We start from the raw sequence: 144,179 nt of genomic DNA on the forward strand, positions 1-144,179 counted from the left end.
CACTGATCTCTGCATGTTTGAACCTTAATAGAAGAGAGTGAATGTTTTTAGTTGAGTCCAGTTCTTGTCAATAAAAATTGTCTCATTTTTTACTTAAAATTGAAAAGTTTGGCATGAGCTTGAGTTCAATGAGACAGAGAGATAAAGTTATGGAGAGACAGAGACCGAGAGAGGGGATATGCAGGCCCATACGCTCCATGGTGGTCTGTGGAGGTCAGAGACAGCTTCAGGCATAGGGTGTAGGCCCTTTGCGTTTATCTTGTTTCAGAAAGGGTTTCTTTGCTGTTTTTCACTGAAGACACCAGTTTATGTGTCCTTCCAGCTTCTAGTGCTTCTAGGGCTTCTAGGGCTTTGAGGGCTTCTACTCCCATTGCCTCATCCAAGCATCAGGACCGCAGATGCTCATCGCTAAGCATCCAGCCTACATTTAAGTTCTGGGAACTTGACCTTTGATCCTCATGTTTGCACCACAAGTGCTTCTGTTCACTGAGCCTTCTCTCTAGCCTTGACCAGAACAATTTTAGTGACTAGTGGTGCATCTAATGGAAGGTGCCAGGCATTCTCTCTCTCTCTCTCTCTCTCTCTCTCTCTCTCTCTCTCTCTCTCTCTCTCTCTGAAAGCAACTGTATTTGTGGATGTCAATTACAAAGGAGTAAAATGTTATTTAAAAAAATAATTAGAGGGTTCAGGCAGAAAACTGAGAGTGTTATATATTTGATTACAGTGTACCAACATTTCAGAAAGGCTTCTGAACTTTACTTCTCTTGCTGCTGATTTGATCCTTCTGTTTAATTATTAGATAATCTGTGTTTTAAACAGTAAATAAAGACCAGGAACATCCAAGAAATGAATGGGGAAAGACATCGAATGGGACCATTGAAAGGATCTTTCTTCGTATTTCCCAGTGTCCTTCTACTCAAATGACCTGTTTGCCTGTTCAGTTTTGAGAGGTTGTGTGTAGTTAAAGGAATAGATGCATTAAGAAAACAAACAAACAAACAAACAAACAAACAGAGAAAAGTAGGTTTCTGTAACAGGGCTTAGTGAGGTGGGGAGGGGATAGACTTGTAAGAATGGTGTGTAAATTTACAAAGCAAGTCCCAGGAAAATAAACCGCTTTCTCTTCTCTTTTTTGAGACAAGATCTTAGCATACAGCCCAGGCTTGCTTTGAACTTGGGAACTCTGTGTCCCAAATGCTGAGATTACAGGTGAGTGCCAATGTCTAAATCAACACAATTGTGTTAATGAGCTCTTCCGTATGCTACTGCGCTCTCACAAGTGGACTTTTACACAATCACCAGTATGTAATACACCACGATTACTAAGGTCAAATAGGAAAAAAAATATTTTTAAAAAATTTTTTCTTCTGCTTCTTCTTTCTGTCTTTAATCAAGATGTCTCCTCTATCAAACTCATGCCAATTCACTTATCACAAACGTCAGCTCTGACCTCAAAGATGTGAGAGAGAGGAGTTCAGAGTCAACTTTGTAAGTCCTTGGGACATGATGATTGACATTTACTATCCAAACAAAGAATGTGAGAATTACTTATTTGAGAAGAACGGTATGAAGAAACCTTTAGAATTTTTACAAATAGACAGGTCATAGCCTAGTGTAAAATTTGTACAAAATTCACTATTAAAGGAAAAGAAGCAATGCTATGCCTTCCCAGTGAGTTCCCACTCTTTAGTGTAACAAGATGGCTGTCTTCAGGTTTCATTGCTGAAGAGACGCCATGACCACAGCAACCCTTATAAAGGACAACATTTAATTGGGGCTTGCTTGCAGGTTCAGAGGTTCAGTCCGTTATTAAGGTGGGAAGCATGCAGTGTCTAGAGAGGCACGGTGCTGGAGGAGCTGAGAGTTCTACCTCTTGTTCTGAAGGACGCTAGGAGAAGACTGGCTTCCAGGCAACTAGGAGGAAGATCTTAAAGCTCACTCAAACAGTAACAGACTTTCTCCAACATGGCCACACCCACTCCAACAAGGCCATACCTCCTAATCGTGCCACTCCCTGGGCCAAACATCTTCAAACCCCCACACCTGCATTCAAGGTACTGTCTGAAACTAGTCAGTGAAAAATTTCAGGCTTGTTTAAAAGTTGAAAGGTGACTGCCATTCTGAGTAGCACTGTGATACCCACGCTGAAATAGTTAGATCACACTCCTCCTAATTATTTAGCCGTCCTCTTGATCAGTGTTTAGAAGTAACTCAGACACAGGGCCAGAACAGTGTGTCACGAGACCCGCATCCTAGACTTCACTTGGACCACATTAGGACAAGAGGAGTGAATACAATTTGATAGATAAGATCCTTTGTATATCATACACATAACTCCTACTGCAGTGTACTGTTATAACTATTCTATTTATTTTCATTATTGTTAATCTATAATGTCATAAATTCCTAATGAGTTTTATCATATGTGTTATATCAATAATAGAGATAGTATCACTATAATATATAGTGATGTCACTATATATTATAATATATTATAGTGATACTATCTGTGTTTTCAGCATCCATTGGGGCTCTTGGGGTGAGTCCTCAGTAGATAATGGTGTATACACACTCCTATATGCACAGAACACTTCAGGAACAGCATGTTACAAAATCCGTGGTAACTACTTCTAATGAAAAAGGTCACCATGAATAGGAAGGAAAGATGTCATTGTAAATATCTTTGTACTTCTTTTTATTAACCGTGTCTGCTCATGGGATTTGCAAATGTTTTATAGTTATAAGTAAGGAGTAAGAGAGATTGCATGCACAAAGGGCATACAGGATAGTGAAGCAGACTGTGTTTATGCAAGAGGGGCTACAATGCCGTGTGAGAAACAGGCAGTTGGGCAGATGGATCTAGAAGTTTCTCAGTCATGCAGTGTCTTATAAAAGTAGAAGACAGTATGCATGGTGATAGCTCTCTTTTCCTTCCTGTTAGCAGCCAAGTTGTTGGGGAAAACGAAACTCACAAACTTGACACTTCAGATTGAAATTGCCAGATTCGCGTGAAAGAACACAGAAGTTTGTTTGGGGTTTTAACCCCAAAGAAGTCCTAGCCAAGTAGACTGAGCCTTTCCCAGTGAGAGGAAGGACAGTGCTTTGACACGGTCTCTCTGGTGATTTCTGTATTTGCTCTTTTATTTCTAGAAAGCTCTCATGCAGGGTCGAGAATCAGGTTGCCGGCTGCTGCCATAGATAGTAAAAAGTTGCGCGAGTGAGGTCATGGGCCAGGTTTGCATTTTAAGTGACTCCTCCCATGCAGGGGGATGGGCTGACTGGGTAGCCTGGGCCAGACTTTGGACACTCGGACACAATGGTAACTGCTACGGCAGTCAGGCCGAGGGCCATTTGCACAGTGTGACATTGCCTCCGTGCTTTGTCCACTGCCAGTGGCTTTGATGATGCGATCATCAATTGGGGCATTGTTGGAAACAAAAGACCACTTCATCTTGACGTGGACAAAAAGGGTGAATGATTGAAAAGTTTGAAGAGTTAAGTTTCTCACCATGAACGGCCAGTCTGGGAAGCGCTGGCTGACATAGCCTTTAAACACAGGATATTTTGACTTTTGTGTAGTGTTTCCCGGAATTCTGTATTCCACGCTTCTGGGAGAACAAAACAGTGGAATGTTTAAAAGTTTAAAACACGACGGGTGGCTGAAGGGTGAAGCTATGGTGTCAGTTGGTCACTGTTTGTCAGATTCTCCCCAAAGGTTGCAGAAATCTCACAGTGAATTTTGAATTGAGCCACACATCGGCTCCAACACCGCTCTAGCCCTGCCCTTTCTCAAAGTGACGCATGGTTGGATGTTTTGTCCCCTTTAGGCTTCATTGCCCTCTCTTTTCTTGCATTCTGTCATTGAGTATTGACAGAAATATTGAAATAAGAATTTAATTCCTATTATTGTTCCTAAGAAAATAATTTTATGAATTAGCATAGTCAGTGTAAATAGAAAACACCAGCTGTCTATTGGGCTACCAGGTAACTCTTTACATGTTTAAATGTGAAAATACAAAATATCGATGCAGGTGACTCAGTCATGGTTTTGATCTCAGCTAAGAGCCAATAGCAGCAAAAGTCAAAGGAAAAAGGGGGAGTAAAATAACTAAGAGAGATTTGCAGTCATTCGACAAAGCCCAGAATAAATAATGTACATTAAAATGGTTCTTCACCTAAAGGTTATAGCAATGACAAAGTATCACACTTAAGATTGCATATTTTAATAACATCACTGATATTTATGCATTCATGATATTGAAAACTTTTCTTTCTGCATGACTCTATTCCTCATTCTGATTTCATATCTTCATTCTGATTTCATATTAAACAGTTTAGATGATACAAAAAAAAGACAAATTGCTATAACATTTTTTTAAATTTTCATTTCAACTATCCACTAAAAGCACCTGCTATAAGAATAATGCAAAAATTGTCATCTAACCCATGTTAAAGATGAATGATTCCCGTTAAGAGCCCTTCATTCACATTTCTGGGCTAGGGGGATGGCTCAGTGGTTGAGAATGTGGACTGTTGGGGTTGGGGATTTAGCTCAGTGGTAGAGCGCTTGCCTAGGAAGCGCAAGGCCCTGGGTTCGGTCCCCAGCTCCGAAAAAAAGAACCAAAAAAAAAAAAAAGAATGTGGACTGTTATCTGTTATCGCAGAGACCCTGAATTCAGTCCCCATCACCAGGTGGCTCACAACTGTCAAACTCCAGCTCCAGGGGATCTGATGACCTCTTCTGGCCTCCACGTGAATGTCCACTCTTGTTCCCATAGCCTCACATAGATACACACACACACACACACACACACACACACACAAATAAAAATAAAGTATTTTTTAAAGAATTGTTTCCTACAGTAATAGCATGGGTTTTTAGACATTGTCTTCTGTTTCTCAATGGAAAAAAAATGCCTTCACACTGAAGTAAAATGACTGTTCAAGGGATGTTTCTAATGCTTGTTACCCTGTCTGCATGATTTACCTTGCAGATTCTCTATGTCAGGGATTCTCAACCTGTGGGTGATGACCCCTTTGAGGTTGCCTAAGATCATCAGAAACCACAGATATTTACAGAAGCATACAGATATTATGATTCATAGCAGTAGCAAGATTACAGTTATGAAGTAGCAGTGAAGATGATCTAATGGTTGGGTGGGTCACCATACCGTGAGGAACGGCATTGAAGAGTCACTGCCTTTGGAAGGCTGAGACCCACTGCTCTATAGTCAATGACCCTGGTTGCTTTTCCCACCCATGTGCCATCCTCTCACAGACTGGGATTTGTACAATGAAAAGCTGTCTGAATACTGTAAGATAGCCTTTTCCAATCCACCCCTGGAATGATGCCCTAATGCTTCCTAAAGACTCCTTGAGCGGAGATGAATGTAAGATTATCTTCTTTTGTGATAATGGAGCTCCTGCTCCTCGCATTATCACGGGCAACAAAGCATCGCAGGTGATTTGACAGTTCCAGTGCGGCTTTTCTTCATGGTCACTTGCTCTCTGCTCCTTGCTGGTGCGTCCTTTATGACAACTGTTTAGCTTAGGATCATTTTCCTACCTCTCTACCCTGGGCTGTGTCACTAGGTACACAGCCATTTTTTCTGCATCCTGCGGTTCCACTTTCACAGATTCAACTGAATTTTTCTTGTTGCTATTCCCCAGGTAATATAAGACAGCAACTATTTCCACAGCACACAGCATTGCGTGTTCTAAGTAGTCAGAAGACGGTTTCCAGTGCTCAGGCGGGTGTGCACAGATTCCAATGAAATAATATACTATTTTTACATAAACGATACAAACAGCTAGAGACTTCTGTATCCACACGAACCTTGGAGCCCACCTCCTCTGAATAGAAACCTATAGGGTTAACTATTAACACAGATATTGCAGTTCTTATTATACGTGTCACATAATATTTTAAGCTCTACATATATATCAGTTCATTTAACACTCATAACGAGGAATATTATACCCAATTTATACTTAACAAAACAGCTTAAATGTCATGTATATGTAAATGGATATGGTCAATGTCATATACTAGTTTAAGTGAAGCGTCCAGCCCCTTGCACTGGTTATAGATTAACAAGATTATTTTTAAGTGTGTGTGTGTGTGTGTGTGTGTGTGTGTGTGAGAGAGAGAGAGGGGGGGGGGAGCACGTACATGTGAGCACAGGTATACACAAGGGCCTGGAGCTGGAGTTACAGGCAGTTGTTATCTATCTGATGTGGGTGTTGGGAACTGAACTCTGGTCTTCTGCAAGAGCAAAAATGGTCTTAGACATCTGGCTGTCTATTTGCTTGGTTTTCACTATCAAGTTGGGAAAAGAGGACATCGGTTGAGAAATTGCCTACATCAGAGTATTGGACTATATGGGCATTGTCTTGATTGCTGATCAACTTAGGAAGGACTCAGTTCAGAGTTCTCTCTCTCTCTCTCTCTCTCTCCCCCTCTCCTATCTATCTATTTATCATATATATATATATATATATATATATGTAAAATCATTCTCTCAGACCTGTTCCTCTAGAGAGCCTGACTGATACACCTCCTCTAAGTTGTTTTTGGTGAGAGTTGAAAATGCTTTATGACACTAACAGGAAAAATAATAGAACAAGATTCAATCAGTCCGATTTCAAGTTTCAGATTTTTGCTCTTAGCTACTAAGCTATACACACCCAAAAATATTAACTTCACAGAACTTACTGATTTTCTTGAATATCTTCAGAAATTTTATTGCCACAATGTTAGAGGTGGAAGAAACACACTTGGCTAATGAGATCTGATGACTCAGTCGATATGGCAGAGAGATTGTTTTCTTATTTCTACGTTCTATGGTGCCTTATTTAAAAGCATATTTTTATCTCATATGTGTGGGTGTTTGTCTGCACATATCTGTACATCATGGATATCCCTAGAGCATGGAGAGTCCAGAAAACTGGAGTTACAGATAATTAATAGTTACCATGTGGGTGCTGGGAATTGACCTCAGGTCCTCTGGGAGAGCAAGCAGTGATCTTAACCACTGAGCCATTATTCAAGCTCCAGTTCTGCGGTACTTTAAATGCAACGTGATGGGACTATTTTGTATGCGTGAGAAATACTCTCCGTCTATGAGTTCTAGAAATCATTTACAATTTAATTTGCTACCTCATCACTTATGCTTACTTTTCCTTACATGAAAGGTGAACTTGAATTAACATGCAAGTCACGCCTTCTTCAAGCATCCTTCCCTCATTTCCATGAAGTAGTAAACATCTATCCATTCAAATGTTTTTATTAGCTCAATAAACACTGATGGAATATCAAATAAAAGTATCTTAGGTTTCTGTAATATACTGAATAAAGTCTTTCTATCTGCACAGATTTCAGCTTACTTTACTGCAACCCTACAGGGTAAGCAGGGTGAGTATAGTAACTCATTTAATAGCTACATAGAGCAACAGACATTAAGTCACCTAACGGGTGTCTGCTGGTTAGTGTGGTGCACTTCCATGACCCTCTGCATTTGCATCTGACATTGTGTTATGTGCTTGGCTGTGGATATGCAGCCTTTCATTCCAAAACTGTAGACCGTCCAAAGCTATTATGAAAACCAGGCATAGTATATAGTGTGGTATTGCTGTTCAGAAAGGGAATGATTATTTCTGGCTGAGGGATCCTTTAAGACCAGTCCTGAGCTGAGCACTGAAGGATGGATAGAACTTGGACATCTTTAAAAGATGCAAACAGGATACAGGAAGACAGCAAAAGACACAGGCATAGACGGCTAGGCTCTCCAACTGGGAGTATTTAGATCAGTAGCTACAAATACAAGGCAGTGGTGGCAGAAAAGCTGTAGTTTCAGTGGCAAAACAAAATAGGAAAGCTTGGAGAGGAAACAGGAAAGTCTAGAGTATGTCCCTGAGGCAAGAGTGAGAGTACAACTGCAGAAGGCCAGAAGCTAGAGGAAGAGCCCTGAGATCAGCACTGTAGTTCCCATTAGCAGAGGTCTTCTCTGTACCAATACCATGTAGTTTTTATCACTATAGAGCTGTAGTATAGCTTGAGGTCAGGGATGGTGGTTCCCCCAGCAATTCTTTTATTGTTAAGAATTGTTTTCACTATTCTGGGTTTTTTTGCCTTTTCAGATGAATTTGAGAATTGCTCTTTTTTTTGTCTTTGAAGAATTGTGTTGGGATTTTGATGGGGATTGCATTGAATCTGTAGATTGTCTTTGGTAGGAGGACCATTTTTACTATATTAATTCTGTCAATCCATGGGCATGGGATATCTCTCCATTTTCTTAGATCTTCTTTGATTGAAGACTTGAAGTTATCATCTTAGAGATCTTTCACTTGTTTGGTTAGAGTTACTCCAAAATATTTTATATTATTTGTGGCTATTGTGAAGGGAGTTGTTTCCCTAATTTCTTTCTCAGTCTGTTCACACACACACACACCCGCACACACACACCACACAACATACACACCACACACAGAACACACACCACACACAATATACACAACACACACACAACACACACACAACACAACATACAAAACACACACAACACACAGAAAACACACACAGCCCAACACATACAAAACACACACACATACACATATACACATACCCCAACACACACATGCACACACCACACAGAAAACATATACAGCCCAACACACACACACACACACACACACACACACACACACACACACACACACACTCTAAAATTAGAAAAGCAATTAGCTCTACATTCTTCTTTATGGCTCGTGTGCCCTTTCCCTGAATTCATTCCTTCCTCATCACCTAATATTACCTTTTCTTGCTCTCTTTCTATATGTGATACTGTACACACACACATACTTGTTTACACTTATGTATACAGTATAGTATAGGATCTGCATATGAGGGAAAACATTTTTTCTTTCTGAGGTGCTCACATTTATTATTATACATTATAAATCCATCCACTTTCTTGCAAATTTTGTGACTTAATTTTTTTAGAGATGAATGGTATTCCAACATATATATGTATATACATATATATAATATTTTCATTATTCATTCATCTGTTAATGGACAACTAAATTAGTTCCATTTCCTTACTACAGTAAATAGAATAGGACTCTATTTCAGAAACAATAAATAAACATAGGGCTCAGATATCTCTATGGTAGTATACAGAACTTCTGAGTGTATCCCAGGAGTCACATGGTGCCTGTGTAGAAATTTATACCCCGCTAACAGGGAATAAAGAAGGGAAGAGATTCTTTTCTTCTACATCCTCTCCAACACTTGACAGGTTTTTGGTGATAGTCATTCTGACAGGGGTGAGGTAAGATCTTAAAGTAGTTTTAATGAGCATTTCCCCCACGTATTGGGATGCTGAACATATTTTTTAAGTTACAATCATTTGTGTTTCTCTTTTTGATTGTTTGTTTGTTTGTTCTTATTTTTGAAAACTGTCTTTTTAACTCATTAGCCCATTTATTGATTGACAGTTTATTTTCTTGGCATTTAATTTCTGCAATTCATAAGTTCTGGATTTTAGCCCCTTGTCTGAAGTACAGCTGGTAGAGATTTTCTCCTGCTTTGCCGGCTGTCTCTTTACTCCCCTGATCGTTTCCTTTGCTGAATGGAAACTTTTTAACTTCATGCCATCCCATCTGTTGGTACTCGGGGCTAGTTCCTGTGCTGTTGATACTCTGTTCAGGAAAATTTTCCTACCCCGGTGTCTTGAAGAGTTTTCCTTATGTTTTCCTCTAGACATTTCATCATTCCAGATTTTGAATTAAGGCATTTGATCCAATTTGATTTGACTTTTTGTACGAGGTGAAAAATATGCATATAGGAGCTGGAGAGATGACTCAGCAGTTAAGAGTTCTTCCAGAGGTCCTGAGTTCAATTCCCAGTAACCACATGGTGGCTCACAACCACCTATAAGGGGATCTGATGCCCTCTTCTGGCACGCATATGTACAAACAGAACACATATATACATAAAATAAACGAATCTTTAAAAGAAATGAAAAATATGCATATAATTGCAATCTTCTGCAGGTGGGGATCCAATTCTGACAGAGCCATATTGACCACCATGTAGCTCTCACTATGTAGCCCCAGGTAACCTTAAAGTAGCTGTGTAGACAAAGCTGGCCGCAGAATCACAGGCATCCAGCTGGCTATACTTCCTGAGCTCTGGGATGAAAGGTGTGTGCCACCGAGTCCCATTGGGGTCCTTTAAACATAGGATTATAGCATCCACAAATGGACACACACACACACACACACACACACACACACACACACACACACACACACACACTTAGATACATAGTGTGGTAGTTTCAATGAGAATGGCTTCCATAGGCTCATATATTTAAATGCTTGTTCCTCAGTGGTGGCACTGTTTGAGAAGGATTGGGAGGTGTGGCCTTGTTGGAGGAGGTGAAAGAGAGAGGGAGAGTGAGAGAGAGAGAGAGAGAGAGAGAGAGAGAGAGAGAGAGATCCAAAAGCACACTAGTGTATAGTTTGTCACTAGACTAAAGTAGTCAATAGGCAGTATCTCCAATTTTATAAATTAAATAGCAGCATGAAAACCTTATTTACTAATATGTATGTAATTAAAAATCAAGCTAAAAGTATTTAAAGAAATTTCTTCTGAGCAGTGAGATTGGGGCAAAGGAAAGCTAGGCTTGATCTTTTAATCGAATGCTTAAATATAAAAGTTTTGCATGCTTAAGCTTCTACTGTTGCTTTTACAAAATTACTATTTAAAATTAGGTAAACCTATAAAATGCAGAAATCAAGTCAGTGTTGATGCTAATCTGTGAACAGAAGAAAAAGAAATGCAGAAACACTGATGAATTGATTAAAGTCAATAAAAGGAGAACATAGCACAAAAAATGACTGCAGTACAAGCACAGTGAGGTATTAAGAAAATATCTGAACAAACAATTATAGTAAATGAGATAAACTTGTCAGATAAAAGACACAGGGCTCCATAGTATGTGACAACAAAAGGTATGTGTCCTGTGTCATCAAAAAGGCACATTTAAAGTGCAATGATCAAGAAGTTCCAAAGATGGAGAAAAACATCAGGCCCCATTCAACAGAAACTTGCTCTTATGTTAATATCAAACTCAATAGAGTGGAAAGTGAAAGCTTTATTAGAGATAATTACATGTGGCAAAAAGAAGCAATTTGCCTAGAGATAATAATTCTAAATCCAAATGGGATTGACAGGGTCATCTAAAACTATGGGGGGATTAAAAATAATTTAAGAAAAGGTAGAAAATGGAAAATGTCAAAAAGTTGGGAAAGGCATAACATGTTTATAGAATGTAATTAGCCACTGTGTGGTGTTTGTTGTGTGTGTATGCCTAGACATAACATAGAAATATATTTCCTCTATATAGTTTATTGACTATTGATTTGGCTGTGGTAAATAACAGGGAACAGGCAACTAATCCTCCAACCTCATTTTTTATTAATCATTTTATTTGTTTACATTTCAAATGCTGTCCCCCTTCCTGGTCTCCCCTCCATGGACTCCCCACTCCCTCCTTATCTCTAAGAGGGTACTCCCTCACCTACCCACATATTCCTGCCTCATCACCCCTCTAGGATCCCCCTTCACTGGGGCATCAACCCTCCCCAGGACCAAGGGCCTCCTCTCCCACTGATGCCAGATGGGTCAATCCTCTGCTAAATTTGTAGCAGGAGCCATGGACCAGCCCATGAATACTCTTCGGTTGGTAGTTTAGTCTCTGGGAGCTCTGAAGTGTCCAGTTTGTTGATATTGTTGTTCTTCCTATGAGGTTGTGATCCCTTTCAGCTCCTTCAGCCCTTTCCCTAACTCTTCCATTGAGGTCCCCGGGCTCAGTCCAATGGTTGGGTGTGAGTATCTGCATCTGTCTTAGTCAGGTGCTGGCACAGCGTCTTAGAGGACAGCCATACCAGGATCCTGTCTGCAAGTATGTCTCGGCATCCACAGTAGTGTCACGGTTGGGTGTCTGCAGATGGATTGTATGGTGGGGCGGTCTCTGGATGCTCTTCAGTCTCTGCTCCATTTTTGTTCCTGCATTTCCTTTAGACAGGGACAATTCTGTATTAAAATTTCTGAGATGGGTGGGTAGCCCTGTCTCTCCACTGGGGGCCATGTCTATCTGATGGAGGTAGTCTCCTCAGGTTCTTCCTTCCTCCTGTTGTATGTTTTGGCGAATGTCATCCCTATTGGGTTCTGAGAGCCTCGAGCATCCCTGGCATCTGGGACTTTCTAAGGGAGTCCCCCAAGTTCCCCACCCCCCACTACTACTTATTTCTACTTAATTCATTCTCCTGGCCTTCTGGTTTGTCTCCAGATGAGATCTGAAGAAGTTTCACAGTTCCATGGGTGTTTTGGGGTTATAAAAATCTAGTCCAGTGCAATGCAATCAATTTTCCATCCCCACCTAACTGCAGACAGATCTCCTTTCCTGATTAGCTAATGTGGACTTAAAGCCTACAGTAAGGAAGGAGGAATCACTTGTCCGTTGGAAAGAGAAGAAAGGTTGCAAAAATGGAGAACTTGGGGGTGGGGTGACTTTTTTCAAGGCTCATTAAGTTTATAATCTGGTAAGAAGCACTGTTTTATAGCCATATCCAATTTCTAGGTCTCTTATAAAAAGCCACTCTAATTTAAAAATAGAATCTTATTGTTTCTTATGAGCTTACAACTTCTGAACTTAGCTACTGGCTTCCAGCAATCCCCATTCTACTGTAGTTGCTCTCTCCCTTCACAGCAGTGATGTCAGATTGGGTCTCCTGAGAAAGCATGCATGGAACCCTGGGAGCTTTATCCAGGCCTTCAGAATGGTGACAAGTCAGATACCAATGGCTGTCTGTATCCTTGAAATCCGGGGTGTACCTACCCAGCCCTTTGGTTCTTTTCAAATGTCTCCCTGGCTTTGACTAAATGAATGTCTTAGGGTTATTATTGTTGCCACAGGACATCACTGTTGCAGGGTTTTTGGTCACATGGTGAGCCTCGAGATTGTGAGCTGTAAGAGTCTGTTTCTAACTGAGGCTCAGCCTTTGCACCTAGAGCTTTTCTGTTTGCTGTAAACAAGTAGTTGTGGTGTAGCTCAGCCTATCACACACCTTTATTCCAAGGGCTAAATGAAGCCAATGATAGCTCGAGAGGCAGAGCAACTAACCAGCTGACAGAGTACACATAAGGAAGGAGAAAGGGGGGGCTTTGAGTTGGAAGGTATTTAAGACAACATGGGGGGAGGGGGAGAAAGCAGAGGGGGAGGGGAAAGCAGAGGGGGAGGGGAAGGAGGTGATGGTGGTGGTTGGTTTTTCGTTCAGGGATGTCCTGGATGGAGTATGAAGGCCAGCTGGGTGCTTTCCCTGCCTCTCTGAGCTAGCAAGGCTCTCACCGCAGCCTCTGGCTCCTGAGGTTTCTTTGGTAAAATTCAGCAGCAGGGATTTTTGTTATAAAACAATGCATCATGACCAAAAAGCAAGTTGGGGAGGAAAAAGTTTATTCAACTTATACTCCCACATTCAGAATCATGCTATTGGTTTTATTTTGTTTTTTTTTAAGGGCGTGAAGGGTTTATTTGGTTTTCACTTCCAGATCACAGTCCACCATTGGAGGAAGTCAGCACAGCAACTCAAGCAGGGCTAGAACCTGGAGGTGGGAGCTGGTGCAGGGCGCTGTTTACTGCATTGCGCCTATGACGTGTTCAGCCTGCTTTTGTATAGAAGCCAGGACCATCAGCCCAGGGATGGCACCACCCACCCTGGCTTGAACCCTCCACCACTGATCGTGAATTGGGAAAGTGCCTTACAGCTGGATCTCACGGAGGCATTGCCTCAACTTAGGCTCCTTCCCCTCTGATGAGTCTAGCTTGTGTCAAGTGGCCACACCAAACCAGCCAGTACAACTAAGAATGGCATGAGTTCCACATCTGGATGGAGAGGACAGACTTCCTGGCTCTCTAGGTTTGTGGTTAAAGGAACACTTGAATGACCACTTCATTCTCTCTTATCCAGTATCGAGCTTTGAAGTGAATGTTCATTTAAAGGTAGGAAGAAGTCTCACATTCTCCTGTGATGTTAGCAAGCTATGAGGCCTTGGCTGAAACTTAGATCCAGCCATGAAGTCACTCCATACACCTCCATTTGTAGTCACAATATGTATCCATAAACACAAAACAAAACAGGATCACAAGTCTCAACACCTATCAAAGAACTGGCATGATTCATAACACGATTTTAGATTTCCGTTCAACAAAACTGCACATGAGCAAATAAAGAGATAACCTTCATGTGATCGGGAAGCTTAAAACACATGTCAAAGTATAGTCTAACTTAGAAAATAATTGGAATTGAATTATAAAACGACGTATGTGTCTTAGTGACTTTTCTACTGCTGAATTAGATACCATGACCAAGGCAACTGTGATGGTTTGTATGTACTTGGCCCAGGGAGTGGCACTATTAGAAGGTGTGGCCTTGCTGGAGTAGATGTGTCACTGTGGGTGTGGGCTTTATGACCCTTATTCTAGCTGCCTAGAAGTCAGTCTTCCACTAACAGCCTTCAGATGAAGATGCAGCCCCTCCTGCACCATGCCTGCCTGGACGCTGCCATGTTCCTTCCTTGATGATAACGGACTGAACCTCTGAACCTGTAAGCCAGCCCCCAATTAAATGTTGTCCTTATAACAGTTGCCTAGGTCATGGTGTCTGTTCACAACAGTAAAACCCTAAGACAGCAACTTACAGAAAGAAGCATTTAATTGTCGTTTATAGTTTCAGAGGGTGAGTCGATGACCATCATGGTGGGGAGGATATCAGTAAGCCTGCAAGTGGTGCTAGAGCAGCTACTGAGAGCTTATATCCTGACCCACAAGCACAGGCAGCAAGAGCTAACTGGGAATGACTTGAGTATTAGAAAACACAAAGCCCACCCCAATGACACACCTCCTCCAACAAGGCCACACCTCCCAATCCTTCTCAAACCGTTCCACCACTGAGGAACCAGCATTCAAACATATGAGTCTATGGAAGTCATTCTCATGGAAACTATCACACTATGTTTATGTTCCTATCATTTGACCTAAAAGAAAATTTAAGTGCCTTTATGCACACGTGTGGCACACAGACATACATGCAGGAAAAAAAAAGCTGGAGCAAAACCACCTTGTTATGATAGTCGATTTAATGTATGTGTGTGCTTATATAGAAGCCAGAGGTCTACACTGGAAAACTACTGTCTACAAAGAACAAACTATTTCTACTGCAGTTCTTTACCTTACCTTTTGAGACTAAGTCTCTCACTTAACACAGTACTCAAAACTGGCTAGACTGACTGACCATCAGACTCACATAATCCACCCATTTCTGGCCTCCAGTTCCAGGGTTTCACATGAATATGACCATGTTGGGGGTTGGGGATTTAGCTCAGTGGTAGAGTGCTTGCCTAGGAAGCGCAAGGCCCTGGTCCCCAGCTCCAAAAAAAAAAAAAAAAAAAAAAAGAATATGACCATGTCTGGCTTTTATGTAGATGCAGGGGAATCAGAATTCAAGTCTGTGTGGTTATATGACAGGCATTTTACCAATTAAGCCATCTTCCCAGCATCTTGTTTTTTTAAAAAAAATTTTTTTTAAAGGAAAAGCATCTAGGAAAATTACAGTGCCAGGCAGGAAAGATGGCTCAGCAGTTAGGAGCACTCACTGCTCTCAGTTCCCAGCACCTATAAGGCAGCTCACAACTGTCTGTGACTGAGCTTAGGGGACCTGATAACCTCTTCTGGCCTCTGCAGGGACCATATACACATGTGGTAAAAAGATATACACACAAATAAAAGATACACATAAAATAAATGCCAACAGTGAAAAATAAAAAGCTAGCCAGTTGGGATTCAAAATTAAGCTTTGAGCTCCCTCTACTGGCTCAAAGAAAACAATCCCAGAAATAATTAAAAACCAAACCTCAAGTGTGTACCTGTTGTCCAATATTAAAAAATTATCAGAGTTGGTGTGGTGTCTCAACACTGATGAGCCCGAGGCAGAAGGATTGCCTTAAGTTTAAGGACAGGCTGGACTATATAGTGGGTTGTAGGCCAGCCTAAGCTGTAGAGTGACAATTTCTCAGAAGGAAAAAGCTCTATATCTCTGTAGTCCTGTCCTGTCCCTCTTGTCAAAAGTGTCTGCTTTGCTACTGTTCTACCTGGAGCAACTGTGGTGACAAAAGCAGCATATACACGCATGGTGAAGCATATACATGCATGGTGCAGCATACACACATGGTCCAGCATACACACACATGGTGCAGCATATACACACATGGTGAAGCATATACATGCATGGTGCAGCATATACACGCATGGTGCAGCATATACACGCATGGTGCAGCTTATACATGCATGGTGCAGCATATACATGCATGGTGCAGCATATACACGCATGGTGCAGCATATACACGCATGGTGCAGCATACACACGCATGGTGCAGCATACACACACATGGTGGAACATACACACATGGTATAGGAATGTCCTGGACTTTCTGTCTGCATCACTCATGAGAAACACACTGTCCTCTCCAGTGTATGTTTATAATGTAGAATATTTTCAGACTACCATTACAGAACTCATACCGCCAAGAATAAGGATCAGTCCCATTCTGTCATTTTGCACCTGAAATAAAAACATGAAACCAAACCAAAACAACATTACTCACAGCCTCTCAATTAATGTGGACTGACATTTAGAGTTCGAAGTCTTTGTCTCCAAATTGATCTAGAGTGCTTCTCTTGTCTGATTTATTTTGTTGCTATGTTAATGCATATTCTTTATTGTTATATGTATTATTCTTCTAATGTACTTTTAAGGCATGTGGTTGTTGGCACACACCATAGTCCTATTCATTTTAAGAATATTTATGGAGCAGGTCTTCTCTGAGCTACAATAAATGCAAAATACAGACTCTATGGAGTGCACAGAAAGGCACATTCATTTTTTTATTTAATGATTCTGTGAAAATCAATGGAGGAACTAAAGATATTTTGTTGCCTAGGTCCAGTTACATCCATTTTTACCAAAAACTTGCTCACCTCAAAATATTAGCAAGCCAACTGTTGGTTCAGAGGTTAGACTGGTTGAAGTCTAACGAGCCAGGAGACCTTCTCATACCCTGATAACACCTCCACTTACCACCTTTTGAAGTAGGTACTACTTTATAACTATTTCAGGGAGTGGTTGGTGTATAATGTGCTTGGATCAGTGCCAAGGGAATTACACAACAGATGTCAGGTGTAGCTATGAGAAAATTGTGATTCAAGTGTTTGTGTAACCAAGTTAACTCACAAAAGCTTTACTGGTGGCTGAAATCAGGGCAGGGAGATAAGAAATACTTATTCAAGCCATCCTGCTATAAAGGAGGCTGTGCTGTGGTCCTGCATCTGAAAGGCAAAAAGTTGTTACCCTGTCCTCACAACACAGAAACTGAGCAAACTGAATTTCTCTGAGATTAGAGAATTCAAGTCATTCTTTTAAAGGACAACTAACCACCCTATAGAGTGGAGTGAGAAAAGAATACAGAGAATCACAGTCCAACAAAAGCAATACCCCTGCCCCTGGAGAGCCAGGACTGGTGAGAAATTAATCTGGCAACTCAGAGTGAAAAATCTTGAGGGTTATGAACTTTACCTGTGGCAAGTAAAGCATTTCATCAAATTATGAATCGTCATGAATTAATCCAGTCATAAGCTCTTGTGACTCTAGCTTGTTACCAGTGCCCCATGTCTGAATTCAGGGAACCAAGCCTCCTGGGCATGGGCCTTTCAGGAGCACACTTCAAGTCCAAATCATAATACTTACCTAATAAGAAATGTTTGCATATATACATATCATATGTATATATGATATGTATATATGAAGGAATTAATGAAAATAAAATAAAATGCTTTATTTTTCTGTTCTTGGTTTAATAAAAGCAGTTTCCTCAAAAGATTAATAGCAGAAATATCTTTGCTAAAGGGTTATGCTTTGTGGATGAGTGAAGCAGATGACAGCAGTTTTGCAAGGGATGGGAAGGAGGAATTGCTAATTCTCCATTATCAAGAATGCAAATTATCTGCAAAGTGGCGTGGTGTTAGATGATGCTGTTCTTGGATTGGCTATAGATGTTCATTGCTAACTCTAAGGAATCATTAAAATTGCTTTAAGCAAGGGAATAGCTGATATGATAAGAGGAGAGGGAACAGGAACACAATACATGTTCCATCAAAATTACAAAAGAAAAGAGTGGAAAACAAAATTGATAAAAACAAGGTTAATAAATAAGAAATAGGGAGAATTATAAAATATATTAATTCAATTATTGCAATAATTATATTAAACATCACAATCTAAGTATGCCTCTTAAAACATAATAGTATTATTGAGTTATTTTTTAAAGGTCTGAAATTTACTTTGAACATAAACACCTTGATCATCTAGTGTATGGGGGCACCATAAATTTTGCCCTAGAAGACAATGAATTTACTAAGAAGGGCATGTGTTCTGATCATTTCATCCTCAAGTTATTACACTTTATTCTCCAACTTTTATTTGTTATCACTCACAGTATATCGAAACTATACCTTTTAGTGGCAGCAGCATTTAAATCCAGGGGTTTAAATCTAAGCCAGAAGTGGCTAAATTTTACCACACACTGGACCTTCCACACCGAGTAGCCATCAACACAAAGAAAAAGTTCCAGAAGGAAATTAATGGAGTTATCCAGTAATCATAAACAGCCTTGTTGCTTGTTGATTTTTTTTTTTTTTGGTTCTTTTTTTTCGGAGCTGGGGACTGAACCCAGGGCCTTGCGCTTCCTAGGTAAGCGCTCTACCACTGAGCTAAATCCCCAGCCCCGCTTGTTGATTTGAAAAAAGTTTTAGTGTCTGGGAGAACTGGCCATGCAGCAGTCTGTGGGGATAGGAAGTCCTGAATGTTATGTGTCATAAACATGAGCATGGCCCCGGTGCCTCTGTTGTGTGACAAGACTTTTCCTAAGGAGACACAACACATGTGTCTATTCACTCCCAATAAGAAGCCCATGACAGATCAAAGTATGAATACCACCAAAGTCCAATTGGTGAACCAATGAGTCTTATTGGTGTTACTTACAGGAATATGGGAGAGGGGTGACTAATGGAGGCAGAAATTTCTGAAAGGCAGCTGTATCACCAAATCCTACCCTAGCACAAGTAACAGCTAGCAAAAGCTGGGGAACTGGTGCTCACTGCACAGTCTGTAGGCAGATCAATATCCTTCCCAAATGATTCAGTTGGTCTAAGCTTCTTCCAGGCAGCTGGTCTGGTCTCAGAGTCTTCTTTGTGTCTTGGCTTGTCTAAGAGTGGCTCTCAGCAGCTTGGCTTGTTTATTCTTGAGAGAGAGGGGGGGAAAATAGTCAATTGAATCTGCTCAGCTTTAGGAACTTCCTTAAGTCATTTTGAGTTGTTTATCTTCTGGCTTAAGGAGCTTATCTGAAGGATGAAATGTTTCAGTCTCAGAGAAACCTATATACAATAGCCTCAAACTCATGAAAATGGCAAAGCCTTCCTTAGGTCCAGAATGAGTGCTTACTGTGATTAATCATGGTGTGCAAAAACTAGCAGCTGCAACTTCTTCCCCTCCAAGTGATTACAGCCTAATACAGACTCCCCTACAGAGCCTTTCCAACTAGGAGTCTGCTGGATAGCTTTATGTCAGCTTGACACAAGCAACATTATTGGAGAGAATGAACCTCAATTTAAAACATGCGTTCATAAGATGCAGGTGTAGCCTAGAACCTGTAAAACATTTTCTTAATTAATGAGTGATGGGTCAAGGCCCAGACCATCCCTGGGTTAGTAGTCCTGGATTCCATAAGAAAGCAAGGCGAGCAAGCCAAAGAAGCACCCTCCATGGCCTCTGCACCAGCTCCTGTCTCGGGGCTCTTGCCCTGCTTGAATTCTCATCCTTCCTGCTTTTATTGATGAACTGTAGCACGGAACTGTGCGGGGAATAACCCATTTCCTCTCCAAGCTGCTTTTGGTCACGGTGTTTCATCACAGCCATGGAAACTCTGAGACAAGGCATTTCTGGGTTTCACAGTAAGTCCTCTCCATGAGACTAAGCACAGCACCCTGGATCCCTGCTATTATGGATCTGTGTCTGTAGTTTCTTCACTGTCATGTCATCTCTTCACTCCCACATGGCTCTAGTCAGGGCAACCCTAAAGCCATGCAGGTCGAGGCAAACGTCTCTTAAGCTAACATCAAGTCCAGAACAAGACCCTGGCTGCCTTCAGCTGTGGGAAAGCAGAGACGTGAGGATGCTTAAGAGGAAACATCTGAAGCTAGCAGAGCTTGGTTCATGAACTTAAAAGTAAAGAAGCCATCTCTGCGACATAAAAGGAAAAAATAAAATGGTGGTGAGACCTTATTGCTGAAGATACCCGTACTTGAGTCACGGACTGTTCAGGGTTGGTCTGGTGTTGCTATGTATTCAAATGCAAAAGATTGGTCCCCAAGATCTGGTGACCCCTGATGAACAGATCCTCACATACACCAAGTGATGCTTGTAAACTTTTCTCCCCAATTTAAAGTTATTGGTTAAATAAGTGTCTATAGCCAATTACTGGGGAGAATAGAGGTAGATGAAATTTCAGGTACCAGGCTGGGGGTCACAGGTAGAGATTATGAGTAGGAAAAAGAAAACAGACGGTCTCCATTAGATGTGATAGAGCAGGTGCATGTGGTCGAATAATATGCCCCACCCCACCCCCAGGATGGACTGATGGAGCAGAAATAACCTGAGCAAGACTCAAACAACAAATACTTGGAAGTAAAGCTAGGAAGTAGACAGTATGGTGTATGGAAAAATAGATTATGGGTAATCCCCTAGTAATTGTGCTAAGCTGATTAAATAAATCCATTAGACTCTACCTTGATTACTTGGGGGGTGGGTTGGCTAGGTCATAACAATAACAAAAAGAGTTTAATAAAATCTGTTTAAAATGGACCATTGAGGAAATCAAGCTTGTACTACCATGGAGCTTTGTTTGTATTGGATAAACTTACATAGGTGCTATGCATGCCAGTAGAGGAGAAAAGCAATCAAGTCATGTTTTTCAAGCTACAAAAATGACCAGCCTATCAGGATATGCCCACCTGTGCATTAGTGGCAAGAACATGGGAGTAAACAACCACTTTCCTGTCAGAAGCCATCTAAAGGCTTAGCAAGTCAGTTTTCTGGGGATGGCCCGTCGTTCTGCATGGCTGCAATGGGTGTGCTCTGACATGCAAGATCCTCAAGAGATTTCATCACAGGGTTGATGCTTGCTGCTGACGTGCCTTTCCTGTCACTATTGAATAGCCTAATGATTCCTGGGCATCAGCCCACCCTATGAGCAGATGTCTTGCAGAATCAATATGAAGGTGTACTGTCACATAGTAATGCTGTGTAGATGAATTGATGACTTCGTATTTCTAGGTAATGATTTTATAGAATCTCTAAATTTATACCAGTAATCTCAAGCTCCCTATAGAGTAAAAGCAGTGAATAGAACTCTGTGAACTTCCATGTGTCACGGGCTAATTGTACTTGAAAAAGGAAGCCGACTTGGAACAAATTTACAGTCAAGGAAAATATTCCTTCTAGGTTAGGAATGAGGTCACCTTCTGGTAACTAAAGGCCATAAACTGGGAATGGGGAGTTTACCGTAAGTGCAAGGGCAGAAAATAAAATGATGGTTTATCTATACAAGACTTCAAAATAATAAGATATAAGGCAGGTGATTTGTTTCTCGACAAAACCATGCTTACTTATGATATAAAAATTATTGCTTTAAACTTACAATGAACTTGTGGAGCTAGTAACAGATAGAAAATGTTTACTCAGGTACTGGTCTTCATATAAAGACACTTAAATAATTCTGCTGTAATTCCTAAAGTCTTACTATGATATGATCTAGTGCCTTAAACTTACTGTGAATTTATGGAATGTATAACTGTGTAGAAAACCATGTGATCAATTATCCTGAGAAAGTATAAAAACTAAGAACCCCAATAAAGCAGGTATGCGGCCTTCTTCAGCTTCATACAACATGCACGTGTCCCTGTATGTGTGCCTTCTTTTCCTTCCTTTTTTTTGTTTTCTTTTCATCTCAAGGACTCACAAAAAGAGTTGAGGAACTCCAAGCCTCTTGCCTGGTAGGGGGAGGCCTGAGTCAAAGAGAAAAGAAAATTAGTAACTAAGTTTCTTTCTCCCTGCTATCAGCAGGAGTTAAATTGCCAGAAGCCAGAGGCTTTTGGCCACAGCATAGCAAATAGTTAAAGAGTTAAACCACCAGAAACCAGCAACTTCTGGCCCCAGAACAGAAAGAGAGAGTTACAAGGCCAGAGCTCATCTGCCTTTGGTCTTGTTCAAACTGCATCCTATCTTGGTACCTGAATGCCAGAGCTGGCCCCTGGCACTTTCCAATTGGATCTGAACCACCCTGACAGAACTCATTCCTGAAACAATTATTAAAAACATAACATATGGCTAGGTAGGTCATAGACTCCAGGGGAGAACGCACTACTTTCCTTTGCTACATATATAGTGCTGAACTGATATAAGTGATTGCACTTATATCCATAGATTAGTGCACTCATTAGAGAAGCTTATTTTCTTCAGTAGATGGTATCTGTTTTAACACATAAACACAAAACTGGTCAAGGTGTAGAGAATAATGACAATAGACTGCACAGCCCTAAATGGGACAACAATATCCAGCCCTCCTCCAAAGGTTCATGGTTCGTCCCAAATGAGGAGGAGAAAGATCACGAAAGCCAGAGGTGGTGGAAGATAAAACAAGGCAGTTACACATATGACCTCACAGTGATTATGACCTACAGGGGACCTACATAAAATCAAACCAAAGTTCTCAGTGTGGAGTGGGAAGGTGGTCATGAAGTCCCACCCTCAGCTGAGGAGCTACTGGAAACTGACGGCTGCTGGGAGAGGGAGGGAAAGATTTCTTCAATGAGGCTTCTCCTGAGAGGCCGTTCATGTTCTGTCCATGTATATACTGTCAGCCTGAGCAGACTCAGTTGTTGTTGGTGGTAGGGTACATGAAGTTGAAAAAGAATAGCAATCAGAAGGATAGAAGAGGAACTAGAGTGGAAGAAATGGGGGCTGGACTAAATCAAAACACATTGTAAGTCTGTATACAAAGATCTCAAACAGTAATGTGCTCATGTAGAAACTGAATCAAGATACTCACTGAGAAAGGACATGGTCACTACAAAGCTCTGAGGAAGATGTTCGATGACAGCAACATTGTTTCTACAGCTGTGATACACCTATTCTGCTGCCCATAATCATGAAATCATTCTGATGTGAGAATTTACATTATAAGTGTGTGTATATGCATGAATTCTGATTTTAGAGTGATACGTTTGTGTGTGTGCGTGTGTGTGTGTGTGTGTGTGTGTGTGCGTGTGTGTGTGTGTGTACACACGTCTGATTTGTTTGTTTGTTTGCTTGTTTGTTTGAGATAGGTCCTTGCATGGAAACCTTGGCTGACCTCCTAGCTTGCATTGATCTCTTTTCTCTGTCTCTTGAGTACTTCACCATCACACATAGCAAGCCTTATTTAAAAAATAAGGACTTTTGCAAGGCCATCATTGGCTTAGATAGTGAGTTCTCTGATGGATATGGGCAACATAAGTTAAAAACTTGGGAAGTTCACCATTGTATTTGCCAATGAGAATATGTGTGATTTACAGGAAGTCAGACTAGCAACATCAGCATCAATTTGGAAGAAGTTGATCCCAACCTTCAAGGATGAGTTTGGGGATTTCAAGACTTCAGTGGAACAAATCACTGTAGAGGTAGTGGAAATAGTAAGCAAACCTACTGAGGCTTGGGAGTTGAGAGGAAGTCTGTGAGCATCCATCGTTGTGGGTGAGCACAAGACTTTACACCTCTTGTAGCTCTAGGAGGAACTGCTGGGGGATGCACACAGACCCCTGGGATTCATCTTACACAATGAAAGGTTGACACCACATGGGAAGAATATGGGACAAGTATGCCACAAGGGAGAACATACTTAACAGACAGATGATGGCCTGCAGTTTGCTCGGTACTCTGAGGAACGACTGCCATGATGGAAGAGATTGTGTTGTTGTTTTGAAAAGAACTAGCAGATTTGATGATTCAGAAGCTACTGTAGGTCAGAGCTGGTGGAAGAAATACCATATACTTCACTGTTCTAACTGCAGCAACAAGCACTCACATATATGAGCCTATGATGAATTTAATCACCACCATCGTTCCAATAACTTCAGGAGAACTGGCCATCGACACTATCTGCTTTTCCCAAATATTTACTATCTATTGGGGTTAGAACTTTCTTAGAGATCAGAATCACTGGATGAGGAAAACAAGGCAGCTTTGCTGGCAGGGTTAGAGCAGGGGCTGATAGTGATTTGATGTAGGGATCAAAGTGTGCCCTGTCCTCATAGAGCTGTCCTCTTAGACAGTAATGATAACCTGAAGTTGGAAGCTGAGGCTCTAATGTGCAAGATGGTGCCCATAATTGGAAAGGAGATTGCAGTGTCTTATCCTTCCCTTTAAATGAAATGGATATTGACATAGAGCCTGAACAGGACTCTGAGGAGAGACTCCTCCCAGACAGAACAGGAGAAGCATCTGGAGTCCCCATATGGGGCTCTCCCAATATCATCATGGCCACTTGGAAGGAACTTGAAAAGGTGACAGAGAAGCTAGAACCCCACATGGATGAACCAGACATTAAAGAACAAGTGGGAGGTCCTGTGGACTGAACTGCAGGCTTCCAACCTGGATGCTCATAAAGAGGTTGGTAATGTAAAACAATGGAGTGAGGTGCCAGAAGAGCTGGGTATAAATGAGCTACCAGACTGTAATGAGAGACCAGACCAACTCCATCTTAGAGAACCTGACCTAAGGTTAAACTCGAGTTAACTAAGAAGTCTGTGTCCAGCACCAGTTTCCAGGTTATTCCCCAAGAAATCTACACCCCCAGGTTACAAACCGGCATATGACACTTCACTTCCTAACAACCACCAAGAGGAAAGCAGAAGTTAAGTTTATGGTTTGGCTCCCAGCACTAGCCAATTATGTTAAAGGCCATAATGGCCCCTCAATCACATGTCTTGCCTCTATAAATGCTTGCCTAAAATTAGGCTCAGGGTTCCACCTTCCCATCCTGCTGTGCCAAGGCTGGCAGGGGGCATCTGAATTGGCTCCTTGGTGGTCTTTGGAGGTTCATGAATGCTTCCTGGCACAACAGTAGCAAACCACAAAGAACAAATTTTAACATATCAAGATGACGCCTTTGGTCAGTGCTGCTGCGGAGAATACAGATGCCACTCTCCACTATGACCATGAGGGTGTGGATGTGAGCATTGATATTGGTTGCAACCCAGTGAAGAGAGGAGATCTAATGTATAAGATGTCATACCGCAAGCTTTACTAGATCAGTACTCATGGATGACCAGTCTCCTTCGAGCACAGTTGATGCTGAGATTGCTAAGCACCAGGCATACAGTCCATGGGGTGGCCCTCTGACACTCAGCAGGAAGAACTGGCACCATCTAAGAGGGATTCACAAGTCTCTGGCATCAGATGTGCTGTGGCGAGCACCAAGAACTTTAGCATTCTCCACAAGCTCCCAGATGTTCTTCAAGACCAGTTGACAGCTGCAGATCTGATTCTAGATTTTAATGGATTTTAAAAGACCTCAGTTGAGTCTTTTAAAAGGATAGGCATTCTTAAACCTGATTTTAAATAATTCTTAAAGCATGGTTTGTCTGAATGCAGGTTGGAAATGGAGGTGTAGACTGACTGTTTTGAGTTGTGGTGGAGAAATTTGAAACTGCAATGGAAGCCAAGCACACTGGTACACATTTGAAAGGAGGATCATGAGTTCAAGACCAGTCAAAGCTAGGTTAAGTGACCTAAATAGAATGGGGAAGTACTCAACTAGTAAACTGAGCCCTACATAACAAAGATAAAAGGAAAAGATTCTGGCTGCTTTTAAACACCACCAAAAATTAAAAAACAAAACAAAACATTTTGAGTAGAGTTAAAACCTCCCTTGATTGGAACATGACACGATGTCAACCTGACGTACGGAAGCATTGAATGGTACCCTAAATAACACATGCAGTATTATGTGTGCCTGTGTTTGTTAGAACCCTTGCCTCCTAAGTTGTTACCCAGAGTTCTGTTCGCTGAATGACAGTTTGGGTGCTGACCTGACAGAGCAGCAGCCCTTGCTCTTTCCCCTCAAACTGTCACTGAAGATGACACTTCCTGCTGGTCGAGTCGTTGTGCACCTGACACCGTGTTTGCTTACTTTGCTAACAACAGGTTTCAAGTGTTAAAAGCGCTACTCAGGAAAACACGCGACAGAAGCTACTAGAGAAAGAATACTTAGCCTCCGTTAACTGTTATCAGGAGGTCCTCACACAGATCACTATGGCACTCCAGACAGACTGAGATGGTGATGTCAAGTACTTTGCAAGCAACCGCCCTTAAAACCTCTGAAGAGGCAATGAGTGCTACTTCCTCAAGCTATTAGAAAGCATGAACCACCGTGCCCTTCCTGCTTCTGCAAGAGCCGCATTTGTTGTCCCTGAAGCTGCGTGGAACAGATGTGGGAGGGCCTTCCTCCTGTTAATAAAGACAGACAGAGACAGAGACAGACAGAAAGAGAAACAGAGAGACACAGAGACAGAGAGAGACACACACAGGGAGAATCCAATAACCACTAATATCTTGGTGTGAGAGAAAGTAATTTTCAGAGGATTATTGTATCCAAAGCCTTAACTCTTCCTGACTGAATGGAGCCTGACCTGGAAGAGAATTTTCCATTTGGAAAGGGTGAGGTTCCCTGAGACCTGCTTTGCTTTCTCCTGGTTTTATTCAATGACTGAAAATGTCATTCTTATGGACAGAAGACTTACGTGCTGGCTGGGAAAGACCTTCATATTAGCTTAAGCATTTGTTCCAGGTGCACGGTCTGTTCGGTGACATTGCTACCCACTCCAGACCTAATGATCAATAGTTCTTGGTGTATATGGCAAAAGAGAGTTTTAAAGTTTTTCTCCTAAGGGCTTGATGTTAACACTAAAATAGACTCTGATTTTGACTCCTACCATAGCATGTGGCTACATACTTTATACAATATTTGCAGAATCTCTCTCTCTAAATTTTTCATGCTGGTTATGACCTGAAGGAAATTTCTTATCATGAATAGTGCATTCATGATATTTCAACAAAACAGCTAGATGGTCATGGTCACCTCTGAGGTGCAACTTGTTCTTCTGTGTTGCACAGGCTCCGGTCTGAACAGTCACAGAACCAGTGTCTGAGGATAGCACTGAATTGCTTCATCTCAAAATAAATGTTTCAGAGAATGAGGGACTGTTTCTCATTGATGAACAAAGGAAGCAGTTACTTGAAATGTGCTCTTAGCGGAGATGCCATGAACACTGTTCAAATCATGACAGAGGAATTAGACAGTTGCATAAGGCTATCTAAGAAGAGTGGCCCCAGTTCTGATAGATGTTCTACTGTGGGTCATTAAGTGGCATGAAGTTATAGAGAGATCTATTGTGAGAGGGAGAATTAACTGATGAAGCAAACTTCATTGCATTTGCACACTGTTTTAGACATAATCCTGTTGCATGTTGTGTACATAACTTTTGTATGTGATGGGAAACCAAGAAATTCATGGTGCTTGCTCTCTTGTGGCATCTAATTTATTGTAACATTCTGCCCATGCACCTTCAATATTCTTCAGGTACACCTGCAGCGAGATGAAGAAATATACAGCATGCTAATATAAATCATATCTGGCGTAATTATATTAATGCCATACAAAGAAGAAATCAGACATTAAAAAGTGGGATATTGGGGCTGGAGAGATGGCTCAGCGGTTAAGAGCACTGGCTCTTCCAGAGGTCCTGAGTTCAAATCCCAGCAACCACATGGTGGCTCACAACCATCTGTAATGGGATCTGATGCCCTCTTCTGGTGTGTCTGAAGACAGCTACAGTGTACTCATATAAATAAAAATAAATAAATCTGAAAAATAAATAAGTTGGTGCATGCCTAAAACATTTACTTAAAGAAAAAGTGGGATATTACAAAGTAATAAAGGCTGGATTCTGTATCCAGGATGGCCCCGCAGTCCCTGACGTGTATGAGCGAACAACACAACATCAAAGCACACGAGCCCAAATCGAATAGCTCTCCAGGGAGAAATGAATGGACCTATCATTCTAATTAAAGGTTTCAGTGTTCCTCTCTCAGTAGTTGGCAGATCCAGAAAAGAGGAAATCATTAACGACGCATCTGAACTGAAGAGGCAGCACCAGTCAACTGCATCTAACTGACATTTACAGAAGGTTTCAATGGCAGCAGAGTATGGATTCTTCTCAAGCTCGCACAGAACGGTTGCCAAAATAAAGCACATAATGGGCCATACAAAGCACCTTAGCAGACTTTCAGAAGAGGAAATCATAAACCGCAAGCTCTTGGGGCTAGAGAGACAGCTCCGCAGTTAACTGCATTGTGGCTCCTGCAGAGGGCGTGCGTTTTATTCCTGACACTCAGGGTGGCTCACAAGCGCTTGTATGTCCAGGTCCAGAAAGTCAGACACTGACCTCGTCCTCTGTGTGCACCTCCACACACATAGCACAGACCCACTCTCTCATACAAAGACACTAAATAAATATAAAAACACTTTAAAGGAATTCTCTTATGCCACAATGGAATTAAGCTAGACACCAATAGCAGAAATATATATATATATATATATATATATATATATTAGATAGAAATTATAGCAAAATGTAAGTAGTTGGGATATAAAACTTGTCAAAACATGTGGGCAACGACAAAGGCTTTGCTTTAGGAGGAACTTAGAGCTTTGCACATGTATATCAGAGGAAAGATCCAAAAATCAATAACCTAAGCTTCTATTTTAAGAAAACAGAAAAGGAATATCAGATTCACTTAAAAGTGGGAAGATAAATACTAAAAGCCAGAAATCAATACAATTTAAAATCTCAATAAAGAAAAATCTATAAATTCAAGCTTCTGGCCTTTGAAAATATCAATAAAGTGATAAATATCTGGTGAAGAACAGTAGATACCAGTTGGCAATACCACAAACGAGAGAGAGACCATCACTACTTATTTCGTGGATGCTAACAGGTGACTAAAGGGAAGCTGGGAGCAGCTTTGTGCCCCCAGGTCTCATACCTTAGGTGATAAAGGACAATACACTAAAGATACAGAGCCTGCTGGAGCCAGAGATCTGAGAACGTCACCCTTCAACCCAGCGCAAACCCCTACGTATTCTTTAAACCCTTATTGACAGTCTCCACTCCTGCTGTGCCTCTCATGGTGGCTTTGTTGGCATCCTGGCCGGTTAGGATTTAGATTGTTGTGTGTGTCCCGTTTCCCAGTCAATACTCCAAGTACTCTCTCTATCCTCTTCAGCCACAGCTCATGCACTTGTACCCGTGCCCTTTCTACGGCTTCTCTTCTTACTCTCACCCTAAGCCCTCTTCTTTTTGCTTCTTCCACATAAATTTTCCTTAGCTACAACAATTTCTAGAATCTGTGGATCCTAATAATAACTCACCCCCCAAGCTTCCTGCTACTTTATCATTTATATTTTGTTTCCTTTTCAGATTCGATCTAATATGTCTTACCTCAGCCATCTTACTTCTACTCCTCTCTCTCTCTCTCTCTCTCTCTCTCTCTCTCTCTCTCTCTCTCTCTCTCTCAGGGTCTCACTATGTAGCTCTGGCTTGTCTGAGGCCCAGGGAGATCTGCCTGTCAGTTGTAACATTAAAGATGTCTGAAACCATGCCACCCACACCCCTAATACTGTGTCTGTTAGGCTCAAAATATCATTGCAGATAGCAAAGAAACTTAGGGGAAATAATCCTGGCTATTGTGGAATTCAGACATTAAGTAGGGAGGCAAAGAAACTGTAGTCTATTGTAACACACACACAATTCACACACTACCCAAGTATAGTTAGAAATTCTTGACAGAACCAATGTGTTTGCTAGACAGAGACAATACAAAGGCTTTGAAGGGGGAAATGAGGAAGCCAGGATTTTAAGGAGAGAAGACCCTTATATACACAAAGTTGTGAGGAACAGAAAATGTTGAAAGCAAATAAGGGCAATATTGGGCTTTAGGTAAGGGGATGGCTAAAATTACATGGTTCCTCCTCTTCCCGGCTGGAACGATGTAATGCTGATTCTGGCATTGTTTCTCATGTGTGCTATTGGATAGCAGGAATAAAATGAGTCAGATTTGCCTTTGTTAAAGATGCCTCTCATGTTAGCCATAGGAACAGGTATTTCTCAAATAAGAACTGAAAATAAAATAGCATGTTTTGTAAGAGAATATAGCAGTCAGAAAGAAGAATAGATTTGGCACATCGTATGCATGCAAGGTAAGAAAGGATCTTGCAGGGAAGTAATCCTGCATGAGTAAACATGGCCAGAGTGCAAAACTAAGCTGCCCCTCTCCTGAATGAGCCCATGTCGACAACACGGCGGTTGGATCTTTGTAGTTAGTAAGGAAAGAGGGTGCACGTTGTTCAGAATGAGAACACAGACTGGCTTCCACAGAGACACTAAGGGTTAAAGCAGCAGACTTCAAAGCATTGAGGGAGAAAAAGAGGGCTTGTAGCTGTGTAAGAGATAAATAAATTTAACAAACAAGAAGCAGAACAAGGTTCTGGGCCAGTGACAGCAGGCTGACTTGTAGCCATGCCCCAACCCTTGAGGGACAAATCCAAAGCGCTATCTTTCTTGCTGATATTCTTGCTTTCGCTACCTTGTTTCCAGTGCAGAGAAAGTTATAAGGAAGGATGGATTCTAGCAAAATGCTATCACCTAGGAGACCACCTCAGACCACCCCAAAGACAAGCAGTTACATAGGAGGTACCCAAAAGACTTGTAGCTATATATATCACAGTCTCTGTGGTTGCATTAACTGTCTGTCATGGCGACCCTTGTAGCTGTCACTGGTAATGTGAATGTGAGATCAGAGTTTAGTATAATTAACAGCACTTGGGGCACCTTCAAGGTTAAGAGTGGCAATGTCAGCTAGTAACTAGCAACTAGCAAACAGTCAAGTCGAAAGCTGGTGTCAGAGCTCCACAGATGGGTTTCAACTCCCCTTCACGAGCTGGTCATCTCATGGATAGTGTGTAATCACTCCCCAACCCCATCCCCGTTGGGGTTTTACTTACTCTCAAGTGTTCACATCATTAATCTTCTTTGGTATGATACTGCAGTGGTTTAAATAAAAATGGCCCTGATAGAACCATACGGAGTGGACTATTAGGAGATGTGGCCTTGTTGAAGTAGGTATGCTTTTGTTCAAGGATGTGTGTCACTGAGAGGTGAACTTTAAGATCTTAAAAACTCAAGGGAGGCCCAGTGGCTCAGTCTTCTTTCCTCTTGCCTCTGGATCCAGATGTAGAACTCTTGGTTCCTTCTCTAGCACCACGTCTTGCCTGCATGCCACCATGCTTCCTGCCATGATGATAATGGACTAAACCTCTGAATTGTAAGCCAGTCCCAATGAAAGTGGGTTTTTGTTGTTGTTGTTTGTTTGTTTATAAGAGTTTGGTGTGGTCATGGTGTCTCTTCATAACAATAAAACCCTAACTAAGACAGATACAAAAAACTAAGAGCCACTGTCCTAGCCGATGTCTGTGAGGTTGTAAGCATCTTAGTTTCTTGGGTCATGCACATTGCTCTGTAAAGCCCTGCACAATTTGTATAGTGATAAACCAAAGCTAAAGGATTTGAAGTTTACTCCCTTATTAGGGGGTCGAAAAAGCAAGGTTCATCTGATTAACCTGGTGGTAGTGCGTAGAAATCCACGTCTGTGTTATTATTTCAGCCTTGTACCTTAAACTAGTACCAGACCAGTGGTAAAGCCATGGTGCAAGAGGCAAGAGAAAGCTCCAGCATGCTTGGAGTTTTGAATAGAGCTGGTGGAGAAGGAATAGCTCTCAGGATGTATTCCTCACTGCTGAATGATACTATTGACGAAATAGAAAAGGCAGATTCTGAAAACAGCTTTCATTAACAAAGTGATGAATTTATCTTCTGATTATTTGTATTTGGGGAGATCCTGAGTCAAGCAGACAGGTAGAGAAGTTGTAACAGCTGGTTCTCCTTCCTGTAAGTAGATGGTGTGTGTGTGTGTGTGTGTGTGTGTGTGTGTGTGTGTTGGGACTGACAATCTTTACAAGCAACGTACCAATGGACCTGGAGATGGGTCATCTGGTAAGGTGCTGGTCTTGCAGGCATGAAGTCTTGAGTTTAATCACTGGAATTCACATAAAAGGCCAGCTGTGTGTTCTGGGTAGATGACTCAGTGGATAAAGGATCTGTTGTCCAAGCATGCGGACACACACCACCACAAAAATGAGAGTGGAGAGAGAACACCACCTGTGGTAATGTGCACTGTCGACACTGAGAAAACAAATCTTGGGGGACTTGCTGGCCAGACAGCCTAGCCTAATAGCCTGTTTGTTGAGTTTCAGGCCAGTGAGAAAAACTGTCTCAGAAGGGGGGTGGGCAGATCCTGGGGAACAACATTTGATATCTCCTCTGGTTCTACAAACTCTACATACAAACCAAGAGTCTGGACCTGTTTGACTAGCACTGTGGGGGTGGGGGGTGGGGGCAGTGTGGAGAAAGAGGACAGTAATGAGGACAGTGGTGGGTGGGTGATGCCCTGTGATTCCTGCAAGCCCAGAGGCTCCTGGTTTGCTGGGTATAAACTGGTTCCTACTCTTCTCTGCTGGAACGATGTAATGCTGATTCTGGCATTGTTTCTCATGTGTGCTATTGGATAGCAGGAATAAAATGAGTCAGATTTGCCCTTGTTAAAGATACCTCTTGTGTTAGCCATAAGGAATAGGTACTTCTCAAATAAGAACTGAAAATAAAATAACATGTTTTGTAAGAGAACATAGTGGTCAGAAAGAAGAAGAGATTGGCACACAGTATGCATTCAAGATAAGAAAGGATCTTGTAGGGAAGTAATCCTGCATGAGTAAACATGGCCAGAGTGCAAAACTAAGCTGCCCCTCTCCTGACTGCCAACTGCAATTACTCTTCTTGAGAGCTGTATTCAAAGGGGTGATGGTGCTTTATATACTACAGCTTCTTGGGGTGCACTGTGTAAAGGTCATCTTTGTATTATCCAATTGTTAATTCTGTACTGGTAGAGACCTGAGTGCTAGCTGGGACTTTGCTCATCACCTGCCTCAGTATTTTGTAAACATACCTTTTTTTTCCGTCGCTGACTGGTTTAATGAAGAGCTAGTCAGGAAAGGGAAGGTGGGACTTCCAGGTTGAGAAAGGCTTTCAGTGAGAAGCAGCAGAGGTGGGAGATTCCTCAGCCAGACATGGAGGTCAGACTTAGGTGGGGGGAGGAGGAAGGAGGTAATTGGCCATGTGACAAGATGTGAACTAGAATACTCAGGTTAATCAAGTTAGATGAACTAGCTGGGAGGTAGCCTAAGCTATAATAAAATTAATAAGTCTCTGGGTCATTATTTATCTTCTGGCAGGTCCCAGAAAGACCTGCAATGATAGCTATGTCGCACAGTGTGTGTTCCCTCACTCTCGCACCAACAGGTTCACACTCTGAGCAGACATCTTTCTTACTGTGCATCCCCTTCTTCAGGAAAGAAAGTAGGACTGAGCATTCTGCAATCTCTTATGCTCTGTACCTTTACCCATTGTGGGTCTTTGTGTTAATAATCATCAGCAAATAAAAACTTCTCTACTAAGGGCTGAAAGATTCCTTAATCTATGGGTATGCATCATTAGGAATTTAGTTTAATGCAATGCCCACCTAGCAGAATAATAGTGGTAATAGATTCTCTCCTACCAGAATAATAGTAGGAAGTTCTCTCCTGAAGTCTGTGATGTGTCTAGCCATGGAATTTTGGTTTGGTGATGGTGCGGGGTATGGATTTCCCCTTGGAGAGTAGACTTTACTCCCATCAGAAAGTGGTTGGTTGTTTCTATGACATCCATGCCTCTATTGAACTAACAGATGTGTCTTTACTGGTTAGTTATTATGATAGCTAGCAGGTTTCACAGCTGGATATGCTTGGGATTAGTTTTCTCCTCTGGTAGGTGGTACGGCACCTTCCAGTGCTATGAACTCTAGCCAAAAGGGATGCGGCATCTCAAATCACAACTAGTAGAGTGTTCAGTGTATATAAATCTTCTCTTATGAAGGCTCAGGGGTCATTGTGGAAGAGGGGTCACAAAGAGTGAAAGCGGCAGATCCAGTTGATAATTACAACGAAACCATGTCTTTTGGACACAGCAGGGTAGCTGTGACACCATGCACTCAACCTGTGTGAGCCTTAGCCAGACCAAATCCTAGCACGGATAGGACGGCTGGGCACAGGGCTCCACCCAGCTGAGGGGGCTCCACCCAGCTGAGGAGCTACTGGCAACTGGAGAAGAAGGCTCAGCCTTCTCTAAGAGTGTAGCCCTTGAGAAGTTGACCAGTAGAGAGCTGTACATCCAAGAACATCTGGGCAGCACAAATTGGCCTTGGTGGGCATTAAAAACAAAAACAAAACAAAACAAAAACCAACAAAAAAAACCCAAAACAACAACAACAACAACAACAAAAAACAGAAAAAGTTGAGTAACAAGGGAGAGGAGAGATGATCTGGGGAGAGTTGGAGAGGGGGGTCAATATGATCACAATGCACTGTATAACATTTTTAAAGAAGTAATCAAAGTTTTAGAAAAGCGACCAGAAAGAGGAGGGAAAGGGAAAGGAATTATTTTGTGCTATTGCTGGTCTTGCCTTCTGGCATAGAGCTTCACTCAATAAACATTGATTGTGTGAAAATTTTGAAATATTTCCAGGAACTGTGACATCTAAAACTTAACCCATACCCAAGACGCACGTCTATGATGGCGAATTATGTGAGTAATCTTAACTTTCAACGCAGATCGCATTTCTGTGGCCAGTTCTATGAGAATTTTATGTATGTGAAGGAAACGAAGAACTGAGCTGTGTCTGAAATCATGTCTTTGATCAGACTGAATCATAATTGTGAGCCTTTGGAAAGAGCGAGAAGAGTACCCCTTCCCAGCAGGGACTGCAGGACTCCCTGCAGTTTCCTAATCCCCCAAGGTGCTCAGACTCACTCCTTTAACCAAGACTGTCTGAGCATGCTCAGTATCGGGGGCTAACCTTGGGGATATGACAGGAGGACAAACAGGCACAAAAGTTCATGAAGCTTGTTTTCATAATGTGAACGATAGACAGTAAACCACGAGTTAGGTTGTCATATCAGAAGCACATAAGTGTTCACGGAAAGTCACTCTGGGCCAGAGGGAAACAGCGTTCAGGAGACGGGGCACAAGGCCTTACTAAATTTAGAATTTTTCCTTGAGTGCGTGCTGAACAGTTTTCAATAGCACAGAATGTAGTGGGAGTCTAAAGCAGCTCCTAAATGAATAGGGGACACAAGCATGGACACCCAATGATAAGACAATGTGAAAAGGTGGTATGGCGGAAGAACATTTTGAGTTGGTCCTTGAAAACTGAGTCTCCTGTGAGCAGAGGACAGACTTGGAAATGCACATTTTGGGTGAAAGTGAGTAGGCCAGACACATAGTAAGTCAGGTTCATGCAGTATATATAGGTCCTTGGGGCTGGTGCCTGAGATAAGGAATGTAGAATAGGCTATAGCACTAAAGAAGAATCTAGAAAGCAAAGTGAGACTGGGAGTTTAATTTTTTTTTCATGTAGAAAAACAAAAGCCCAATAGGGTTTGGATTCAAAGTGTCTTCCAAGAGCCATGTTCTCAAAGTTTGGTTAACAGGCTGTGGTGCTATTGGGAGGTGGGGCAATTGTCAGAGAGGAAGGCTTGTTGGAGGAAGCAGGACAGGGCAGGTTGCCTTTGAATGGGATATCAGAGCCTTACCACCCCCTCCCTCTGCTTCTTGGCTGTCTTGAGTTGAGAATCTTTGTTCTGCCCTCTGTTCCCTGCCATTTTGCCTCAGAGCAGGTTCGGGAGCAATGGAGCCCCTGGTTCATGAACTTCGATGTTTGAAATCAGGGCCCAAATACATCTTCCCCCTCTAAGTAGTTGGTTTTCTTGGTTATTTTCTGGTAGCCAGAGCTAGTGCAGGATTGCGGAATTCTTATAAGTATGTATTCTGTAAAGGTAAGTCTTTAAAGGCAGCATGGAGCCATGATGATGATGGCTGTGTGTGTGTGTGTGTGTGTGTGTGTGTGTGTTGGAGAAACACGTTGTTGACACTTTCACAGTATAGCTCGCCTGCACAGAACACACAGCTTAACTACTTTGTAGATAATACAATTTACTGGTAAGGCTGGGACGTATCTCAGTCTGTAAAATGCTTGCCTTGCAAACACAAAGACCTAGTTTGATCTCCAAACCTCATGTTAAAAAAACTGTCTGGTGTGACAGTGAACAACACTCTCAATCCTAGTGCTGGGAAGGAGGCTTGGGTGGATCCCTGACTGAAGCTTGCTGGCCAGCCAGCCTAGCTCACTGGTGAATTCCAATATATTGAGAGAGTATATATCAAGGGAACACCCAGGGAATACCATCCAACATTGTCCCCTGACCTCTATATAACACATATACAAGTGCACCCACACAGGGATGGGGACACACACACACACACACACACACACACACACACACACTCACACCATTTACTGTCAAATTAAAATGTTTTTGATACTAAAAGGTAACTACTCTTAACAACAACTCTGAAGAGTTTAGACAGAGGTAGTTACCCCTATACCTAAATTTTTAAGTTGAAAATGAATAAACATACAAAAAAGTTAATTTAAAAATGACATCTATGGGAGCTGGATCGATGGTTCAGTGGTGAAGAGCATTTGTTGCTCTTGCAAAGGACCTAGGTTGCTTTCCTAGAACCCACATAAGGCAGCTCGCAAATGCTTGTAACTCCATTTCTAGGGACTCTGACATCCTCTTCTGGGAGCATGAGGCACCCAAAGGATGCACAAACCCACATGCAGGAAACATACCCATAAACATAAAATTATAAATTATTCACCCGAAATCCATATTCAGAAGGCAAGTGGGCTGGAAGTCAAAGCCCCAAAGGCAAGTAGGGTAAGACATTTAACTTCATGACCTGGATTGAAATCCCAGCACTGACACCTGATTAGTCAACAGTCTGACACGACACCGAGACATCATGTCCACACTCCTCTGAATTTTAGACTGCTCAACTATCCACCTAGAAATCAAACTAGAGATGTAATTTGATTTTTAAGGCCTTTTTCCCTTTATGTATATGCATGTGTGCCTGAGTACGTACGCCACATAATTTTTCAGTGTAAGTGTGTCTCATGCAACATCCAGGGCCAGATTTACTCTTTCTGCCAAAACAACTCACATATTGCATGCATGTGATTGTGTGTGTGTGCACCTCTACATGTTGGCCACACCGCTACAGAGCTACAGAGTCTGCTGAAGTGGCCTAGGTGACTGTGTTTCTCTGGAGCTCTACCCTCAGTAGAGCCATCATTTACAACTGGGATCAACAGTACCTCCCACCCGGCCGTGCTGCCCATGCTCAGTCAGAGTCATCTCCCATCCACCTGTGACTGTCCTTTTGAATAGCCATAGGACTATTAAAGACACTAAGAGCAGTCCTATGAACATTTAACTCTAATTGGGCCAGATTAGAGATTCCAGTGGGGGTATGGGTTTGTTTGTCTATAGAAGTGGAAATTTCCGGTTTCTTTAGAAACTCAGTTCCGTCATGTGATGTTTGTCTGGAAGTTGTCTTATGAGAGGATGCTTTGCTGAAGTAGACATTGAGAAGGCGCTCAATGGTATTTTGCTGGAGTGGATGCTTGAGAGGGTGCATGAGGTTTGGAAAGAGTATGAATGAAATCCCATAAATGCTGAGAGGTCACTTGCATGCCATGCTTCGCTGGTCTTCACTGGTTTTCGCTGGTCTCACTTCCTTCACTGATCTTCACTTCATAAAGAGAAATGTGCTGATAATTTTCTTGTGGTACTCCAGCTGATTTCTGATGCTGCCATCGACTTGTGCTGATTCAGGAAGACTTGCCATTTCTGCTGGATCCCGAGCTGCTGCTACTGATTTGTGTTTGGTGTTTGCTATCGGACTGGACTGCTGGTGTCCTGACAATGAAGGGTGGGATCACCCCAAAGAACAACCCCCTTGTCCTATAAACCTTCTTTTTCCACTACAGAAGTTCAGTGGGCTAGAAGGGAGGTCTAGAATCTAAATAAAGTAGATTTAGAAAAAAATCTAAGCCTATAGTCTGTTTACCAGAGAGAGAGAGAGAGAGAGAGAGAGAGAGAGAGAAATTCTACTATGGAACTATGGTGCTTTTTTCATAAAAAGTCCAATGGTTTTTAGAGATTTCCAAGGAGAAACTGGAGAAGTTATCGTTAACTTAAAAAAGAAACAACTTTAAGGAGTTTTCCTGGTTTGCTTCTGCCATGATCAAACACTGACCAAAAGCAACTTGGGGAGGATAGAGTTAATCTCTGCTTCTAAGCAATTGCTCATTCTGGTTTTTTTTTTTTTTACTTAAAAACAAACTTTATTGATTCTTTGTTAGTTTCACATCAGGCACCCCGGTCTCACTCGTCTCTCCATCCTCTGTCCCCTCATATCCATCCTTCACCCTTGTAATCTCCCCAATAAAACCATACAAATCATCATCATCATCATCATCATCATCATCATCATCATCATCATCAACAACAACAACAACAACAGCAACAACAACAGAACAAAGCATAGAAATCGTCTCACCGTGGAAGCTGTGGTAGGTCACAGTGTATCCCACAGTCTATCCCTGCCCACACATCTTCACTTGCAAATGTTCATTGCAATGAGTCATTGGTCCGGTCTAAGATCTCTGGCTTCTGTGACGCCATCAACATTGGATCCTCATCTGGACTCCTCCGGGTTATCCTGTTGTTGTCCTGTGTGGTGGAGACCCTGCAGCTTTGGATCATCAGGATTGGCCTTTCTTTCATGGGTCCCAACTGTTCTAAGATGATAGATTTTGGTGTGGGATGCCCTGGACGTGGGCCTCGGTTAAGGTACCTGACCTGGTCAGTGCTCTGGCTCTCCCTCATCAGCACCCCAGGGTGAGATCTCCAGCACTGCTCTGGTTAGACCACCCAGTGCAGCCATCAGCAAGGGGCAGGATCAGCTTCTGTTTGAATGCCCTTGGGGCTGGCTCACCTGCTCCTAGACTGCTAAGCCCAGCAATACTGTGCTGCCCAGTCAAAGCACAGGGTCCGCTCTCCCAGATGCTGCAGCCTGTGAGGAGCTGGGCCAGCTCTCCTGGGGCTGGCTCACTCATGCCTTCATCATCAGGGCCAGTTCCACTGCATTGTCCAAGTGAGGTACAAGGCCCTCTTTCCCTAGGGTTATAACTAGTGAGGGGGCAGAGTTAGCCCCCTGCTCTGATGCCCTCGGGGCCAGCTCTCCCAAAACCACTAGTGGCAGGGTCTGGGGGAAAGGGTGTCACCCCCACGCTCTTGCCACTTCATGGCAGACAAGTGGTGGCAGGGTTGGGGGCAGCTCTCCTGTGCTTGCTCTTGGGGTTGGCTCACCTGCGCCCCTCCACTAGAGCCAGCTCTCCAATGCTGTCCAGGCAAGGTGCAGGGCCCGCTCTCCCAAGTGCTGCTGCTGAGGGACAGGGATAGCTCACCTGCTCTCATGACCTCAGGGCCAGCTCTCCTGACTGCCATAGGTTGTGAGGGCTGAGTGGGAGAAGTATCATCCCTACACCCAAGTTACCTCATTGCAGATGAGTGGCAGGACTAGCTCTCCCACCGTCACACCCTTGGGTCAGCTCTGCTGTTCTCTCCAGGTGAGATACAGGGCCTACTCCCCCAGTGCTGTAGGGGCAGGGCTAGCTCTCCAGGAGTCACAATCCTTTGTTGGCAAGAAGGGTTGGAGACATCCCCCCTGTGTCTGTGTCACCTCCAGGGCAGATGAATGGTGGGATTAGCTCTCCCACACTCATGCTCCTGGGCAGGCTTACCCAGGGTCAGCTCCACTGTGGTGCCTGGATGAGGTACAGGGCCTGTTCTTCTAAGTGCTACTAGCGGTGAAAGGTGGGGCTAGCTCTCGAGCACACTGAATTCAGTGAAAAGCATGACCAGCTATGTACAGCCCCCGGACATTCATGTGGTCCCCAGTGGCTGCCCTACCTGGGACATCTCCATGTTCTCTAGTCACAATTTGAGCCATGGACATCAACATTGTTCCTTTCCACTGGTTGCATAGCCATGGGCTCAGATATGGCCCTCAGTGGCAGCTCAGTCTGGGTCCTCAACATGGCCCCAGGTGGTGGGGCTGGCCGCTTACAACAGGCTGCTTCCCTCTACCCTCAAGTCTCCAGTTCCCTCTCTCTTCATAACGCTCATGCTGCTCCACTTCTCTTTCTCTCCCATTTGACCACCTCGTACGTGAACATTGTGTGGATACAGCTGCACTGGCCACACTGCTGGGCAGGTGATATTCTCCATTGTGTAGGCAACGAGGTGTCTATGGCCCACCTGTGCCATGCATGGCGGGTCAGGTCTGTAGGTGACATGACAGTCTGCAGGTCTCTGTCTTCCCCTTCTGAGCTGCACGGCCTGGATTTGACTTGATTTGATTTGATTTGATTTTTATGAGTCCTAGGCATAAAACAGCTTTGGTCACCAAGCCAGGCATCAAGCTAGGATAAACAAGAGCTACTGTCTGCTCTGCCCCTGACTGATAGAAGAATGGCACCACCAACAAGGTGTCTCTGCCCACTGCTGAGGGGTGTGTGGGAGGGGTTTGCCTGTGGAACAGTGGACCTTGCTGCCAGACAGAAGAACTGGTGAGGTGGTAGAACCCTGGATTCTTAATTGAGAGTGGCAGGAGTTCACTAGTTCCTGACCAGACTCCTGTCCTGGAGCACATGACCACGACACCCCACTAAGAGGACCATGACAACTGTCACATAGACCATGACAACTGATAGCATACAGCCTGGAGCTCTGTATGCTAATGAGGTATCTAGATAGGCCCCAAGGGTTTAGCCAATAAGCTTCCCTTCCCAGGTATTCCTTCCTACAAAAGGTATTTAATCTCTGGTTCACCCTGAGTAAGTCATATACATTCTTTTCCTCCATGAATAAATAGTTTGGACTAGCAAGGACTGTCTCTCTTATCAAGGACCACCATTTCGGGAGGTCTTCACCATACAGAACCACACCTAAGTTTCCCATAGAAGGCCTCTCTGCATTCCTGGCACTCACCCTGAGCTGAGTCCCCTCTCCCTGCCTTGGGCTCATCTCAGGCTCTTGGGCCCCCACTACCACTCTGTTCTCAACTCTTTCTGGCTCCCAGCAGCATCTGGGTACCCAGGAGTTTGAGAACCACAGCCTCCATCCCAGCCCATGCTGTTTAAACACGGGCTAGGATCCTATCCTAGACTGCGTACTGTCTTCCCTGAGCGCTGTGGAGGCATCTTACGAGCCTGGCACCCCAATAGGCAGAAAGGAACAGAGCCTAGAGCCTCTGTGCTTTGCCTCTCTGAGGGGTGTTCTGACACCAAAAGTGATAAGGTGGAAACATTGAACCACATTTGCTTTTCAAGAACTCAAGTATGGAACTATGGCAAAGACTGAGGAATACTGCTTATAGGCTTACTCGGTTTGATCTCTTATACAACCCACAGTGGGCTAGGCCACCCTACACCAATCACTGACCAAGAAAATGATCCACAGACATGACCACAGGGCAGTTTGATGGAGGTCACTCTTAACTGAGGTTCCCTCTTCCCAGTGACCCTAGGTTGTGTGAAGTTGACAAGAACTAACCACCACAGTGGTGTCTTGTTTTTTCCTTAAGTTGTAATTGTCTGCTGATCCCCCTCATTGTCTGCCCATTTAAGAACACATTTTATTTTCTTTACCATCCTAAAAGTAAGGCTGTAGTTGGGGTAGCATCCATGAAGTCTGGGTTTCAATTCCAGCTCTCCGTGTAATCCTGAAAGGCTTGAGATTTCTGTTTATAACTTTAGAATACTGGTGCTGGCCACACACACCTGTCAGGGAGTTCAGATGAAAAGCATACCTTTTATCATGATTTGAATGTCAAATGTCCCTCATAGGCTTCTCTGTGTGAACACATATTTGTAGTTGGGGAAGACCTTGAGGTGGCACCTAGCCAGAGGAAGTGGATCACTGTGGAGGGCCTAGAGGTTTCTTAGTATGGCCCTACTTCCTGTTTTCTCTTGTCTTCCTGATTGGGGCATAGTGTGACTTGGTGAAGCACTCTCTTGCCATATGCCTTGCCTGACAAGATAGTCTGAATCCTTAATCTATAAAACACAATGCACCCTTTCTTTCTTTCTCCCTTACATTGATTCTTGTCAGGGATGTATGGACATAGCAACCAAAAAAGTAACAATTACATTATATTAGAAATGTCACTCAAGATTGACAGCTTCAAAATCTATCTTACAATCCTATGTTTTTCATTCATTTCTGCCTCTTTGTCTATATAGTCAGTTGAATAGTGACCCTCCCTCCCTCGTATGTCTATCTGTGACCTTATTTGTAAGTAAGTTCTCTGTAAGATTCCCAGGTGTCTTTAGACTTAGGCTGGATCCTTAATGCAATGACAAATATATTTACAGACAAAGAAGGAGATTTGAACCTACAGAGCCATGGGAAGAAAAGTGGCCACATAAACCCAGGGACAGTGACTGGGGCTAAGTTTGTACAAGCTCAGAAACACCGCCGCCAGCAGAGAGGCTGGAAGGGACATAAGGGGTTCTCCCCTAAGTCTTAAGAGTGGCCCTGCTGACATATTGGTCTTGGGGCACTGGCTTCTGTATAAAATCTGTTGGGTTTAACCACTGCCACTTGTTAGGACAGACTCAGGAAATGAACAGGTTCCAAATCTAAGCCATCAGGAAATTAAAGCAGCTTGATTTTCAAGACGAGTCTAGCCTACGCACCACCCTCACCGTCTAAGCCACCACCGTCCCTCTACTGGCTATTTTGTCACCCCTGTGTAGTACAGGCACATGGTGATCAGCGTGTGATGTAAAACTGAAATAAAAGCTTGTCATCTTGCCCATCCCAATCCACTGGCTTCCCATTTCATACAGAACTGAACCCATAGGCTTCGCCATGGCCTGCAGGCTGGGTTTGACTTGGGTCAGGTCCTCTCTGTCCTTACTCTTACCAGCCTCTGACTTCCTCCTTGACAAAGCACACACCTTCCCCCAGCTCCCTTCGTGCTCTTCCTTCTGTCTAGATAACCACAGCCTACTTGGGGATAAGTTTCTGTTGGAATCTCATGTCTGACACGAAGCCTCGCATTTTTTTACCCCACCCCCTAAGTGTGGAATTATGGTGCATGTCACATCACTCTGTGCTGTCCTGCTAATTGTCCAGCTCATGGGCTTTTTGTTATTCGAAGGAAAGCCATACATTAAGAACGACCTCGTCCGTCTTGTTCGCTGCAGTATCCAAAGTACCAATGCTTGGCGCACTGCAGGCATTAATTAATATTTGCTAAACGAATGAAGAAATCAACATACCTTATAGCTATTAAGGGTGCGAGCTAAGGGGACGAGGACGGTATCTACTTTCAGCACCATCCCAAACAACACCAAAGAGCCACCCGGAAGGCCACCCACACACATTCTGAGTGGATAAGGTAACAGAGGCAACCCACTGTAGCTACAGAGCCCGATTTACAGCCACGGAACTGCTAAATAGTATTAGTTTTCAGGAAAGCATTGCAGCGTCTAAAGCTGCCAAGATCAAGAGATGCATCAACGTCAAATATGTGAATAAATCCCCGTAGGAGAAGTTCCAGCTACAACAAAAGCTGCCGCCACCTTCCGTGTATTGAACAGAAGGCAGCTGAAAAGGCTTTCCGTCCATCTTATTTTATTTGACTCTGTTAACCGGAGTTGGACATTATAGTTCCCATTTTAGACATGGAAATATGGAGAGTAGTTGGGCTATACAAGGGAATGCTGCTGAACAAGGGGTCTTTAGATCCGAATTAAGATTTCTGATGTAAATTTTTTATTGCTTCATTCATTGGTTTCTTTAACCTACGTGGTTGGATTATTGGACAATAATTGTTCCAGGTGCCTGTATGATAAGAAGTTGGTCCCAGACTTTCGCTTTTTTTTTTTTTTAATTATAAAACAATGTGCATTACCAGTATTTAAGAGGAAAACCCGCAAGTAACTCGCTGCCCTTCTCCTGTCCAGTACCTCTCAGGAGGCCACCTCAGCTACGCGGAAAGCTTTGATCACTGTCCCGCTGGGAGGGGGGTGGGGACAGAACGACGTGGGCGGCGGTGCACCCCGGCCAGTTCTGGGTGGGTGTGGGGCGGCCCGGTGGAGGCCGGCCGAGGGGCGTGTCGGGGCGTGTCGGCGACGTGGCAGCGGGGCGGCGCGGAGGCCATCTTGGCGCGGGACACACGCTCCTCAGGTCTTCCTCGTCCACCGTAAGCCGGATCCCCTCGCGGGACCCCCGACCCCGATCTGCGTGTGCAGCTTCCGCGCAGGCGCTGACTTGGAGCAGGTGAGCGCCGGCCTGGGCGGTGACCCGCGCGGCGGCCAGGGAACGCGGACGAGCCCCAGGTGGGCGGGCCGGCCGGCGGCGGGGTGCGGGGGCTCCGGGCGGCGGAGACACTGGTCCGGACAGCGGGGTCCCTCCTAGCATCGCTCGGACCCCGATCCCCGCTCTCCCGGCCGCACCCTCCGGCGCGTGCACGAGTGGCCAGGCTCGCGGACCTTCGCCCGGCCCTGCCCGGCCTGCAGACGTGGCACAGACTGCCCAGGCCGCCGGCCCGGGTGGGACGCAGCGGCTTCTCCCGGGATTCCCGGGAGTGTCCAGCGCCGCCCCGCAGGCCGCCTTTAACCCGACCCATTTCGGCAAGAAATTTAGGACTGCTTATTTCCTAAATGGCAGGATGACTTGTCCAAGAGTGTTTGTCAGGACTCTGATCTGAGAGGCAGCTTTGACTTGTCTGTGAACCTGGCACTTTTTGGCACTCTGGTGCTGTCTGAGCACTGTTTGAATCACTGAGTGTTTAGGGAAGTTTATTTTGGGCTCCGCACCGAAAATAAGACTGCTGACCTCCGTCCCGAGTCTGCCCAGGGGTCGGGGCAGTCTTAGGACATCAGTGATATCAATAGGAATAGCTTCTGATGCTCTGTCTTTACCAGAAGTCCATTATTCCTACTTACCTTTTAAGTAGCCACCTATCTTTTAAAAACAGACTAAAGTAGGCGCACGCAGATTCGGAGAGCAGTTTGATCAGACCCTGAGGTCTAATCTACGCTACTTCCATCTCTTTTCCCTTTAGTAACGTTGATGCACTCGGACTACTTTTTGTAGTAGCTCTGTCAACTGTTGCACCGGTGTTCTTATCCTAATAGGTTTCTCTCTCTCTTTTTTTCTGAGAAGGTATGCTTATGTCTGCGAAGTTTATCTCTGTACTGTGTTTAAGCCATTGCTCAAACAGTAAACAGTCATGCATTTCAGGTGTGCTCTTTTGCTCTTGCTGAGAGATTGGGGTTTAAGTAGGACCTAGCCTTTGGCAAGGATTAGATAGCTTCTACGGAAGGGCAGAAATGGGAGTAACTGATAAGAGATGAAGGAAAGAGATAACCTTGGTAGAAAATGATGCAGTCTGTGGAAGGAACTTTCTCTTTCAGGTTATCTGTCTTTGTCCAGGTAGGGAATAGACAGATGTAGCCTCTTTGAATGTCTTGTGTTTCTCCTCTTCACAACCAGGCTGTGGTGGGGTACAGACTGGACTCCTTTGCTACTCCTCAGTCTCCCCTCTTTGGAAACAGTTCTGAGCTTGTCTGTACTTTAGCAAACCCATGAAAACTTTCATGACCTCCCTTCTGACTGCTCTTCAGTATTTAGTACCTTGAAATGTGGCTTCTGAGAGCCACAGTCTCCTTGTTTCTCCCTGCCTTTCTGTTGGTTGTATTTCTGTGGGTTAGTCGGCTACATGCCTGGAAGAAGGTTTGGTGGTGAGCAGTAGTCCCTTTATTTTGGTGTGCCCTTCTTGGAAGACATATCACAGAACATGCTATCAGAAGCCATTGGTATAACCATAACACTTGTGGTTTGTGAACTCCAGACTCAGTTGCTGCCCCCACTTAAGTGTTTCAAGGAACTTGATTTTGCTGAGTTAGAGTTGAAACACGTTCTGATCCTCTACAAGACACCACCATCTTCCTTGGCCTCATACACTGTTCTCTGTCTTACCTGTTGCGATCATCATCTGTCGGACCAACTGTGTAATGCTGCCTCATTCCCTCCTGGCCTTTATGGGCACTCACTGAGTCTTACCCCTAAACGTCTCTCGAGTCGGTCTCATTTTTCTCATCTCTGTCATCACTACCCTAGTTTAGGCCACAGAGTCTCAGTCCGGCACTAAGGATGCATGGGATCACAGGATGCTTGTGGGTTGTGGGATGTACATTATAGGAATTTGAGCTGCTACCTAATCCATACCAGCAGTACCCTGGTGACAACCAGAAGTCGTCATGGAAACCCTGGGGGATACGGGGTTATGGTTATTTCTAGAATAGGGTATCGGCAGATCCTGCTTCCTGTCTTCTGTTTTCCCAAGTGGTGTCTCTGCCCAGTAGTTCAGTGTACACTTCAGCCAGAGGAATTCTTTCTCATCCACCTCCGATCATCAAGGTGCTAGGTAAAAGTTTTACCACTGAGTCGCAATGTCAGCCCAAAGGAATCTTCAGAACCCAAATAGGAATTGTTAGTAACTGGGGTCAACCCATGTCTTCAGGTCGTGGACTTGAAAAGCTCTCAGGGAGAACTTTCCCTCGGGATGGAGACCCTCCAACTCTAAAGACCAGACCGAGACACCACAGGATGCAATCAGCAAGAGGATTTGGTTTATTGTCGGGATACACAGGCACAGGCACCTGTGGGCGCTTCAGTCACTCGGGGGACTGGCGCGCCCCACAGAACCAAGGATGGGCTTTTATAGGATTTTGGGGAGCAGAAGCAAGCATACAGAAGCAGATGTATGGTTATAGGGATATAATTGGTGGATTCTAATATGGCAAGGGTTTAGCCCGGGGGCAAGTTTCCTAGCTACCTTCCTGAAACATAACGGCTGACTCGGCCCCCCAAGGGTTCAGCCCGGGGGCAAGTTTCTTAGCTACCTTCTTGGAACATAACGACTGACTCGGCCCCCCACCAGGGTGTGGGACCTCTCCTGGGGCTTTTTTTCATTGTCAGGTGCTCAACCGAAGTCGTCCTGTTGCCAGGCCTTCAACCAAACATATCTTGCTTGGCAGCCGCTGTGTACTCAGTGTTCTAACCTTTCCCTGAACCAGTCATCTTAAGTACAGCCTTGCAAAATGGCGTTACTGCTGTTAAGCTGGGGTCTTTCATTCCCCCATTTTTTTTTTGTTAACTTTGAGTGAAATCTTTCACTCGACTTGGTCAAGAAATTTCTGTCTGGTGGGGGCTTATTTCCTCACTGACTCTAGGCCACAAAAGGGCTAGGAGGAGCCACGTAGGAGTTTTAACTTTAAGGGGTTTGGAGTGTGCTGAACTCTCCATGTCTGGGGTGTAGTGTTGTTATTAGTCAATTCCTCAGACCGGACTGCCTTGACGTGTGGTGTGTGGATCTAAGCCGAGACTCCGTCTACCTTTAGGGCGGTCGGGGTAGTCAGGAGGACGGTGTAGGGTCCTTTTCACCGTGGCTCGAGATTCTTGGTCTGGTGTCTGTGCACCCACACGGTGTCTCTAATCTGGAACGGGTGTGGCACCACCGGATGTTCAAGCTTGTCCTGGTAAGCAGTGGCCAAAGGTCTCCAGACATCTCTCTGCACAATCTGTAGGGCCTGTAAATGGGCCCTCAGAGAAGGGCTGTCAGCAAAATCAGCAATGTTTGAATCAAAGAAATGGACAAATGGGGGTGGTGTTCTATATATTATTTCAAAAGGAGTTAGACCATGGGGGCCCGGGGTATTCCGGGCCCGATATAGAACTAGGGGAAGGAGGGCCACCCAATCCTTTGAGCCAGTTGCAAGCGTAAGTTTGGATAAAGTCTCCTTAATTGTTCTATTCATGTGTTCTACCTGACCTGAACTCTGGGGTCTATAGGCACAATGTAATTTCTAATCAATCCCCAGCAATTTGGCCACCAACTGACTTACTTGGGAGACGAAAGCGGGCCCGTTGTCCGACCCCAACGCTTGAGGCATGTCATACCTGGGAAAGATTTCCTCGAGGAGCTTCTTGGTGACCATTTTTGTAGTCTCGTGCTTTGTGGGGAAGGCTTCGACCCATCTTGAGAAGGTGTCTACAAACACTAGGAGATACTTGTATCCATATATACCTGGTTTAATTTCAGTAAAATCAATTTCCCAATGGATGTCGGGACGGTGTCCCCTAGGACGAACTCCTTGTCCAATCATGGTCCTTCCCAGGTTAACCTGAGCGCACGCTTTGTAACTCTCAGTCACCTTTTGTATCGCTTTGTCCCAATTAAAAAAAAACACAGATTTATTTCTTTTTAATCTAGTAAGGTTTTTATCTTCTTATGTAAAAAGGAGATCAATTCAAAAGTCCTTTGTAGACCCACTGTTTTAGTTGAGGGTGGTAGATGGCCCCCATTTTTTTAGGAGCTCTATGTCCTCATGGGCATAAACCCAACTAGTTTGTCCCACTGGTGGGGGCGTGGGTTGGTCTGGGCTATTTAAGGTCAAGATTTGTTTGTTCATGGCCGCTTCTCACGCCGTGGCATCGGCCAGCCGGTTTCTTCGTGCCTCTGGGTTGTGTCCTTTCTGGTGTCCTGGACAATGTATAATACTCAGTCTTTTGGGCAAGAATAGAGCTTCTAAGAGGGCCAGAATTTCAGCCTTATTTTTAATATCTTTACCCTCAGATGTGAGCAGCTCCCGCCTCCGGTAGATCTCCCCGTGGATGTGTACCGTGGCAAAGGCATAACGGCTGTCTGTATATATATTTAGCCTCTTACCTTTTGTCATCTTGAACGCCTGAGTCAAGGCGATGAGTTCAGCCCGTTGTGCGGAGGTACCAGCAGGCAGGGCTTTCGCCCAAATCACTTTGTCCTCCGTAGTGACCGCAGCTCCAGCCTTTCGCTCTCCCTCTGCCAAGAAGCTGTTGTCATCCGTGTAGGCAGTCATGTTGTTTTGTCTCCTCTGGTAGAGGAAGCAAGGTGGCAGGATTGAGGGCGACTACGGGCCCAAACTGAACCCGTTCTGTATCCAGTAACAAGGCTTGGTGTGAGAATTAGAGAGCCAGCGGTCTGGGGGCTGCTTTACCAAGGCCTCCACTGTGTGGGGTGCTAGGATGGTGAGTGGCTGTCCCAAAGTCAATTTTCCAGCGTCCTTGATCAGGACAGCAATAGCAGCCACCATCTTTAGGCACGGTGGCCAGCCGGAGGCCACAGGGTCCAATTTTTTAGACAGGTAGGCCACAGGGCGTTTTCAGAGTCCCAACCTTTGTGTTAGGACCCCTTTAGCATACCCCTGTTTCTCATCGATGAACAGTTCAAAAGGTTTGCAGGAGTATGAGGGTGGGATGTTGAACCCTAAAGTCAGGAGCAAATTGTAAGGGTTTGGAACAGTCAGATGAATATCTTCTATCTTCTTGTTGACCTTTCTCAAGTCTTGTACTGGCCTATAATCTCCAGTGCCGGGTTTCTTAACAGGCAGAAGAGGCGTATTCCAAGGCGACCGGCAGGGGACTAGGATGTCTTGATCTAGAAGCCTCGTAATGTGAAGCCTTATACCTTGATAAGCTTTATGTGACAGGGGGTATTGTTTTATGGAGACTGGAGTTGTAGTGGCCTTTAACTGTATAATTAAGGGGGGCTGTTGGAGCGCCAACCCCATCTCACCAGTCTCTGCCCAAGCCAGTGGAAAATTCGTGACCCAAGTGTCTATTTCTAGGGATTGTGGCTTGTCCTGTCCCGGTTCATATAGTCTATATTTATCCTCTAGTTGTAGGGTTAGGACTTGAAGGGGAGTTCCGTGGGGGCCAGTTATTTGGGCCCCTCCTTCCTCAAAATGAATTTGTGCTTTTAGTTTGGTGAGAAGGTCACGGCCCAGCAGAGGGTACGGGCAGTCCGGAACATGTAAGAAGGAATGGGTCACCTTACCAGTAGCCAGCTGAACCTGGCAGTCTGTAGTCCATCGGTATTGTTTCTCACCAGTAGCTCTTTGTACCCAGGCCATCCGGTCGCTGAGTTGTCCTGAAGCTTGGGTGAGGACTGAATGCTGGGCTCCTGTGTCTACCAGGAAAGTAACCGGCTGCCCCCCAACTTTAAGCGTTACCCTGGGCTCAGGGGGGGGGGGGCTCCTGGCCCTGACCTCCCTAATCTTTATCTAGAGCCAAGAGGGAGGTTCGTGGTCGAGGCTTTCGGGGTCCGCCAGGCTTCTTGGGGCACTCTCTGGCCCAGTGTCCTTTTTCTTTGTAATAGGCACATTGATCTTTATCCAGCTTTAGCCCCTTTCGAGCTCCCCCCCTATCTCCCTTCCTTTCTTGGCCCTGAACTACGGCGGCCAAGATTCGACTCAATTCTTTGGTTTTTTTTTTTTATCTCTCTCTTATTAAAAATCTTTTCAGCTTCTTTAAGTAAATCCTGTAATGTATAGCCCTGCAAATTTTTAACCTCTGTAACTTAGTCCTGATATCTGGAGCAGCCTGCCAGATGAAGGACATAGAGACACTCGTCATTTGTCCTGGGTCATCTGGGTCATAGGGAGTGTACATACGGTAGGCCTCCTTAAGTCTCTCTAGAAAGGCGGAGGGAGTTTCCCCTTCTTCCTGTAATACCTGTTTTACCTGAGCCAAATTAGTAGGGCATCGTATAGCCCCTCGGAGACCCGCTAGAAGCAACTGGCGATAAAGGCGTAGGTGTCCCTTACCTTCAGCTGTATTAAAATCCCAGTTTGGTCTCTTAAGTGGGAATGTAGCATCAATTTTTTTTAGGCAGCTGGGTGGGACGCCCATCATCTCCCAGAACATGCTTTCTGGCCTCTAGGAACACTCTTTGTTTTTTCTGAGGTTAAGAGGGCCTGTAAGAGCTGTTGGCAGTCATCCCAAGTAGGCTGGTGGGTAAGTAAAACAGATTCTATTAGGTCGGTGAGTGCCACCGGATCTTTGGAGAAAGAAGGGTTGTGTTGTTTCCAATTGTAAATGTCAGCTGCTGAAAACGGCCAGTATTGGGTCTGGCCACCGGTTCCCTGTCTAAGTGGGAAAGCCTGGGAGGTTGAATCTGGCATCACCTCGCGCTTATTGTGCAATCTCCCTGCGACAGGGGAGAAACCCTTATCAGACTGTGGCCCGGCAACTGATCTGGCCGGCGGCTCTGCCTCCTCCGTTTTAGCTGGGCCTGTCAGAGAGAAGATCTATGAGAGGGGAGTTTGGGTCTGCCGGGAGGACAGGTTTCTTAGAAGGCTCTGATTTCACAAAGGTAGAGAGAGGAAGACGTGGCCGGCAGACCGGGCGGGGCCGAGGGGACAGGCTGGGGGTTGACGGGAGGCCAATTCGGGTCCACGAAGGGTTCCGCCCGGGGGGGGGGGGGTTTAAGGCGAGACTCTCTCAAGTGATAATATAAGAAACCTGGTCAGGATGTCCGTGGACGACCCGATCTTTAACCTGTAAAATAATGATCTTATTAAATGTGCCATTCACTGGCCATCCCGCTCCGAAAGTGGGCCACTCGGATGTGCAGAGAGTCTGTCATTTTCCTTTTTTTTTTTTTTTTAACCTCGACAGACTGGTTGTGTGTCCGGTCGTGGACGTCTTCCCAATGATCAAGAGTGAGACTTAGGGGCATTGTTAGGGACTGTCCCATGTTAGTTCTAAGGAAGATTAGAACACAGAGAAAACAAACAACACCAACAGTCAAACAAACAACAGACAGGCGTGCTGCACGGCTTTGGTACCAAACTGAAAGCAAAAAGTCAGATGGAGGTGGCAAAGGTCCGGGGCCCTCTGAAAGCCAAAAATACAGACAGAGGTGCCGTTAGTCCGGATCTTTCTCCTCTCCCAGATTGGGCCCCGAAAAGTCGGGCCCCTAACACCCTTGGAACGTCTTCCAGGGCTGCGGGGCGAGAAGTCCGAGCTCGTCAGCTCCTTCTTCGTCCCGCCCAAATTCCAAACAACCTGGCTGAGCGCTCACAGAACAGACCTGGCTGAGCGCTCACAGAACAGACCTGGCTGAGCGCTCACAGAACCTGGCTGAGCGCTCACAGAACAGACAGAATAAGGCAGAACGAGACAGAATCAGACAGACGGACAGACGCCGGCCGGCTTACCTCCCAGTGGGTGGTCGGTGGTCCCTGGGTGGAGGATCTCCTTTCCCGGCCAATGCACCAAATGAAAAGCTCTCAGGGAGAACTTTCCCTCGGGATGGAGACCCTCCAACTCCAAAGACCAGACCGAGACACCACAGGATGCAATCAGCAAGAGGATTTGGTTTATTGTCGGGATACACAGGCACAGGCACCTGCGGGCGCTTCAGTCACTCGGGGGACTGGCGCGCCCCACAGAACCAAGGATGGGCTTTTATAGGATTTTGGGGAGCAGAAGCAAGCATACAGAAGCAGATGTATGGTTATAGGGATATAATTGGTGGATTCTAATATGGCAAGGGTTTAGCCTGGGGGCAAGTTTCCTAGCTACCTTCCTGAAACATAACGGCTGACTCGGCCCCCCAAGGGTTCAGCCCGGGGGCAAGTTTCTTAGCTACCTTCTTGGAACATAACGACTGACTCGGCCCCCCACCAGGGTGTGGGACCTCTCCTGGGGCTTTTTTTCATTGTCAGGTGCTCAACCGAAGTCGTCCTGTTGCCAGGCCTTCAACCAAACATATCTTGCTTGGCAGCCGCTGTGTACTCAGTGTTCTAACCTTTCCCTGAACCAGTCATCTTAAGTACAGCCTTGCAAAATGGCGTTACTGCTGTTAAGCTGGGGTCTTTCAGACTGACTGACACATCTGTGGGTAGAAATGTTGTTCATCAAGACTATAAATGCACCAACTCGGATGAATCTCGGAGGCAAATGGCGGTGTCTGTGTGTGTGGTGGGAGGGGGGAGCTAAATATTAAGGGATTACCTGGAATTTACTTTTGTATATCTTTATGAAATGAAAGGAGAGAACTAGTGAGTGATTTGTTGTCAGTGTTTGTGTTTGGAGGGAGGATGTGACAGGAGTGCAGTGAGGGAGTCTGGAGCAATGGCGTTCCAGCTGGGGTGGTGACTGGGCGCTTGTCACAGCTTCACAGAGCAGCACTCACCTCTTACACACACAAATTAGTAAACGGCGAAGTCCAAGTAAGGTCTATGGAGTCATTCGTTAGTGGTGCGGTACCATCGTCTGTTTTCTGCGTTTGGAATTTGTCTAGTGACTGTGACTGAGATCAGTTTGCACAGAGCTCTCTATTGTTTTCTTCTTAGGGATTTAAAATATCAGAAGAGTTAGAATAAAAAGGCGGTCTTCCTCTACTTGTTGCCTTTCTCTCTTAAAATGTCCTGCCTGTTACCTCAGTCAGGAAGGCTGAGCATCTGGGCCCCTGACTGCCCCTCAGTCTTGTCCCACCACGTACGTGGGTTTTCTTGATTGTGTTCTCTCCCTTTGTTTATACCTGCGGAGCGATCACTTTTTTTTTAATGGAAGGTTTCCCTTTCCCTCTTTAAGTTCTTACTTCCCTTGGCTTATGGAAGTTTGCTTTATCTTTCAGAGCTTATCTGTGAGTTGGAGACCTTCCCCAGACCTTGCAGTCACAATCCCTTTTCTGTTCATCATGCTGTCCGTAACCACAGCATACAGAATCCATCCAGCCTTCGAAACGTGTATTGCTGTTACTGTGTTGACTCGTCCCAGCATCCTTGGACATTGGTACTGTGATTTGGTTGTGTCCTATACAAGTCTCTAAATCGACTGGGTTTGCTTGGCACTGAATTTCCAGAGGCCCATTACAGCGCTTGGCAAACAGTTTGTCTTTGCTGAACATTTGTAAACCGAGCGAAAACATCAAGGGCCGATTTGGAACTGGTTTTCTACTGTCTCCGTCTCTTTTCCTCTTGCTGAGTAAAATACTCCAACAAAAGCCACTTAAGAGAGCGAAGGGCTTATCTGATGCTTCTGAGTTCAAAGGTATAGCCCACTGAGATGGAGACGCAGGCGGGAGCTTGACAGTCACATGGCCTCCAGAATCAAGACCGCTGCTTGTTAGCCGTGGTCACGCTGGTTTGAAAGGTTTCTCTGTTTTGGTTATGTGATGGCCGTTTCCCCAAACTACAGTAACCAGCGTTCCAGTCTTGTTTTCCTGGAACCTGCCCACTCACTTCAGACCTTTGGCGGTGGCTGGTCCTAGAGATACTCATGAGCATCCTTTAGTCCAGTCTCCCATTTACCCTTCTTCCGCTGTCCTTGGCAATGGGTACTTGGGACCCTCACTTGCTCCTCTGTAACTATCGCTAGTCTAAGTGGACAGTGAGCTGTCTGTTTCCTAATCTAGAGACCTCCCATGCACTGACTTCCTCAGATTAAGTCTGTTCTGGTCTAGAAGTTGCTCCTCCCGGCCCCCTTGCAATTCCAACAGGGACTGGTGGACTGGTGAATTCCATTGTGACTTTTCATCAGCCAGTGACTGTCTTGACCTTGTTTTAGATTTTTCCCTTTGGAGACTTCTCCTTTCTGACCCTCAGCCAGGGTGGACCCCTCACAAACTCCAGCTCAGTATGGAGCTTTCACCCAGATCATACTGTTGTTCTACCTACAGAGGATGAGAAGACATGTCCCAGTGCTTTTGGGGCTAGGACTCCTCAAGGAAAAGGGTGCTCCTCCTTTTGAAAGTCTGCTTTCTGTTTGGGAAGATCTCTTGTTTCATCTTTCCTGACTCTGGGCCAGCACTTTTCTAAACTACACAGAGCAGTGGTTCTTAGCCTGTGGGTCGTGGGAATTGACGCAGGGGGGTTGAACGACAGGGGTCACTTAAGACAATCAGAAGTATTAGATATTTATATTAAGATTCATGACAGTAGCAAAATTATACTCATGAAGTAGCATCGAAATAATTTTATGGTTGGGACTTACCACACGTCACTGTATTAAAGGGTCAAAGCATTAGGAAGGCTAAGAACTACTGGTTTAGAGGGAGGGTCCCCTGTTTCCTTAAAAAAAAAGTATCTACCCTTGGGTTAGAAAGATGGCTTAGTGGTTAAGAGTACTGACTACTTTCCCGTAGGATCTGAGTTCAAATCCCAGCACCCACATGGTAGCTAACAATAGGCGGTAGCTCCAGTTTCAGAGGATCTGAAACCTTCTGGCACCTGTGGGTATACTAGGTATCCACACGATACACAGACAGGCACGGGGGCAAAACACTCATAAACATAAAATTATCTGCCCTGGGAGTGAAAGCTTCTATAAAGCCCAAATGTCATTTACTGCAACCCGGCCTAGCTGCACTGCCCTTTGACAATGGTTGCTCCTGGAAAGAGGACAACATGTTTGACCCCTGCCTTCAGAAAGACTTAGCTCAACAGAACATGGTTCAAGGTTTCCTACATTCCAGCCGTTATCTTCCTGGCCTCTGCCCCGCTCCCTGCTTATCCCACTCAGCCTCCCGGGTTCTCCTGGGCGTAGGTCGCCAAATGGAAGGTGAGTAAGAAGAGACAGACCAGGGAATAAGAGATTTGTAGTGTAGACCCGTCCTTATCCAAGAGGAAAACCTGCAGAGGGGTCTCGGCAAGAGTCAGAGACCACCATGAGTTTACTCACTGAGGTAGTTAGAAGTCGGGAGGCAGGGAGCTGAGAAGCTTCTGTGTGGAGGAAAATGAGCAGTGAGTGAAAGAATGTCCCATGCTCAATAAACATCTTCCCTGGGGCCCACAGGCCAGAAGAGTCAACAGTCCATAGAAGGACAGGCTGATTAACTTCTAGAAACCAGGTGACTCCAGTTGCTAGAATGGTTACCAGTGGACCTGAATGAAGTTTACAAAGCGGCATGGCCCTGGTGCTGCTGAACTTCCATTTTCCATGTTTACAGTCCAGGAACCCAGTCAGGGAATAGAGCTGGCTGCGGTGGGTGGATCTTGCCATTAGTAAACACAATCAGGATATTGCCCACAATTCCCCAGGGGCTCATCATCCCAAGTGAGTCTAGAGTCTGTCAAGTTGACTGAAGTTATCACTCTCATATACTTGAGGTGCTGTCCCGTGTAAAGCCTATTACCTTCTTCTGTCTTTGCAGTGCACCGTACTTGAGGGAAAATGATGGAAGAAAGCGGAATCGAGACGACTCCCCCTGGAACTCCTCCCCCGCATTCTGCAGGCTTGGCTGCCGTGCCCTCCACTGAGGCTCACTTAGGTTTGTGTTGTGCCGAACATCTGGGCTGGAGGGTTGGAGACACCGTCTCTGAATCAGTTAGAAGAATTCGTGTGTTAGTGCTTCTCTGTCTTGTCAGGGTGGGAAGAAACTGTCCTTTTACAGTTAAACAATAACAAAGAAATACTCTCGCTTGTCGTAAGTAAGGAAGCTTAATGGTTTGCTGCAAGCCTCTTGGTAGCCAGCCTTCAAAGCACGTGTTGTCTTTGATGTTCTTTGACTTTGTGACAATTCATCTTTTTAAGGTTTTAGTGCTGAAGTTTTTATGTTCATATCAGGGATGAAAAAAAATGACTTTCTTTTCTCAAGAAACAAACACGTAGAAAGGAAGGTTTACTCTCAGGCAATGTTGTGCTGTTTCCCCAGTGGCATTACAGGGCTCTGTACTCAGATGCAGTTGTCAGGCTGTGGAAATTACACTTAAAATTAGTTATTAAGATTTGGCTTTCTGTACTAGGAATTTCCCAAGCAGTGAGTGTTTGAAAATGAAGTAGAGAGCATTTCTCACTTTTTATCCTCTCTGCTCTCTTCTAGCTGTAACCAGTTCCTTCTCATCTCCCAACACGTCCGGGATGGAGACTGTGCCGCCACACTCGCATTCCACACCTCAGCCCTCCCTGCCTCCTGTGCAGCCATCAGCGCCACCTCCTTTTGTGCCGTTGTCTCCAGCTCCTTCCACTCCCCTGAGTGGCACTTCTGTGCCACCCTCCGTGTCTCCATCGCCTGCCACTGCCTTCAGCGGTCCTCCATTGTCCCACTTCCCACCTGCAACCTCCGCCTCGGGGGCTCTTCTGTCTGCACCGCCTTCAGGGCCTCCGATATCCGGATTTTCAGTCGGTACAACATACGACATCACCAGGGGACATGCCGGGAGAGCTCCCCAGACACCTTTGATGCCATCATTTTCTGCACCTCCAGTTACAGGTGAGCTTTGCTTGCTGGTCTGCAGGACTCGGCTGTGTTTACTGTGTCATTACTGTGTGCTGTGTTCTAGGTTGTGTGGCCCTGCGATTGTATAGTGGACCGTGGGGTACCTTGGTTTATGTGTAGACTTGGGCATCTGCTGCTCATGGGGTAAATTTCTCTACATTAATGATTACTCTCACTCCTTGACTCCTGTTTTCCCACTCAACCTCTTCTTCTGCTTAAACTATTAACAGTAAAACCGATGGAACTTACTGTACAGTTTTTGTGTGCTATAAAAATTGATGTACGATTGACATGTGAGGTGTGAGAAAGAATTCCCAAATTCCATGCTAACATTTATTGCTAACTGATTAGCTGCAGGTTGCACCCAAGACTATACTGTAGTTCACTTTTTTGTTTGTTTTTTTAAATCAGAACCAGCTTTCCTAGGGAGTAGATTTTATCTAGCCAGTACCCTGGCTAGTGAATGACACTAGCCCACTTCTTGTTTTAGGCCAAGTGCATCACTTTCTGTCCCCCTATCCCCCTGTTTTTTAGTGTGGTTGTTAAAAATAAATGATTAAAACCTAATTTTTGTCATCTTCTGTTGTTTATCATTTTAGGGTAGAGGAGTAATTTAGCTTTGATTATTTAGTATCCAATTTGGCTTATCTGCCTTTACAGATAAAATGTATTCTGGAGCATAAGAATTATGTGGTTATCTCTCTGTGTGTGTGTGTGTGTGTGTGTGTGTGTGTGTGTGTGTGTGTATGTGTGTGTGTATGCACGCGCCTGAGTATATGTATGGCCACCTTATGCATACAGATGCCTTCAGAGGCCAGAAAAGCTGTTGGATCTTCTGCAGTTGGAGTTACAGATGGTTGTGAAGCCATCTAGTGTGGGTGCAGGAGCAGCCAGTGCTATTAGCTGAGAACCCTCTCTCTAGCCCCAACGGGTATTTTCTTTCGGGAGTGTATGGATTATATATACACAGTATACATACATACATACATACATACATACATACATACATACATATGTATGATTATTATTATTTTTTAAGAGGGACTTGAGTGCTCAATTCAATTCTTTGTTTGGATTAAGGAGAGTAGAAATACACCAGTCATCTAAATGTTGAATAGGCACTCACACACACACACACACACACACCCCCTATATGTGTGTATATGTGTGCTTAGATTTGTTGTTTTTTAGGATGCTCTGTAAACCTATGTAAAAGGGGAAACACCTTTTAAGGGGTTTTTTACATTTATTTTTATAAAACTTTCAGTTAATAACCTCCTTTTAGGTGCTTACGTGATTCTATTATTGAATTCGGTTTGAGATTCTCGCATGCTGCATCTTTTTATAGGAAAACATTTGTGGAATAAATTACACAACTAAATTTTTTGCCATTGACTAGGTATTTTGCCAGCCCCCATTACTCAGCAAGCCAGTATGACATCGCTGGCACAGGGACCTGGAACCACATCAGCCATTACTTTCCCAGAGGAGCAAGAAGATCCTAGAATTAGCAGAGGCCAGGATGACGCACCTGCTGGAGGGATCTGGGGTTTTATTAAGGTAAGGGTGCTTGCTTTTCAAGCTGCTGTGCAAACGGTAGAGAGACTTCTGAGAACACAGAATAGAGCAAGGGGAAGAAGCCCTTTATGGCCGGATTCTGTAGTTCCTCTTGTCGTTTGTCTGTGTTTGTACATTTGTCTCTGTGTGTCCGTTTGTCTGTGCATGTCTGTATACATGTACTTATTCTCTTACTAAGACTCCAGTTGGATTAGGGACATGGTCATTGTATTCCTTGTCTTAATGAAGTTCTTCTTTGAATTAATGAAGACTAGAAGACTTTATTAATGTCTTCCAAGCTGTAAAATTGTCTGACTGACTGACTGACTGACTTTGTTTCTTGAGCGTTCAGAGTCTGCTTATGTTTGAGTGGGGTGCATTCGTGCAGGTGTATGTGTGTGCGTGTGAATGAATGTGGAGGCCAACTGAAGGGTCTTCCTCTGTTCCTCACGTTATTTTTGGTTCAGGGTCTGTCGTTCAATTTGGAATTTGTCAGTCAGCGAGGCTGGCTTGCCAGTGAGCTGCAAGGTGCCCTCATGTGTATCCCACTCAAGTGCCAGGGCTTGAGACCTGTGCTGCAGTGCTCTGCCTTTTATCTGGGTGCTGTTGATCTGAGCCCAGGTCCTCGTGCTTCAGTGAGGTTTACCATTGAATCAGCCCCCCAGCGCTAACAGTCGTTCGTTAGAATATAGTTTCTTCATAACTACTTTTGTAGCTATTGCATTTGTCATGTTTTATTTTACAAATCTGTTATCAGTATCATCCGGTTATAAGTTTTAAAATCACTTTAATGAGAAAAATGTGTAAACATTCCATATTTTTTATTGTTTTTGGTGGTATTGAGGATTGGACCCAGAGCCTTATATACACTGATAAACACTTTATTTCTCAGCCTGAGCCCTGGGTCTCTACTTTGATTTTTGATAGAGTCTCATCCAGTTGCCTAGGTCAGTCTGGCATTCACTCAGTATCCCAGGCTGGCCCGAAGCTTACAGTCCTCCTCCTGCTGCCAGGCTTGTGACAGGGATCACAGGCCTGCATCATCAGCCTGGCTAACACGATGTCTCCATTGGACTCTGTAATGATCCCTTAGGATTTTAATCCTGAGACATAAACTGATGAGCACTGTCGTGCGTACGCCTGGACGGGCTTCACTGGCATCACGAGTTCCTGATGAACGTCCAGTGTGTGCCCTCGAACTTCCTGTTGCTTCCCAGTGGCCACACTACCCTGTGGGGTTCTGCATTCTCCACTTCCTGGTGTAGCAAAGGATGTTAGTGTGAAGTACAATGTTTATTTTCCTGATTTAATAGACGAAATCATTTGAAACTGTGTGTGTGTGTGTGTGTGTGTGTGTGTGTGTGTGTGACAGAGAGAGAGAGAGAGAGAGACAGAGACACAGAGAGACACAGAGAGACCCACAGAGACACAGAGAGAGACACAGAGAGACCCACAGAGACACAGAGAGAGACACAGAGAGAGACACAGAGAGAGACAGAGAACACACATACATACGTGTATTGCACGTGTGTGGAGGCCTAGGGTTGACACAGAGTATCTTCTGTGACTGGTCTCCACCTAGTACTGAAGTCAGGTTTGCTGCACCCGAGCTTTGGTTGGGACCAATCTGGCTGGTCAGCTTGCCCTGCCTCTCCCTCCTGGGCCTTGGGATTGCATGTGGCCACCACACCCACTCAGTTTTTATGTGGGTTCTGGGGATCCCAGCTCTGGTCCTCATATGTGTGATGCAAGGACTTTAGCTGACAAGCCAGCCCCTAACCTTGAAGCCATATTTTAATTTTTGCTTCTTAGCTATTAAATTTGGTCCCTCCGTGAAATTTTGTTTTATGTGGTCTGTGTTTATCTTTGCTCAGTTTAAAGTTGGGAGGAAGATTTGCTTTTCTGGCTTTGTTACGAGCTCTGACTGAAGCAGTACTCTTTTATGATAGACACAGTATAACTTTTTCCATTTAAATCTACATTTTGATTTTATTATACTTTTTCAACACACAAGTTCTTAAATGTTCAGAAGCCATTTCTGTGAATCTCTTTCAGTTCTACATGCTGAAAGACAGCATTTTCATGCTGAAAGACGACGTTTTCATTCCATCTATTGCTGCGACAAAACACTATGACCAAAAATCAATTGGGGGGGGGTGTTATTTGGCTTATACTTCCAGATCACAGTCCATTAATGGAGGAAGTCGAGATAGGAACTCAAACAGGGATGGAACCTGGAGGCAGGAGCTGATACAGAGGAGTGCTGCTTACTGGCCTGCTCATCTTGTCTTGCTCAGTCTGGTTTCTTACAGAAACCAGGACCAGCAGCCCTGGGATTGCGCCACCTACTATGGGCTGGGCCCTCCTCCACTAATTGGGAAAATGCCTTACAGTTGGATCTCATGGAGGCATTTCCTTAACTGATGCTCCTTCCTCTCTGATGACTCTAGCTTGTCTTAAGTTGACACACAAAACCTGAGGGAGAATGGTTCCTTTTTAGCTGTGGCCACTGGTAAGTTTCCTGTGCTCTGGCGGATGTCCACATCTGCGCTCACATGAGCAGTAGTAACCACACTTAGTTGGTCATTAAAGAAAAGACATGAAGTTGGGAGCGCGTGTTGGGACATGGTGAAAATTGGGGAGCAAAATTGGGGTAGTGTGCTCATACTTCATTGTTTGCCTGTCTGAAATTCTCAAAATAAAGTTTTAAAAAGTTCTTCACGCTTACGAAAGTCAAGATGCTCTTTGCTTGAAATGAATGTTTGCATCTTGCTTCGCGCAGGGCGTGGCTGGGAATCCCATGGTGAAATCTGTCCTGGATAAGACCAAGCATTCTGTAGAAAGCATGATCACGACGCTGGATCCCGGCATGGCTCCGTATATCAGTATGTACATGCGTGAGATGGGTGTCGGCCACTGTTTCTGTGGTGTTTGTCAGTGTCACACACTAAGTGTGCTTTCAGTTCCTGACTCTTGGTAGTAATAGAACCTCTTCCTGTGTGCTTAATACAGATCTGTCTTCTGTCCTCGTTTGGGGTGTAACTAATTTATCTTTTTCTTAGTTACCATTATATAAGTTTTAAAGCTCCACAGAGGAACAGCAATGTGGATGATGGGTTTTGATAGTAATTTTTTAGTGGTTTATATGGCTTTTTCTTTCTTCAGTTAGTTTTAAAGTGATACTTTGTTTACACTTGCTTTTGGCATTTTTTCTAGTTACCTATTTTAATAACATGATTATTCTCAATCTGGAATAAGTTTTTTAGGCAAACCTACTCTAGCAGTTAATAAGCCTGGATTATGAAGTTTGCTGGGAACATGTTTTAGCTGCTTCCAAGCCCTCATCAGAAGCTCTCAGAGCTGACCCAGGCATACTGTACTGCTCTTTAATGTTTATGTATATCCCCAGTATATGAGGAAGTATGGGTCAGCTGTAGAACCTGTAGTTAATAAACCTATAGTTAATGAACCCGGAGAAGCTCCTCGTAAGCTGGAGCTGAGCGTAGCTACGTGAGCAGAAGGTTTTAGTGGCAGTGGAAAGAGCTTGTCTCGACTGTTGGTAGTTTCCTGTCTGTCCTGGTCAGGCCTACAGGGATTACGTATGTTTTCCAAGTGCTTGCTCTGCTAGACACGTGCTCACAAGCATGCTGGGACATACGTGTTTTCATTCAGCTTGGGGTAAGGAACCTGGGTTTAAAGAGGTACAGTTATTATATTAGGGTTGGAGCTCAGTTGAATTTACATACACGTGCATCATTCATCTATATCTGCATATATCTTTGCTTCCTGTGTAGTGGGAATTGAACCAGGGATAATCAGGGAGCCATGTATGGTTACATGCGCCTGTAATCCTAGTGCTTGCGAAGTGGGAGATGACAGGCTTGCCTCAGGCACACAGTTCATGGTCTCCAAAGTCAACAAAATACAAACAAACATAAAACCCCAAACAGTGCTCTGTGTTGGTAACTATCCAAAGGATTCATAATTTGACTTTACCACCTTTATTAATTTTCCCATTCATATACACGTACCAATGTAGCTGAAGATACTTACTAAATTACATTTTTCTTTTTTGTGTACATATTTTAAATAAAGGAATTAGCATTTTTGGAGCTCTTGCTGTTCTATTGGGTATACTACATCAGAACTCCTGTTCTTAGAGCAAGCCCACTGAGAAAGCAGGTCTTTTTCTACTAAGAAACCAGCCCTGTGTCTTCCACAAGGTAGTGAAGCTGAGAAAGTATAGCCCTTGGCCTTTGAGTCCCTCCCACTGGTACCCACCACTGTGGGCCTACAGAAGGCGGTGCGTCAGGCAGAGATAGTGTGTTCTGGAGCTTTCCTAGAGTACTGAAGAACTATGCTCTCCAGCGAGTACCACAGGTCACTCAGTCTGTAGGAGGTGTGTGCCAGCCTCAGCTTGCGAGTGAGACTTCAGGTAACTCCCATCCTTAAAACGCAAGGGAAGTTGGCAGTTTGGTTCTAAGCACAGGTGGAATAGTATACCTTGAGTCAGAGGGTGGCAGACGTGTGGCTGTATCAGATGGTGTGACAGAAGGAGGATTTGTGTCCAGTGCTCCTGGGCTTGAGTCCTGACAGTGGTACTTTGCAGGCGTGTTCTGGTGGATAAAGCTCCATCTCCTGTCTCACGCAGGAGGTTTGTAACAATTACGTGTGAGCCTATGATGTGCTTCTTAGGTAGGGTTTTACTGCTGTGAACGGACACCATGACCACGGCAACTCTTACAAAGGAAAGCATTTAGTTGGGGCTGGCTGACAGTTGTGGAGGTTCAGTCCATTGTCACCATGCTGGGAGCATGGCAGCGTGCACACACACCTGGTGCTGGAGTGGCACAGAGTTCTACATCTTGGTCTGCAGGCAGCAGAAAGAGACTGTGTGTCACACTGGGTCTAGCTTGAGCTTAGGAGATCTCAAAGTCTGCCCCCACCGTGACCTGCTTCCACAGGGCCACGCCTACTCCAACAAGGCCATATCTCTTAATAATGCCACTCCCTGTGAGCCAAGCATTCAGTCGCATGAGTCCGTGGGGGTCATTTCTATTCAAACCACCACAGTGTGGCAGTAATTACTAGAAAGTCACTGCTTAGATTTGGAATTGAAGTTTCTTTTGTTTTGTAGAATCTGGAGGCGAACTGGATATTGTTGTAACCTCAAATAAAGAAGTGAAAGTGGCTGCTGTCCGAGATGCCTTCCAGGAGGTCTTCGGCCTAGCTGTGGTTGTCGGGGAGGCTGGACAGTCCAATATCGCCCCACAGCCCGTAGGGTATGCAGCTGGATTAAAGGTGAGGAGTGAAAGCTATTCCAGAGTAACGGTCCTGTGGTCTGCGTGGAGGTACAGCATATTTAATGCTGAATAGCAGCTTTGTCATGGGTTAGACAACACTGTACTGTGATGGAGATATAAAGGAATCTTAATTGAATGGTTACTGGAGGAGGAAAGCAGTGTCTCACACTGGTGAACACTCATCAGGAAAGCAGTCACATAAGAAACAAGAAAAAGAAAAGATACTTTTGGGTATCTTCATGCCCGGTACACACACACACACACACACACACACACACACACACACACACACACCCATGACTGCACTCACATAGTTTACAAGGGCACAATCGTGCAAGAACAAGTGGAGTCTCTGGCACCTAAACATTTCCCGATTGTAAAGCAAGCAAAGGGAAATCCCAGCAAATTCTTTGACCTCCCTGCCCTTTTCTAGCGTGCTTGCTTCCTTTTGCAGCAAAACTTCTACAAGATTCTGAACATTTTTCTCTGACTCTGGTTTCCCAGCTGCCTAGCCACAAGACTGCACTTCCAGCCCCTAAGCTGGAGATTTCATTAGGTTGCCAGCAGGTGGCCATCCTCTCTGTTGTCTAGATGGCTTCCCGTAGCCAGGCTGGCCTCAGAGTCACTGTGGAGCTAACACTGGCCTTGAACTCCTGGCTCCACTTCTGCCTCTGGAGTCCTGCGTTATAAGTGTGCCAGGCTGTGCCTGGCTTTCACTTCTGTCTTTTCATCTCCTGTGTGGCTTCTTGGGAGCACATCTAGATTTCTTTGGAGTTGATTGCTTTCTGCTTCCTGTGCTGGCCCCTCCTTTTCTTCCCACCCTCCTCTTGGTCTCTGTCTCCAGGCTCGCCCTTCCTGGTCTCATGCCATGCCTGGCCTTAGCCAGCATCTTGTGCTGACACTTGCAGCTTTATACTGCCACTAAGACTGTTATGATTTCTTCGTTTACATAAAGTTGCCTTTTTGACAATGTCATTTGAGCATCCCAAACTCAATCTGTCCTGAATGGAACTTTCTCTTTTTCTTATACTTCCTCCCTACTCTTCATCTTCGTCAATGGCAGCCCTGTCCATCTGTTTCTCAGAGGAGAAAACCTGGCACTGCCTGGAGAGTCTCCTCCTGCTTGTTTCTGTTCTATCATTCGGTCCTGTTTGCAAGGCAGACTTAAGTTTGCTGTGGCTTTGTGTGTGTGTGTGTGTGTGTGTGTGTGTGTGTGGTTGCCACATATTCTCAGGGAATATGGTATTCTTGTTACTAAGGGGATAAAGGATTAGATTTCGGTAGGCCGCTGATCACAATGCTTTTTGCTAGCCTGTCAACATAGAAGATTTTTGTTTGTTTGTTTTAATTGACTGATTCTGTTTAGATACAGCTCTATTTGAACAAACAAATATTTATGTCTCTCTCTCTCTCTCTCTCTCTCTCTCTCTCTCACACACACACACACACACACACACACACACACACACACACACACACACACACTTATAATAAAGGCTAAGCCAGCATCCTGTAACTGATTGGATGCAGTTTATTTAGCACATACACTGCTTTTTTCTAAAGGACTTCATAGCCCTCCTGTGCTCGAGCATCAGACAGCTCGTCGGCATTATCTTTGGGACCGTTTGGAATGCTGGCATATTTAACAACACAGGAATATACAAGGGGGCACCGAATACAGCAGCACCTACTTGTTTACAGCAGGCGAGCTTACACAAGAAGATAGGGGTACTTGTGTGGCTTGACTGGAGATGTTCAAGACAGACAACATAAATGTTTTTGTAGTTTTGTGCACATCTGATGTCAAGATTACCAGTATATTAATAAATAGTCAAATTCGCCAGTAGAATTATTAAGGATCAACTGTATTTATATCTTAAAACTTTGTGTAAAGGAGCATGTAGCGGTTTAATTCTACTGTGGCCTCATGAGTCAGGCACACAGATCCTTTCCTTATATTCATTTAGAATTTATTAGAATGAGGGGAATTGGAGGAAAGTCTGCTGCATTGATTATAATTAGTAATTAAATACAATCTCACATTGACGCTAGATCACTTTAATTCTAATAGATTCTGTTATACAAATTTCAGACGTTTTTCAATTATAGTTAGAATTTATTTAAATAGGTGAGTGGGTTCTCATTTGCTCTGTCTTTCCATTCTCTGGATTTGGGGTTGTCAGACAATAGATATCTATATCTAAATGCGATGTGTTATTTATAATACAAACCATAATACATTTTTTTTAATTCACAGTGGTCTGTGCTTCCACAGAGCATTGTGCAAATCACATTTCTACGCACGTGTCTGCTTGTACTTTGTGAGTGTCCTTTGCTGTTGATGCAGGTGTACGTTTATAAAAAGCCTTTATCCCATATGGTAAAGCTAAGTCCTCTCTTCAGGGCTGGTAACCCATCTAACCTAGAAATGTAACACGGGAACCTGGAGAAAGTAGCTATGTAGCCATCATAATTATAAACCTTCAGATAAACCATGAGTATTGTATGGATGAGTTCCATTTGAAACGTGGGGACAAATCCCTTGGCGGGACTGAGTCTCTGCCTGTCAAGATTTCAGAATTGCTTTCGCAGAAGAGGATTTGTAGATTTGGGCCAGAAGACATCAGAACTTTTAAAGTAGAGATGGTGAGTGTATTTGGCATTAGAGACTCCAGGAAGGGCTCTGATACAAATGGATTTGGTGCTGGTGTCACTTTGTGACAGAGCGGCAAGTGGCTTTGTGAATTCCCTCACAGTGGTCGGCTGTCCCTAGGAGGTCAGGGCTTTCCTGTGGATGCTGACGGGAGGTGTTCAGGAAGACAGCAGTCCTCAGTTGTGAGTCCCTCTCCAGAAACCTGAGAAAGGGGCCACTGCGTGACATTGAGAGGGTGATATTAGTTAGGAAGTGAAGTGGGAACTTGTGGAATCCCGCGGCCTGCTGTGCATCCTGGCGTCTGAGCAAAGGTCTGAGTATTTATAAGGTCACTCAGGCGCCATTGCACAGTGATGGTTGCAGTAGGTAGGCATTGTATGTGAAAGGCCGACGTGGATTTTTTTCCTAAGGAAAAGCCTTGACAAATATTATTGCTGAGATATTCTTCCTAAGGCAAACCTTGACAGATAGATTGGTAGTTTGTCCTGTGATTTCACTGCATTTGGCCCAATTTATTTTGGCTGTTTTTTTGTTTTGTTTTGTTTGTTTTTGTTTTTACAAATTTACTTTTTACAACTTTTAATATAAGTTCAAAATGGAAATACTTAACAAATATGTGATCTCCACCCCCCCAATGTCTGGAGAAAGTAGAGGGAGCTGTGTGAAATGAAAACATGTTAACTTTTAAATGGAAATGTTCCTCATAAAAGTTTTAACTCCTTTACCAGATTTTGTCTGGTATCAATGACTTTCTAAACTAAAGTCCACTTTTTTTAATGTACGTTACTATTTAAGATGGTAAATTCAAAAGAAATTAAGTTAGCAAGCTTCTGAAGCTTCTGCGCCAGTCATTATTTTTATTGAAAGGTTTTTGAGTGAGCAAATCACAATGTGGATAATAACACCAGTGAGCATTGTGACCCTGTACACACCAGTGAGCACTGTGACCCTGTGCACACCAGTGAGCACTGTGACCCTGTGCACACCAGTGAGCATTGTGACCCTGTGCACACCAATGAGCATTGTGACCCTGTACACACCAGTGAGCACTGTGACCCTGTGCACACCAGTGAGCACTGTGACCCTGTGCACACCAGTGAGCACTGTGACCCTGTGCACACCAGTGAGCATTGTGACCCTGTGCACACCAGTGAGCACTGTGACCCTGTGCACACCAGTGAGCATTGTGACCCTGTGCACACCAATGAGCATTGTGACCCTGTGGACACCAATGAGCATTGTGACCCTGTGCACACCAATGAGCATTGTGACCCTGTGCACACCAGTGAGCATTGTGACCCTGTGCACACCAGTGAGCATTGTGACCATGTGGACACCAGTGAGCATTGTGACCCTGTGGACACCAGTGAGCATTGTGACCCTGTGCACACCAGTGAGCATTGTGACCCTGTGCACACCAGTGAGCATTGTGACCATGTGGACACCAGTGAGCATTGTGACCCTGTGCACACCAGTGAGCATTGTGACCCTGTGCACACCAGTGAGCATTGTGACCCTGTGCACACCAGTGAGCATTGTGACCCTGTGCACACCAGTGAGCACTGTGACCCTGTGCACACCAGTGAGCATTGTGACCCTGTGCACACCAATGAGCATTGTGACCATGTGGACACCAGTGAGCATTGTGACCCTGTGCACACCAATGAGCATTGTGACCATGTGGACACCAGTGAGCACTGTGACCATGTGTACACCAGTGAGCATTGTGACCCTGTGCACACCAGTGAGCATTGTGACCATGTGTACACCAGTGAGCATTGTGACCCTGTGCACACCAGTGAGCATTGTGACCCTGTGCACACCAGTGAGCACTGTGACCCTGTGCACACCAGTGAGCATTGTGACCCTGTGCACACCAGTGAGCATTGTGACCATGTGGACACCAGTGAGCATTGTGACCCTGTGCACACCAATGAGCATTGTGACCATGTGGACACCAGTGAGCACTGTGACCATGTGTACACCAGTGAGCATTGTGACCCTGTGCACACCAGTGAGCATTGTGACCATGTGTACACCAGTGAGCATTGTGACCCTGTGCACACCAGTGAGCACTGTGACCCTGTGCACACCAGTGAGCCTTGTGATTATGTGTACACCGGTGAGCATTGTGCTAAAGTATGCAATCAAATTGTTTGTTTGAACCAGGTTGCTTCAGATACAGCGTAAGTTCTGAGCTCTTCTGCCTCAGCTCAGTTCAGATTATTTGTGGGCCTCAAAACTATCTCAGTTGTGGATTCTGTATCTGATAACGTTGGTAGGGAATGATACTCAAGTGTCTTAAACTCTACCTTTAATTAACCTGCTAGTCAATGGAAGAGAGGCTGGGGATGGCTCCCTTTCACTTCCTTCTATGAAATCCATAAACAAATAGAACTTTCCACCTGGAGGATTATCCTTCCCCTTGTGGGTACCAGTTATCTGTATCACCAGCTAAATCCCACCAAGCATGACGTCTTGTGTTGTAGGATGACAAAATTAAACAGGCACATCTGTGTTCCCTAGAAGCATGACATGAGGACTGCTTTGTAAGGCGTAGCTCAGAGGCACCTCCAAAGGGTCAGAGAGGTGGCCCCAAGCAGCCCACTAATAGGTGTTTTTACTGAAATAAATATTTTCACTGAAATAAAATGTGAGCTCCTTTTTAATCCAGGTGAGGAGGACTGAATTAGGTATATTTGCAGTGTCCATTGCAAAGCATTAAAGCATCTGTATTCTTTTGGAATCCGCAGGCAACTCCTGTATCATGGTTACAAGATTTGTGAGGCCATAGTTACACTGTGTATACAGTTGCTTTTCCCGTTGTTTGGTTTGTCGTGTGGCAAGGTCTTACTGAACACTTGTTTGCTCACGCCTAATGCTGGGGTAGGAGATATAATTGGTCAGAAATGGACAGATGGTATTCACTGTGCTGTAGAAGTCTGTTAGCCACCTTCTTCTTCCCATGCTAGAGTCTTTAGTTACTTAGTCCATTCTCATGTGCTTGACACTTTCATTGTCTCTTAGCCATTGTGTGATAGAAATTAAGCACTTGACCCTTCCCTCCCCGTGGCGCCCCCCACTCTCTCCTATGTCCTTAAAAATAGGCTTATTCTTGGCTAGGTTTCTATTAAATTGTGTGTGTGTGTGTGTGTGTGTGTGAGTGTGTGTTTGTGTGTCTCTGTGTATGTGTGATGTGTGAGTGTGTGTGTGTGGTATGTGAGTGTATGTGTGAGTGTGTGTGTGTGGTTTGTGAGTGTATGTGTGTATGTGTGTGTGTTAGTGTGTGTGTGGTTGTGTGTGGTGTGTGAGTGTGTGTAGTATGTGAGTGTGTGAGTGTGTGTGTGAGTGTGTGTGGTATGTGTGAGTGTGTGTGGTTTGTGAGTGTATGTGTGAGTGTATGTGTGTGTATGTGTGTGTTAGTGTGTGTGTGTGGTGTGTGAGTGTGTGTGAGTGTGTGTGTGTGTGTGTACACATGCCCTCATAATCTGACTTTAGCTTCTCTGCTCTCCAATATCTACTCTTAGCTTTGAGTTATTTGCTCATTTTTCTCAGAACCAGTCTGGATGCATTAATAACAATGATTTTGCTGAATCAGCGTCAGGATGCCACATACACATGTACATTTTTATTTTTTATTAGTCTTTATGTCTCTGCATGTATATTTAAAAGGGAATTGGGAGACTGGGGAAGCACATGTTACGTGTGAGTGTGACCCAGGTCAAGAGCAGATGACCAAGCAGATGCCAGGGCTCAGAAGATTTTACTTTGGAAGATGTCCTTTTGCTAAGTGAACATTTAAAAATGAGGCTTTCTTATATGAATACTCAATTAGAAATTATAATTTTAAAATAATCCATTAAATTATTACAAACAATACAATAATGCATGAGGGAATAATTTAGAAAACGTTCCATAAATTTAATATCAAGGGAATTCCATTGGACATTTTTACTCAACCTTCCCAATGCTGTGACCCTTTAATACTGTTCCTCATGTTATGGTAACTCACAGCCATAGATTATCTTTGTTCCTTCATAACTGTAAGTTTGATGCTGTTATGAACCGTAATGTAAATATCTATGTTTTCAGTGGTCTTGGGTGACCTCTGTGAAAGAGTTGTTGGGCCCTGAAGGGGTCTCCACTCACTTGGGAGCTGCTACTCTGTATCTTTATATAGTTTGAACATTACAGTGTGTATGTTAAATATGTGTGCGTTGTGTAGCTATTAGTATGTTTCATATTAATGTTGTTTGTTAAAACCGGTTTTCAACCTGTGCCGTTGTTGCTCAGGGGGCCCAGGAACGCATCGACAGCCTGCGGAGGTCTGGAACGATCCATGAAAAGCAGACCGCGGTGTCGGTGGAAAACTTCATTGCTGAGCTGCTGCCTGACAAGTAAGAGGCGCGGGGCTCCCTGGGAGTCCACACAGCGGTGGTGCGTGGAGTTCGCTCTGAGCCGCTCGCTGTTTCAGAGACAGAGTAGGAAGTCTGCTCTGATGGTGGATACTGAGCTTAGCCGACACTTGTGTCCTCAGTTCCCGTCTGTAACTGGGCAGTGCAGAGCCATCCTGCTTTCTAAGACAGCTTCCAACCACTTGACACCATAGGGCCTAGTGCAAGAAATGCATGAATGCTGGCTTGGGTGTAATTGCACACTGCAGGTAAGCACACCACTTCCTGTGGTGACTCCTAGTGGCAGACAGGGGCCAGAAGACTGGATAGTAGTTAACAGGTTGGAGTTACATAGTATCATGGGGTTAAGCTTTAAAAAGCCCTCTAGATATCGTGTTAAATTTGCTTTCGAGGGTTTTAGGTCTTTATGCTTTTAATAGATTTTTTAAAAATGCAAGACCTTTTTGGATGTGCTCTTATTTTATAATAAACAACCGTACTTTGTTGAATTCTACTGACATTGATGATTTCATGGTGGTAGAAGTGCCTATTTAGTGCTTTTCAAGTATCGTCATTTGTCCACGCTAAGTTGGAGAAGTGAGTCTGATTTCCACATCCAGGAAAATGCCAGTGTGAGTACTCTGAGAGGAACAGATCTAGATTTTAGTATTAGTCTTGATTGGTGTTGAGTGTACAAGAATGTTCTCATAATGTGCTAATCGCGCTACTTCCTTGGGAATTGATTGATGATGCCAGGCAGTCGCTCTGTGCTTTCCGAGTGTAGTGTGAACTTTTCTCTGCTATGTGAAATGTCACTACATTGTGTTCCTCAAATCTTGCCTTATACACAGAAAGGGAAGATGGAGATTCCTAATGATCAGAAGTGGTCAGCTTAGATTCTCCCCTCCCCAGCCACAGTTGTGATCCTGGTGAAGGACTTTATGAAGGAGAGGGAAACCTGAAAGTCCTCATAGCAAGCAGATCCGGGACTGAAACGGAAGGGCGTTGGGCACGTGGCAGTGAGTGCAGGTTTACAGAGGAGGGACTGGGAAAGCAGGTTCCAGGTTGCAGCGTCTGCTGGAGGTGGTGCTGTCTAGAGCAGAGGTTGTTGACTGTGGAGTTCTGATGAGTGTTTGCCAGTGCCTGGGTGACAGCCCCTCAGAATGCAAAGGGCACACCTCTGACTGAGTCAGCGCATACCCTGTTGGACTCTGAGCCCAGAACATACAGAATGAGGCAAAACAAGGTTTAGCTGAGCGTGACTGAGAAACATTGTCAAAATAAAATATGAAAATTTGATTAGTAGTCAAGTAGACTAAATACAGTGTTCATGAGTTGAAACATTTTTTAAGATATGAATGCTGAGACGTTACACACCGCTTTAATATTCTCAGTTGGTTATTATGCGGCCTTCTGTCTTACTGTTTGTAAAGTATTATACATCTCCTTAGTCATTTTGTAGTTCTTTGTGGTTACTAAAGGTGCTTATTCTTTAAAAGATAGCGACATTGACCGTAGCCTTGTTTGTATTCCCTTACTGTTACATTTGTTTCAGAATTGCTTAATGGTTCTGATAGCTAGAATTCCAGTGTTACTCCAGTTGTCCTAAGTGCATTTATAATGCCTTGTTTTTTTATAATCTGCAGGTAAGTATCTTTCAGTGGGAACAGTACCTTGATTTCATGAGTATATTTTTAAAGGCCAGCTCCTGGTTTAACATGGGATTAGAAGGGATTGTGTTCATTAGGACCGAACACATGATTATTTCCTCTGACCGAGCTTACTTTTGAGTTAGTAGCAGCACGATGAGAATTGGCAACACAAAGTTCCTCATATTTTAGTGAGTATCACTTAAAAATATTATCCACGAGCAACTCTCTACCCTCTCCCCATCTTAGCAAGAAGAAAATTTCCCATGGTCAGTAGTTTCAGCTTTTCCTTTTTGCTATTCTTTTCCTTTTCCTTTTTGGAATTAAGACAATAGAGTGATGTTATCTTTGTGTGTACTGATTAACCATTTGCAAACTAATTAGAAAAGTGATTTCCCCCTCTGAGAACTGAGACCTTTTGATGTGACAGTAGGTAGGATGTTTCGTCTCTTAACTGGTTTTATGTAGCACGTCCACAGTGTGCTGCCCGCATTTCTGTTGCAGGTGGTTTGACATCGGCTGCTTGGTGGTTGAAGACCCCGTGCATGGCATCCGCCTGGAAGCCTTTACCCAAGCCACACCGGTGCCTCTGGAGTTTGTACAGCAGGTGGGTTCTCTGCCTTTTCCTGAGCTCCGTGTTATTGTGCGGATTGTGTCCTGGACCCTGTCATCCTCTTTTGCTTGTTGGTATCCTGACTGTGCCATTTCTTAAGTTCCCCCTTTCATGAGTATACTCATGGTCTTGGAATCAGAAGGGAATCAGCCTTTTAATCTGTAATATACTACTATCTCTTTATTCATCTGCAGTGTGCCTGTGCGTGGGTACAGGTACAGATGTCTGTGTGTGATAGCCCCTTCAGAGGATAGCCCCTTCAGAGGATAGGATAGCCCTTCAGAGGATAGGATAGCCCCTTCAAAGGATAGGATAGCTCTTCAGAGGATAGGATAGCCCCTTCAGAGGATAGCCCCTTCAGAGGATAGCCCCTTCAGAGGATAGCCACTTCAGAGGATAGGATAGCCCCTTCAGAGGACAGCCCCTTCGGAGGATAGCCCCTGGTGACCCTTCCCAGGAGCTGTTGACGCTGCTTTTTTTTTTTTTTTTTTTTTTTTTTTTGAGACAAGTTTGTCATAGACCTGGAACTCGTTCACCAGTTAGGCGAGGCTGGCTGGCTACAGAGCCCAGCATGCTCCTGTCTGCACTTGCCCTGCACTGGGATATCAGGCAAGTGCTGCTCTGTTGGCTTCTCTTCTGTGGACGCTGGGTCCTTGTCTTATAGGACAGTCATTTTACCAACTTAGCTACATCCCCAGCCCGTTTTTCTCAGCTTTATCCCCACTCTGTTGTTTGTTTCTCTTCTCTTTGGTCTAATACTCTCTCTTAGTTGTTCATTTTACTAACACGTCAGTCTTTAAAAGTTAGATGAAAGCCAGGTGTGGTGGTGCACACCTTTTGATCCCAGCACTTGGGAGGGCAATGCAGGTTGGTCTCTGTGAGCTCAAGGCCAGCCTGGTCTAAAGAGCTAGTTCCAGGCTGGTCAGAGTTACACAGTGACTCCTTGTCTCAAAAAATCAAAATAACAAACAAAATTTAGATGAGGGTGGAAAGCGGACTCAGCAGTTAATAACGCTGACTGCTCCCACATGGCAGGAACTGCAGCTCCAGGGGATTCAATGCCCTCTGCAAGCACCAGGCATGCATGTGGTGCCCCGATATATGGGCAGATAAAATAACCATGCACATAAAATAAAAATGAAGAAAAAAATGGAGTTGGTAGGAATTCGTCTTTAGAGTTGCTGACTGAAAGATGGACCTAATTATGTAGCCAGTTTCTGAATGGATCTATACCTTCTGTAGACGTCCCCGTGTTCGCTGATGAACAAATGCAGTGTCTGTCACTGAGATCTCTGTACTGTGAACTGATACTTGTCACCTTGTTTCCCTTTTTACGATATTTGAGTGAATAGGCATTGGAGACTGGGAGGACCATTAGGTTCTCCGAGGAAATGCGTGGCTGCAGCTGCACTCTAGTTTGATTATGGCCACAGAGTGCTAAAGCAGCTAGTGGTGTCCAGATGTTCTGCAGCACAGAAAGGAAGATGCTTGTCGTTTTGGAAAGCCTCCTATGAGGCTGACCTGAGGGCAGGGGTAGAGGCTTGGAAGCCTTGCTGTGCACATTGTTTAGAATGGACATGGAGTGATGTGGATTTTCTAGGGAGAAGTGTACCACTGTTGCTCCAGCAGTACTAGATGGAGCCATATAAAATGCTGTCTTTAACAGTCCAGGAGTCCCTGCTCTGTTTCCTATTACTTAGCCTAATCCCTTCCGTGAGGCACCGCAGGGAAAGCTGCTCCCCAATAAGCCACTGATGCTGTGAGGCAGATTCACAAACACTGAAGAGCAAATGGTTCTTAGGATGTTCAGAGTGTCAGTGACAGAGGCAGACGGATGTCCAGGCCTTTTGTAAGACCTCACCCCCACTGCTCACAGCGGGTGTGGCCATCTCAGGTGAGTAACTCCGCTCGCTCAGCCCAGAACACCTCAGAGCACTGTGTCCTGACCCAAGAGCTGTGCAGTTAGTGACATGAACAGACTAGAGAAGCAAGGGCGTCAACAGAGCTAAGGTCTTTGCTAGAAGTAACAAGCTTGCAGTCCTTGCTAGTCAGGATGAGGAGGATAAGTGTGTGCTGGAAAGTCAGAGCCCATCTGCAGTCCATTGCTGAAGCATTCAGAGGACTGCTAGAGTTGTAACGGCTCCCATCACTGCATTGTAGACAACGGAGAGGTAGGTTGGGTCAGCCCACAGGGACTCCATGGCAGCTTTGGCCCACAGCCTGTTCTTATGTATTTCTTGCACAAACTTTCTATATATAGTTTTTGTACCAAAAGGACAAAACAGAGTAGTAGTAGAAGTGACTACTGCCCTCAAATCCTAAAATCTAGGCTATTCTGCTTCTTCCAAAAAGGTTTTCTTGGCCCCTGTGCTGGACATCTGAGCATTTTTAATTCTTTATTTTTAGGCCTAGTTGGACATGCTGCTCAAACAGTGAAGTAGGCTCATGTGTATGCTCGCGTCCAAAGCACTGACTCGCTGCCACGTGTCAGAGAGCACAGTGGTTGGTGCAGCCCCTTACGGGACGAGGATTCGTGCGCTTTAGAGTATGTGCAGACGGAGGAGGAGCTGGGGAGAGGCACAGCAAGCCCCGGTACAGTTAACTGAAAAGGGCTTGTATGTTTTCAAAATTTCCAGGATAAATAGTTATGTGCATTGAAATATCTTTGTTCCTAACTGTTTACCTTTCTTTGCTTTTTTTTCTAACATAACATTTTATTGATTTATTTGGTAATTTCACACACTGTACTCTGACCACACTGGCTTCCTATTCTTCCAAGGTTCATTCTCTCCTCCTTATAGCCTCCCGTACAAAAGAGAATGAAAAGAAAGGAAAAATACAGTCCAGTTTGTGTTGTCTGTATACACACTGCAGCATGGTCCAACTCTGTGACCTAACCACACAGACACACACACACCCCAAGCCATCTACTGTAAAGAGCTGCACGTCAGCGTCCTTATCACACTTGTAAAGGACTCTTCAGTGGCTTCCTGATCTGTCCTGAAATGTCTGTGTCTGTGCCCGGTCACAGTTTTCATAGTTTAAGGACTTAGAAATCATTTCTTCAACAGACTGTCGTTGTCAGTTTGTGTCGTCTCCTATAACTTACACTTCCTTCTCTTCTTCTCCAAGGAGAAGTATCATTGACCCCCATATCACAAGTGTCACCTACAAATTTGACTAAAAAAATAAGTAAATCAAAGCTTCCAAGCTCCCATGCTGAGCTCCTAAGTCAGGACTGCACTTCAGCAAGGCCCCCAGGAGCCTCCTGTGGTGTGCGAGAGGCAGGCCCAGGGTCTTTGAAGACTCAATGTCTCTCTTTGAAGCCCACTGCGATGCTTGTAGCACAGAGAGCTGCACTGTTTCTGTCAGGGTTGCTGTGATGTAACTCTTGACTATTTGGTCTTGGAATAGGCTGTAGTGGTTCCAATTTAGTTGTTTTAAAATAACTAAATTGAGCCTAAAGATTTTTTTTGAGGGGAAAAGGAAGTGCTCCCCATCCTGGGGTTGTGAAGCAGCTAGTTGGGGATCTGTGCACAGTGCAGATCTATTCTGAAGATGGATGTCCTCTGGCCTGTGTGTAGCACTCTAAACCAAACCCTGGCTACTGAACACTTGTATCCATTTGCCTACACTCGTGTATGAGCAAGTGACTTTCATGGAAGGAGGTACAGGCTGGGTCAACAGTGCTGAGTGTCAGCGCTGGGGGGTGCTGGCCCAGCCTGGGTGCTCTTTGGGACCAGCTACTGACTTACTGGCATGTTGGCCAGCTCGTGCAGACATGATCCACACACTAAATAAAGTCTTTCTTAAATGGGCTGGAAACATAATATGCAGTCTCTCTCTGCTTGGAATTTTATGACTATAAGAATATCATTTTAGACAAACCTATTATTAACATGCAGTGACCCTGGATATAGAACTGCAGTTTTAGCTCTCAGTGTGTGTGGTGGGCAGAGGGAGTTCTTTCAAGCCTGACGTGCGCTCAGCCCTGTCCTTCATCCTCAGCACCTCTAAAAGCGTGAATTACGTGAGGGGACTGGTTATATTTGCACAGTGAGAGCGATGGCTATTATTAACACAGTAGGTATGCACAGTGCCGCTTGGTTCCTCTGACCCATGTCACTTTATGCCGCTGGTTTTAGAGCTGAGTCTTAGAGGGCTGGCCATACTCTATCTTAGATATAAGCCATCATTTCGAACAGTGAGTACCAATGCGGTGTCAGTGTGTGACAAGTAACGCAGATTCCTTTTTCTACAGGCACAAAGCCTGACTCCCCAGGACTACAATCTGAGGTGGTCAGGCCTTCTGGTAACCGTGGGTGAAGTCCTGGAAAAGAGCTTGCTAAACGTCACCCGGACTGATTGGCACCTGGCTTTCACTGGCATGTCTCGCCGCCAGATGATCTACAGTGCAGCCAAGGCTTTGGCGGGCATGTATAAGCAGCGCCTGCCACCCAGGCCCCTGTGAGACCAGCTGCTGGGACACGGAGACTTGCCGTTGTCACCCTGGGCTCCAGGTCAGAGGAAACTGAATAGCTTCCGTGAATCCAACAGTTTTTACATTTGTCCTATAGGCTGCAGTCCTTAAAAAAAATTTTTTTTTTTAAATAAAGGTACAATGTCATTCCAGTAAAACAAAGAAATAGATCCTCTTTTTACTGTCATAATTTTATATATCCTGGTTCTCAAAAAACATACACAAATATATTTACAGCACTATTCAGTATACCTAATTTGTAAAGTGGAGATCTAAGTTCACGTATTTGATGATTTGTTCTTGACTCTTCTGGTTTCTTAATATGTGATGGGGTCTGTGTGTGTTCAGTGTCTCGTGAAGGCTGTCTCCTGTCATCTGTGTCTGCACATGCCTCAGCCATGCTCAGCAGCGGACCTCACATGCTTCCTGAGGTGGGGGTGCAGCTTGACGTGTTTTACAGAATTTGGGCCAAATTAACAGAATGGGTATTTTTTGTCATCATATACCTGTATAGTTTGGAAGTTATACTTGTTTCTCTTTTGTTTTAAAGTTTGCTATTTTACAGATTTGTATTATGAGCATCAGAAAATAATGTTTTATTTTTTCATTACTATCTAAAAACTAAAGGGCAGATCAAGTATACCTTAGCAATGTATTCGTGTTTTAAATTTTTTATTTTATTTTGTATGTTGGTGTTTGCTTGCCTGTGCGGCTGTGTACCACGCATGTGCAGTGCCCAAGGAGACCAGGAGCTCTTGCCCAAGGAGAGCTCTGGACTGGGGTCACAGAGGGCTGTGAGCTGCCCTGCGGGTGCTGGGAGGAGCTTGACTGCTTTAGAAGAGCTGTCTGTGTTCTCACCCACTGACCGGCTCTCCAGCACTCTCTCCCCCATGTTACTTACATAATGGCCTTAGCACTTCCACAGGTCAGCGCTCACAACAGCTGTTCTGCATCCATTTGCCCTCCAAGCTGGAAGAGGGACCCCCTCTTTGGGGATGGTATGCATTTTCTTCAATTAAAGTTACTTCTTTTTGATTATTTGAGAATCTCATCAATGTTTTCTGATAAGTTTGCCTCCCACCCCTCCTTTAACTCTTTCTTTCCCACCGTGTGCTCCCGTTCCTGTCTTACTTTATTTTCCCCACCCCACCAAGTCCGATTTGTATTGTCCAGATAAATGTGAGGCGCCACCCTCAGAGAACCTTGACTGTCCCTTCCTCAGAAGCCACAAACTGCCAGTAACTCCCCAACTGTGTGCTTTGGGGGCTCAGGGGATGTGTGCCCATCCGTGCTGGGATGTTATCTGGCTGGGATGTGTAGATTCGAGGTTATTTCTTAGTCTGCCTTATGCAGTCTGATGTTCCTAACTGTGCCCCTTTGCCTTTATTTCTTAGAGATGTTTTCAATGGGAAGATTTTATATTCAATGTTGTTTATTTAATCCATTGCAGTTGGTGAATGCCTTTTCCTCCTAGACACCCTGTATTATACCATTTGGGGATTAAGTCAAAGTTAAGTATATTTTTTTCTTACTTGAGCTCTATATATGCAATTCAGATATCTTTCTGATGACAGTTTTATATGTAAATGTAATTTAACTTTCTTTCCGTGTTGACGAAGTTCTGTAGGTGTTAGGGTTAGAAGTCTCAGCACTCACTTCTCTCACTGGATGTGCAGTGTGCCTGCCATGGCGCACGGCTTCTCAGTAATGATGCCATCTCTGCTACTTTTACAGAAGGAGAAGTTTACTTTTGAGGTGGGTATGTGTTGATATCTAAACACTGTGTGTGTTGCTTGCTTAGATAGGCAAGACACACTGCTGTGCGTGGCTCCTGTGGTGCACCTAGCCCAGGGGAACGTAGCCTCAGTACTTCCGCTGGCTTCTTCATGCCTAAGAAGCAGGGGCCTTTCTTGTTTGCTGGGCTCTGGCTTTAAAAGTTGTCCTTTGGGTCTGGAGATGTAGCTCTGTGACAGAACACCAGCTAATGTCAGGTCCTGCGGTCAGTCTCTGGTACACACAAGCGCACACTCACATGATGGGGGGATGAAAGGCTGTCCTTGTGTAACAGTATTCGATGGGGCGTTGCCTGGATGACGATGTTTATGTACTCTGAAGGCAGATCCTGAAGGCACCCTGTTCTTCCCTTCCTTGTGTAACTGAGTCTGCACTAGCTTAGCCACTGTTTTAGAGGCCATCCTAGTGGGCGAACAGGAGGCATCGCACTGGGTGATGGTTTGCCTTCAGTCCTCAAGTAACAGCGGCCGACTTATGCGATGGCTTGTTTGAAATCAAATATTACCAGTTGCCTAGTCTGCCTTCTGTGAGAAGGGGAGAAGGAAGGGTGAAGGGTGGATGGAAGCCTTTGGGAACTAGTCTGATCTCTCATGGTCTCTCTGAGACAGTTTCCTCTAGCCGAGGGTTGGAAGTTGTCAGGGCAGGGCTGACTGCACAGGCTTTTCTTCTGTCATCCTCGGGTTCTGCTAAATCAGAAGAGCAAGTGCTGATTGTCTCTCCTGTGGCTCACCCAGGAGTCGGTGGTGGCGCCTAGGCCTGGCCAGCCAGCCCAACAGCCTCGTTTCCTCCCTTCTGTCCTGTGTACTTTTCTCTTTCTACGTGTCTTTGTGTAGCGTCCACACTGACGGTTTTAGACTTTGTGGGTGGCTTTGCCTTTTTCAAGCCTTTCAGGAAAAATCATGTGACTGTTTGTCACCATTGCCATGGTTGGTTGTAGTGTTTTTTGTGACATTTTTGTTTCTCGTTTTGAACTCCAGATTATTGGGTTTTTGTTTTAATTTATTTTTGTCAGAGGAAAAATAATTTAACATCCATCTCACAGGCTTGCTTGACTGTTCAGTTCCAAGGTCCTGCTCACTTTTTCTTGTCTTGCCTCTGCTCTGGCTTTCTTCATGATAGTGCTGGACGTGGAGCTGAGAGTCTTGTTTACTCTAGGCAAGCCCTCTACCTGAAGCCAGAGCCCAGCACTCCGTACCACCACAGACTTCTGAAGCTGGCAAAGTTTTAGAAGCTGGGAGTTTTCTGATTCTCTCATTATTAAGTTTCTCCTCAGTCTTTAGATAGAGGTAAATGTGGGCTTGTAAGAAAAGAAACGAAAGCACGTAATGTACACCTATTCTGAATTATGCAAATTAGCTCTTACTCAGGGTCAACTAAATTACTTCAACTCGCCCTTTAGTTTACTCTTAATTTGCAAAAAGAGAAAAAAGAAGGAAAACTAAATAGGACTATGATTTGGGGAGCCAAATTGATAATCTGATGTAAAAGTTGCTGTGTTAAACATAAATTATTAAGTGTAGACTTTTTTCCTAGGATATTGTATTCATTTTGTGATATCGCCTAGAATGATGTATTAGATAAAAATCAATTTTGTAAGTATGTAAATATGTCATAAATAAATACTTTGACTTATTTCTCAGAGGTGTGCAGTGATTTAAATGCTAATTTGCATATCAGAAAACCACATACTCTTTTTGGAGTCTAAATTGGTTACCAAGTGCCTCAAAGTATCATACTTCAAGCACCTTTTTTTTTTTCCTGGAGAATTGTAACATCTGGATGCACCAGGTTCCAACATGGTGGGTACAGAGCAAAGAGGACCCATGAGATACAGGTAATGGGGAAAGTCAGGGGCTCCTGAGGGAAACTCTGATACCTGGTGTGGCTTCTGCTTTCCCTTCGGATCTGCCCTTCTCTTCTCTTATTTTAGGGTTGTGTTAGGGTCAGCAATGTGAATTGGGGGGAAAAGTACAAAGGTTTTGAATTTCACCTGGCACTACAAGTATTTATCCTTAACCGAAGCCAGCATCCATTACCAGGATTCACACCATTCATGAAGGTCACTGCCAATATCCATTACTGGGGTGGTTCACACCATTCATGAAGGTCATTGCCAGCATCCATTACTGGGGTGGTTCACACCATTCATGAAGGTCACTGCCAACATCCATTACTGGGGTGGTTCACACCATTCATGAAGGTCACTGCCAACATCCATTACTGGGGTGGTTCACACCATTCATGAAGGTCACTGCCAACATCCATTACTGGGGTGGTTCACACCATTCATGAAGGTCATTGCCAGCATCCATTACTAGGGTGGTTCACACCATTCATGAAGGTCACTGCCAGCATCCATTACTGGGGTGGTTCACACCATTCATGAAGGTCACTGCCAGCATCCATTACTGGGGTGGTTCACACCATTCATGAAGGTCACTGCCAGCATCCATTACTGGGGTGGTTCACACCGTTCATGAAGGTCATTGACAGAGTATCAGCTCTGAAAATCTAATGCTTTGCCTGTCTAGTCCAGGCCTCTTACAGATGGGCAAGCATGATTCTCAGGAGTGTTTTTTTTTTCTTTTCTTTTCTCTTTTTTGCTGGATGTCATAGTTGAGATCTGTGACACTGTTTAAATTGGCTCTAAGTGACACTTACTGAAGGTTGCCTGGTGCATTTTCATGGTTTGGTTTTCTTATTTAACTATGAAAAGTAATCATCTTTGGATGGGCCAAAGATTTATTTTCCATTTACCGACCCAAGAACATCTCGGGCATCTGAGCTGTGGTGGCTGTGAGTGGCTGTGAATATCCTCAGGTGATGTGTGGATGGTTTTTAAGTCTTGTTATGGTAACAGAGTTTTATAAAACCTTTTCAACATCCTACTGTTAAAGTGTGCTCTGTACTGTACTTGCAGAAGCAAATTTATGTTTTGAGCTGACTGGGTGGGGATAGGAAAGCTGGGTCAGAGGCTAGCGAGGAATCTTGCCAGAAGACAAGAGACATATGAGTCCCTTTTTTTTTTTTTTGTCATTTTCGTTTGTTTTTGTTTTGCCAAGAGTTAAACTTGCCAATAGGCAATAACACCAGCTTAGGGTCCAAGAAAAGTAATATTAAATTCATTTCACCTTCATTTCAGAGGTGAGTAGTGGGGAAAATGTGACAACAGAAATGAAAGTGGCAGACAAACATCAGGGAAGTCAACGCTGTAGATGCAGGGAATGGTGAGTGAGGTTTCTAGTGAGCGCGTTTTAGGAATTCAGTGTTCCTGTGAAATCGGAAACATTGAAACTGCTAGAAGGAAACATAGTAGTACCCTGCAGGGTTCAGCTCTAGGGCTTTCTGATTAGGACTGGATTTGCCTGGGAGTGAGGCTGACAATTGACAATGGGACCTCATAAAAGTAAAAAGCAGCACAGTTAAAGAACCAATCAGGGAATGAAGAGGAAGTTACAGAGGGGAGAGTCTTAGCTGTCTGTTCTCCTTCCAGGTAAGGGGACAGACCTGCAGCAAGCAGCATTCCGGGTAAGCATCAGAAGGGAACTTGAACACCATCATGCTACTGTGACCTCTGATTTGCCTACCACATTTTCACTTAAAGTGACTGAAATGGACATTAGCCTTTTTCTCACAATGTGACTTGCCAAGTAAACTCATTTTCCACAATATCCTGGATATTTCCTTAAGAGTTGTGGACACCTAATAACTTACAAACACATGCGGGATGGAACAATTCAAACAACAGCGGGGCTTTGCTTCACTGTGTTTCTAATTTTATACTTATGTTTAGGGTAACCTAAATAAGATCACCCCAGAGATCTCATTTTTGTTTGAAAGGCTGTTGGAAGATTAACTGCTTGTGGGAAACTGCGTACAACATTTGGATAACTTGTTCTGCAGTCTGAGAAACCATAAAATATGCTTATATTGAGGCATCACATTTAAGTTTAAAACTGGATGTTCTCCAGTGACATCAAGAAGTAAACTTTTTATATAACTTTAATTTTTAGTGATGATGAGTTTTTTCATACAGTATATTCTGATTACAGTTTCCCTTCTCCTAACTCCTCCTAGATTTTCCCCACCTTCCCACTCACCCAAATCCATCTCTCTCTCTCTTTCTCCCCCCCCCAAAAAACTAAAACAACGACAACAACAAAAAAGCCCATAGTGCAAAACAAACAAAAATAGAGCCAAAGCAAAAGCACAAGAAACACACACACACACACACACATACACACACACAGACACACACAGAGACACAGACACACACAGACACATATACACACACACAGACACACATAGACACATATACACACAGACAGACACACATACACATATACACACACACATAGACACATACAGACACATACATACACACAGACACACACCTTCACACACACACAGACACATATACACACACACAGACACACATACACATATACACACACATAGACACACACAGACACATATACACACAGACACATACACACACATATATACACAAACACACATATACACACACATACACATATACACACATACACATATACACACACAACACACACTTACACATACACACACAACACACACACATACACACACAGACACACATATACACAAACACATATACACACAACACACACTTATACACACAGACACACACATATACACAAACACACATATACACACAACACACACTTATACACACAGACACACACATATACACAAACACACATATACACACATATACACGCACATACACATATACACACATATACATATACACACATAATGCACACACATACATACATACTACACACAGACACACACACAGACACACACACATAAACATATACACACACACACACACACACAAATGTAAAGACCTGTAAGTTAAAAAAATACACCCAGATAAAAACCTTCCAAAAATACCATTGAGTTTGTTTTGTGTTGGCCATCTTCTGCTGGTTAGGGCCTACCTACCCTTGTGTGTGGCTTGTATCACCAGTGAAATCATATCGGAGAAAACTAATTTTTCCATTGTGAATAATTATCAGTTGGAGATAGCTTCTGGGTCAGTAGAACTTCTTGAAATATGTACATCTATGAAAGAAATCTAAATGGAATCACCAAATAACAGGACAGAGCAAGCCCCAAGTAGACATCTCTCAGCACCAAAAGTAGCATCCACTGTCAGGAAACTGAGTTGTTGGCAAAAGAGGTCCCATGAAAACCATGCAACACAGGCTCTTGGCAAAGATACTGGTTTCTCTTTATAAACTGACGGTAAGCCGCTATTCCCGAAGACAACACCTACGGAACTCATTGAACACAGAGCAGTTGATCTGGTGCCTACTTGGAGCCTCCACCCCTACTGAGTAGTGTTCAAGGTACTGGAAGGTACTCTGCAGGCTGCCAAAGGAAGGGCAAGTACCAACCCAGCTGTGACCCTTCAGTCTACGATGGGGACCTGCCTTTGTGATGTGCTGGCACAAAGTTGGCACAAATGTATGAGTAACCAATATCTGAATGCATTTAAGGCCCACTCCATGAGATGGAACTACGCCAGACACTGCTCAGGTTGTAAAAAACCCAACACTAGACAGACCACGGGCATGGAGAGACCCAACTACCACTGTTCTGCTAGTGGGGTGTGGTAGGAAATGACTCCCGAGGACATTCTACCACACTCACAGACCAGTGTCTTGCTCAGCCACCATCAGAGAAGCTTCATGCATCCGATGGGACAATTACAGAGACCCCCAGCTGGACACTTTGCAGAAAGTGGGAGATCTTGGACAGCTTAGTCATAAAGAGGGGGGCTCTGTCAAACCCCTCTCCTAAGAGCTCAAGACCTGTGCACAGGAGGCAAAAAAATTGTAAGAGCCAGTGGCAGTGGCGATAGAATTGTCAAGGAAACAGGCCTGACCAGACACATCAGGGATGGTGTGCGAGCACGCATAGGCGAGCACGCATAGAGACTGGCAGCAGGCACACGAGCTGCACTGGTCCAAGCCAGATGGGGTCCCAGGGCTGAGAGGGGAAGTGACTCAAGGCCCCATCCCTGTTCATAAATGGATTTCTACTTTTAACTTGTTTATGAACTACTGACTCTGTACCTTTTAACATCCTTTTCTTATCTTCCCTCCTTCATACATTAAATCTCAACCACAGTTTCCTCTCCCGTCAGGCCCTTCCTCCACCTTCCCTCTTCCCTAGGTCCACTTCTCCATTTCCCTTCAGAAAAGAGCAGACCTCTGGGAGATATCAACCGAGCATACCATAACAAGTTACAATAAGATTAAGCACAAACCCTCATATCAGGGCTGGGTCAGGCAAACCATTAGGAGGAAAAGGGTCCTAAAAACATGCAGAGGAGTCAGAGACAACCCCACTCCCACTGTTAGGAGTCCCACAAGAGCCCCAAACTATGCAATCATAATATATGCAGCGCCATACAGGCTCTGTGTTACTCCAGTCTCCATGAGTCCCTATGAGCCCTACTAGGCTGATTCTGTGGGATGTCTTTCCCCAGTGCCCTTGATTCCTCTGGCTCCTACAGTTCTTCCCCCACTTCCCAGGGATTCCCCCAAGCCCTGCCTAATGTTTGGCTGTAGATCTCTGCATCTGCTCCCAACACTTGCTAGATGAAGTCTCTCTGATGATGATTGGGCTAGGCACTGATCTGTGAGTGTAGCAAAATATCATTAGGAATCATTTCATTGACTTTCTTTTCTTTTTGTTTTTAAACCAGTGGTGTTAAGTTCTATCTTGGTCTCTGGGCTATCCATTCTCTGGTTCCTGGCCATCCAGGTAGTGTCAGGCATGGGCTCTATATCATGTCATGGGCCTCAAGTTGGACGAGTCATTGGTGGACCACACCCACAAGTTCTGAGCCACCATTGCCCCAGCACATCTTGCAGGCTGGACAAGTTGTAGGTTGAAGGTTTGGGGGCTGTGTTGGTCCCAGTCCCACCACTGCCTGGTTACAGAAGAAGGCTGGTTCAGGCTCTGTGTCCCCCATTACTAAGACTCTTCACTAGGGTCACCCTTTTAGACTCCAAGTGTACTAGATTTCTACATCACTCAGAAATGTTCCCCCAGTTCCAGTCCTCACTCCCAGTGCTCCATTCCCGTCCCTTCTGTTCCCATCCCCACTGGTCCCTACTATCTGCCCTTCCCGGGGAGATCCATGCACCCCCTGGTTTGAGCACCCCTTATTATTTAGGCTCTCTGGGCCTGTGGACTGTAGCATGATTATCCCTTACTTAACAGCTAATATTTATGTAAAAAGTGTGTATTATGCCTCTCTGGGTCTGGGTTTTAAATATTGTTATATACATTTAGGAAAGAGAAGGCTGTTCATACATGCTTTCTCCCAGAGCAAAATCTCTAAGTTTATTTTCCTTTTGTATAACCAGCCTCCTCAAGCTGCATCCCAACACCCGAAGCCAAACACAGAAGCCGGAAATTCCTTCTAAGCTTTTCCTCTTCCATGGTTTCTTTAATACAAAGAACAATGGCACAGAAAATGTGGAAGCATTTTGGATTTTTAATTCTTAAGTATTTTGTGTAGCATAAAACCTGAAATAGCTTTTCAGTCGAAGCACTAATTAGAAAGCTCATCACTGCAAGAACAGAGCGAGGTTAGACTTCGTACCACCTTCTTATATCTTTGCAATAGTTTATTAGCAGGCCAGGTCACTTCCCCTGTTCCTTTGCTTATATTGAATGCTTTAAAGGGTAGAAGCAAGTATTCTCATCAGCTGGGACTTGGCAATAGGCTGTACCTTTTTGGATCCTCTGTGCCTTGTGGCATCCTTAAGACAGTGAATTACCCTCCAGGCACTGCTCTATGATGTTATGGAAAAGAGGACAATGTGTGTGTGTGTGTGTGTGTGTGTGTGTGTCTGCCTGTCTGTCTCTGTGTGTGTCTGTCTGCCTCCCTGTGTGTGTCTGTGTGTGTGTGTCTGCCTGTCTGTCTGTCTCTGTGTGTGTCTGTCTGCCTCCCTGTGTGTGGGTGTGTCTGCCTGTCTGTCTGTCTCTGTGTGTGTCTGTCTGTCTCCCTGTGTGTGTGTGTGTGTGTCTGCCTGTCTGTCTGTCTCTGTGTGTGTCTGTCTGCCTCCCTGTGTGTGTCTGTGTGTGTGTCTGCCTGTCTGTCTGTCTCTGTGTGTGTCTGTCTACCTCCCTGTGTGTGTGTGTGTGTCTGCCTGTCTGTCTGTCTCTGTGTGTGTCTGTCTGCCTCCCTGTGTGTGTGTGTGTGTCTGCCTGTCTGTCTGTCTCTGTGTGTGTCTGTCTGCCTCCCTGTGTGTGTGTGTGTCTGCCTGTCTGTCTGTCTCTGTGTGTGTCTGTCTGCCTCCCTGTGTGTGTGTGTGTGTGTGTGTGTTGTTGTTGTGGTTGTTGTTGAAGCCTCTCTTTCTCACAACATCCCGCTTTTGGTAGGCGAGATGTGTGTTGCCTGCAGGAGTTTTGGAAACAGGATGAGCAAGTGGCAGTTTGTTTATTTTGCTTACATACTCTTGTTTTTTTTTTCCAGCTGACTTGGCTCTGGTGCATATAGGAGTCAAGAGGGGGAAACGATGAAATGGCATATTAGCAAAGCTTCTCAGTAGAAACTGAGGCACGGTAGACACATTTTTGTGAAGTAACTTGAAGCCATGGAATAAGCATCCCATAGTTTAAATTGTTTGAGTTTATGTCAAACGTAGATGAAAATGTACAAATGCACAAGTGTACGAGGACAACGAAGCAGAGTAGATCTGTTTACTGTGAGCTCGGCGCTGGGCTTCCTCACCCTCAGTTTTACACACCGTGAATCTCCTTTGTGTGTAGGTATGCATGTGCAGTATTAGATGCATGGACAGTTAGGTAGATACAGGTATACAGTGGTTAGCTAGAACTGCATTTGGTGGTACGATACACTGTTGAGGACTGCTCTTCCATTGCACTTTGCAGATACGCAAATTTTACATACAGTGTCTAATTTAGTTTCACCTTATATGAGTGCTAAGTATTACCTCATTTTGTAAGCCCACACCCAAGGCCGAGTTTCTGTGCGGCCTAATGTCACACAGCTAGGAAGAGGTGGAAGGAAGATTCAAACCGTGTCCTGTTAAACAATGAATCAATCGCATGTGCTTTCCACAGTGCCTTGAACATGCGCTTTGACTGATAAATGCAAATAAAATAAATGTTCAAGGTTAGACACATATATCCCAACTGACATACATATGCATCTCGATATATGACTGTGTGCATGTACAAGGGCTGCATGCCAGGAACTCCGGGATGTATGCAAAAATAAGGTGGGTATTTGCACTGGAGTGGACTGAGTGGAGACAAAGCTGTTGATGGGGCTCCTGTCAGTGGTGCTGTTATGGTGCTCTGGAGGATCATGGGATACCCACGAGGCTGGGATGCTTCTTGGAGATGACATTGTATGTGATACAGGAGCGCCAGCGATCTCCATATAGAGACTGAACTATATGTCAGTGTAGGACAGCATGGGTGGAGTGCTGAGGAAGGGGAGGGGAACCTGAAAGAAACCCGCTGCATCTTGTCTCTCATAAGGTGGCCAGGAAAGAGAACAGCTTGTTTTATGTTGTGAAAACTTGCTAGGAGCACTGTAACAGGCAAGAGAGGATCTGGTTTGTGAGAGGAAAAAAAATCTTCTCTGTGGGAAATGACTAAGATACATTGGAGCAATGGTGTCTAGACAGACACATGGAAGGCAGCTTGGTGGTAATGCCACAGGGGGAGAAGGAACAGGGAGGACAGCATGACCTCTGCCCGAGGAGGGTGGCGATGGTCATCAACACAGGTGCAGCCACAGGCTGAGGAAGCTTCCGCAGTGTTTCCTGTGGAGAATACTTCTGTACTGATACTCTTTGTTCTTGTCTAACCTGAAAAGACCTGGGCTTACGAAGGGTACATATTTTGTTCTGGCTGCCTTTGTGGGATGTTGGAGAACTCTGGTATTCAAGAGGTGAGAGGACTGGGTAATTGGGGGAGCATATCTAAGTTGCCCCAGGCAGCTTGGAAACTCTCAGCTCTACCACAGGGGGTCCAGAGACACCATCAAGAAAGTCCCCTTCCTTTTAAAGAAAAGTGAAACTTCAAAAGCATGGGGACCCCTAACCTGTAAACTCCAGGATGCAAGGTGACATCCAGGACATCCAGCCATTTGAATTAGAAAGCGGTTCCAATACCTGCCCTGCACTTGGAATCTCTCCTCAGGCTGGTAGAGATAATGGTGGCTTCAAGTTTAATGAAGACTGCCGCTGAAGAACCTGCATGCTGTCACTAGAGGGCGCCAGATGCACATGAACTATCTAGGCATCCTCATCCGCACCATCTTCAAATTTCAAATGGAGATAACTATTTAAAAAAGGCGACTCTCCCACTTCTGTCTCTATTCACTTCACTTCTGCTACTGAGGGGAAAGAGCACTCCAGCTGTCTTCAGAATCTAGTAATATTGAGACCTGAAGGTCCCGTGATTTTCATCAGATCGCAAGAATATATATTAATTTGCTGCCGTTTCCCTGACTCTTACCATGTACCCAAGTATCAACAGACCCAAGAAAGCCTGAGTTAGCGATTCAAGAGCACCGTTCTCATGTTCATCAATACTCAGGTCCTAGTTTAATCCGTAAAATAAGTAAATGAATGAAAACAACTAGAATCCCTTTTGGTAGCTAGTAGAGTCTACATAGACAGACACTCAGGGTTACCATTGTCAGCATCTCCAGAACATTATGGGTTGGAATGTGACGTCGTAGGCCTCACATGTATGCAGACTTTCAATACCATACCCTGATGGGCACATGGGAATTGTAGTCAAACCATTGGGTTCAGGGAGAGATAGGGGCTGTCCGTTACTCAGTTGTCCATTTCCTGGCTCCATGGCTTACTACTAGTGTGACCTGGAGATTTTCCAAAAACTCTCTGTGCCCCAGCTACCTCATCATAAATACAGGATGCAGCGGCCAAGAGCTCCAGGGCCAGGAGTTGTGCTTCTCATCAGCCAGCAGATGAGGGCTGGTAGACCTAAGAGACAGGGACAATAGGCTAAGGTCTGATTTGGGACCACTCAGCAGAAACTCCTCTGTACATGCAAGCCTGCAGGCACCATTGGGTCCCTTCAGTAGGAAACCATAGGTTGTACCTGTATAAAGGACAACCTTTATACAGGGAAATGGGTCCAATAAGAGACGTCTCCCATGGCTCAAAACCTTATATCACAGTTTGTTTTCTACCACTATGACAAACACCGTGACCAAAACCAACTTGGGGAGGAAGGGATTTGTTTTATTTATAGGTTACTGTCTGTCATTGAGGAATGCCAAGGCAGGAACTTGAAGCAAAAGGTCACAGAAGAACATTGCTTACTGGCTGTCTCTCAGGCTCATGTTCCTATACAGTCCAAGCCTGGCCATGAGGGGAGAGTGCCACTCATAGCGGGCTAGTTCTTCCTACATCAGTTAGCAATCAAGAACATGTCCCACAGACATGTCCACAGTTAAGCCAGTCTGATGGAGGCAATTCTTCAGTCGAGGTTCCTCCTTCCCATGTGCCAAATTGTCAACAAGATGAGCCATTATGTCTTCTAAATAAATCTGACCTGTTTGCATCGGAGTAGCAGTCTCACTCTACAGATGTTTAAATGGAAGGAACTATGCCATCTGAGCCATGAGAGGGCACATCCTTACCTAGTTCCTCAGCTACAGTTGCCAGGGAACTATCCAGAAGGGAGGGGCTTGGGGGTGCCCCCTTTCACAATCAGCATATTGTAAACCCAGGATCTGAAGCTTCAGGAGTCTTGACTACTGGTCAAAAGAACAGTGTCTGAACCATGTCTTTGGCCTAGGGTAGACAGGACATATTAAACTGCACCCACAAAGAGCATAGGATTACGATTCAGCAGGAAACTTTCTGACTGATAAAGCCTTTTATGCCCCTCACATAAGAGTTCATTCAAACGAGCCTGTCTACTACCTAGACAGGAAAACACTCCTCAGGAAAGCTGTCTGTTTCTGGCTTTTAAGAGACAGTAAGAAACCTACCAAGGCGTGTGAGTTGGCACAATGGTCCCTTTGGCCATTGTCCATTCTTACCTCTTGAGACAGCGCCCTGCACAATGCTTCCTCTGGCCGTCGCATCAAGTCTTGTCAAGAGTAGTTTCCTTTGCCATTGCCACAATTACCTCTCCACAGTGCCCTTTACTCTGTGATATACCATGTCTATCTTGTATATTATTCTGCTTGGAATCTGTTTGAATTCTCTCTATGGAGTTTAAAAGGATCAGGGGTCTGAGGGGATCAGAGGCGATCTAGGTAATAGCACTCTTGCTAGGTAAGAGCACTGTATGGCAAGTCTAGAGCCAAGAAGATCTGAGCTGCCCAGAAGGAGGGTGGTAAGGAAGTGACTGAGGAAGCCTTAGTTAGGGAAGGCTGGCATTCAGAATGTCCTTTGGAAGGAGGCTGGACATCTTTTCTCCCACTATAGTTATGCCTACAGATGCGCCTGGCACTTAGGCAGTGAAAGCCTGGGAGATGGGAAAGGCCCGCCTATAAAACCCAGCATCCACATCACAGGATGGAAAGAAAGGCTATATCTCTAAGAATTATTTGTGTGGATTAAAGTCAGAAAACTGTATGTCCTCTGGAGCACACAGGGAGGTCAGATTTTAATATATTGGACATATTGAGGACTTTGATGTCCTAAAATAGTGTACTTAATAAATTGCTTTTGCTACTTATAAAACATTATTAAAAATACTTCTATTGGGAGCATGCCAAGATTCTTTTTCAGATTAAGTCAATGGAAGGAATGAGTAAATACTTGGAAAACCCTTGTCTCAGAAGTGGGTGCTTAATAAATGTTACTTTCCTTTCCCTTTTTTCCCCTTTTTTCCCTTTTTTCCCCTTTTTTCCCCTTTTTCCCCTTTGATTCAAGAACAAGAGATGAAATAAAACGAAGGCAGGCAAAAGCAACATAGAATGCGGGAAGTGAGAAAAATAGAAAATAATGAAGTAAAAGAAGAAAACTCCCCAAGAGAAGTTGTGCCAGTGGAGGGGGAGTGGCTTCTGGATATTTACATAGTAGCCACTTCAAAGGACTTCAGTTTTCCATAGTATCTTTTACAGGGAGTGAGGTCCAGCACTGTGGGAGGGACCTGAGTACACTTTTTAGCCAATTCTCTAGATAAAACAATGACCTATCTTAAAGAAGTAGAAGCTCTGATGAATTTGACATTTCCTCCTGTGCTGGTTTCCTGTCTCCCGGTGTTTGTTTAATAGGATGAAAACATATCTTTAGCAGCAGTTGTGAGATGTTCTTTTAAAGCAAGACTGTCAACGGACAGTTGGACCATGGGCTTCTCTGGAACCCTGAAGGAATGAATAGGACTCTTTATAGGCTCAGTCCTAATCCTCAGTTAGCCTAGGCTGATTTGCTGTTTTTCTGAAGCCATAGACAAGTAGGTTTTGATTACACACACATATAAGTAGATATGAATTCCTTTTCAGGACAAAGGGCACCGGGGGATAATGAACTTCACTTTTCACATACTAGGCTCCTAGATGCTTGGGACTTTAATAGCTACCTGGAAGCATGGGCTCCAATGCCTACTGTGCGGATAGAGGGTCTGGTAAAGAAAGCCTCATGGTCGGTAGGTGGCAGGGACCCTTGGACAGAAGGATTTCTGGAACAAGACTATACCACTGAAAAGATTTGATAAATCTCATCAATGTATCTGCATTTTATTTTTTCTGAGTCTTGTGTTAGTTTTTTCTTGTTTTAGCCACTTCTATTTTTGGGGCATGAGTGTTTTTTGTTTTTTGTTTTTTGTTTCTTTTTGGCCTGGAAATACCAACAGCTGGGTTATCAGATACATGGCATTACTACTACTACTACTACTACTACTACTAATCACCATTGATAAGATTGTATTATAAATGAGATCAATTGGGTCCATTCCAGTTGGAGATACATTTTCTTTTTATCTCATAAACAAAACCTGTACTTAACTGTCTCACAGACTCAGTACTTAGAAAGCTGACTTGGCAAAGGTTAGCAAGCTGGCAGAGCTAATGAGAAGTCACTGAACTCTATGCCCCCCACCCCACCCACACACACTCCAGGCAGTCTTTGGGCTGTCCTAATGATGGTGATGAGGAGGTCAAGGCTACAGCATCCCTCCAAACGACTCAGGAAGACTATTGCTTAGCCATGGGTACCAACTCTAGGACCAGGGAATTAACTGTCTACTGCTCAGAGTGGCTCATAGGAGAGCCCTGCACATTTGTCCTTTGTTCCACCCCAGCTCCAAGACACAAAGGGAGCTCTGTTCTTTGTTAGTCGGCCCCTATGGAGATTTCTGCTCCCTTCCCTTCCTAAGACCATTCCTGTGACCGGAAGGTGCTGAAAGAAACACATTTCAAGTAGTAAAAACAAGTGTCCAGGAAGGAGCTTTCAACAGCTTATAACAAACGAGGGACTCATGTTTCTCCACCTGGATCTGGAATGGACTGGAGAGAAACAGCAGAGAGCTGCGAGCAGCTGTCAGCAGGAGCCCTGGACTCAGCCACCCTGCTCTTAGCAGCACCAGTTGGCTGCTGAGTGACCACTATTTGACTTTTTTTTTTGTCCCTATATGTCCCTTCCTCCCCTTCCCCCTCCCCCACTTCCTTCCCTCCCTTTCTTTTTCTCTTTTCAGTTTTTGCTTTTCACATGGGATCTCACGTAGCCCCCGGCTGGCCTTCAATGTACCACATAGGTGAGGATTCCCTTGAGCTTCTGGTCCTTCTGCCTGTACCCCCTTGAATGTTGAGGTTACAGCTGTGTGCCACCAAGCCCAGTTTATTCAGTGCTGGGGACCAGACCCAGAACTTTGTTAGTGCTAGGGAAGTGCTCTCCCAACCAAGCTATATCCCCAGTCTCCATTCTTTTCTTCTCTTGAAACGATTTTAGAAAGGGTCTTGCTATGGAGACCGTGTTGGCTCCAGCCATGATTCCTCCCCTCCATGTTCAGCCTCCCTAGTGCTGTGATCCCCACAACACCTGGCTAGCTTTCTTTTCTTGTCTTTCTTCCCCCTACTCTGCTCAGAATTCCTACTCCTGCTATTGTGACTCCAGTTTCCATCTCTCTGCTCAGCAAATCCCCTTTAATTCTACCTGAATGTGTGTTTGCTTCTTTGTATCATGGCTATGGGTGCAACAATAGCTATAGGGTTCTTGAGAGGGTTCTGCGATCCCTTTACCTCAGTATGTCTCCCGTCAGCCTCTGAGGTTACAGTGTATTCATCAGGATAGGCTGACTTTTGCACCGGAGCAATTTCAGAGTTGCTGTGAGACTGTCATTTTGCTTTCTCATTCAGGAATGCTCCCTTGGGAAACTTACGGATGCAGGTATTCAAGAACCTTTCACAACATGGTTGAAACGTCTCAGTTGTGGTGGCTTCGACGAGAATGGTTCCCATAGGCTTATATATTTGAATGCTTGGTCTGTAGTTAGTGCAACTCTTTGGCAAGGGTTAGGAGGTATGGCCTTTTTGGAAGAGATGTGTCATTGAGGGTCAGCTTTGAGGTTTCAAAAGTCCACCACAGGTCCTCTCACGTCTCTCCCTCTCTCCCTCCCTCTGCCTGCCTAACTGCCTACCTCACTACCACTACTCTTCCTACTATGATGAAATCAGCTAACTCTCTGAAGCTGTAGGAAAGCCCTCAGATAAATACAATTCTTTTATAAGACTTACCTTGGTCATAGTGTCTCTTCATAGCAATGGAACAATGACTAAGACATCAACTTTTGGTAGAGAGGACGTAGATGACTACTTTGATGTTCTAAGGTGGAGCCTATGACTGGTATCACAACACTTTGTGATACAGGGTCCCTCCTAGTTGCAAGGGAACCAGAAAATATGTTCGAGATAGAAACAAAATTGTGCGGTGTAGCATTGTCTGTACTATATGTTGGCCTTATCATCACTGCAAACATTCTGTCATTGGCTAGCCAACAAATACAACTCTAGAACTACACTTTCAACTTTGGACTCTACCTTTTCTGTCTACGAATGAGGATAGTAATCCCCTCTACTACCTTTTACAGACTTTGCTGTAGTGGTAAAAATAAAAACAAAATGCACCAACTTATGCTATTTCCAACACCGTAGGGCCATGTGACATCTGTGGGGTATTTTCATCTCGATCCGCAAAATGTCTCCAACCAATCTTGCTGCCATGGTTAGCCCCAGAAGCGAACGCCCTTCTAGTTCCCACAGCACGGGTTGCCACCACATCAGTCCCACACAGAAACCACCTATCTCTTGGCTCTCTGGTGTTCACATTCCCTGTATCCGCCTCCTGTGGTTATAGTCACAACTCCAGTAACCCGTTAGAATCAAAACTTAATAAGCTTGTAATTTATTGTTTTTATTATTCACTTTGCTCCCATGATCACTACATTCATACCTTGCACCTGTTTGAATAGTTACACCTGCATGCCCAAGGGAAAGAGAAAATTCTTTTTCCTATCTGCATCATCAGCAAATAGCCTAGTGCCCAGAACACAGTGAGACTTGATATATGCTTTACGAATGAAGATTATTTCTGCTGATTTTACTATGGGTACTCTGAGGTGTTTCATAATGGTTATTTCATTAATCCGGTTTCCCAGAATAAAGAAAAGGAGTCTGGCTCACTTCAGCAATCATCCCCATGTATCCTTTTAGCCCAGCCAAAAAGTCTGGTCCTTTGTGTTTATAAGTGACAGCAGGATGGTGAACGAGAAACTTCCTATGATCATCCTTTGCAGAAAGGCTGAGTATTGAACAGCTACTCACAACACTGCCTACTCCAGAGGCAACGGGGCTGAAGAATGCCTTGCAGAAGAAAAGAACCCTCAGCCCTACAACCAGGAACACTAAAGAGGGCCAAAGTACAATTAAAACATCCCTAGCCAGCCACCCATGGAGAAAGGTGAGAATACACTGAGCGAGCCTTAAGTCCATTGTTCCTCATCCCACCCAAACTTTGTGGGTAATGCCTCCAATGGATGACGAGCTGCAATGGCCTGGAGTGAGAAGAGAGGCACAGTCTCTACTGAGTGACCATAAGACGCCACAGGAAGGCCCTGAGTGCTACAACCAGCCTGTGTGTGTGATCCGTGACCTTCGTGCCTCAGCCCCACCCACAGGCTGTTTCCCTGAGCACACACCTGCAGACATCAATATCAGTGTAAACATGTAGTGTGCGCAGCTGGCTTTACTTGAGCCTTTCAGGGCACCTGCCTTGGGAAAACAAACAGGAGGCTCACAGCACCCAGCTAGGCTTTGTAAAATCAAGAGAGTACATCGGGTTTTAGAACTAGCCCCAAGGGAGACAGGAGGTGTGGAGCAGGCGTATCCAGAAGAAAGCAGGAGAAAAAGATCCCCAGAATCTCCCACTGGGTTGTTTAGTGAACACTGTCTTTTCTGAAGACAGTAAAAGCTGGACAAGGTGACCTCTTCTTCAGTCACAAATGCAGCAAGAAAAGACTTTTGAAGAAGGGAAGCAAGAATAAAACGTTATTACTAAAGAACCAAAATAATATTCCAGAAACCAATCAATCATAAAGAATTGTGTATCTGTGGCTTGCCGAACAAAGAATTAAAAAATGATGATTTTTAAGGATGTCCAATACCACAAGAGAATATAGAGAAGTCAAGGCCATCACGAAATGAATTAACAAAAAAAGAAGTACAATGAAAAGTTAGAAAATTTCAAATATAAGCAACATTTCTGAACCTGAGATGAAAGTATAGTAGGGCTGGAGAGATGGCTCAGTGGTTAAGAGCACTGACTATTCTTCCAGGGGTCCTGAGTTCAAATCCTAGCAACCACATGGTGGCTCACAACCATCTGTAATGGGATCCGATGCCCTCTTCTGGTGGGTCTGAAGACAACTACAGTGTACTTATATATAATAAACAAATCATAAAAAATTAATTAAAAAAAGAAAGTATAGAATAAAACCCACCAGACTTGATCAAACAGAGGAAAAATGACTTATCAATTCTGAGAGGTAATTTGAAAATATCTCATCAGAGAAGAGAAAAGAATAAAAAGTAATAGTCAATGTTAACATTGTAGAGATTTATGGAGAGACAATATAGGAAGAGGGAAGATGGCTTCTTTGAAGAAATAAGGTCCTAACATTCCATCCAGGGAAAGGTATGGATATTGAGATACACGAAGTTCAAAGTACAATAAAGAATTTCAACCTAAAAGTTCACCAACGCACAGTGGTTCTCAAAGGCCAAGGGACCAGGAAGACTGGTTATGACTCATAATGATTATCAGGCCCATTATGAGTTCAAGGCCAGCCTAGACAACATAGCTAGACTCTGAGATCCTACCAGAATGGGATGGACAGAATGGTCACTCTTCCCTAGAAAGCAGAGACATGGAGCACTGCTGACTAGTCACACAGTCTACCCCTGCAATTTTACAAGAATTTCACTTACTACATTGTCCATCTCTAATAATGCCCCTTAAATATTCTTTTCATATAACTCCCATCCCAGCATCCTTGAGCCTCTTCTTGTCCCCCATCAAACTTTTACATTATCTCCATCCTCTCTTGTCTAAACCTCCTGCATCAGGCTCCCTGCCTACCTTCTGCTTGACACTTCATCATGGTTGTTGTACTTTTGATTTACTTGATGCCTTTAGTCCTAGTCTAGTAGGTCTTCCTTTGGAGTAGATCTCCCTACCTTTGTACCTCTTGAAAGCAACTGCTGATCAGTCTGCTGATGTCTTAAAATCACGTCAGAACTCTTGGTTTTTCTAGGTGTAGAACTTTTACACATGATCCAGGTTATCTATTAAATTGCTATCTATTTAAAACTGATAGTTAAAGGGTTTGGGAAGCTACATCTGTCAGTAAAATGCTTGCCTTGAAAGCAGTAGGATGTTAGTTTGATCCCCAGAACCTATATAAAAACATTGGGGTGCTGGGATGCACTTGTAATGCCAGCCCTGGGGAAGGCAGAGGTAGATGACTTCCTGGGGTTGTAGACATCCAGTCTACCCTACCTGGTAAGCTCCAGGCCAGTGAGTAATCCTGCCTTGAAACAAAGAAAAAGGTAGAGAACACTTGTTCCAGTTAGCATCAACTGTCAGTTTGACACAGCCTTGACTAAGTTGAGAGGAAAGCCCAGATTGAAGAATTGTCTAGAACAGATTTGTCTGTGAGGGATTGTCTTAGGGTTTTACCACTGTGAACAGACACCATGACTGAGGCAACTCTTATAAGGACAACATTTAATTGGGGCCTGTCTTACAGGTTCAGAGATTCAGTTCAGTATCTTCATCTTTGTTGACTGCAGCAAACTTCTTTCTCCTAGGCTGGTAACCACTCACTGTTAGCAGCTTTCCTCAGCAGATAGGCCCTGGCATCTCAAACATCTTGGGCTCCACCTTGGGTATCGCTTCTCCAACTTTGCCCCCTGTAGTACTCTAAGCTCAGGTTGACCCACTCCACTGCTGCTACTGTTCTTGGTGATTGTCCTATGGTACTGGCATCTGCAACTTGCTGGGGGTTTCTGCTGTAACTTGGCTTCACCTATAGCTTCTCAAAGGCTCTTTTCATGGTACCAAGCCTCAAATCCTTTGCACGACCCCTTCAGTCCTGGGCTGCCAACTACAGCTGAGGTTGCACCTTCACCAATGGCCTTCCCTAGCCTCTCACTGTAGCAAGCCTCAGCTGTTCTTCATGACCCCTTCATGTCTTCAAAACCAGTACCACCCGGGAGACTCTTACACACTACCATTTACAGCTGCAGCACGAGGTACAACCTTGGTCATCTCTGGAACACAGCTTCTTCGTGCTCTCAGAAAACACTTCCCAGATTTTTACCTCAGTGATGCTGGTCTCTTTTTAATCACAACAAATTTCTTAGCTCCAGATAACCAGCATCAATTATCCCAGTAGTCCCTTCTATTCTGGACTCTAAAGCCAGAGTCACGTGGCCAAAGCTGCCAAGTTCTACTGCTTGCTGGGGCTGGAACATGGACCCACTTGTTCTATTACATTATCAGTAGCTTTCTGTTTTCCAACTCCTTCACTGCCTAAGCTTAGCTGTCATGAATTTTGCTTTGTAGATTGACCTTGAACTCCAAGATCTGTGTATCTGTCTTCTGGGATTAAAGGTATGTACCACCAAGCCTGGACTTAAGCTTTTCATCACCTAGAACTTGCTCTGTCCCAGTCTGGCCTTGAGCTCGGAGATCTGCTTGGATTTATCTGCTGGGATTAAAAGTGTGCACCATTATGCCTGGATCTAAATTTAGATGGGTAGAATCTTGCTCCAAAATCCTACTCTCTTAATCTGCTGTCTCCTAGAACACAGGATTTGGCTCCATTTCACTTCTTTGTGCCGCTTTAATACTCGAACTATGTATTTTATATTTTTCCTTTCTCAGCTTGCTATACTTGTTCAAATGCTTTTCATGGGATTTAGCCAGAGAACAAAGTCTCTGCTGGGCTTTTTTGAGACTTCCTTTGTCAGTGCAATTAATCTGAGTCTCTTCACCTTAGCCTCAGGCAGACCCTTCGGACAAGGGCAAAAAGTAGCCACATTCTTCACCAAAATACCACAAAAACAGTCTCTAGGCCACATATTGAAATTCTCCACTGAAACCTCTTGGGTCAGGTCTGCACAATTCAAATCGCTCTCAGCAGCAATGTCTTCTGTATTTCTTCTATGATAGCCCATTAAGCCCCATTTAAAGCATCCTACTCTTTCCAAATCCAAAGTCTCCAAATCCACATTCTTCCAAGCAAGGTATGGTCAGGCCTATCACAGCAATACCCCAGTCCCTGGTACCAGCTTCTGTCTTAGTTAGGGTTTTACTGCTATGAACAGACACCATGACCAAGATAAGTCTTATAAGAACAACATTTAATTGGGCTGGCTAACAGGTTCAGAGGTTCAGTTCAGTTCAGAGATTCAGTTCAATATCTTCACGATGGGAACATGGCAGCATCCAGGAAGGCATGGTGCGGGAGGAGCTGAGAGTTCTACATTTTCATCTGAAAGCTGCTACAGATTACTGACTTCCAGGCAGCTAGGATAGGGTCTTAAAGCCCACACCCACAGTGACACACCTACTCCAACAAGGCCACACCTCTAAATAGTGCCACTCCCTTGGCCAAGCATATTCAAACCATAACAGGGATTGTCTTGATTATTAATGAATTCAAAAGTGCAAAGCCTACTATGGTCAGCACCATTTCTCATCAGTAGGGCCCAAGGCTGTATAAGGAAGGTAGTGAGCGAGACAGACTTGTGATGTTTGTCAAAGACACAGACACATAACTGGAGCAGTATCTGAAGTATGACACCCGAGTTTGTCCTCTGGCTTACACACACACACACATACACACACACACACACACACGTGCATACACACATAAATACATGTATACACATATACACACATACCCACACACATGTACACACACTCACACTTACACACACATATACAGAAACTCACATATACTTACACACACACACACATTCACACACTCACACAACACTCACATGTGATTGTTACAGCTAAGAGATACAGTATATAAGCCTTATCTAAAGAAACACAAAAGGTTCTGAAAGAGCAAGCCAGGCAGAACACTGGGGAAAAAAAGAGACAGCCATCATTGACTTGTTGGCCAATCCATTTTATCTGTCCTTATTTTCTTTGTCCGTGGAGTGTAGGATAATGCTCACAAAGAAGCATGTAGCCTGATCCCTGGAATCCAGCGATCCATGTGGTGGTAGAGGAATATTAAGCTTGCCAAAGGAATTAAGGTTGTCAATCAACTGACCTTGAGAGCAAAAGATTATCCTGAATTATCTAGCAACCCTGAAAGATTATCTGGAATTATCTAGACGAGTCCAGTGGAATCCAAACATACCTGAAAAATGAGAGAGGGTGACAGGAAGGAAGTGGAGTTAGTCCATGTGACAAGTGACTTAAACTCCTAGTACTGACACTAGAGACAAAAAGAGCCACAGCGGACCAAAGGCTGGGCATCCTCTGCGTGTCAGAAAAGATACACAATTCTTCTCCAGTGCTTGCAAAAGAAGCAGGCTCTGCTGACTGTGACTGCCAAGTCTAGTTCAATGAAGCCTGAGTCAGATTTCTTACCGAAAGGTGAAATGTTAGATTCATAGAGTTTTAGTCAATTATATTTTCAGCAATGGGAAACTAACAGCATTTAAGTGTCAGGTGAGCACTGGAGAGCACTGGAGTGCAGTTCTAGGGTTACTTCCTATCCACCTTTCCCACTGGGATCAGTGAGTAGGAGAGATGCTGACACACAGGAGCCTGCCAGAAGTGTGTGAGACAGGGGCTGTGTCTGTTGCGTGAAGTGTCCCTGCCATATGCTCAGAGACCTCAGGAGCACCTGTCCCTCTGTTATATGCTGCCATTGAGGCCTTTAACACATCTAGTATCTATAATTCCAATCTTGGGGGTCGGGGCGATACCTGAATGAAGAAGACACTTGCTGTACAGGCATGAGGGTCTGAATTCAGATCCCCAGTACCCATCTGAAAACAATACATGGGCATGCCTTTGTGACTGTCTTGAGTTGTATGTGTTAGCCTGCATCCAAAGCCAAGGGCTGAAGAGAGCTAGGATTAAGCTATACAAAGAAAAATATGTAATTTTCTAGATGAATGTAACCAGAAAATATTAACTTTAGTGAGGTAACTCAGGCCCAGAGAGACAAATGCCGTGCATGCTCTCTCATTGCTCTTCATATGTGTGTGTGCGTGCATGCGTGTAGTATCGGAGACCTGAGAGGTGACTGTAAGAAGGGAAAAAGAGGCTTTAAGGGAGGATGTAAAGAGAGTAACAGAATACATTTAATAACAAAATGGAAACGTGTGTAGAAATACATAAGCAGGGACAGGGAACAGGGAGATGGGGGAGAAGACCTGGTCGAGGTCAACCCCAAACAAAGTATATAAAAGTACGCTACAAGAAGACCTATCATTTTGTATGAATACATAAACTAAACATAAGACAAAAAGGAAGAAACCCAGGGGAGTGTGGCTTCCATCCAGCTGATATCATGGAAACATTGTTGACTTCTGAATGTGGTAAAAGTGTGTGTTGTTGGGCACACATCCAGTACAAGACTTGGGGGTGGGGTGGGAGGAAGCTGAGCCCTTGTTTGCTTATTAAGGAGCAGGAAGAGAGCCAGGGTTGGACACTCACACCTGTAGTTTCAGCCCTTGGGAGGCAGAAGTAGAAAAGTTGTAATGAGTTTAAGGTCACCCTGAGCTATGTGGTGAGCTCCAGATCAGCTTGGCCTACAGAGTGGCCTACTCTGTCCCCAACAACTATAATAACCAAACAACAGCCAAGATTAGGAAGAGACAGGCTGAACCCATTCAGTCTGGTTCCAAGGAAGACCGATCTCCAAAGTAGCAGTGTCAGCCATTGATTTCATATTTTAGCATCATCCAGAGACATTGATTCCACAAGAAACTGCATTGGATCCAATGTCCAATGGCACAGTTAGACAATTTGTTTGCTTTCCTTTAAATTAACATGTGCACATCGAGGGACCATAACTACTAGGAAATCACACTGCCAAGCACACCTGACATCAGATGTGTGTTGTTTTTCTACATCAAATGCTTCTCCAGCTCTCTGAGCACCAGCTGGGTAGCCTATAATTTAGTCAATTCCAGCACTACCTGGAATTAGCATCAATCCCACAGGTAAAGCACCCAGTCACACGAGACTGCCCTCTCTTGAACTGTTACTCATAAGTCTAGGGCTCTGGTGTTTCTGATGGGACAGATTGTTCTTAACTAGTGTTCTCAGGACTTTCCCCAGCCCCACTTAGGAGTGACAATTCACTGGAATGAGTCCCAAAACTCAGTGAGACACTTCTGTGTACTGCTTATTATGAAGCACACAACTGAGGGACACTCTGATGGAGAAGCACAAGGGGAGAGGTAGGAACCCAGGGAAACCTGGAGCCACCATGTCTTTTCAGTGAAGTTTCTTTCCCAATGTCTCTATGCATTCAACAGCCCCAAGCTCATTGAATCATGTTGTTCTATGGTCTCTATGGAGATGTGTCTTCCCACCCCATTTGTGTGTGTCCTGTGTGGAGCAGTCGTGATACTGACTGTCAATTCCAGCTCTATGCCATTGTTGGTCAGGTGGCCTGCCCTGGCCAGAGGTTTTCTAGACATTACCTATACGACTTGAGTCTCCTCAAGAGAATAAACTTAGATGAGATCAAAAGAATATAATAATGGCATTCATCCTTTCAGGGTTTTAACAGGTCTGTGCCCAGAACCCAGGAGGATCAAATATATTTCTATAATCATCTACATGATTCATTTATCATGGCATATTTCAGAAATGCAGAAACATCTAGAAGACCATGGCCCATGGACTGTTTCAGAGATAGTCATATTGGGGACTATGTCCTCCTGGAATGAATATGGCAGGAGCATGTATAAGGTGCAGGTGACAGCAGAGGTGGCAGTGCTCAGGGACTGTGCAGTGATCCCTGGTCAAAGCACTAGAATCCAGCTGAAGGGAGAGTAGAGGAGAGACAGGAGTGTGGGGCAAAGAGAAGTATGGTGGTCCTGCTGGTGTGCACATGCTGTGGGCACTACGGGCTCTTGTTAGGTTTTGTACCACTGCAGTGACTTTTCTTTCCCAGAAAGAGCCTCTTATGTAACTTTCCAAATACCACTCAAGTACTTTTTTTGCTTTACTGTCCGAGTGAAGACAGAAGCTTGCCAGATGGAACCATCTCGTTGCATGTCGTTTGAGCATAACATTAAGTCTTCATCCCCAGTAGCTTTGCATCACAGAACACACAGTTGAGCAGCCTTGAAGCTACCCAGCACCTCCCATTGTGTACCCGGCCCAGATCGTGGCCAGCAACTGTGAACTTCCAGGAGCTACTGCCTGTCTCTCCACTGTTCATGACTCCTCTGTTCTTCCTGGTCGTGGCAGTTAATCTTAATTGTCAATTTGACGACTCACAAGAGAAACACAGCTCCTGACCTGAACGGTCGTTTCTGGATTGGCTTAGTGGGGAAGGGAAGGCCGACTCTCACTGAGCAACATCATTCTGTGGGGTGTGGTCCTGGACTGGAGAGAAAGGAGGAAAGAAACTGAGTTCTACCATTCACTCCTCTCTACTCCCCGCAGTGAGACGCCTCCATGTGTCACAGTGTGGGTAGGATGTGACCATCTGCTTCAAGCTCAGACTGCGCTGACTTCATGACGAATGGCGTCTTCAAACTGTGAGCCTAAGTAAACATTTCCTTAATTAGGGTGCTTTTCCTGGGTATTTTGTAACAACAAGAACAAATCCCTAAAGTTGTGATGTCTGAAGTTTTCCCTTTCAGAGAACTAAAGCTTTTACTTAGGTGAACGGATGTTAACTAGCCGTGTTGATATAGACAATGCCAGCCAATCTGGAACTGCTGTCTAGAAGAGATGCTTTCTTGGGACCAGTGGGGCGTGGGTGGAGGGTATTAAAGGAGCTTGCAGCGGTGCTCAGAAGAACTTGCTGCTGTGTTTCTCACCTGTTCCTGGAGTCTGTGCCCTTGACTTTGTGCCACTTCACCTCTAATCCCCAAGGGCAGTTAGGGCCAGGAAGTGGGTAGTCCAGGGCAGTGTGTGGGGGAATGTGGATAGGCTTGTTGGTGGCTGCAGAAGCCAAAAAAAAAAAAAAACACTGGGTCTCCTGAAACTGGAGTTAGGCAATGGTGGAAACCAAACTCAGCCTTTAATAGATGAGCTATCTCAGTCCCAAGAAAATTTAAAAATTTAAAAAATAAAAAACTTTGGTGTTCATAAATAAGGGAGTGTGAGTGGAGATGGGGTGGGGGTGTTGAAGACGGACCTCTGTGAGGCTTGCACAGTGAGAGCCAGGGCTGCAAAGTTGTGTAACCTGAACCCACAGGAGTGCCACAGTCCCCAAACGGTCCCCAGAGGAGTCACTTATCGCCTCTTCATCCACTCCAAGGACAGCCTACCATCCTGACATCCTTCCCGAAAGAGAAATGAGAGCATTTTAATGATATTCTATACACAAGCTCCATTTATCAGAAGCCACCATACTCAGTGCGCTGTGTTAAATAAAAATCTTTGCAGCATCCAAATGTGGCCAGTGGCTTATGGCTCAGTAAACAGCTTCTCGCCGGGAAGGCGAGCCCCTAAATAGTGACAGTTGCTTGGAAGCCTGGGTGAGAGAGCAGGGAGGCAGGTGATTTGACACAAAGAGATTTCTGATTAAGATCTTGGTCTCTTCTGAAAGGGATTTTGGTCATACATATCTGGAACAGTTGTTTAATATAAACTACGTACGTTGTCTTTTAATTACATATCATGAATACGGAGTGAAAAGCTCAAGGAAGAGAAAAGTATGTCCCTAACATTGTCCCTAAGATGCATATTAATCCCTGGAGATAGATATGAGATTAAAAATTAGAGTGGGAAATGGAATTTCAGTGGGCCTGTCTACCAGTGAAATAGGGGTTCCTTTTAAAAATAAAATTGAGCTGATTTTGTTGGACTGACTGTCAAGAACTCAAGATAGAAGCTCACAGCTCATCTTTATCTTGGTGATGTAGGAACCACATTGCTGAGAATAATGACAAAATAAAGTTCTTAAAATATTATTTCTGTACTTATTCACAGTGATAATAAGAGTACTATACTTTCTCAGTCAGGAGAGGAAAAGAAAAGCCCTAGGTGGTATCTTTCTATTTCTGTGATAAAAAGCATCATGAGCCAAAGCAGTTTAGGTGGGGAAAGGGGCTTTATTTGGTGTGCGTGTCCCAATTGCAGTCTCTCACTGAGGGAAGTCAGTGCAGGAACTCAGGAGCAAACTGAAACTGAAATAGAGACCATGGTGAGCCACTGTTTGGTGGCTTGTTGCTCCTGGCTTTCTCAGCCTGCTTTCTTATATGACTGAGGACGCCTGCCCAGCCAGGGCACCACCCACAGTGGGCTAGGCCCTCCCATTTCAGTCCTCCATCAGGAAAATGTCCCACAGACTTGCCTAGAGTTCTCTCTCTCTCTCTCTCTCTCTCTCTCTCTCTCTCTCTCTCTCTTTCTCTCTCTCTCTCCTTTCTTCCTTCCTTCTTTCCTTCCTTCCTCTTTTTTTTCTTCTGGAGTTTTGAGCCGATCATATGGAGCCATTTCCTCCACTGAGGCTAACTTGTGTCATGCTGACAAATAAAACTGACATGTATAGACAATTCTATTTAATGTCTGGAAGAGATGGCTAGACTTGGGCAAAGAATGTGCATGTGTGCATGTACACGTGTGCATGATAATTGTACATGCACATGGGAGTACACAGAGGTCAACTTGGGTGTTGTTCCTCAAGAAACACCTACCTTGTTTTCTGAGACAGGGTCTCTCACTGGTCTAGGGCTCACTAGTTTGGCTAGACTGACTGACCAGCAAGCTCAAGGGCCCAACTATCTCTACTTTCCCAGTGCTATTGTCAGGTGGGTCTGAGGACCAAACCAACTGGTGATCTCTGCAGCCTGAGAGGTATTTCACAGCAGACGTAGTGGCAAGCCAACATTCGTCAGATGTTTCCAAAGACCTTCAGAATGATGATAAAGTTTGTTGCAGTCCAACTGCTTGTACATTATAGAAAATGGTGAACTGGGGGAAAGAGATGACTAGAAAAAGAGTTAAACACATGAATGCCAATTGAGTTTAATATTCCCCAAGGAAGGCCCAGACCCTACATGTAAGAACCAAAGAGGGGTGTGCTCTTTACCATTCGAGGAGCTCCCGGCATAGAAGATGTAGATTCTCACAAAGCACAGAATTTCTTTAGAAAAATATTGGTATCTGCTTGCTCATGCACACACCATTAGTATGACATTAGAGGTCAGGAGACATCTGTGTGACGTGGGTCCTCTTCTTCATTTACATGAGTTCCAGAGATGGAACTTGATTAGGAGGCTTATGGGACAAGCGCTTTACCCACTGCACCATCTCACTAGCCGTAGAGTACAGGACTTGTTAGAAGGAGTGAGTGGTGGGGAAGAGGTGAGAATGTCCATCCTCACTGGAGTGGATTCTGTCTTCTGAAGAGTCTCTGCTGTCTCAGCTGAGCCCTCAGTCTTAGGACAAGACATGAGGTGCCAACTGTAAGGGGATCGTGAATGCTCCTGGATACCAAACGGAAGATGGTCATGGCTTCTTGGGAGGTGGTATTTCTTCTCTCTCCTGTTTTCCCTCTCTTTCCCCTCTCTTGTTTTCTCTCCCTCTCAGCAGCCGTATCTGACTCTGTCTTTGTTTCTCTTTTCTTTCTTTCTCTCTTCTCTTCACACCCAACTCAACCTCTCCATAGTTCTTGCTCCTTTGGTCAAGTGAAAGGAGCATCAAGTGGCCCCTGGACCAGTGTGACTTTGTGTCTGTCATGAGCATACAGCCTGGACTCTGTGGCTACATTAGGCTGAAGTTGGCTGAGCACAGGGAGAAGGAATTTCTTCTGCAGGCAACATCAGAGTACAAGGAAGGCTTGAGCTTTGAACAAGTTTAGAGATTTGTTACTTTCGGGAACAACTGGACTGTGTCTGGAGTGTTGGCTGGACAGATGTGATCATGCTTGGAGGTAACTTGGTTCGTTTTCTGCCACAGATAGGAGCCTAGAATTCACTGAGACGAGGAAAGGGAATTCAGTAGACAAAGGAAAAATGGCTTCTGGATCAGTTAATGAACTGGTTCTGAGACCTGAACACCCTTTGAAATCGTGAGGCTTGGCTTCCAAGGAGGAGTCAGAACGCCAGCAAGCAGCAGTTGCTTCTGCCTGCCTCAGGTTCTCTCTGAGACATTGTCAACCAAGTGACAGCATAAAGTCTGGGAGAGCAGAGGCTGCCGGGAATGAACAGCATCTCTAACAGTTATTCTGAGGCATGATGTCACAGACGGATCCAATCCGATCGAGGAAGCTCTTAGGCAGCTCCAGCCTCACAGATGAAACTCTGATATCATCCTCCTCGCTCAGGCTAGAAGGGAGCAGCTCCCTCCCAGCTGCGGTGAGTCTGGGAAACTATGATGTAATGTGGGTCAGACACCCGAAGGCATACAGACAGACCTGCCTGGCCCTCGGGACTTTCACTCTTGGCTTCTCAGCAGTGGTGAGACAAATGGTTAACCACTTTGAACTTCAAATTTTTCATGTTTAAAAATTAACCCAAATGATATGTACCTATTGTGGGGTTTTAATCCATACTTAATTAGATTATGCAGGTAAATAGTGGAAATTCATATGCTTCCTTCTTTCCAGTTCACCGAGTATTCTTTTATTCTTAAACCTCTGTACAGGAGGTTCCATCAAAACTCTTTTCTGTCCTGTGCTAATTTGTAAGATGATAGACCTAAAAGGTAACCGCTTAGACTGTAAAATACCTCTTAATGAAGAGTTTAGGAGATGGAAAGTGGATTTGGCCTCTGACCTTTCCCACCTGGGTAGCCTCTAAGGAAACACTCGGGGCTGAAGGGCTATGCCAAGTGCCTGCGGTATAGGCGTTTGACTGACAGCCAGTGAACAAGGGAAGGAGACAGCGTTCTGAGTAGCCACCTGCTCCCTGCCCCTCTGTGCCTGTCACTAAACCGGGAGCTTTGAGATGGAACTGCGCTTCCGTCCATCTTTGTAACATCTGGAGAGGCCAGGTATCCTTAAGCAGAGGGACTCACACAGATGGACTTCAAAGTAGTGTTTTCTCATCCCAGACACACCCCTATGGAGTAAGGCGTTGAAGCCATTCAAGATGTGGATAAAAAGTAAAAGATTAAAAAAAAAGGATGTGAAAGTAAAAGATGAACGGGTGGGGAAGAAGAGCCCTGGGGAGTAAAGGATGAAACAAGTTAACCAGTTACAAACTAAAGCTTTACGCTTGTCCTTGGCCGATTCATCTTCCCTGCCTGCTCCTTGGGACCTGTTTCTGTTCAATCAGCACTCGGCCATGCTCCACAAATCTGCCAGGTGCTAAAACGGGTGAAAGGGGGTCAGACAGAAATGGGCATTCGTCCTTTAATTTGGAACTGGCATTTGGACGTGTTTGTGAGGACTTAACTTTAATTAATTGACTCCTTAAGAATAAAGTCAGCAGGTTCTCTTCCATGGACTTTAAGTTACAACTGAGCTATGGCTTCAACCTTTCCCCTCTTTTCTTAGGGAAGATCCTGCCAGCTTCCAATCTCATCACATTGAACTCCAGGGAATGATTTTAGTTTTGGTTAATAACCCTCAGCTCCCACTTGCTCTCAACCTCCGTCCAGAATCCCCAAATTCAGAGACTTTAAGTCATAGGCTAATAACAGAGGTCAACAGTAGGAGGCCAAGTGGCCATGGTCTCAGGACTTGGGGATAATATGAGTACGTCAAGCTCGGTTTCCATGGCTGCCTGGGATGCCCGCTAGGTGAGCAGATGTCCTAAAGTCAGAGTGAATCGCAGTGTATAAATGTTACAAAGTGAAATCTGGGAAACTGGTATGCCTGTGTAATTTGTCCCCTGGTATGTTGACCTGCATCCAAAAGAGAGGATGTAGAGAGACAGAATAAAGCCTGCAGGGTCCTGGAGATGATGCACCATCAATTCAGGCTTCTGGATGTGATACTGATGGAAAACTGCCCCCCTCGGTGTGGCAACACTTGAAATGCCATCTCTGGGATCCTTTAGTAGCCTTGTCAAAGGTAAGGTCCTGGCCAGGTAGGAGCTCACAATGTCACATCTTTAGTGGCCGTTATTGTTATCTATGGTGGCCGACCTTATCCTGTGGTTGAAAGCTTTGGAGGGGTCCACAAGACGAGAAAGTTCTTCCCTGTACACCTGTCATAGCTGTGACTACTGAGGACATGTGAAGGTCCTCTTCTGAGAACTTCCAGAATCATCGAGCTATATTATATCACCATGGAACAAGAGCAAGCTTCCCTCCAGACTTAGTAAGACCGAATCAGACAAACTCTGCTCATTGAAGACTTTAAGACTGGAACTACAACTAGGTGATGTGTGGTGGGAAATAAAGCCCATGTGTGTTGGAGTAGTGGAACTATATTTTGATTATTGAGGGAGAATATGGATGAACATGTTGGATTGCTAAGAATCATATGATGAGGACCCTGGGGCTAAGTAATAGGTGACTTAGCACAGCCCAGGCCCTTCCCTTGGTTTGAGGAGCCTGAACTGTCAACTCCAGGCCTCATTTGCTGGACTCTGCCTATCCCCATGACACCAGAGTGCTGTGTTGTACATTCAGTTTCCTAAGAGAGTAAACGGATTTGGACTCAGGAGGAAGTGGAGTGTGGATGTGGTGTATGATGCTGATGCTGGTAGTGGTGGTGATGGTGGTGGTGGTGGTGGTAATGGTGGTGATGATGGTGGTGGTGGCAGTGATGGTGGTGGTGGTAGTGATGGTGGTGGTGGTAATGGGGGTGGTGCTGGTGGTGGTGGTGGTGATGGTGGTGGTGCTGGTGGTGGTGGTGGTGATGGTGGTGGTGGTGATGGTGGTGGTGGTGGTGGTGGTGGTGATGGTGGTGGTGGTGGTGGTGGTGATGGTGGTGGAAGTGGTGATGGTGGTGGTGGTGGTGGTTGTGGTGCGATTCTGGGCAGGACATGTGTTGACCAATTAGCATCAACAATGGTCTAGGGATGGTCACTGAGTTTGTGTGTGTAGCTATGACTTTGTCTCAAGAGGGTTGTAGGGCCAGAAACAATCCTTGTTTCAAATTTAAGTGTATTTATGCATCTTAAAACTAACCATCTTAGTTGTACAAGGGCATACTGTACAGTGTGATAATTTGCCACAGATCTCGATGGATGTTCATCAAATTGGGGTGGTTATCACTTCTGTCTCAGCTTTTCTTCATTAATACATGATAATCACGTGCATTTATGGGAAAAACAAATGTAACTGAAAAAGCCAATGCTGCCCTGTCTTAAATAGAGTTACTATTGGCAAAGTGGTTGTGGCCATCGAGGCATGGCTCTATGCCTAGACCAATCAGAAAGGCTGGCCAAGGGGGATGCTCCATTCTCTCCAATGGGAGATATGGCCATCAAATCAAAGATACGGCCCTTCAACGCAGTACACAACTCTGAGTTTGGGGGTTTCTTTGAGGATGGAAGGCCTTCGGAGGGAAGGGAGAAAATATTTTCCTTGCACAGATGGACTCACGGCTCGAAGAAACTTATTTTAGAAAGGAAGGTGCTTTGCTATGTTTCCCAGGCTGGTGATCCCTTATTTTGTTGTGCAGTTAACAAGTGTGTGCTCCCATTTTCTTCTGATTTTCTGCAGGGCTGGAACAATGGGCTCAAGTCAACACTGAGCACAGGCAGAAATCAGCAGCTCCTGCTGATAGATGGGCTCATGCGAAGACACAGAAGAGGCTGTGAACACAGATAGACAAGTGGGGGAACTCTTGAGGTTCAATGTCATGAACTAATTATGAAATGCCTGAAGTAGAAGGCAAGGACCTGGCCTGACAGAGACAAGGGTCCCGTTGTTCAAATCATTTAGTTGCACCCCAGCATCAGCCATCAGGTGTGACTCTGAATTCCTTCCTTTCCTAGCCCCTGTGACATAATGACTCATGTCAATGAGATGAATCCTACTCGAATGAGAGAGGATGTACCCACTTCCAGGAAAATAGAACCAAGCAAGTCATGTCTCCTGAGTTTTGCTGTTAAACCTTCCTGAGGTAATTTAAATAAATAGCCACTTAAATAATGCTGCGTGCTCAGGACCAAGTGTTAGAGACTGTGTGTTGTTCGTTCAAGTGTTTCATTATGGATGCAGAGCCATACAACAATGGCTAAAACAAAAATAACAACAACAACAACAACAATGACGACAACAACAAAACAACCCCACATCATCTTCTGAAACATTGGGTTAGCCAACTCCCAAGACTAAATCATATTTTGATAAGGACAACATTATCATATCTATCAAGTTTCAGAACAAGCAAAAGATGCTATACAGACCATTAGTGATAACTGATTACAGACTTTGTTCATGTCAGTGGAAGAATCAACACAAAAATCAACGTATCTGTGCTGGCTAGTTTGTGCCAACTTGACACAAGCTAGAGGTATCCGGGAGGAGGGACCCTCAACTGAGAAAATGCCTCCATTAGACCCAGCTGTAAAGCATTTTCTTAATTAGTGATGGTTGGAGAAGGGCCCAGCCCATTGTGGGTTATGTTATCTCTGGGCTGGTGGTTCTGGATTGGATGTGAAGGCAAGCTGAGCAGGCTCTGCTGAGGAAACCGGTAAGCAGCACTCTTCCGAGGCCCCGGCAGCAGCTTCTGCCTCCAGGTGTCTGCCCTGTTTGAGTTTCTGTTCTGGCCTCCTTCAGTGATGAACAGCAATATGGAAGTATAAGCCAAATAAACCTTTTTCTCCCCAACTTGCTTTTGGTCGTGGTGTTTTTGCTGCTGTAATGGAAACCCTGACTCATCAGTGTCTTTATTATTTCTGCCTACTGTGAAAACCAGGAACGATAGTATTTCAGAATGTAAGTTTGCCATGGTCTCCACTGAAATTAAAATCTGACTCATGCTAACCTTAGTTAAGGTTACTGGAAAAGGCTATTAAGTGGAACTTTGTGTGCCGTAGGTTATGTGTGAAGGAGTAAAGGGCATCGAGCTGTGTAAAGGAAGAAGCTGAGTGGGATGCAGTTGCATCCAAGTCTTCAGCCTGTCCACCAACAGTGGACCCCTCTGCTCATCTGAATTTAGCCAATGTGATAGATAATCTCCATAGTGAATTTAATTGGTTTTGGAATGAACTAAAAGACTGACCTCTGAGCTGTTCTGGGAGAGCATTTCCAGGGAGGCTTTGTTGGGGGCAAAGAGCCTCTTTTGCTAGAGTGGGCAGCATCTTCAGGGTATGGCCAATATATGAAGAGGGCATGGCATTTTTGACCTAGTCTCAGATGCCATACAGTATCATGCTGCCAACATTCTGCTCCCAACATGGTGTCTGCAGCCATCTCAGTTCCAAAGTAAAGAACTTGCACAACTTAGGGAGAAACGACGAGTTCTATAAGAACTTCTGTAATGGGGCCATTATGACAGCGCAAAAGCTAAACAGTGGATGGTAGTAATAAATCCAATGAAAGATATAGAAATAATGGCCAAGGGAAAATGCTTTGATTCTTTTCAGCAAGCGTCTGTGCACATATCCTAGCTTTAGCTGTTGTCATCAGAGCACTGGTGGCGACTGCCAAGTTTATTCCCCAATGGATAAAGAATTAAACCACTCGGAAAACTCAAGCTTTGGTGGCAGGCAGGGGAAGTAACAGCTTTATTACTCTGAGGTGGGAGAAGGCCTAAGGCTGGACTGGGCATTTCATAGAACCTCTGGGTTCTTTCCTTTTGCCTTTTAGTTCTATTTAGAAACCAGCTCCCTTGTCTTTTCCATTTCTCCACATAATGTCTTCTAGCAGCCAGAGGTTACAACTTTAGCTTTCCCTTTTCTTGTCTACTTATGTCCCTCTTCCTTTGTCCAAAGTGTTTATGTGTTCCTTTGGTGGCATCCAAGGATATTATGGTGGAGGGAGACTGGCCATAGAGAGGAAGGGACCAGGCTTCCCTGTTGTCGATGACATGACTTCCTTCCACAAGGCTCTGCCTCTTTTTTTTTTTTTTTTTTTGGTTCTTTTTTTCGGAGCTGGGGACCGAACCCAGGGCCTTGTGCTTCCTAGGTAAGCGCTCTACCACTGAGCTAAATCCCCAGCCCCAAGGCTCTGCCTCTTAAGGGTCCTATTACCCTCCCAGTAGCACCATGGACTGAGGACACATGGGCCTTTGGTGGAAATTTGAGATCTAAACTGCATCGACAATCGAAACATAAGTTCATTCCAGAATATTCCATCAGAGGCGAGAAACTAATAAAGATATGAAACCCGGCATTGATACCTTGGTGAAGTATTACATGAGACTACAGAAAATGCCAGCCAAATAGTTATTCTTATGTGGCAAAAGCCAGCTGAATACAGTCTAGCTTTTGCGTATTATCTGCCTGTACGTTAATATCCCAGGTCACACAGAAATGAACAGTCAATCCTCTTTTACTTGAAGGGGGACATGATGAAAAGAATATGAAAGAATATGGAAGCCTTCCAATGCCTGGACTCCCAGTTGCAGACCCCAGAGTCACTGTTGCCTTCCCTTCTTTTCCTTGGCCAAGAAATGTCAAATCCCTGGGAATGTGTGCCCAAAACTCAGCTCAAAACCGGCCTTAACTTTGATATGGGGCAGATTGTGTTACCTCTAAATAGAACAGACCTTTGGATTAGTTTTGCCAAGACTCAGAAGTTTATTCCATGTCCCCCCAGGAGACAGACACCTCTGTCTCATGAAATATGGGAAAAACAAAAGCCCCCATTAAGCCTCAGGTTCTGCTCTTAGATGATGGGATTCAGGCACTTTTAGCATCCCTGTCATTTCTAGTCTCTTTCAATGCCACTCTAAGGGACCGAGATGACTCCCCACCCCTTGACAATAATGTGGCAGCAGCTCTTCAGTGTGCATTTGCCTGGAGACCACGAAAAGGGTTAGTTTTAAATTAGGGGGCCACCAAAACACCATTTCCAAAAGTGCATCAGAATTGTTTTCCCGTGCTATAGTTTGGTTCAGCTTCAGTCTGTTTCTATCAAATGTACAATTTACAATTTAAATGATAACAAATGGGGCCGCGGTTTCTTTTATGATGCAGAACACTTTTTAGCGATGCTTGGCAGCATAATCAATGCGTTTTCAGCAACTTAAAGCGCAGAGCGTTTGATGGGAAACGGCTGTTCCACAACGACATTGTATTCAGTCTACGGCTTTCATCCAAGGCGAGTGTCTTTAAAGGGAACTTTTAAAAGCGGTGATTAAAACTTCAAAGAGATAACGTTAAAGTATGGAGATGATGAAAATCTGCATATCTCAAACTGTATCCCGAATTTGAAAGTGTTAAGAGCAAAGAAATGTTGCGCAGATTTTACATATTTTACCTTTAAGAGAGATGCTTTTCAACTCGCCGTCTTATTGAAGTTAGGGGATCACTGTGAGGATATGGTTGAATTTACACTGTTCTCAGTTCTCCATCCACATGACCCAAAGTGTGTGTGTGTGTGTGGGGTGGCACTCTGGTTAGAGTTGGTGGTTTGTTTTTTGGTTTTGTTTTGTTTTTTTTTTTTTGATTTTTTTTTTTATTAACTTGAGTATTTCTTATATACATTTCGAGTGTTATTCCCTTTCCCGGTTTCCGGGCAAACATCCCCCTCCCCCCTCCCCTTCCTTATGGGTGTTCCCCTCCCAACCCTCCCCCCATTGCCGCCCTCCCCCCATAGACTAGTTCACTGGGGGTTCAGTCTTAGCAGGACCCAGGGCTTCCCCTTCCACTGGTGCTCTTACTAGGATATTCATTGCTACCTATGGGGTCAGAGTCCAGGGTCAGTCCATGTATAGTCTTTAGGTAGTGGCTTAGTCCCTGGAAGCTCTGGTTGCTTGGCATTGTTGTACTTTTGGGGTCTCGAGCCCCTTCAAGCTCTTCCAGTTCTTTCTCTGATTCCTTCAATAGGGGACCTATTCTCAGTTCAGTGGTTTGCTGCTGGCATTCGCCTCTATATTTGCTGTATTCTGGCTGTGTCTCTCAGGAGCGATCTACATCCGGCTCCTGTCGGTCTGCACTTCTTTGCTTCATCCATCTTGTCTAATTGGGTGGCTGTATATGTATGGGCCACATGTGGGGCAGGCTCTGAATGGGTGTTCCTTCAGTCTCTGTTTTAATCTTTGCCTCTCCCTTCCCTGCCAAGAGTATTCTTTTTCCTCATTTAAAGAAGGAGTGAAGCATTCACATTTTGATCATCCGTCTTGAGTTTCGTTTGTTCTAGGTATCTAGGGTAATTCAAGCATTTGGGCTAATAGCCACTTATCAATGAGTGCATACCATGTATGTCTTTCTGTGATTGGGTTAGCTCACTCAGGATGATATTTTCCAGTTCCAACCATTTGCCTACGAATTTCATAAACTCGTTGTTTTTGATAGCTGAGTAATATTCCATTGTGTAGATGTACCACATTTTCTGTATCCATTCCTCTGTTGAAGGGCATCTGGGTTCTTTCCAGCTTCTGGCTATTATAAATAAGGCTGCGATGAACATAGTGGAGCACGTGTCTCTTTTATATGTTGAGGCATCTTTTGGGTATATGCCCAAGAGAGGTATAGCTGGATCCTCAGGCAGTTCAATGTCCAATTTTTTAACAGAGCTTCAATGTACAATAAAGTGTGAGTCTTAGGAGTCTTTCAAATCTGTGAATATTAGGAGCAGTGTTAATACGTGCTCTGAATGCTTCCTGTAATACATTAAGGAGTCTAATGGGAGGAAAAATGGAAAAGAGGCAAAAGAAAAGAGAAGGAAAAGAGACTAGGGAGGAGGGCAGGACGATGGCTGGGACCCGCCAGAACCTCACGTTTCTGACCCTGGCACCCGAGGCTATCCCGCTATCTGCCGCAGCAATGGTTATCGTGTCTCAGAAGCACGAGGTTCTCCCAAGGACTCTCTACCCGGTTCATCTTCTTCTCGTCAGCAGCTTTTTTTCCTTTACTGTTCTCCTTGATTTTCCCACGATACCTCTGGAGCGCTACAGTGCAGGAAGCACATTTATTTTCTACCTCCAGATGACTTCTCTGTTTCCTCAGTACATCAAAGCTCAGGGGCAGGCCGCTCTTGGCTTCCACCGTGCGTGTGGGCAGGAGGCAGCAGGATCCCAACTACCCTCTGTCACCACAGAGGGGTCCTTAGACAAGTCTGTGAGGTGCCATTTTATTTTCACATCATCTTTCCATTGTTCTGTATTAATCAAAAATGTGTGACCTTCTCTTCTAGCCTTCCATCTGCTCGTGCTCTGACACTCACTGCCCTGGGAGACTGTCTTGGGAACACTCGGAAATCCCACAAAGCCAAGGTTTTGTCTCTTTGACTTGTGTTTTGCCATATTTCCGTGACCCTTCACTACTAATAACTGTTGCTTATGGCTATAATTTTGGATGTTAAGTTACCTAGAATTCCCTGGTCCTATTTTCTAACCAAAACCTTCACTCTTACTAACTCTTTCTAACTCTATATGTGTTATAATAATAAAAAAAATTACTGGGAGATAATGGGGCACGGATAAAGACAAAGACAAGTCTAGAGATTTAGACACATAGCTTTAGCAGTATTCATGGTGTTAGCGAATAGTGAACAATGAAGGGAAAAACCTCTTTTTGTGTCCCAGTATCTCTCATTCTTCTCAGCGATGACCTCAGAATGTTAGTGTCCTCCTCGTGCTTGCTCACCTGCCTTTCTTCTCCCTGGAGATCTTGCTGCTTCCCTGAGAAAGGAGGCAGCCAGTTGCCATCTAGTCTCCTACGAACTAGAATCCCTTTCTAGGACTCAACTTTATTGTCTCCTTTTCTAGAACTTTCTCCAAAACTGTACTGCAAAAAAAAAAATCTGTACTACCCTTACTCCTGGTTTTCTCAATATGATCATCATTTTTGTCTCATAAATGGAGTAAGATCACTTTTGTTATGTGACAGTCTCCTCTTGGCTTCCCCACCTCTCCTGAGTCACATGTGTTGAATGGAGAGGTGTCAAAGTCTCCATTTCAACCTTTGGTTGGTTTCGATTTCTGCTGTCTTTTCTAAGACCACATTGGTGGCTATCACATTGCCACCAACAGTGGACTTTCAAGGACTGCATATCCTCATGGTGTACATGGCAAGTTGATCTCCTCTTTAAAACGCTGTTTTCTCCTAACTTCTGTGATCAGGCACCCTGGTTTTTCTTCTATCCCCCCCATCTACTTCTTCACAGTCTTCTTTGTAGACTGATTCCCCCCCTTTGTTTTCTGGCTCTCCCAGGTACCCCATAAACACTATTTACTAACACCGTGAATACTTCTAAATCTCCATGTCTAAATCTCTAGACCTATCTTTTCCTCGAGAAATCCTGGCTGATGGCCTGCCGAGCATCTCTATGTGGCTGCCATTTGAGCAACTCAAATATAGCTCATCCAGGAGTAAAGCACCCTCGCTTCCCATCTTAAATTGTCCTGTGCTAGCTCCATTTCTAGCATCTCTGACTCAATAGATGTTATTACTATCTATGTGACCACAGTAGCTATTTCCTCTCATTTCACCTCCCCATCTCATCACCAAACACATGCAATCTTTCAGGTGTCTCTCCAGCCTGTCACCCTTGCTGTTGCGTTGGCTTGGATTCCACACATCTCCACGGACCATTATACACACATCTTACTTCCCTCCTGCCTATCAAGCTCCATGCCTGGCCACTGGGGTGCTCATCTGTGGACACCCGGACTCGTCTCTCCCTCACATTTTCTACAAATCCTCATGCTTTAAAGAGTCATTATCTCACACAGGAGTCACCAGTCACAGGCAGTGTGCAGAGCACTTAACTGTGGGGAGTCCAATTCCATGTCTTGAAAATCACATCTGCATATATTGGGTTAATAAAAAGACTGTGAATGTGAACGACACATTTTTCACTTCAGTTTCTCTTTAAAAAGGAAGCTGTTTGAAAATTCACAATGGTCCTCATGTCTTCAATTATCCTTCTGTCTTTCTATCATGATGTTGTCACTGGTCTTAGTCCCTTGGCCTCTGCATTAGGTCCTGCCTTGAGTTTCCGTAACTAAAACAAACCCTTTCCTCTCCAAGTTGCTTCTGGCCATTGTGTATTATCATAGCAACAACCAGACTAGTTCCTATGATGTCAATACTCTCTCTCTCTCTCTCCCCAGCTCTCTCTCTCTTTCTCTCTCTCTCTCTCTCTCTCTCTCTCTCACACACACACACAGATGGAGAGAGAGACAGAGACAGAGATAAGGAGAGAGAGATCAGAGAGACAGAGAGACAGAGAGAGGGAGGGAGGGACAGAGATGAAGGAAGGGAAGGAGGGAGAGAGAAAGGGAGAGAGGGAAGGAGGATAAGGAGGGAGGAAAGAAAGCGTGGTCATGATTACTCAGGAGATCATCATGGCACATCTATACATTTTAATTTTAATACTGAAGAAAAAATCCTCAAGGAGCTAGGTGATAAGTCTGGGGTCAGCGTCTGCCATCGCAGAAAGCTCTGCTTGGACATTCCTATCTTCAGCTCCCAGAGGCAGGCATTTTCTCCACAGTTAACGGTGACCTTGGAGCCTAGGATTCTCCCTGTTTCATTTACAGGAACATGCCTAAGTTTTCCTGAGACGAGTGAGACGTGACCTTCAGCGTGGTCTCTCAAAGGAAGATGGCAGGGGGGTCCGCTCTGTTAAGAGCCCATCCTCTCAACTCTGAAATTTGTCACTTTGGTTATTTTCCTCTTCAGACAGTGACAATTCCCTGGAGATTTTTCTCTCCACATCAGCTATTGACCTTTCTCTGAGAGGTCATTTCTCATTTCTCTGCCAGCTTTCTGCGTGGCCCTTCTTCTCTTGCAAGCTTTAAGGGTGAGCATTTTCTTGTGTGAGCTCTGATGCCTCTGGCTGTATTTTACTCCGAGGCCAAGTGTCCCTGGTGAAAGAGGAACTTACAGCCAAGATGAGATAAAATAATAAGCTGCTAGGACGTCCTGTGTGCTCCTGAATTAATTCTAAGATTCAGATTTTTGTATTTCGAGTCCCGCACAGTTTAACCTTTTAGGATTCTCTCTTTTATTTTTTTGTAAGCACTTTCATTAAATCAAAAGAAATACACTGAAATGATTGGATAGGAAATTAAGGAAGATTCCTGGTAGTGATGTTATAAAAATAAGAAGGAAAAATAGTGTAGAAGAAAGTTTGAAGCTCAGACTTGACCTTGAAGTTTTAATGCTAGGGGACATCATTTACCAAGTTTCAATTTCCGCGATCGGTTTAGGTGTCACCCGAGTACCCAAATTCAGCCCAAAGTAACTAGCAAAACATATATCTAATATAGAAAATAAATAAAGCAAATGTCTAGGTAGGGAAATAGGGAAGCCTAATGAAGTAACTTCTTTATATTTTCCTTTCTTGTTTTAGAAATTTCTATACAAACCAAGGGAATAAATATAGAAGAGGAATCCTAGGAATTATAATAGCAGAAGGTGCTGCAGAGATGGCTCAGTAGTTACGAGTAATTCCTGTTCTTGCAGAAGACCAGGGTTTGGTTGTCAAAATCCACATCAGGATGGTCACGGCCTCCTGTAACTCCAGCTCTAGGGGATCTGGTGCCTCTCCTAGCCTCTTTGAGTAGCTGCACCTGTGAAATGCACATAAATCCACATAGGTACACACACACACACACACACACATACACACACACACATACACACATACACACACACACATACACACATACACACACACACATACACACACATACACATACACACACATATACACATATACACACACATACACACACATACACACATATACACACACATACACACATACACACACACACATACACACACATACACATACACACACACATATACACACATACACACATATACACACACATACACACACATACACACATATACACACACATACACACATACACACACACAGACACACAGACACACACACACAGACACACACACACACACACACACACACGGACATATAAATAAACAAAACCCCCAAATAAATAAAGATAAAAACATTTCGAGAAGCCTAGTGATTTATAAACTGGAAGCTTGCATGGCCCCCCGAGGCTGTGTTGCTTACATTAAACAGCAGGTTGACAGTAGTCTTCATTCTTTAACTGCATTTTTATTCTGAAATATTATGTTGAAATTGCCATCATGTCTCCAGATTACTTGAGTCAGGCACTCTATCAACATCGATTTGGTTTTATTATAAAATGAGTGTACTTTTTGATAAATACAATGAAGGACTCAAGCTAAGATAGATCTGGAACTCCATACCTGTTCTAGGAACAAAACACACTTATCCTGAAGTAAAGGGCTACCATCTCTGGTCTGTTCTTTGTGAAGAAAGCTTGGTGAGTATGTGAGTGTCCCCTTAATCCTGTACAAATCCCCAGAAACAGTGGTAAAGACAACTCGGGTTTGTTCTGTCACTGTTTGGGATCCTAGGAGAAAGGAATCAGTCTGTTGGTTAAGCTCAGGGCATTAGCCAGGCTGCTGCTCCTGCTGAAGGCTGTGAGGGTGGGGCAGCCTCCCTTGTTTTCCAGCTTTAGAGGCGCCTGTTTCCTGGGCGAGCTGGCCTTATAGGCATCTCTCCTGTTTCACCCGAGTCAATCTTCACTTCTGTTTCTTTGATTTCTCCTCTGTCTTTTGTAAAGACCTTCATGATAGCCCTCTGTCTTAAGTTAATCAGATTTTCAGAGACCCATTTTTCATGTAAGATAACATTCACAAGGTCTACACATTAGCATGTGGGTATCTGGGGGCAAAAATAAAAAAGCTATGCTTTTTTTTTAAATTTTAAAACAATCTATCACTTGTAGATATGACCAACTCAAAAGCCACAAGCATTGCAGGAGAGCTAAGAATTCCTCCCAACACAAAATTATAAACTCAAAAACACGATCTTTAAAATGCATTTATTTTATTTTTATTTATTTATTTTTTGTAACCCAGTTGTGTATTCTCCAGTGTGAACTTTTTAGGTAACAACTTGTCATCATTCAAAAGTGTGGGCAGGCCCTCTAGAGTAAGCAGACTCCGTTCTCACACATGAGGAAGGGGGTTTGAGCGAGAGAGCTTTAAGTTGGAGCCATTGCTGTAGTTCACCTCATTTCACAATGGTCTCTATCCAAAAGGTTTATTTATGCAGTTTGGACCTAGGACTTTGGCTTTTAAACTTATACTACTGTTTGCAAGAGAAGATGAGGGCAGAGAAGCCTAGATGCTGCGGCATAAATCTTAGGAGAGTTTTACTTCTCCTGGACTTCTTCCCAGCAAAAACAACATTTTCCATTTATAGTCTGTGCCATTTTGAAAATGACTTGTCAAGGTTTCTTGGGGCTGGTCAATGAATTTCAAATATTCTTACGGGTTGACTAGATTAATTTTATGCCTGCCTTTTCAAACACATTAAATCAAGATGAGGATGGTTCAATTCTTACTCGGACCTACCTTCTAGGATGATGTTCTATACTAAGAGAGAGAGAGAAAAAAGGGGAAGGATTCAAGAAAAGGGTAAGGGGAATAAGCGACTTGCAGAAATTCAGGCAAACACCAGCTTTATAAAGAGCAAAGCAGCATGCATGGCTGTGAGCCACTCTACATCCTAGACAATACATAGATGATGATACCAACTGCCTACTGAAGGGGCAGTGTTGATGCTGCTGCCCCTTCTGCAATGTTCTCTGAGTCTTGGGTTAGAGCAGGTTTCTGTAGCTGAGTTACCCACAGATGAACACTTGGTATACTTACCATTTTGACCAGTTATAAATCTCTGTATTCACCAGAAAAAAGGATCTTCCCTGCCCAAAGTTGAAGCAACACAAATCTATGGGCATAAACCTATTTAGAAGGTGCTTTGACAATGTAGCTACTTAGTAAAACAGTAACAGTAGGCGCAAGGTTGTTTTATTGCAATCTGGGGGTGACACCAGAGAGCTTCAAGAAGTACAGTCAACCATCACTTGCTCCAGAAGCTCCAAGTTGTACCTTCCTAGATTTTTTATTGAACCTGCTCATACTAGACTTTAATTCCACTGTGTGCTCCTGACCTGCTCTCACAGCCTGATTATGGGGTCACAACAGATAGCCAGTGACATCTTCAGAATAAGGTTCCAGACTAGGACAGTGTTTGCTCATTAAGATGCCACCTCCCACCCAACACACACACACAGAGATGGTTCATCATGTTTTCTGTCATAATGAGATTAGCCTTGGGAAGGGCTCTTGTAAAAGTTTTAATTCCCAGTAACTATGCCAACATTTTGTTATTATAAGTCATCTTCAAATTAGTTATCAAATTTACTCATAAAAAAATCAAATGATCCCAAGTCCTAATACAAAAGTTTAAGGCAAATAAGGTTTATTTTGTATTTTTGTTTTTTCCTTAAGCGTATGAAATGAGATAGGTATTTTTTAATAATTTTTTTTACATTTTAATGTATATCAAATACTTTGATAATCTCTCCCCATTATCCTCTTATTTCCCTGTCCCACTCCAGCCAAATCCTTTCTTCCCCCAGTCCCTCTGTGTGTGTGTGTGTGTGTGTGTGTGTGTGTGAGAGAGAGAGAGAGAGAGAGAGAGAGAGAGAGAGAGAGAGAGAGACTGCATTTAGTTAGGATGATGACATGGACTAAATTAATTTACCTAGACACAGGTAACTTACCAGTGGCTACATTACTGAGCCTCCCCCAGCAACCAATGACTGTCTATAGATTCTCAGAGAAGGCTTGGGCTGAGTGAGTCCCTCTCTTAACCCATGCTGGGCCTGGTGTAGAGAATGTATTGTGCAGGTGAACACTACTTACGGGAGTTCACAGGTGCAGCATAATGCCATGTCTAGGAGACGGTTTTTTATAGCTTTCTTCCCTACCTATGTCTCTTTTTGCTCTCTCTTCCTGGATGTTCCCTGAGCCTTGGAGGGGGTTGCTGTAGATGCTCCATTTAGGGCTGAGCACTCAACAGCCCTTTGAAGGAATGTAAATCTTAGGTAGAACTATGTTTTCTTTGTAGTACATTTGTTTCCTGAGAACCGCTAATGTTTCTGAATGTCTATAGTGGCATGAGTTTACATGGATAGAAGTATTTCCATTTTAGTGAGTCTAAGAATTGTATTTCACCTGATCTTACGAGTTTGCTAACTTTTTGAAAATACATTTATTTAATCAATGGTTTTAATTTTGTGCAAAACTAACAGAAATACACACATATTTATAAATTTTCAAACACAATTTTTATGAAAACTAGTTTTCTTTCCAATCATTGTAGATCATGCCTATCTGTTGGAGTTCATTGAGAAACCAGTTGTTGAGTGGGTAGAGAGATGGCTCAATGGTTAAGACTACTTTTATGATCTTTCAGAGGATTCAGGTTCAGTTCTCAGCACTCACATGGCAACTAAGAACCATCTGTAAGTCTAATTCCAAAGTACTCTGAAGCCTCCTTCTAACTTCAAATGGCACTAAACATATATGGACTACTTACAAACATGCAGGCAAAACATTCACACATATTAAATTAAATTGAATAAATCTTTAAAAAGACGTAACTGTTAGGAGCCACTGAATTTATTTCATGATGAGCAGTGTAAAATAAATTGTATAATAAGTAATATAAAAATCTATTTTTTTAATATGGAAAGAGAAAACATACAGAAAACTCATTTTATTTCAGGTAAGAAAAAGAACATTCAGGCAGCCCAAATTAATTGCCTGAATATATTCAATTATAAAAAAGATTAAAAGTTAAATCATTGAATCATGAAGATTATAGCTCAAGTTTTGGTGAGGATTAATTTTGGTGACTTTGCAATTGCTTTTAGACTAATGATGTTTGGTAATTTGTTCTATCATTAGAAATCACATTCTCAAAGAGATGCTGAGGCGGTTTATCTCTCTACTCTGGGCGAGCTGCTTCCCTCTTGTCTTCTAAGATACCCCCCACCCTCCATCTTCCCTATGTGTTCTTACCCACCCTATCTCCATCCGCATGCTTAGTTAAGGAGCACACACATAGATTAACCTCAAGGGCATCAACACAAACTAAATGCCTGTGTCCAAAGAATCGCAGTATCTATGCCTCTTCTCTATCCATTGTGACCTAAAAGAAAAAAGAAGCTTCAAGGGCTGGAGAGTTTTTAATTTGGAGGAACAGTACTAGCAGCCGATAGAAGCTTTATCAAGGGAAGTGCTTGAGAAAGAGGAGGGCATTAAAGTTTTGCCCAATGGAAGATGCTGTTTACATCTGCAGATGTGCTGATAGTCAGCTACAGATGCCTAAGCCCCAACAAGATCAAGATGCTTATTAATGCCCTAGTCCAAAGTTAAAACAAGGCTAAATTATAAAGCAGGCATAATGGTCTAATCATTTCTTCCCATCAGTTACCACTTGATGGCCACTTTTGAATAACACAGTGTAGAGCTTTCCACTACCACTTTGCTGCCTGTTTTGCGAGTGCCCTAGGCATCCTTCAGCTGCCCAGAGCACGGTCCAGCCACTTGGAAGAAGTGAGTCACATTGGTGGGTGGTTTGTGCCCATGGGCATTCCATAACGATGTATAAAGCATTCCTTCTGCAGAAACACATTTTTCTTACCTCATTCCTCAACACATTTTTTTCTGGCTATAAATAACTTCAATTCATCTTCACTTTTATACCTCCTTAGCTGCTGCTTCTAAATGCAGCTCGCTAAACAGAGCAGCATGCTGAGTAGTTGACCTTCATGCTCTTGGACGGAAAATCTCCAGAATGAGACCTGGAATGGTTCTTTAGGTGAAGGCTTCGCCTTCACATTTTCATGCAATGGCCTCTTTAGGCCTCCATACAGGGGATCCTCTCCCCACATACACACCTGGACTCAGTGGCTTTCCTTAGCTGCTGGGAGGGTGAGGGATTCCACACCTTTTTTTTTGTGTGTTTGACTCTAGATACAGAACCATGCAGCTCAAGTTGCCAAGGTCTGCTGCTTGTTTGATGGGGCTTTAGGGGAGGGATGGAGGGAGGGATGGAGGGAGGGAGGGAGGGAGGGAGGGAGAGAGAGAGAGAGAGAGAGAGAGAGAGAGAGAGAGATAAGAGAGAACCACTGAGTCTGTATAGGCTTTTGACACCTCAAGCCTACCCACAGTGACACACTTCCTCTAACAAGGCCACACCCCCTAATCCTTCTCAAATAGTACTACTCCCTGATGACTAAGCTTTCAAATACATAAGCCTTTGGGGGCCATTCTTAGTCAAACTACTACATGTACCTGGATTTGTCTTAAAGGCAGATCAAACAGGTGTTTGTAATTAATTTAAAGGGTTGTATAACACAAGCAAAAACAAATCCTTAAGATTTTTGGTCTTGGTAAGAAGATTGTTGGAGATGTCATTTATTTAGAAGATGGAATTTTGAGGGAAAATATCAGGAGTCAGGCCAGGTCTGACCACATTAAATCTGAGATAAAATGTAGAACACCCGGTGGAGATATGAAGGAAGGACTTTGAGAGTGGGTTTAGGGAACTAGTCATGAAGTGGTAACCAAACAGGTGATGTTAAAACCTTAAGACTATCAATAACTTTTCATTAAAAACAGCTTCTCCCAGGAGGCCAGCAAGGTCTCTTTCACCTGAATCCTCTTTCCTTGAGTTGTAGACGCTAGTTTCTGCCTCTGTATTTGCTCAGATCTCCCTCTGTGTTATCTATGACATATGGGACAAGTCTCTGATAAAGATCTCATTTTAAAGTAATAAAAGGTTTAAGAGCATGTTTTTATATCTAGTCATAGTCTAATGTACTAAGGGTTAGGCATTGAGTGCTTGAGTTTAGCAGAAGACAAAATTCAGCCATAAATACCTTCTTCAATTTACCAGTTAAGGGGAAGCAGGCATTTGAGGTCTGGTCTGAAACAGCAGCTTTGTCAAAGTATTATCAAGATTACAGCTTCAACACTCAGAGGTTAATATTTCTCCTGGCTTTGGAAGATATTTATGTGGAAGCTAAACAATTAAAGAGGTCACAATCCTTGGGTCTGACTCAGAGACATACTGTTTCCTTTTGGGAAGCATGGAATCTTGAACGAGGCAAGACACAAGTTAGAGGAGAGAATTTAGTCTTTTGGCTAGAGAAACAGGGCAAACATTTTTAAAAGCTAGTGTTGTGTAGTGCTTGCATGAGGCCATGGGTTTAATCTCTAGTTCAGAAGGGAAGAAACAGACAAAGAGTGCTCAAATAATCTCAATATTGATTTGGGGGAAGTAAATTTTTGCTCATTAACAAGTACTAATTAAAGTAAATCTAAAATGTTTTTTCTGTTAAAAAACTATTCCAGACTCCCATTAATATACTTTCAGTTTGAAATAACCCCAGGAAAATATCACCTTTTAGACAAAGCCTTTAGTTATATATGGAAATTAAGGGACATGGCTTAAAATTTATTGTAATTAGTTCGCTAAATATTTTCCAGTTGTTATCACATTAAAAAGTTCAGCTCTCCAGGCTTCCACAACGTCTCTAAGTTACTTTCCCTTTAAGAGTCTTTAGAAGCTTCTTCCTGCGTGATTTTTTTAATCTATTTTTTTAATATTTCTGCCGCTTGAATATTATTCACCAAAGTGCTGTGTCCAGGCCAGGTGCGGGAAAACACCTTCATAAATGACCCCTGAAATTCACCGGGCATCTATGGGAGGCTCTAAGGGAACCAAATTACTTTGAGTTTGCCTGCTGCAGGTTGATAGTCATTTCTTGGTAACTTCTGTTACTAGCATCTGTAGTAACTTTCTGGAATTAGAGCATAGCACCTAACACTTCTACTCAGCAAATGAGCTGAACCAAGCACGATTTGCTTGCAGACATTAAGCCAAAATGGTGATTGAGGCAATTCAAATTTTATCTGTGAGGTTTTAACGCATTTTAATGTATAAAATCGGATTGCTTGGGGGGAGAGTGACACCCTGTGTTTACATAAAGAACGATATGCAGGTGATGACATTTGTGGATGACAGAAAGAGGCATAGACACTGAAAAATGAAAGAAAGACCATACAAAAATGACAGTGTTGATCTCACAGTATTCTCCCTGCGAAGGGGGTAATTCGTCCTGGTTTGTTTGTGTATGGAGCAGGGTCTCATGTATCCTAGACTGACCTGGACTTCTGTGGATAGCCAATGGTGAGGGTGACCTTGGACTTCAGATCATTCTCCTGGCTTTACCTCCGTGGTGCTGGGTTAACAGTTGTTTGCCACCGTGCCTTGTTTATGAAGTTCTGGGATAGACCTAGGGCTCTGTCCATCCTGGGGAAGCTCTCTACCAACTGACTTACATTCCCAGTTCCCACTAATTCATCTTTATTAATAATATAAAAGTCTATCTTACTTAGAGGAAAATATTAAGAAGATAACTTCTAAATATAAGCAGAGGGCATTCCCTCCTCTCAGTCAGTGGGACTCTCATCTAGGGAAGCTTTACTGCTCATCTTTGTCCAAGGTCCAGGCTTCCTTTACCCCTCATGACCTCGAACTAGTCAATGTTCAGAGATGGTACTGAACAAGAAATGGTTGACAACCTTGTTTTGGCATTTCTTTCTTTCTCCTATAAGCAAAGTGGATTCGTCTCCTTGCAGAAACTAACAACAGAAACATGCCTACATCAGAGCACCGGCTGCTGTAGCACTCACCGTCTATAGGGCCTGCACATCACATTTGCCAAACACATGGTTCTCGGGAGATGTCGAACTTTCCCTGCCTGAGTCGTTCTCCAATGGTGCTGGCTCTGCTGTCCTTCCTCACTCACCAGGCTTTGAGGGAAGGTTTTTCAGATGCTTGTACAATAATTATGGCTGTTCTAAATCAGTGAAAGAGGGCTGTAGTCTGGTATATTTGGAAACACATCAAAGCAAAACCACTTTTGTACCTCTCCTCGTTAGCTTTCCTGTTTGTAAAACAGGCACTGACTATTCTAGATTATGGCTTGCTTTAGACAGCACAAAATGACAAAGAATTAAGTGCATTAAGCTAATAATGAGAGAGAGAGAGAGAGAGAGAGAGAGAGAGAGAGAGAGAGAGATTGTACCACATTATCTACACCATAGTTTTGTGTTATGTTGTAATTTACATGTGGTTCACGTGTGGCCACCAATGATTTATATGTTTGAATATAATTCCCATTGTGTGTTTAGAAGGTAGAAAAAGGGACTTTGAAATTGAGTAGGGTTAAATGGGGTCATTTGGAGAGAGGGAGGAAGGAGTGGGAAGGGAGAGGAAGAAAGAAGACAGATAGCCACATGTGCTCTCTATCACTTGCTGTGTGACACCTTGTGTCACCTCAGAACTCTGCCAGTAAAATGATCATTATCGAATGTGACTCTTTGACCTTGGATCTCCTTAATTATGAGTCAAAAGAAACCACAGTTTACAAAGTTACCTGCTTCAGGTACTTAATTAGAGTGATACAATATGGAAGGATAAAGACTATGTGTAGCTGTATACTTTTGAAAGTATCCACAAGGACCATTAGAACTCTAACATTGGTGTTAATGGTAATGAGATCAGGGGAACACACACACACACACACACACACACACACACAGACACACACACACACAGACACACAGTCACTGGGCCTTTCTTAAAACAATGCATGTGTCTTTAAGAAAGACAAGGAAACTGTCTCCACCTTTATTTCTGTCACCTCTCACCTCCCATCCCTAGTCTGTGTGTGCCATCAGAAACACGTCTCTCTAATCCTTGTTTTATGAATGGACTCAACATTGTGGAAACAAGCACAGGGTGCTTAACTGAGAACAAATATGTCTGTTTATCTAGAATTTGCCATAGTGAAGGACTGGGTACAATTATTTTCATTTGACAAACAGGGTGATGCAGGCCAAAAAGATTTTCAATAGAGAAAATGGGAAGGCTCAATTATGCCCTGTTGGAGGCTGTTGCCATGGAGAAGTTGTGGGTGGCCTCACTGGAACTAGGACATCTTTTGTCATGCATTATGGGTGCATATTTGGTTTGCTCTGGTTAGTTTTAAACCAGTGTGTGAGCTACTTATCAAATAGTGGTAGGATTGCTACACGGCCTTGGCTGGCTTCTCAAGCTGGTTGCTGTGCATTATTATAGGTCAGGGTTCTATTTTTGCATGTGGTCTGATCCTTTTGGTTGTCTAGTCAGGCCCTTACTGCAGGCCTGAGTAAGGTCACGTCTTCGATTACACACCGCCAAGGGTGTTTTCCCAGTCCGTAATATTTCATGTTGGAGGTTTGCAGTTTCACATGGTCGAGTCTGTTTTTCTTTGTGCTTTCAGAGATCTAGAGTTTTCCTTTTTAAAATGGCAGTCTTCCTTTATGACATAGCAAGTCATGTCTCCTAGATTTCCTCTTAATGTTGTTACAGTTAAGCATAGAATTTTAATCTAGATAAATTTCCCCAGATAGTATGAAAGGAGGTACGGTTTTATTTTCTTTTCCAGATGGACAGCTACTGAGAGCCATATGCTCTTCCTCGTGCACTGAAAAGGCCACCTTCATCAAACACTCCACTGTAGTATATATACTCGCGTTTGCTCCTTTTGCGTGGTTCTTTTGCTTTTACTCACTGGAGCACAACACTGTTTTGTGAGCAACGGTCCCTCAGCTTCCGTCTTTCTCTATTTCTTTGTACCATCGAGGAAAGTGATTTTCAAATGTCAGTGTTCATAGACATAAAGAAATTTATGTGTGTTACATCATTGGGCAAGAGCATGATCTGTATACTTTGTGCTTTTTAATCATAGAAGAGTTTTTTTTTAAATTCAAATATCTATCTAAGCATGTTTTGCCAAACCTCAAGTCTCAACTGTTTCATGCTCTGCCCTAGACAGTTAGTAAAAATTGTATTTATTATATTCTCTTCGTTGTCTTCTAACATCCTTGGCTTATATTAAAAGAGTATTGTTAGTTATGTAAACTCTCATGACTGACTAATAATAGGTCCTTGGTCTATGTTGTAGTTAACATTCTGGAAGCATCATTCTTAGTATTGGGAGGGAAATCAAAATATGGGGTGGCTAAACAAACTCTTTGTTCCCAGTGCTGACGTGATTGGAGTTCATAACAAAGAAAAGCTCTAGTGGTCAAGGCATTCTGTTCTGGGGAAGCAGCCATTCTTTTCTCTGAATGGATCTGACCAATAGAGCAGAACCATGAGTAGTTTCCTCTACCTTCCTGGCCAGTGCCTGCAGTCACTGTATTTGAGATACTGAAGTGTACCCTCTGAAGATCATCCTGCTCACAGGGCTTTTCTGCCATGATGATGGTCTTTGTTTTATACTCTGAGGACTGCATTAATAATGGGGCAAGGCTGTCTTGGTTTCAGGAACTCTCTGCTATGCACTGTTTATACAGATTTATAGGAGAATGTTGGATTACAAAAAAGAAGACTTATCAAATGGCTGCTATGGCTGTCTTTTAGTTAAAATTCCTTGGTGATTATTTTATTGGATTAACTTTTTAATAATTAAGTGTTACGTAAAAGAAGAAATGAAACATTGGTTGATAGATGCTAATTGAGATAGATCTTTGAGGAATTGAACAAGAGCTAACCATGAGTTTCATCCCTGACTCTAAAGACTTCTGATGGCCAAATCTTTCAGGTGATTATCTAACAACAGTTGTTCCTTCTCCCTGGTACAACGTCTTAGAAAAGAACAGGAAAGCAAGGAGAAAAGCCTGCTCCATGTACCAAGCTCTAAGCTTTTATTTCCCCCTTAAATCAATTGCAGGAAATCTCTTGTCATTTCTACATTAATTTTATTATGCTACAGAGTAATGTGTGTAATTTCAATTTGTAATGTCTACTTGGTTAATGAGAAGATGCAAAATCAATCTTGAAAATTTGCTAGATTCTTTAGCTAACTAGAGGTAAATATTGGGAATGACAGTCATTGCCAAGGTTGCTGTGATGTGGGACAACTCTACCCGTGATTTTCAAACACAAAGTAAAACAGTTGAACATGACGAAGGAACTTGAGGAAGACACTAATTTTACTTTTAATGTATAGATGGTTTGTTGACAGTAAGTTCTAGATGTTCTCGGAAGCATGAGTCATGGAAGAGCAGGAAACAGAGCAGACACTAATAAAAGAAAAGCCTTCAGTTTTAATCAAGACATACATGTGAAACAAATGCATTGCACCCCCTGGGTGGCAAATTTTCATTATGCTCTGGACCTGTTTCTTCACCCTCACCAAGCTTTAAATATTTAACCCATTGTTACTTGGGAAGCTTGAGAATGTAACATTGATAGAAACATGACTGGTTTGACTCCTGCTGGAGTAAACATTACTGACAGCTCTTTTGGGGGTTTAATAGGGAGAGGAAGAAATGGGGTGCACATGGAGGAATGAATGTTTGCTTATATCTTACGAGCTAATTGCTACCTGAATTCCATGACCTTAAAAATCACCATTGAAATATCTCATGATGTGAATTTTGTTCTTAATCTTTCCTCAGAGTCTTTGTGATTGCACTATGAAATCAATACCCACATAATTCTCTGAAAATCACCTGGGAGCTAGCGTCACAGAGAAAGGCACTTTCTAGTGCTAGAGGGAAAACAAGAAAACCATGTACCTCAGATGCAGTGGGATCCCTACAGGCATCCCTACTTCAGTCTATGCCCCCTTTGATTCATCATTCAGCATCTGGTACATGTAGTTGAACAAACTAAAGTCTATATCATGATTTCTGTGGACGTTAAGAAAAGGTGTGATGGACATATATGGAAATTGGTTGATGCTACCCTTTAAAACAACTCACATTTACTAAAACTATCAAGTGCTTCAAAATCTTGCCATGGTTTCTTTGGCTTCCTCCTTTTCTTCTTCCCTTCTAATCTTTCCTTGCTTCTAGAGTACATACCCCACCCCTCCTCAATGTCACACTTTCTGGAGTAACACTATCTCACCCAGAGCAAGCTCAACACACATAAGCACACAAGCCCATGTATAGTGGACTCCATCTCCTTGGACAACTGAGCTACCATGCCCTGACCCTGTTGGGAGGGTCTCTTTCTCTAGACATTGACCCTTCGCAGAAAGTCATCAGACAGAAAGACCTTCTCTGTTTTGGTAAAAGGATTCAGGATCGGCCCTCAGTGACTCTTGATACTTACTAGCCACAGCTTGCGGAGCCTCCACCTCCAGTGAGTTATACCCAAACCATAGGATGAAGAGAGTAGAGTGAGGTGACACCGCATAGTGCTTTTAAAGAGGCTGTGAAAAGTGTCGCAGTTTCCAACTTGGTGTCTTGGGTAATTTTCTTTTGGGAAAGTCAAACCTTTACAATATTCAAGCCATCTACGGTAAGCCACGTGGAAAGGAGCAGACACTTTTTGAAGACAGCCAGCACTCAGATTGACAGCCATGTGACTGAGTTATCAAACTTCAGGCAACTGTCGTCTTGACTGACAGACTGTTGGTCATTGGAGGTCCAGGGCCATGATGACCCAAAAATGTTAGTCCAAAATTTCTGGTTCACAGGAACAGTGACAAAAAATGATAATTATTATTTTAAGACTAATTTTTGATGGTAACTTGTTAGGTGAAACATTTTAATGAACACATTAAAATAGTTTTATATCTGTCTGTCTGTCTGTCTTCTCTCTCTCTCTCTCTCTCTCTCTCTCTCTCTCTCTCTCTCTCTCTCTCTCTCCCTGTGTGTGTGTGTGTGTGTGTGTGTGTGTGTGTGTGTGTGTGTGTACCCACAGAAGCCCAAAGAGGATGTCAGATCTCCTGGAGCTAGAGTTACAGACAGGTGTGAATTGTTCACCATGAGTGCTGGGAAACAAACTCTGGTCCTCAGCATTGCCCTCAGAGTCATCTTTCCAGCTCCATCAACACATCCTTAAGTGAAGCAATGGTTCTACTACTACTATGTTGTGCTATTCATAATGCTACAGGGTTTGTAACACTGACTGACTTGCCTTCCCTTCCTTCTCTTCCTCCCCTTCCCTTTCCTCCCCTTCCCTTTCTTTCCTTTCTTCCTTCCTCCCTCCCTCCCTTCCTCATCTTCCCCCTCTCTCCCTCCCTCCCTTCTTTACTTCCTTCCTTCCTCCTCCCCTCCCTCCCTTGCTCCCTCTGTCCCTCCCTCCCTGACTCCCTCCATCCTTTCCTTGTTGTTATTTTGTGACACACAGTCTTACACTGTATCTCAGACAGATTGAGCTGGAACCAAGCTTATGGAAATCCTTCTGCCTCAGCTTTCAAGCACTGGGCTGACAGTGGGAGCCATTGTACCTGGGTTGACACCTATATATCTCACGTATGGTCATCTTTTCTTAACAAGATAATATGTAGGGAATTCATTATACTATTTAAGTTTCAGTAGGCTAAGTTTTTGATTAAAATTTTAAAATAAACTTTAATATAAAACTCTTACAAATAAAAAAAATAAAATGGATACAGATAACGGGCATAGGTTATGAAATGGGATATAAAACCATTGGTTGTTCTAGTTCTGATTCTGTCATAGACGATTTTTGTGTCAAAAAAGTACATGAAATATACTAGATTCTGAAAGTATAGAATTTAGTATGAACTTCCACAGTTTCCCTCATAAATGCTTATTTTCTAGCAGTATATGGTTTATTGATTTGGATAGACTTTGGGTCTGGTTTGGTTTGGTATGTAGTGTGTTTGTTCATTTGGACTAATTTTGAAAACCATTCTACCCAATGTTGAGGACAATAAAACAGAACATGAACCCTCGAGTCATGAAACCTAGATTCTACTATTTCCCTGCTATGTACCCTTGGGCACAATGCTAATCAGAGACCCAATTTTCCTGTTCATAAAATATGCAGAGTAATCATAAGCACCTCACAGAGTCAAAGAGATGACACACGATAATGCGTGTTCCTTATGCACAGCCTGTAGCGAAACCTCAATAAATGTCGGTCATTACTGACACCCTTTCAGCTTCAAAGGCGTGTCTCCTCTGATTGTGTTTAAAATGGAACGCTGGCAGATAAACGGCAGAAGTTCAAACCCAAGTCTGTCCAGCATCGTGCCTGTTAATGATATTAATAGCTTTAGAATGACATTGTACTCAGTGAGACACGGGTACAGTGAACTTAGATGTCATGGAATGCTAATCATCCCTAACAATGTCGTTGTCAGAGCAAAGCACCAGCTGGAGGAAACTTAATCAGGAGAACCGCTTCCAAATTTAAATGTTGTATTTTATATATATTTAAAGTGCACTGCATGGGAAAAGTATGGCAATCAGAATATTCATGAAGGTGAGTTTTTATATTTTTCATGCTGTACTTCCTGGATTTATCCATTCTTCCACCACACTCATGCACGAATGCGCACACTCATGCACGCACACACACCATCTCCTCTGAGGTTGAATTTTTGACAACTATTTTGGCTAAATAGTCTTGTGGGGATGAAATCGAAGAGAAAAATAGTTTGGAAAATAGTAGAAAAAATAAAAATCAGTAGCAGAAAATGCCAAAGACAGAAGGAAGACCATAGTAAATGAAAACTTGCAGACTGGGCCAAGTCGTAAAACTGAACATTTGTTTGTGGCAAAAAATTAGCGCTCAGTTGCTTCAAGGACAGTCATTTACTTATGAGAACTCCTAAGAACTCCAGCTAGCTTTTGTATTTCTTCATGCTTCTCCCAGATCATTCTTTCTTTAAAGGATAAAAAGGCTACTGTTTAATAAGAACACTAACAGGGAGTGGAGGTTTAGCTTAAATATTTAAATCTGGAATCAGATAAGGATAACACTTTGAGTAATAGGTTGCTTGTCTGAGTTCCCAGGTAAAGAGGAAGCTTTTATGGCTTAAAAGACTCTAGAATATCAACAAGATATATGTTTTTATATAAACATAGGAATACTAGCATATATCCATTACTGAATCTGAGCATTAAGTCAATGTCTTCTCTGCCTGGTGAGTAGCATCTGGTGTACAAGTGGATGAGGGAGGCAGTAGAAGGCAGGGAGAATGAATAAGAGTGAATATACTGACACACACATATACATGCACATTCAGATATGTGTGTTGTTATAAAGCTCAAAAATTTGCATGCTAACTTTAAAAATTAACAGTTGTTGCATAGCGAAGTCTTCTGAATTGAAACATTTCCTCCTAGAGAGAAGCCCATTAAGGCTAATAATACACAGGAGTAAAAAAAATTCACAAGTCTCAGGAATCTCCTAAAATTTAGGAGATTAGCAAGGCCTCTCCCCAGGATTAGACAAACAATAAGCAATTGGAGAGAGGAGCCCCAACCCACTGAGTAGCCTGCAAGTTGTACAGGGAGCTCCATGGAGGCTCTCTTAAGAGGACACTCAATGTTGGGTATGTCCAGTGATGTTAAGTGTCTTGAGTCATTCATACTTCAGGAAGAACCCCTCACTTATGCTCTTGTAAATTGTCGCATGCCTTAGGCATTCTATTGTGATGAAATACTATGACCAAAAGCAACTGGGGAGAAAAGGGCTCATTTCAGTTTCCATGTCTCAACCATATTTTATTATGAAGAAGAATCAAGGCAGAAACTTGGGGCAGGAACTAAAGTAGGAACTGATGCAGAGGCCAGGAGGACCACTTCTAATTGACTTGCTCTTTGTGGTTTGTTTAGCCTGATTTCTTTCTTTTTTTAAAAAAAAATCTTTTTATTGGATATTTTTTATTTACATTTCAAATGTTATCCCCTTTCCTACTTTCCCATCTATAAACCCCTTATCGCATCCCCCTCCCCTTTCCTCTGTGAGGGTGTTCCCCCTTCCCAACCACCCACCCCTTCCCACCTCCCCGCCATGACATTTCCTTACACTGGGGGTTCCAGTCTTGGCAGGATCAAGGACTTCTCCTCCCATTGGTCCCCAACAAGGCCATCCGCTGCTGGAGTCATGGGTATGACCATGTGTACTCTTTGGGTAGTGGTTTAGTCTCTGGGAGCTCTGGTTGATTGGTATTGTCATTTTTATGGAGTTGCAAGCCCCTTCACCTCCCCAAATCTTTCTCTAACTCCTCCAATGGGGACCCTGTTCTCAGTTTAATGGTTTGCTACTAGCATTTGCTTCTGTATTTGTCATGCTCTTGCAGAGCCTCTCGGGAGACAGCTATATCAAGCTCCTGTCAGCATGCACTTCTTGGCTTCATCAATATTGTCTGGGTTTGGTGACTGTATGTGTATGGGCTGGATCCCCATGTGGTAGCCTGATTTCTTATAGAACCTCAGACCACAAGCACAGGGGTGGCCACACCGATAATGGCCTCCCATATCAATCATTAATTAAGGAAGTACCCTGAGAGCTTGCATATAGCTGAATCTTTTGAGACATTTTTCCAAATTGAGTTTCTTTCTCATACGATGACTCCGACTTATGTGAAGTTGACATAAAAACTAGACTGCGTACTCTATTCACTCCTAGGTTCACTAAGATAGACTTACATATAATCATTAGTTTGTTCTGCCATTGGTTCCCTTATAAGGTGAGTAGGTGTTTGTTTTTGTATCCCTAGCAAAAGTTACACACCAATAATAATAATTTAAAAAAGAAATTTCAAGTGGATTTTACAACATAAGGATAGATCGGGAAGGGGGAAGACAAACATTCAGATGACCAGGTCCCAGATGGAGATGATGCTAACATCACTGGCGAAAGAGTTAGGTGAGCTCTGCTTTTTATCCTGGTTAGATATTTTTTTTTTTGTTAGCTCAACACACACTCAGGGTATTTGGAAAGAGGAAACCTCAATTAAACAAATGCATCTATCAGATTGTTCTGCAGGCAAATCTGTGGGATAATTTTCTTAAATGCTCTTTGTGGGCTCTGGTATCCTTAGGAAGATGGTGTTTAGTAATATAAAGAAGCAAGCTGAGCAAGCCACGGAGAGCAATCCAGTAACAAGCATTCCTTCAGTTCTTCCATCGGAATTCCTTCCTGGACTTCCCTTCATGATGGACGCAACTACAATCTGAAACAATCCTCTTTCTCTCTAAGTTGCTTTCAGTCATGGTGCTTTATTACAGCAACAGAACGGAAACTAAGACTCATGGAAACATGACATTTTTAGATGTCCACACAGGCTCATATCATCATGAAGAAGGAAAAGGATTCCCCCTTGGGGACTGCTGGAGGCTAAAAGACAAGCACAGAGTGCAGTAAGGACGCCAGCGAACAGCCTATGTAGATCACCACAGTGAAGTGCAGTGCTGACCAGCATCCCACAGGTATTCAGATGTTTCAACCTGGAAAGACCTCAATTGTGGAAGAAGCTAGAATTTCCGGAAAGACAATGCAGCAGGCAAAGGAGCCACTGATTGAAAGAAAATCTCCCAAAGCTTATACTGACTGAACAGGCAGAAAGTTTAGGAAAATACTGTACCCACAAGCTGAGGATAGGAATCTTCAGGGATGGCACTCGGAAATTACAGAAGAATAAAATAAAACATAAAGATAAAAAAATATAGATCAGAAGAGATAAGAAGCTTGGGAAAAAGTCTGAACAAAATTTAATGCACAGTAATAGAAGTTCAAAGGGAGCAAGAACTGAGAAAATTGAGTATAGGAAATCATCAAGAAGGTAATTTTTAAAGACATTTCCCCAGACTGAAGGCCACGAGTTTTTAGATTGAAAGGGCTCACAGGAAACATAAACAATGAATGAATAGACCCCTGTAGGGCAGAACTTCAGAATTGGGTTACAAAGGGATGACTCTCAAAGTTTCTAGATGGAAGGACAAGTCACACACAAAGCACCAAAATCAAAGTGACCCTGTAAGCTAGGAGAATGGAGGATTCCTTTAAAACCAAAGGAGAAAAAAAATTATGTAAAAATACCATACAGATCCAAATTATCGGTCAAGTAGAAAGACAAAATACTAAGTAAGCAAGACTCCCAGAACATTCTTGACAAACAGAACCCACTGTACTGGTTAGTTTTATGCCAACTTAACATGAGCTAGAGACATCTGGGAGAAGGGAAGCTCAATGGAGAAAAATGCTCCCACCAGATTAGCCTGTGGGTATTTTCTTGATTAATGATTAATGTGAGAGGGCCTAGCTCAATGTGGGCAAGGCCACCCACGGGCTGATGGTCCTGGGTGCTACAAGAAAACAGGCTGAGCAGGTCATGAGGAGCAAGCCAGGAAGAAGTTTCCTTCAAGGCTTCTGCTTCAGCATCTGGCTGCTGTGAGCTCCCATCCTGACTTCTCTCACTGATGGGAGTGTGACCTGAGAGATGGAAGCACGAATGCTCTCCTCTACAGGTTGTTTTTGTTGTGATGCTTTATTGCAGCGATAGAAACACTAAGACATGACACCCTTCAACTGATGGAACAAACCAAGAAGGAGAAATAAGGTCAACACAAGCACAAAGAATCCCTCTAATTATAGCAAATTGGAATTCAAGATGACTGCTCTTCTTGACTACAGAGGCCCCCAAATCCATGGTGTTAGCAAGAAAATATGTACCCCCAAAGCAGTATAAGGGTCTATCTCTGGCCTGTCTCCTAGAAAACTGAAGAGAAAGGTTTTGTGTAAGTCAACGAAATTGCTGTATTTATTGTTGAGAGACAACAGCATATTATTGATAACAAAGAGAGTTTAAAAGTATGGTTATATTAAAGCCTCTCTCTCTCTCTCTGTCTCTCTCTCTCTCTCTCTCTCTCTCTCTCTCTCTCAATCTTGTTTAGAGTCTCTTGTGCCCATAGACAAGAGAGAAGAAGAAAACATGAATCTGACAGTGTGAGAGCGGCAGTGTGAGAGTAAGTTTGCTTTGCTTTGTAAACAGTTGTTCGGACTCTCTTCTTTCTACGAGTGGGGATTGGGTTCCTCCCTGAAAATGTATTTGTGAGTTACCATTTTTTTTAAAAAGGTCATAATAATTATCTATCATGGATGTTGGGAGGATGAGAGGCTCAGTAAGAAATCTTCCCTCCTAGGTAGGGGGCGAAAGCAGAGGCCTTGTAGGACAAATGGGTTGCTGAGTTGTCTTTACTGGGTGAAAGCAAGGTGTTCCTGATGTTGATGAGCCATCACCTCAGTTTTTCTATAAGGAAACCTCTACCTCATATGGAGAGCTATGTTAAAGGAAACTGAACCTTTCTTTCATACTGTAATAGCGGCAGGGTTTTGTAAATGAATCTGTGATTCTCAGTACAGCCACTGGAATTTTATGCAATGGAACCTATCTATATAAAGGAATGACAAAGTATGTATCTATGTATATGAAGATTCTTAAATATAAGTTTCATGGCTATAAAACAATACACAGCTACTAGTTGTTTTTGGAATGATTCTGGTGCAAATCAATGCTGCTTAGCTCTCTCTGTCTCTCTGTCTCTCTGTCTCTCTCTCCCCTCCTTCCCTCCCTCTCCCTCTCTCTCTCTCCCTCTCCCTCTCCCTCTCTCTCTCCCTCTCCCTCTCTCTCTCTCTCTCTCTCTCTCTCTCTCTCTCTCTCTCTCTCTGTATGTGCATGATGCATGTGTGTGAGTCAGAGCCCACCTCAGATATACTTCTCAGGTTGCATTAAACTTGTCTGTTGAGACATTGACCTGGGATTTGCTCACTAAGCCAGACTAACTGAACAGCAATGACACGCTATCATGTCCAGCTTCTAATGTAGGTGCTGGTTTGAACTTAGGTCCTCATGTCTGCACATCAAGCACTTTATTGGCTACACTTCCTTCACAGAATACAGAGTTTTTCTTTTTAGTTGACTAGTATCATTCCTTCTCAGTTTTATTCTGAGCTCTGACAGATGAAAGGATGATGACCAATGAAAATGAAATCATTTCTTCTACATCCGTTTAGAAAAGCTGCTATGGATTTTAAAGTGTTGCTGCTGTTATTTTATTGGGGGAAAATTTTATTTTCACATGATAAGAAAGATCAAAGATATTTCCTTTTACCAGAATTAATTGCCTTTGCAGAGAACATGAATTTACCCTATGACAAATAATTCCTGTCTGTGTGTGTTTTGTATGTCACAAATCCCAATATCAGGTTTAAAAGATGAGTTTCTTAGCTGGTGTTACTTGTGGCTTATCCTTAAGAAAAAATGTTTGCCATATATGATTCTATATCATCTTGTTGATTTGTCTAAAAAAATATTTGTACTCTATCTACTTACCCAGAAATAAATAATTCAGGCAAGGTCATTATGGTGCTGTCAGCCAAGAATGTATTCAAGCACTATATATATATATATATATATATATATATATATATATATATATATATATATAATTTTGGTTTAAAAGACATAAAAGATGTTAATGCAGTCTGCTTTACATTAGAAAGGTGTTCAGTTTTCTTTTTTTAGAAAGAAATGATTCTGCTGTCTGCACCAGGAGCTGACTCTGTACCACAGCTCTTTGTACCCAGATCATGCCAGGACAGAGCTGGTCTCCCAGGAGTGCTGACACAACTGAGAACACAGATGAGACCATCACTTCTGCTCAGAGGGACCTGCCTGGAGACCTCAGGACACAGGAACCCAGGAACAGTCTAGGACAGGACCCTTACTATTTCTGTCAGCACCAGGAGGTGACCTTGTGCCATAGATCTCTGTACCCAGATCCCACTGGGAGAGAGCTGGTCATTCAGGAGTGCTGACACACAGGTTTATAGGAGGGTCAAGCCACTGTTAGAGACAATAGGACCAGCTAACACCAGACATAACCAGATGGCAAGAGGCAAGGGCAAGAACCTAAGCAAAAGAAACCAAGACCACTTGGCATCATCAGAACCCAATTCTCTCACTGCAAGTCCTGGATACCCCAACACAATGGAAAAACAAGATTCTTATTTAAAAATCACATCTCATGATGACGTTAGAGGACTTTAAGAAGAACATGAATAACTCACTTAAAGAAATACAGGACAACACAGGTAAACACATAGAAACTTTAAAGAGGAATCACAAAAAATCCCTTAAAGAATTACAGGAAAACACATCCAAAAAGGTGAAGGAATTGAACAAAACCATCCAGGATCTAAAAATGGAAATAGAAACAATGAAGAAATCAAAAAGGGAGACAACCCTGGAGATAGAAAACCTAGGAAAGAGAACAGGAGTCATAGATGCAAGCATCACCAACAGAATACAAGAGAGAATCTCAGGGGCAGAAGATACCAGAGAAAACATTGACACAACAATCAAAGAAAATGCAAAATGCAAAAAGGTCCTAATCCAAAACATTCAGGAAATCCAGGACAAAATGAGAAGATTAAATCCAAAGTTAATAAGTATAGAAGAGAGCAAAGATTCCCAACTTAAAGGCCAGTAAATATCTTCAACAAAATTATAGAAGAAAACTTCACAAATTGAAGAAAACTTCCCTAACTTAAAGAAAGAAATGCTCATAAACATACAAGAAGCTCACAGAAATCAAAATAGACTGGAACAAAAAAGAAATTCCTCCCATCACATAGTAGTCAAAACACCAAATGCACAAAAACAAAGAATATTAAAAGCAGTAAGAGAAAAATATCAAGTAACATACAAAGGCAGACCTATCAGAATCACACAAGACTTCTCAACAGAGACTATGAAAGCTAAAAGATCCTGGGCAGATGTTATATAGACCATAAGATAACACAAATGCCAGCCCAGGCTACTATATCCAGCAAAACTCTCAATTCCCATAAATAGAGAAACTAAGATATTCCATGACAAAACCAAATGTACACAATACCTTTCCACAAATCCAGCCCTACAAAGGATAATAGATGAAAAACTCCAACACAAGGAAGGAAACCACACCCTAGAAAAAGCAAGAAAGTAATCTAATTTCAACTAACTCAAAAGAAGATAGCCGCACAAACATAATTCGACCTCTAACAAAAAAATAATATGAAACAACAATCATTGGTCCCTAATATCTCTCAACATCAGTAGACTCAATTCCCCCAATAAAAAGACATAGACTAACAAACTGGATACGTAATGGGGACCCAGCATTTTGCTGCATGCAGAAAACACACCTCAGTGATAAAGACATTCAGACACAACCTCAGAGTAAAAGGCTGGAAAAAAATTTTCCAAGCAAATGGTCCTAAGAAACAGGCTGGAGTAGCCATTCTAATATCGAATAAAATCGACTTTCAGCCAAAAGTTATTAAAACAGATAAGGAAGGCCACTTCATACTCATCAAAGGAAATCCACCAAGATAAACTCTCAATTCTGAATATCTATGCTCCAATGCAAGGGCAACCCCAATCATTAAAAGAAAGTTTTACTAAACCTCAAAGCACACATTGGACCTCACACAATAATAGTCAGTGACTTCAACACCCCACACTCATCATGGAAACAGAAACTAAACAGAGATACAGTGAAACTAATCGAAGTTATGAACCAAATGGATTTAACAGATATCTATAGAACATTTCATCCTAAAACAAAAGAATAAACCTTCTTCTCAGCACTTCATGGTACTTTCTCCAAAACTGATCATATAATTGGTCACAAAACAGACCTCAACAGAT

At 43.7% G+C, this 144,179-nt stretch overlaps 2 protein-coding genes, 1 non-coding gene and 1 pseudogene across 5 annotated transcripts; 3 read left to right on the plus strand and 1 right to left on the minus strand.

The window, feature by feature from the left end:
* Positions 1-23,774: 23,774 nt before the first annotated feature.
* Ppp4r1-ps1 (protein phosphatase 4, regulatory subunit 1, pseudogene 1) lies at positions 23,775-25,780 on the plus strand (annotated as a pseudogene).
* A 15,048-nt stretch (positions 25,781-40,828) lies between these two features.
* On the minus strand, positions 40,829-40,970 carry LOC120098370 (small nucleolar RNA SNORA48). The gene has a single exon (XR_005496558.1). It is a non-coding gene; the product is annotated as a small nucleolar RNA SNORA48 (small nucleolar RNA).
* A 3,634-nt stretch (positions 40,971-44,604) lies between these two features.
* On the plus strand, positions 44,605-81,600 carry Prrc1 (proline-rich coiled-coil 1). Of its 3 annotated transcripts, XM_006254746.4 has the most exons (10): positions 44,608-44,746; positions 53,937-54,094; positions 56,454-56,570; positions 57,123-57,512; positions 58,918-59,078; positions 61,858-61,960; positions 64,213-64,376; positions 71,325-71,428; positions 73,579-73,681; positions 77,949-81,600. In XM_006254746.4, the coding sequence occupies exons 3-10, from the start codon at positions 56,474-56,476 to the stop codon at positions 78,156-78,158; spliced, it is 1,332 nt and encodes a 443-aa protein (XP_006254808.1). In that variant the 5' UTR covers positions 44,608-44,746; positions 53,937-54,094; positions 56,454-56,473; the 3' UTR covers positions 78,159-81,600. The 3 variants fall into 3 exon arrangements, with proteins under 3 accessions (XP_038952573.1, XP_006254808.1, NP_001029059.2); XM_039096645.2 differs by lacking the exons at positions 53,937-54,094; positions 77,949-81,600 and adding an exon at positions 74,197-77,942 and having other exon boundaries at positions 44,605-44,746; NM_001033887.2 differs by lacking the exon at positions 53,937-54,094 and having other exon boundaries at positions 44,622-44,746; positions 77,949-78,325.
* On the plus strand, positions 79,853-108,569 carry LOC100910150 (uncharacterized). Its single transcript, NM_001416450.1, has 4 exons — positions 79,853-79,926; positions 83,455-83,489; positions 86,187-86,297; positions 108,378-108,569. The coding sequence occupies exons 1-4, from the start codon at positions 79,854-79,856 to the stop codon at positions 108,567-108,569; spliced, it is 411 nt and encodes a 136-aa protein (NP_001403379.1). The 5' UTR covers position 79,853.
* Positions 108,570-144,179: the final 35,610 nt, after the last annotated feature.

This window comes from Rattus norvegicus, chromosome 18 (genome assembly GCF_036323735.1).
Source record: "Rattus norvegicus strain BN/NHsdMcwi chromosome 18, GRCr8, whole genome shotgun sequence".
In the NCBI taxonomy this organism is placed as follows: Eukaryota; Metazoa; Chordata; class Mammalia; order Rodentia; family Muridae; genus Rattus; species Rattus norvegicus.

What these genes read in the sequence shown, in the direction of transcription:
- Prrc1 (XM_006254746.4), top strand. Translation starts at nt 56,474, where the DNA reads ATGATGGAAGAAAGCGGAATCGAGACGACTCCCCCTGGAACTCCTCCC. An exon ending in TTCTGCACCTCCAGTTACAG is followed by an intron (nt 57,513 to 58,917) that starts GTGAGCTTTGCT and finishes GCCATTGACTAG; the next exon opens with GTATTTTGCCAGCCCCCATT. An exon ending in GGTATGCAGCTGGATTAAAG is followed by an intron (nt 64,377 to 71,324) that starts GTGAGGAGTGAA and finishes GTTGTTGCTCAG; the next exon opens with GGGGCCCAGGAACGCATCGA.
- LOC100910150 (NM_001416450.1), top strand. Translation starts at nt 79,854, where the DNA reads ATGGCGCACGGCTTCTCAGTAATGATGCCATCTCTGCTACTTTTACAG. An exon ending in TGCAGCAAGCAGCATTCCGG is followed by an intron (nt 83,490 to 86,186) that starts GTAAGCATCAGA and finishes CCTCTTCCCTAG; the next exon opens with GTCCACTTCTCCATTTCCCT. An exon ending in AACCCTCATATCAGGGCTGG is followed by an intron (nt 86,298 to 108,377) that starts GTCAGGCAAACC and finishes ACCTCTCCATAG; the next exon opens with TTCTTGCTCCTTTGGTCAAG.